Source organism: Ischnura elegans, chromosome 12 (assembly GCF_921293095.1).
Source record: "Ischnura elegans chromosome 12, ioIscEleg1.1, whole genome shotgun sequence".
In the NCBI taxonomy this organism is placed as follows: Eukaryota; Metazoa; Arthropoda; class Insecta; order Odonata; family Coenagrionidae; genus Ischnura; species Ischnura elegans.
This window is the reverse complement of record NC_060257.1, coordinates 50,363,752-50,507,930: the sequence shown is the minus strand read 5'-3', so window position 1 is coordinate 50,507,930 and position 144,179 is coordinate 50,363,752. Positions and strand designations below refer to the sequence as shown.

Genomic DNA, 144,179 nt, shown 5'->3' with positions numbered 1-144,179 from the left:
CGTAGCCAACGGTTGCAGGAACTCTTCGGTTTTTTTTAGCCTCATTAAAGATTGAATATACTCCATTTTAATTTCATTTAATAGAATTTGATTCCTTCTTCGATGCTCGAAATAATATTAACAGTGAGATGTGAAAACAGGTGCAATAGGTAATAACTCGAGTTGTCAAAATATATTCGCTAATTTTTTTTCTGTCACTATTATTTTTTTCCCATTGGTCTTTTGATACTGCCTACAAATAGTTATTTTAGCCTGATGATCGAGGAGAAAAAATATTAAATTTTCCCTGTACTTTCCCTTAATACAGTGTAATAAGGTGTGGAAAGGTAAGAACTCTTGTTATAAAATAATTTCGCTGATGTTTTTCGTCATTAGTATTTTTTTCCTATTGGTGTTGTCATGAGTTATTCTGACTGAAGTAGGTACGATGGTAGGAAGTACGGAAGTAAGTACGGTGGTGAATTCACTTATGTGGTTAACCATTAACCAGTGTTATATTGTCGGGCATTTTTTATTTTGAGCCACAATGACATTTCTAGCTAAAGCGAAAATTAGCTTTTTCGCCTGATAATCCAGGAAAAAGTTACATACTTCAAGGAAATGAAATGCAGGCTGTAATAATGTAATAGCCTTTTTTGAACATATTCGCCGGGAAAGCATCAGATTTTACTTCTCAGGCTGTAAATGTTTCCCTCTCAGGGTAGCCAAGGGTTGTTGGTACTTTTTGGCATTTTTTAGCCGCGTGAAAGATCTAATATACTCGATTATAATTTCAATTAATAGTTAATATTGGTTATTGCATTTCTCCTAATACATGCTTCCCGTAATACAGTGTACTATTGCTATCTCACGTTTTCTGTTGTTGTCGGCCACTGTCGTTTTATAGGCGGTGTAAAATATTTCGTCACCGATGTCTAATTGAGTTCTAACCAAATGATAATGAGATAAAACAATTATTGATTTCCTACCAAAATATTAATAATGGAATAAGGCTTCACTTTCTATTACTGTTTAATCAAATACTTAACGCAATTATTTCTATAAAATAGGCTTTGGAATCAAGCGGAAACAGTATTTGCGGATACGGCCAATTTTGGTATTATTCGCGTGCTACTAGATTAACATGTAAGGGAAATATTATAAGAGCAAATCGGGTGTATTTGAAACTTGACATCGATATTCTCTTTCACCAAAAATGGTGTGCCTACGGAAATGTGGTAGGTATTCTGCGAGCATCATCAAAAATGTTATGTTCTCTGTTCAGTTTCTTCATCAACTTTTGTCCCCTGATATTAAAAAGGGTTTATTTCCGGAAATTCTTGATTAGCTAGATTCATGAATTCAGTTTTGTGATAAAAATATTCTTACATATAAACCTATACTTTCATTCACAGAATTTCGGAGCCTGGTATTTTCTTTAAATTGTCCTAAGAAAAAATATTGGACTCGTCAGATTTGATGTCAATGCGTCATCTCTTATCATTTTTATTGATGTTTATCCACTAATGTAGTGGTGATATTTAATAACGAATGCTGTTTTCATCGCTAATTTGCGGTAATTTTTCAATCATATGGTGTAGAAAAACTTGTTTTTGTACTCCTACTTGCACATAACTCTCTTTTTCGATTTCCCATCCTTGGTTGACCGTGTTTTGAATGATCTGCTTGTTCCCTCAATTCTGTTAACACTTTCTTATATTTTTATGTCCGTGATATATATTTTTGTTCTCCAGAGCCCTAATGATAACCTTTTTTTAAGATATGTTAATACCAACCTTAATGGTCTTAGAATTTTTAAAATACAAGATTTAGCAGAGAAACCGGAACTTTTGTAGGGAATGGGATCGAAGGTTCGCTTTGCCATCAGCAACGCGAGTGGCGATTTTGGTAAATTCATTTATTTCCGCTGTGGGTATCTATTTACTCTACAGCATAAAAAAATAATATTGAATATTCTATTAAATATACTATGATTGTATAAAATGACTTATTACTATTAATACAAATATTTGGGTGAACCAAATGAGATACGACTAAAAAATCATACAATGAACACCATAAAAAATCGTCTTAAACCGTAGGAAAAATTATCGAAACCCTAAATTTTCTATCTGTTACAATGTTGCCAACTCCCTCTAAGACTCTTCCTTATTTGGAGTATTAGGGGGTCAAAAAATAGATCCGATTACCACGGGGAAATAAGGTTTCTAAGTAAAATCTGATGCTTTCCTGGCGAATATATTCGAAAAAGGCTATTCGGGCTTCCAGCCGGGTGGTCTCCCGCCATTCTTCCTGGCAGAATGGAGGGACACCACCCGGCTGGAAACCCGAATAGCCTTTTTCGAAGGTTTCTAAGGTTTATAATTAAGGAGGCCAACCGAAATTTACATTCATGATGATGTTATTTATCAAATTGATAACTCTTCAATGCTATTCCTCGCATTTGCAAAACCCATACTGCAAAATATTGGAAAAAAACCGGATCGGATTGCACACATCACCGGACATTTTTGAAAGCCGATTAAAATGCGACCGATTTGGCAACAGAAATCATCCTTGTTTGGGATGGAATTGAGCCTCCTGTATGCAATCCCCTTGCTTCTAGTATTCGTGACTTTTCCACAGGGGGACTGTGTAGAGGAGACTGATTCCATCCCATAGAAGGCTGATTTGTGTTGTCACTTATGTCGCCTTTTAATCGGGTTTCAAAATTGTCCGTGGCGAGATGATGAGTTCAATGCGATCCACTTTTATCCAATATTTCGCCGAATAATGTATGTCGTTGCGAGGGATAGCATTGAAAAGTAATTAATAAGATACATCATCTTGTATATAAATTTCGGTTAACACCCCAACTCAAACCTTATTTACCCGTGAAACTCGGATCAATTTGTCCGTCGCAGACACGAGAGGCGACTTTAGTAAACTCATGTAAAAGCGCGGTGGGTGGCAGTACCTTTAGAGGCCTATTTTAGTATCCTCTTTTGTAATATTAGTCCGCAGCAATTTTCCCGCCCATCGTCTGCGAGCTGACTGGTCCGTATTCCAACCCCGTGTCCCCCCCACTTGCCCTCTCGCCTGCGACGAACGTTTTTAGCGCGCGAGCGTGGCCTCCGTCCTCGCTTCTCCCTCCATCCACTCCATTTCATCAACGCACGCATCCCCGTCCCTTCTGCACCATAAAACGCGCCATGCCAGCCTTCCACGAGGCCTCCCCGGAAGCCATGTAGCTTCTCGTCTGCCACACGTCACATCCGGCCGGTCGTGGCGGGCCCGTCAGACTCGTGATCGCGCGGCGCGTGGAATTTGACTGCCTTTAAAACAAGGGTCTTCAACCCGCGGCCCGCCGGATAATTTCTTGCGGCCCCTATCGGCTAAAGAAAATATTGTATCGCGAGCCAAATATCGACAATCTAGTCAAAAATAAACGGTCAAAAATCGCATTGTTTGTTTGAACTTTTTAACCAATAAAGATTATTTCTCTTAGAAATTTTTTGTTTTTTTTATTGATGTGGTGGTAAAGTGATGTGGAGCATTGTGGCCTTCCGTACAATGTGAAATCGATTTTTGGCCCTTGCATTAAAAAAGGTTGAAGATCACTGCTTTAAAAGATAGTTCCGCTCTAGAGATCGATATCACCACATTACATGCAGACCTGGGAGGTGAATCTGTGTTTTATAAAGATAATAACTAGAATAGGAGTGCTGTTGCATCTTGAAATTAATAATTCAAGAAGGATTCATAGCTCGCGGCATCAGCGATGATGCGATGGATACGAATCGTTCCCACGGAAGTGAAATGTTTAAGCGAAACTCAACTCGCGCGCCGTAGGCAGTCTTTGATTGAACTTTCACTCAATGGTCGCATTTGGCCTAAATCTGTGACGTCATCCGAATTTGGTCTAAGTCTGTGACGTCATCCGAATTTAACCTAAATCTGTGACGTCATCCGAATTTGGCTACATCCGTGACGTCATCCGAATTTGAGTTCAAATTCGGAAATATAGAATAACCACCCAATAGGGTGGGGACTGACTACATAGATGAGTCATGTCCTTTCCATAGAAGGCTGAAATATGCTGCCACTTAGGATGCTTTTTAATAGGTTTTCAAAAAATCACCGTAGCGTGGCGATTGGGATCGAGCGATCCATTTTTTTCTCAATACTCGCAGTTAACTGTTTGATCTCGCGAGGAATACCATTGAGAAGGTACGGAGGTGATGGATTTTATAATTACGAAGAATTTCGGTAAGCAACCCTAATTCTAGTTAATTTCCTCGCAATATTCGGATCGTCAGTGACGCAAGTGGCGAATTGTTTAAATGAGGATGTGACCTGTGCAACAAGATTTATATTCATTAGTCCGCATTTTTATGCAGCCCGCGCTTTTATGGCGAATTTTATGAACTTATTTGACTACGCGGTGGTTGTCAGCACATTTATCGGGCATAATCCCAACAAACTAAACTGTTTGAGTTGCTCTTTCATTTCATGTATCATTTATATCTGTAAGTTAAGTGTAATAATTATTATTATTAAGTGTTAAAACACCGCTATTCATTTTGATAGACCCGGTATTTTAAACGAACTTCACTGAGCGAGAGTGAATGCGGTCCGCTGAATGCTTGAATTCTTCAAGAATATTCCCCCCACCTCGTCCCCTTACTGGCTTCGCTCCGTTCACGTCGGTTATCACCATTTCTGGTCTGCAGCGCGCGTTCGGCGTCGTTTGATATTTGATCTCATTGCTTGTGCTCTAAGCCGACGTTAGAGACCCTACTGTGCAATAGAGACTACTGCTTCTTCAGTGTACAAGACGCTCATCCGAACTAGAATTTTTGTATTACTCATCATACCTTTCATTTAAATGCTTGGGTCACGAATCTGATGAACGTAAGATTGGAACAATCCAACTATGTTTAAAGGTTTTAGTCAATGAGTTATAGGGGAACAGCCAGTGCCCCTGCTGACTGAATGAAATTTGGATTTATCTGAAAGGAAAGACAATGGCAGGTTCCACAATTTATTAATTTCTGCGACCGGTTTCGATTACATAGTATCATCATCAGGCACTTTTAATATAATTTTTTCCACATGTATGGTAGTCAAAAGGGATAAAGGATATAGGAGAGGTTGGGGGGAATGGTTAACAGCGTCAAGGATGGGGTGGTAGGGTCGGGGAGGTTAAGGGGGATTAGGTAGCAGCGTCAAGTCAGGGGCCAGTAGGAATGGGAGGGGCGATGGAGTATGTTTCGCCTGACACGATTGAAATTTGGATTTATTTCTGTGCGAATATGCGGGATGAGGTATACACGGTGTCGGTGTATCTCTATTGTGCATCGTAAGTCTGTGGTTCTAATTATAAAAAAAACATTTTGAGTTTCTCTTACATCTGATGATTCATTTGGTCTCATCCATGCATTTTAAACCCGATGTATGGTCAGCCATGTTTTTACCTTGGACCAAGGTTATAAGCTAGAAAATTAATGCGTAGTTTAAGAATGGAAACCGAAAATTTTGGAACCCTATTGAAGAAAAACAGGTTGTTTTTGCTAAAACAGTTGATTCTAACTGATTTAAGGTCATATCTAACTTTGCATAAAATATTTTCTTATAATAAATAAAATTTTCAGTCAGTTTCTTAACACTTTTGATTCATGAAGTGATCCTTTTACAGCATGTGATTGCGTTTTTTTGGGAAAAGATTTTTTTGGGAAACTGGCGACTAAACTTATTTGCGGAGAAACTCTATGTTAGGTGGACTTGGTATCGGGTGCACGAAGATTTTTGATGTTTCAAGAGCAGTTTATATCACTGCGAGAAATGATAAAGGTATCATAAATTATGTAATCTATTTTATCAAAATGGACCTTTGACTCGGGCACTTAATTTAAAATGAAATTGGTTCTACTACTATATACAAACAAGAGCATCAAAATCATTAAGGAATAATTATTGTAAAATTATTATGAATCAAGGCTGATATTTATCGGCAATGCATAGGTTGTAACAAAATGAATCTCGGGAATCAAAACTGAATAGTATTAATGCCATTTCTTAATGATTATAAATGAAGCATCAGATTTATAGGAAACTGACGCTGTTTTTTGACTCAGAACCACGGAAATTTTAATCTTTCCTACAATTTGAAAAAGAATGTCTTTACAAATAACTTCGTTGGTATAGCAGTAAAGTTGAGTTAATATAGTAATTGTATGCATTAAAGTAAGGATGTGAAACATCGCTCTGGTTAAACCAGATCACAGATGTTAGACGGTCATCTTCATTACCCTCGCTGCCGGCGCGTCATGCTCCTTAGAACTCTCGCAATCTAGCCATTTTCTAATAATAAGCATGACAAGCACGTCATCCGCTCCTTGATGACGAATACTTGGCCAACTTCGCGGAGAGGAAGGAGATACGTATGGTACAGATAATGAAATTCCTCTTACTTCCCCGCCCCACCTTATCATCCCTGCGATGTGCTTTCTCTCCTCTGTCATCACAGATTGGCTATCGTCGTGGAAGACTCGTGCTGTGAGGGCAGGAACACTTTCATGCTTTAAATGCTGACCGTAGGGTAGGGAATACCGGGGTACGTCTTCATCTACGTACTACCCCGCAAGCTGCCTAAAAAGGCGTGTGGTAGAGGGCGCAAGGACACCAGCACATGGGCGTACCCAGCAGGAGGAGGCAGCTGCCCCCCCCCCAAAAGCGAAAATAAATTTATTTCAAAACAAACGTTTTGAGCAAATTTTCTTTTGAAGAAAAATGATATTAGTATAAGACATGGATTTGAATAATAATCATTATTTTTTTTCAAGCAAATAACTCTAAATTAATATTTTGTAATTTTTTATTATAATAAAATAATTTAATTTAATTATGATATTATAATATGTAAATGTTATAATATATTTTCATTATTTTTTCAAGCAAATAATTTATAATATAATTTTATAATGTAACTAATGAAGCGCTGTCATAATTTTCTTAAAATTTTGGTTTCACCATATGTATCGGGACTAGCCACGGTGACGACTTCACGGAGTCACCCGCAATGCACAAATTGTCCGAAAAATCCAAAGAGAAATAATCCCGCTCAAGGCAAATTATTTTTTTCTGTGGATTTTTCGCACAACAATATTTCGAATACTGCCGTGAAATGATCTTAACGGCGGTAAAATTCTCATGGCAATTTCCGTAGGCAGGAAATTGCCATGAGAATGGGGAACATGCATGGAATTTGTTCATCATCCTAGTTAGTCTCACTGAATAGAAAATTTTCTCACGAGTCCAAATATATTTAGCCAAAACTCTCCTAGTACTCCACAAACGTTAATAAATGCTAATTAAAAATGCTCGAATATCGCTTGAAGTCACGTGGCCTGAAACGCTATCTGACGTCATCGCACGGTACAGCATTCACTTCACGCTAAGAGAGTAGAGTGTTAGAGGCTTGAATGCAAGATATTTAAAGTAAAAATTGCAATTATTATCACCAAATTTGCATTTGAGCCCTCATAGATCGATTTTCTATCCACTTCCTCAGTCTGTCATCAGCGGATACCGTTCCGTGACGTCACGCTCCGATGACGTCGTGTTTTCAAGCAGCCGATGAAGATCAATTTTTAAAGACTCATAACTCAGCTAAAAAGCATTATTCATACGCGAAATTTTCGACGAGTACATTTGAGGTAGAGGCCTTCTTATTCCAGTACTTTAAAAAAATTGTGCATGTTCCCCATTCAGGAACTTGGATAGCATAGCGGTCTGCGTTGTGACCCGGAAAATCAAGGGTCCGTGGTTCGATTCGGTCCAGGGGATTTTTTTTCATGGCAATTCATGCATGCGAGTGCATGTCAAGTTCACCATTCCGTGTGTCTGACGGGACGTTGGATTGATTGAAGACAAACGGTGTGACCCCAGGTCTTATCCACTCTTCCTTTCCCCTCGCTCAATAGCGCTAGTGACCCAAGCAATCGGGCGTTCTCTCATGATGGAAAAGCATCTTTCCAGCGCTCAACCGGAGCGGAGTCACCCGTAAGTGTACTCTTGGAGCTGAAATCATAATAATAATGATAATTCTTTTGTTTTACATCCGTTGGATAAACCTCTCCATGTACGTCAACATATGTTCGCATATTGAAAATTTGAAATAAATTTGAAGTAAATATTTTAAACATCGTTTAACTATTGAAGATACCGTTTAATATTAATGTAGTATACCGCAAAAATACGTATCTATTAATTGGTGAAACTTTGTTCCTAATCATTGTATGTTTTCTGAGTTAATTATCAGTTAATACGTATATATCAGTGGCTTAAACTTTCTTCCAAATAAATGTATCTTTTCCGAGTTAATGTTTAATTAAGGGTAAAGCGTTCAACATAAATCATTGAATTGCGAGTTGTCCTGGGGTGAGGAACATGTCCCCTCTGCAGAATATTATAATATGTTATGCCTGTCCTTAAACCCACGCGGTAAGGTCTACCTTCACCCTCTCAAGTCCAAAATAAACCTCAGGTTGAGACACTGATTTAGTGAAACTCAGTGCTACGATCGAGAAAACTCGAAAATGAGTACTTCCATTATCTTCGATCGTATGAATAAGTATTTAAATTAGTCTCTTCAAACTCAATTGCCAAGAACGCGTAATTAATCAAGGAAAATTGCGTGTTGTGTGGTTAGACCTTCTATACCCTAATTCGATATTTAATTATTCGAAACGATACTTGAGTACAAACCATGTACTGACAATAGTCATGAAAATTCTACTGAATGGAAATCATTCTCCTTGAGGAATGTTCATAACTATTTAAACTTTTCTCGGGTTTCCGCGTGGGTAAGGTATTCGAAGAGCGGCGCTCGAGAAAATATTTTTTACCCGCGCGGAAACCCGAGAAATTTTTGAATATACTGTTCGCTGGGAAAGTGTAAAATCGTACATGTTCATAACTCTTTGTCCTGCAGTCAAATGCGATTCCCTAACCATTTCATGATAACTCTTCTTGCATCTGGTTTCGAGAAATAGTGATCTATCTTCTTTACGGAATATAGGTGAACTAATGGGGTTTACACATCGGTTGGAGGTTCTGTTTATCACCTCAATTAATACCCATCCATCATCACTTCTCACTTGAACATTTTATGCATTTATCTCTGTGTAGTACCTACATCCTAACGTCTAGGTTGTCGAGGAGTCGCTGCTATTGATTTTGGTGTACAAATATTCTTCTCATAATTTTAGAAAAGAACCTTAATTTTGCATTTAACATAGAAAAATTAGTCTTATGTCGCACCTTATAAGTAATCACTGAATATAAGTCGTGCCGTGTGGTTTAATTTTTTACAGATAAGTTCCGATAGATCGTAATTCCACTAATCTTTATCACAAGTATAACTTTTCCATCGCTATCAATCTGCATCGTTTCTTTCCTTATTGTCGTAGCCTTTCTTGTCAATAACTATTTTTGTGGCGTACTTTTTAGACTCTGAAAATTGACGTGTGTGTGCCTGTGGTTTAACTCCCCTTATCTACCCATTTTTAATCGGAAGAATTTGCCTCCCCAGTTTCTTGCAAAAGATTTTCGTTTTTGTTTCCGGTAAATCGTTGCCATTCTCCGCGCCAAATACGGACGTCGGGTTTAACTAATGTATTCCACGTGTTCGATAAGGAAAGCATATGCTAGTGGAGGAAAACGTGTTTGAATTCGCTCTTATCTAATCTTTCCCTCGACAGGTAATCTGCCATTACCTAGCGGTCAAAACCACTCGCCTCCCAGTGAACATTCTCGCCTCTTCATTTCCCTGTTTGGTGACAGACTGTTCCTCGATTTCGAGGGATATCTTGACTCGTAGTATTTAGGATGTTCCGCAATAACTGCGCGATTCATGACAAATAATTCTTTCCAAAATTTTTGTAAAATATTGTTCGATCATCTTATATATTCTGCCCTTTTCTGTTACGTTATTGGTCAAATAATCAGAGTGAGGATGTATAGCATACACGCGATCCATTGAATGCAAGTTTAAAATAACACTTTTCTATCAATTTCAGTCGACTTGGGCGAAATTTATGCTACGCATTACGAATTTTTGTAATTCAATCTTTACATAAATCATCACAACATTCTAATGTTGTGGCTAAATATATTTTTTGTCAAAAAACTTAAATGCCAATTGTAATCTACAGCCTTTCTGTGCGCGGAACAGTCCCGCGAAAAGAGATAGAATATTTTCGGGTTTTCAAAGTAGTTTTTAGAAAAGAGGTATTTTTCTAATTACAGAAGGAAGTATCTGGAAATTCTCTCGAAAATAATATTGATTTTTTCTCGTGGAATCTCTCACATCAACCAGAATCACTTAATGCGTGGTAAAGCTTATTTAACACAGAATACTCATGGTTATTAACGAAGAATATATAGCATATCCGTTTGGACGTGGCAATAACGTGGAAATGGTATGAATGTTCTAATTATTGTAATCAATAAAAAAATTCTTCCAGCGAGAAGTAGACATTCGACATAACTCACGAAAGTATAATACATTTTTAATGTTATATTCCTACGCGAAATTAACTATTACTAGACGGAAATTCCAAATAGGTAGCTAGTGTCTTCCTTGGAATAACATTTTTAATGTATAGCAAGTGATGCTATGCTAAAAAGTTATCGTCATTAGCGAATCTCCATTTACCAAGAATTCTTATGCAATATTTCTCGGTTGCCTCATCAATGTGTTACTTCCCAACCGCTCCATGGTTAAAGATTTTGCTTGTGAAATCCCTTCCTCACCTAAAATTAACTCGCCCTATCTTCCCAAACTCTAAAGCCTACGTACCAACCCCTTCCTCACACTTTCCTGTCATTATTCCGAAAGCCACAAAGCTGCCAACTTGTGGCTTACTGGTTAACTCGCCCGCGCGGGAAGTAGGTCGTTGTCGTCGTTTTGTTTAATCAGTATATTTTGGGATAGAGGAAACCGTGGAAAGAATTTTCGAAAAATAAAACATATATTACCAGTGTTTTGGTAATTTGCGGTAATGAGTATAATTAGGCTTGAAAATACATGCATCGGGTGTAAATGGATTAAAAGGTTTTGCGGTTTGGCTCGAGAAATAAAAATGCTAAGTGGGACTATTTTGGATTGAACATGTGAAATTAGGGTGTGGAGAGAATACAAACGTGACCGGTGAAGTCGCGACGTAGATTTTCGGGGAATTCAATCCTGACAAAACGAACGTGAGAGTAAATCTAGTTTGGTAATTAGATTCGGTTGATTTACTAATAAAAATTATCTCCTTTGTGCAGTTTCTCCGTGGGGAACTGAATCCTCTGCAGCAACATATACCAATCGTATATTTTTACATGTTCCATCCAATTATATTTTCAAAGTTTATTCGATGAAAGACAGCCGTGCTGATCTGCGTTTGGGAATGTTTCCTCTGCTAGGGATCTATTTTCATGTTTTACCGATAAAATCACCTGGTTTTTTATCACTACTCTTGGTATCTCAGTTATCAAAACCTCACAAAGTAATAGCTTGTGGTGGTGGCGTTGCTATTCTGATGTCAATCGTTCTAATTATAAATTTGAGGAACTTTCTGGGAGCCGATACGAAAATAATACATATTTAAAATTAGAGTTTGCTGTAGACTTGCATTGAATTAGCGTTAGAAACCCAAAGATAACCACAAAACGTGCCGGATTCCAGGGTCCGAAAAATAAGTTAGCGAATACGTCGCCTAGGTATTGCATATTTTAAAGACTTTTATCAATATTTTTATGCACCACTAAATGGAAGTATCGCAGGTTATTGTGAAAAAGGAGAATTTAATCCGCAATCAGTCAATGAATAGGTAGTTTTCTATTCGTCAGTTTCACTACTTTCTACTAATACATATTTCAGAACACCTCGAAGTGACGGTAAAATCAATCGGTCCTTAGATTTTAAAAAATAATCTTGGTCACTTCTTGCGCTATGTATCTGGGAACCGATTGCAGTGACTGGTCCGATAAGGACACCGCACCGCCCATCCGCATGCAAATTGGTTCTCACCTTATCCCATCCGACGACAAATGCAATTCCACTCGACTCCACTGTGATCTCCGATCCCTCGTGGGAAGGGCGGCGGACGCCATCTTGGTTTGCCATCTTGATTTGGTTATCGCGACGACTCCCACGTGCTCCGACGTGAGGGGGGCGTAATGGATCCACTTTCGGACGAATGAATGAAGAAACAGTAGTAGCAGCAGCCAGCATCTACGTAGCTCTGTTTGGGGTGGGAAGAAATTACACCGCTCACTAGGGGAGAGGGCAACCAAATCCAGAAGGGGGAGGGTTTTGCTGTAAATAAAAAAGGCACACACACACGCTTAATTCTTCGGGGAGGTCGTGAAGTATATACGGAATGAGTGTTGGAGGTATGGGTACGATTTTTTTTCGCAAACCCTGAAGCTCGGGGTTCACGAATATTACAATTGATTCCAGTCTCCAGTTGGCCGCTAGACGGGCTGTCACCCACTGCACATTGAAATAGGTTGACAAAAGCCGGCACTTGCGTCGCTGAAGGCAGAGCGATACGAATTGTATAGGAATTATGCTCTAATTAGGGCTATCAACCGAATTTTATGGCCGCGATGGTTATAATCCATCAAATCTATAACTTTTCAATGCTATTCCTCGTATAAGCAAGCACTCTCGTTTCCTACAAATCGATCGCTCTGCGCACAACGCCGTGCCGTGGACACTTATGAAAACCGATTAAAATGCGCCGCAAAGTGACGGGATGTATCTACGGGACGGACTGGGTCCTCCTCTTTGCAGTCCTCTTGCTTCGGCTTCTCGCACAATATTCTACCATCACGTCTCGGCGGCTGAGGCGGCGTTGTCTCGGCCTGTCTCAATTGAATCCTCCGGCTTGTGTCATGAGATGTGGCTGGAGGGGAAAGGGGAGGAATCGTGGGTGTGAGGGTGATCCGAGGAGCTCTTTTCCTCTTTCGCCATGTGATGAAATGACTGACTGCTCGGCATCCCGGGTGGGGAATGTCGCCTTGCCGTTGCCCCCACGGGGTCACTTCCCGGCCTCCCGACACTGCCGCATGTGCCCGCCGCCATATTCCCCACCCCGCCTCTCCGAAGAGCTGCACTCATCCTCGGCCACCAAAACGGCCCACTCTGCTTGCCCTCGCACGTTGTTGTCTCGTTGTCTTCCTGCAGCTTCACGCCATCTCCTTCCTCTCCGCCGACGGTTCGCGGTCCGGCCTGTGACACGTTCACGCTTGGGGAATCACTTTTGCCGACGTCGTAAAGGGTGGGCGCGGGATAATTTTCCCGCCTTTTTGAAGAGGTTATGCCTATGACGACGGATTTCAAGGCAACCACGGAGGACACTGCTTAGTTGGATTTTTTGCTCCACTTTTTTGCCTCCTGTTAACCGCAATTGTAATCGACGGGCTTTTGTCTTTTCCAAGCTTATGTTCTCAATTATTAGAACATAATAACCCTTCTTTTCGGCCTAACCCAATTTCGCGTAGAGAATCGTTTGTTTTTTAATCGTTTAATCCTAAACAACCAGTTTTCAAGACTCTTTTGGCAATGGATCCAGCGATATGTTCTTATGGATCATATAATAATAGCTCTAGCCAGGGCTGGATCAAAGGGGGGACCTAAGGGCCCTGGGCCACTCACTATCCTCAGGGGATCTTCCGAATGCCGTTCTTCGAAATTTGTCCAGTCCAGGAATTAAGGATGGGGGGGTTCCAGGCGCAACTAATACTGGGGGTATTGCATACCCGCCATGGTGGGAGCGGGAGGTGCGGGGGCCCTCTGCCAGAAAATATTTCAAATAATTGTTTAAAATGGTTAGTTTTACGGCCTTCTGAGGGATATTTTATTAATCCTTACACTATTCTATAAGTAATATTAATTCAATTATGTAAAATAGATTAGACTTTAAAATTCCTCTGAGTTCTGGGGGGTTTTAATCCCTCTAACCCCCCCCCCCCCCCCCCCACGCTGCGCCACTGGTTGTTAACACTCTTATTGCGACTTATTCTTTGAATGAACGCTTCGTTCGGTGAGTCATGTATTGTAGCAAGAAGACGTAGGGCAACATTATATAAAAGCTGTTTTCTTTACATGGGGCCAAAGTTATTTCATTTACCGCCCGCTAGAATTTTAAAAAATTAATCCTCAAATGTAATGTTAAGACTTGCTAAGGACTGGCTTTTCACGCAAGAAATAATTGAAAATTTATTTTGATGTTATTTATTTAAAACACTAATGTATCATTTACCGCATTATTATTTTTTTTATTGGCATACATTTTGTTATTTGATGATGGCTCAATTCTGGTCCTATGATGACCTTGGAGAACACCTAAAGCTCCTTCTTTTGTTATTTTTGTATTCAGATGTAAAAACAAAATGTAGGTGTAAATAAATTATTATTATTATATTGAACGAATTCATTCAATTAATTATGTGAAATCTGCAATGTTTTTTTGATTCAATACCAAGTTAAGTTGTTGTGAACGGCTCAAGGGTCGCGTGCTCTGGGCAGGAGAGCGGGTTTTGTGCCACGTCTCGTCAATCGCATGAATTCCAGCTTTCCCCCCCCCAGCCGATGGTGCAAGCCATGCTGAAGCGTTAATTCTCCACGTTTCCTGTCCCGTCCCGTGCGACTAGGGGCGGCACTGAGGCCTCTGCCACGTTTTCCAGGGCCGGAGGAACAACAGCTCCCCCTCCAGCCGGGTCTTGCACCCACAAATCGTCCAAACATTTCAAGGGTTGGAGGGCGCATCCTCGGTAGCTTTTCAGCTTCCGTTCTAACGCATCCCATATTTCCTTCCAGCTGACTCCCATTCCATCCATCTTGTTTGGGATCCTCATGAAATAGGCTTAAAAACAGAGCTAGAACGCGCGCAGAGAAGAGCCGCCAGGTACGTGAAAAGTCGTTACGATGAGTGTCGCAGCGAGGGGCGGAGGTTTTGGAGGTTAAACCCACCCCCAGAGCTCAGAGAAATGCTTATGTTTAATCCATTTTACTAATTGGATTTATATTACTAAAATAAGAGTGTAAGAATCAATTAAATATCCCTCAGAAAGCCGTAAAACTCACCAATTTGAACAGTTTATCTTACAATTCCGCAATTTATTAATCTCGCACCTACCGATTATCCTGGTAGGTATTCCATACCCCCACACACCCCGGTATTAGTTGCACCTAAACTCCCCCAGCCTTAACTCCTGGCTGCGCCCCTGGTTACGATGGTCTTGTTAGTGTAACTGATCTCTAAGATAACCTCATATGGGACTCTCCGTGAGACCGTAGACTGAAAAATTGACCAAACCTATTCGATAAATTCAAGAGCAGTGCATTTTCTGACGAATTGGGCCATATCTTACTAACGCCAACGTACTACGATAGATCAAATCATATAAATAAAAAAAGTGAGATATTTTTAGAAAAATAGATTCAGGATGTCGATTTTTCCACGATCCATAAGAGACTAAAACAGCGGCGTTAGAACTCACAAATAGATAAGATGACTTTTAGGGTAGTCTACCGACTTGTGTAAACCTAAATGCATGTTTCTGAATTTTCTTTTAATTTCTGATAGCTTGTTTTGTGTGTGTTAGGATTATTGGTAGATTACCTTAATGAGTAGTTGGCCTATTTTGGCCGAGTGAGGCAGTTTAATTTGCTATTATGTTTAACGATTTTGGACCGTGTGGTGTGCATGTGGGAATACTATTGCACGCTGGTGATTGATCACCCCCTGCCAAATACCCTAGAGGTGGCTCGCTGGGTATTATGTAGATGTACTTTTATATGCAAGATGTATGTTGAGAAAAAATCACTTTTACCCTTTGGTTTCCAACCCACTCACATATAACAGGCTACCTGATCTTTATTTAGACAGCTCTTGATAATGACGCGTAAGCGTTGAAATCGGTTGAGCGAATAAAATAATGTGGAAAATTACTACAGCTTTTTGTATCTCATTAGTTATTTTGGGGATGCCCTCCATCAAGTTTAAGAGTAGGTGGGCAAAATAAGTTTTTGATTGTTATTTCTGGACCTAAAGGAGAAATATGGGGTAGCAATTTCCAAAAGCCGTACATGACCAATCCATCTGTGTAGTAAGTTAGCCATTATTGGTGAATTTCGTCCTTAATAATAAAAGATATACTTGCGCTCCTAAGGCCAAGCATATTGCACTGAACGGCCACGACAGTTAACTCTTAACCTGCTTACCTCTTCCAGTGTATTAGCTGTTAAATATATCGGCTGCTTTTGGTTTCATGCCAAAGGAATCAATTCTACACAACAGGTAGAATATATATCTCTAACTAATGTAGAGCTCCTCATTGAAAGGCTTCTAACAACACTAAATCTATCTCATCACTAATTTTCCAAAGAATCAGTTTTTAAAACAAGCATTAATTTAATTTTTTTGCAAATTGAGTTTTCGAGGCTCCCCTATCCTTTATAGACTTGACAACTGAACAAATTTACCGTTTTATCGATAGAACATTGGATCCGCTACAGAATAAATATATTTAGATAGTGTCTTAACGTTTTCTTAATAATAAACGCGAATACCATTTTTTTGTGTCATGCTAAAACGAAGTTATTTCTTTATGGGTGGCGTTACTAGGAATATACTTAAGGGGGGATAGGATTGCCTGAGGTGGGGACCCCTACCCTCCAAGGTAATTGAGGGGGGTCCGGAGAAATTTTGACGCATGACATGCCTGGAAATACATTTTACATCATCTTGACACTAAAAATTCAACTTTAAGTAGATGCAGTTATTATGCGTCTAAACTAGACGACAGTTTTTACTAATTCTTTTATTTCTCTGAGGTTTTGGAGGAGATCTATCCCCTCATTCTCCCCAGTAGTTACTCCACTGCTCCTTAAGTATTTGCTTGAAATGGTAAAGTTACCGCGTCGAAAATTTACGTTAATGCATCTTTTGACGGGACGAATCTTCATTGCGGTCTTGAATCTGACTGGGGCGGCATAGAGTCGCGAAATCATCGCCAAAGACGGGATCCGTATGGCTGGGAACAAAGAGTGCCCTCATAGCACTCCAAATGTTTCCTCTCCTCTTCGCTTGGCCTTCGAGGCCATTATAAATATTCGCGGCCGTGTTTAAGCTGGTGAACTGAAGAGCGAGCACACATCTGCTCAGAATGTGAATTTTTTATTCGGTGAATCGTGTTCTGTGGAGCCTATAATTATATAAAGTTTGATTCTGTTCTCCTATTACTTTTCGTAGCTGTAAAAAAAATAATGCTAAATTTGACTAAATTGCGTGATTTTAACGAATAGCGGAATTGATATCTCACACACCATACAACTTTAAACTTATTTCTTACCATCTTCATAATCACTAGTCAACAATCCTAATTCTAGTTTGACGCAGTTCTTAACGCTATTCTCCTCCCAGTTATCAGTCTTTTCACGTCAACGAACTTTCTCTTTCACAAAATAACTTACCAATTAGTGAAAGTAATAAGAAATCACTACAAAGTATGGAAATTTTCAGAATTCTAGCCTAATTGTTGTCCAAATTATAGACATTCCTAAAGTGACTGTTTTTCCCCTCTCTACAATAATTGCCAATTTGTGTTTTAGAGGCTGCAAATTCATGTCATGTCAACTTACAGAATTATTAGTAGCCGTTTTGTAATTCTATTTGTAATGGTAGGTAAACAGTGTATATAGGGGATCGGGTTGGTGTGATGGCTAGAGTGTTGGCTTCCCACCCCGTGGGCCCGGGTTCAAATCCCGCCGGTGGCAGAGAAATTTCAGAGACTGCCCGATCCCTGCTTGAATTTTGTGTGGAGGACATTTCAAGGACAACACTCCGTCCGTCGGATGGGACGTTAAGCTATGGTCCACTTGGCGCCTTTCGTTAAGAGCTAATGCCGACGCCGAGTTTCTCTCCACCCTTCCTCACCTATCCTTCCCTCATGGCGCAAATGACCTCAGTTGTCGGTCGCCTCCTTCAAATATCATACCAACAGCGTATGTATACAAATATGTAACAGGGCAGTGACCTTTGATGGTGGTTGTGACGAGGAAAATGAATACGATCTGCCTCGGGCTTCATCCGTAAGTTAAGTTTTTCGACGATCGAAATTTTACAATCTGTTATTCAGACGCGTTGAACTTTGTGTAACCTGGATGATTCTTTCATCCAGCCTTCCGTAGCCACCGCGCTGTGGAACCTGGCCCGTTGACTACTCCACGACTCTGATGGCTATCATGACTAAAAATTCAATAATAGCAGGAGAATCCAGCCTCGTGGACTGATACTTTGCAAGCGTCTTCATCTTAAGGAAACCAGCAAAATATATAGCTTAAGCTTACGAACTTTTTTAAATAAACGACGCACTCGAACCTTGCTTAATCACTGCTGATTTCAGAAGGTTAAATTTGCTGTAAGGGAATTTTTTTTTTCAATTTTTATATTTTAGCGTAATTGCTTCCAGGAAAATGAATACTCCGTATAATTACGGCTCAGTTATAAACCGTTTGGAAGCCCATAATGAATCATGAAGTGATACAATTGCATGTGAATGTCTCCATTCCTTAAGTAAAGCTGAAAAAGATATGTCTTACTTTTTTTTACGTTCAGTGAGGTACACCTCCGAATTTCCATGGTATACAACCTGAACCATTATAGGGCCTGATGATACTTGTTGATAAGACGAGGCCGACCGGCAAGGCGCGATAAACACCAGATTCTTCTATCTTCATCAGCATAGCTGCTGTCAACAGGCTTGAAGCTCACGGAAAACATCATTGGTGAACACACTAACACAAGGGTCGCTGATTGGTGGTAAATCCACAGGATAAATTAAGTCTTAACTGGATGACAGCCGGTTGAAAATGTTTTAAGCCGACATTTCGATCTCTAGCTCCACCTTCTACATCCAGTATCGAAATATCGAATTTTATAGTGGACCTTGTCGACAAAACATCGGCTCCCTGAATCCTAGCCCGGCTGCCAGCCAGTGAAGGCTTTCGCCCCATTCCGAGTGCAGGGAAAGCACCAAATCTTACGAGCCACTGGTTGTTTTGTTGGCACCGCCTTTTTGTATGATGATTCAGTCAAGGAGAGAGAGTCTGTTGATTAACAAGCGTCCTTATGGCAAGGCTGGAAGAGTGTCGCGAGCGATGTTGTTGTGATCCGTCCCAGATTCACCCACGGAATGACCAACGGTCAAGGAGACGGTACAGCGGGGAGAAGACGCTGATGAACCCCTCTGTGCCCACACCCGAGTCCTCGTCCCCGCCCCCTACCAGTCTCAGGGCCACTATCTTAACGTTCAGAGAGAGAGAGGCTTCTCTCTGCCCCTAACCGTGGTCTGCATTTCAGTCACTGAACCTCTGCGTCCCTCCCTTCCCGAGACACCAAGTTCGGTATCACTATCGTGATCGACCCCTTCCATGATATCTACCGCTTACCCACATACTATCCCCTCTCCCCGACCCCTCATCCCCGAGCTCCAGATCATTCTGCTTCTCCCCCTCTCGTGAGGATATCGAGGTGACGTGGCAGCGATAGAATGAAACAAGCACTCACTGTTGATTCTCCATTGGGATGGGTACAGAAGTGGAGTTGCCAGAAGATGACTTTGTGGCAGAGTTAGCTTAAGAGGACGCATCGCTGCTGATCGATTTTTTTTTTCGTTTTCAGGGTGTGTTACCTGTTTAAAACTGTTACTATTATCTGGGACTTTTCAGACGACCTATTTGGAGTAGACTTGTCAATTAAAACGTTTATTTCAAGTATGAATACGTATAATTTAGAGAAAATGTTGAACTCTTCATATTTGAGATGTTGAAAACAGTGCTAGAGGGTCTAATTCTGGGTAAACGAGGGAGATAATAGGATTTTTAGATAGAATGATAGGCGGTACGATTTATTATGAATTTACTGGGGAAGTCCATGAGATGGGGGGGGGGACGCCGGAATGCTTAGTGAAGCTTCATGCAAACCTACCTTACGTGACAGTTAAGACATTTATCGCCGTGAGCGGCTTTAGCACGGGTTTCATCTACATCTACACATCACCCCACAAGCCGTCACTATAGACGCGTGGCTGGGGTTGATAGGACCCCAGATGCTTGCAAATGGAAAGGAAATTCCCAAATTTACTCACGCCTAGAATTTATTAAAATCCTTTACGGTTCGGAGGAAAAGAGAATTCCCATACGTAACCGTTCGGAAAAATATCTCTCAAAATTTTTCGCTTCTGTCGGACCTGAAAATATGGTGGGTCTCTATTGTGATGTTCTATCGCTCTTAAACCTACTGCCGTGTCGTTCTTAATCATATACATTCTCAATTGTACGAGCAGCCTAATGTAAGCCTATCGCGCGGCCTCCCGAGTCTCCAGCGGCTTCCAGCCAAATTCATTCGCAGCTTTCCATTGTATGTTATTCAGTCCATGGGTTGTCTTTCTGTACCGAATCCTGTACGCTGCATATCCAAGGTGTGGCAGGACGAGCGCGAAATAGCACCTCCGTTTTAATTTCTTGTCCGAAAATATTCCCACAATACGCTTTGGCGAATCCTAGCTGAGTCCCTCAACCGGTATTTCCATCTTATACATTTCTTGCCCGCTTTGTCTGGCTTTACCTCGTTTATTTTCCTCTATATCCATCTCCTCCTCTCCATTTTCCGTCTACCAAAATCGTCTGGGATCCTTTTTTATCCTCCCAATTTTGAATCAACTCTCATTATTTTCTACACTTTTTACCGGTCGGTCGCGCTCGCAAACTTTTTCCATTAACGTTTTCCGAGAGGATTTCATGCCATTGGGGAATCTTCATCAAACTTTATTATGATGCTTTTATTCGCGAAGTTGACGCCAAACGTCTCTTCTTGTCAAATCCTTTTTCGACTTAAAATTTTCTCTCGTTATTTCACATCTCTCATTTTGACGCCGTTTCTCTGTTCTCACAAGGAGACCAAGGTAATGCGGTTTTGTAAAGCTTCGCGAGGGAGGAATGTGAGACTCAAGATAAAAGTAGGTGGGGAGAAGCTTGAGCAGGTGGAGCAATTCAACTATTTAGGAAGCACATTACAGGAAAACGGATACAGTAGTAAGGACATCAGGGAGCGAATTGCACTAGCAAAGGAGGCGTTCATGAACAGGAAGGAGCTTCTGAGAGGATCGTTATGTAAGAGTTTAAAGAAAAGGTTAGTGAAGAGTTTGGAGTGTAGCTCTCTACGGTGCGAAAACGTGGACACTAAGGAAGGAGGACGAGAGAAGACTGGAGGCATTCGAGATGTGGGTATGAACGGGAAGGTGAAATGGACGGAGAGTAGGAGAAACGACGTAGTGCTGGACATGGTGGGTGATGAGAAGCAACTTTTTGAAGTGATATGGAGGAGACAGAAGGTTTGGATGGAGCGAGCGCTTAGCGGGGAGGGGATGTTGAAAACGGTGTTGGAGGGTAGAATGTTAGGTAAACGAGGGAGGGGAAGGAAGAGTATAGGATTTTTAGATAGATTAAAAGGCAGTAGGCCTTACAGTGAATGGAAGAGGGCTGTGCTGAAAGGAAAGGGAGGCTCCCATATTACCTCTTTAGTACTCCATGGAAACTTACCTTAATCGGTGGAATACTGTAATAATAAATTATCTCTGTTCTCGTAGCGTATCTTGCTCGTTAGGTCCCGCTTCCTTTATTTTACTTAAGTACTTTGTAAATAATAATTACATATAATATAGGAATCACCCTTATGTGAGATGCCATCTCACAGAAGGGTGATTCCTATTTGCCACTTCGGTCGCATTTGAATCGGTTTTCAAAATGTCCGCGGCGCTGTGATTATTGCAATGAGATTCACTTTTTTGCAATATTTTGCAGTGCAATGATTTTAATTGCTATGAATAGCATTATATAGTTATGAATTTGACAGATCGCATCATCATAAATGTGAATATCCGATGACACCCCTAGTTATACTTAATTTTCCAGTGAAACTCGGATCATTATGTCCGTAAGCGACGCGAGAGGGGACTTTTGTAAATGCGGGGTGGTTGACAGTACATTTAGAGGTTGACTTAACGATTCTCTTTTGTAATATACGTGGTAATTTTCATAAAACCATCGTGTCTTATAATGTGGCCGGCTAAATTATCCCGTCTTCCTCCCAATATTTTCATACGACTTCTCTCCCACTCTTAGGACTTCCATATTACTCTCACGATCTATCCGTTTGGTCTTCATCGTTCGCCCATAACTTCACGTTTCGAACCATTATTTCTCCGCTGCTGTTTTCGTTCATGCCTCACTACTATAAAGAAGCATGTATTAATAGCCCGGTCAAATTAGCCCAAAAAATAGGGGTACCCTAACATAAATTCCCAACGAGCTGAAAATTTACAGGAAAGTTAGGAATACTACTCTCATGAAATCCTGAAAAGTCCCCATCCATCCCGTGTGTGCAAAAAATTTTGTTCAAGGTCAAAAGGTCACAAAGATAGGTTTTATTCCTGTTTTGGCCAAACGGTTGGTTTTACGATAAAAATCGCTCAGGCCGACATTGTATATCAGAAAAGTATCTACAAAATTGTCCCTTTACTATTTCTATAAGATTTACCATTTCTGAGAAAAAGCCATTCGAAAGTTAGTTGGAGCTGTCCAATTATGTTCGGAGAGCGAAACAATATAGTCAAGCACATTACGGAGAATACTGCTCCAGCTAACTTTCGAATAGCTTTTTCTTAGAAATGGTAAATCTTATAGAAATAGTTCGGTGATAATATTGTAAATAACTTCTTCATCTGCAATTTGGTCTGAGCAAATTTTATCGTATAACTAACCCTTTGCCCAAAAAATGCAAAAAAAAACATTTTTGTGACCTTTGACCATGAATAAAATTTTTTGCACACAAATAGATAGATGGGGACTTTTCAGGATTTCATTTGAGTGGTATTCCTAAAGTTCCTGTTAATTTTCAGCTTATTGGGAATTCATGCCAGAGTCAATGTCTATTTTGACCGGGCTATAAGTGTAAGTCCTATTGAGTGACTTCCTTATCCTAACGTTTATATTCTCAGGTGTTAAGGGACTCTTCTTTCTTTAGGAATACCCTCTTTTCTTGGGCTATTCTATGGACTGTTTCCCTTAAAACTCAAATTAAAACAAAGCCTGTGAGAAATATCTGAAACTCTGGAAAAGAGCCCTGGCCTAGGGTAAGAAGGGGTCGGATTGAGGCCCCACCTGGGCCAGGTAAAATAAATGTAAAGTCAAAGTCTTGCTTTGTCAACCGTTTGTCACTCGGCTCAGTAGCAGAACCTCTCCACCAGTTTTGATACTATAAGCTCCTTTGAAAGCCCTTTTTTTTAACGTCCACCGATGAAGCACAACTGAAAAAGCGCATCGGGATGTTTTCAAGAGATTGACATTTTCGTCGATTTTCGGTGGAACCTGCTGAAGTCTCCAAAGTGATGTCTCTTTTAAATGCTGTCATAGTATTGCCGAAAAAAAAGAATTTTGAGGAAAAATGAGACAAAAAAAAGAGTGGGAGCGAAACTTTACTTGAAAAATTATCGCTTTTACTTTGTAAAGTGCGCTCTGAGCGTTATATTACGCCGACGAGCGTACTGCGCCCGCTCTTTTCAATGCAGGTCCACAGAGGGATAGGCGCGTATCTAATTTTAAAATGTAGAAAAAAAAGGCAGTGTCTTATGTACAAATTTAATTGGAATGTTCATATACAAATTGAGGTGAGAGGACCTCTTTAAACACAACATTGGAAGTAATTACACTATCCTCTGTTAAACGCACATGATGACTCATACTTATGTATCAACAGGAGACTTGAATGTGGAATCAGCCGCATTTTGATAAAAGTTATTTAAAGAATGCGAGATATTGTGGCAAATGAACAAATGTATCAGTTTGTGAGCCGTTAACGTCAGGAATATTTACCGTTTTTTTTGTTTTTTTATTATTATTTAAAAACCAATTTTAGGAAACGATAGCAATATTTAGGAAGTAAGATATGCCGTCGCATGTTCTCTGATAAATTCTGTGCATTTTGGTACCTCATTTGTAGAGTTTGGTTGCGTATAAGTTGAGAAAAAGGTATCCATACAGTAGAAATAATATAGAAGATAATGCCTAAAAACGCCTTGTGAATTTTTGTCGGCCAGTAATGTGGCCAGTGCCTCATTGCCTTCGGCATCTCTTCCGCCCCTCTGAATCCAGGCCTCTGGCATTTCCTTCCCACGGCCCTCTCTCCACCACTTGCCTCTGGCTCCTCTTGCATTTTTTCCCTTCATCCATATCTCTCCCTCTTCCTCTTCAAACCGTTCGACTTTAAAGGAGAAAGAAGCATCTTTCTCACCACATTATCCCACCGTATCGAGACCTTGATGGATAGATTTTGGGAGTGAATTAATACTAGGGGAGGGTGGTGTACCTAGAACTTAGTGTACCTACCTAGGAACATTTGCAAAAACCGGCAAGTTCTGCGACCTAGCGGCTTTAAACTAAGCTATTATGTGAGAGATGCGCTAGAATGCAAAACAGGTCAATAGGGTGGTTTCCTATTATTTTTTTATTGCCTAAATCGAAAGATTATTACTCCTGGAGTACGTATTTCACGCTTTTAGATTTTTAAATGACGATATCTATTTTTCGTGATCAAATGAAAAGTGAAAAATTTCAAGCGCGCGAAATCGCGACGGCTAAGTATGAATGCCGGGAAATCTCTCCATACGTCGTATTTCTGGTTCCCCCTCCCGCCCGGTGAGGTGACCTTGAGGCGAGGCTTAGCGCTGATACGTCGCAGGCTGCTAGAGGGTAGCTGAGTACCCTGCTGGCTGGTAGCGCTTGGCTTAAATAAGGATTATTAATACCTTATCAAACGAGGAAAACTTTCCGACCTTAGCCAGTTTTAATAAGTGATTATTTAGACATGTTTCCCTGAGCTCTGCGCCTGATGCATGCATTGGTAACCTCAGACGATGCATAACTCCTATCTTCTCCTATAGAAACTAGGTCCCTGTGATGTCACGTGGAGTGGCATCGCATGGGCGCCAATCTGGCCCTTTTCAAATGAGGATAAAAATGGACCATTGCCATTCGTCTAAACCGGCATTTCTAAAACGAAATAATTTGTATATTATGAATACACTAATGGTGGGTAATGAATCGCAATTATTGCCTTTTGTTTTCTTTGATGAAGGAAACTACCCTATTATGAGTCCATTTGGGTTATCCTTACAAAGAAGACGCTAGTTTGTTTTTGTTTGCTTGTTGTTTGTTTGACGTTTTTGTCGCTGAAAAGTAAATAATTGTAGTTGTATATCCAAGTCTTTTACCGAAAATCGATCACACCAACAGTGGTTATCATAGCACAGGTGAAATTGACATATAAAAAAATGAAAAAGTGTTCCGTGGTACAACTCTCTTCCCTACCTAGTGACGCTAGAACTGCAGCTGGGTTTCCTATATGCTATATCCATTCATTGTGTGTGTGGCGAATAATGGAGAAAGTGAAGTGAACGGAAATGAAGGACGAAGAAGTGCTGCTTCTTGATGAGATACGGAGGAGGCAAAGGCCGTTTTCCAATCCACGTAGTATGTACTCATTCCCTCGCTCCCTTTCTCCCTTGCACCCTGTTCCCTTACAAATGCTCTACTGGCGCCATAAAGTGTGAACGGAAATAATGCGAACTATTGGCAGTAACGAAATGTGAAGCGCAGGGTCGGGTTAGGACATCTTGTGGTTGATTTAAGCATTAATTTCACCCTATTACTCGGTTTATTTACGTTTGTAATTCAGACTGCTTAGTATTTTGACTTTTCTGGCACCGATTGGACGCTCTCTCTTCACATAATAAACAAAAAATTACTTACAACTCCAGTTCAAGATTTCCGAGTTTTCTATTGCCGCCATTTTGACGTCCACTTCCTACGAGGGGAAGGTAGTGAGGGAGCATCCGCGCTCCCTTGCTCACTTACCCTTCGTTCCCTTGCGCCCTCGCCGATTGGATCCACCCTTGCTGTCGTCACATCCGTAAGTTGACGATCGAAAAGTGCACGAAGGGTGAATAATTGCGAATTGGAAAACGGCCAAAAGGTATGGATGGGACGAGTACTTAGCGGGGAGGGGATGTTGAAAATAGTGTTAGAGGGTAGAATGTTGGGTAAACGAAGGGAGAGGTAGGGAGAGAATAGGATATTTGGATAGAATGAAAAGGAGTAGACCTTATTGTGAATTGATGAGGGAAGTCTTAAAAACTTAAAATGAGGGAATTCTTAAAAACTCCATGCGAACCTATATTAATTGGTAGAATACTTCAATTTGCTCGTTCCACACTTACTATTAACCCATTTCCGCCCATATAATTTTCTGCTTGCGGTTTTGACGGTATTTAAATAGATAGAATGAATGGGTCTTATTTTAAAATTTAAGAGGGAAACCCATGAGAGGAGGGGTGACTGACGAAATGCTTGGTGAAGCTCCATGCAAAGCTACTTAATCGGTAGAGTACTTTAAAAATAATATCCATTTATTACGCTTATCATATACGGCTCCTCTAAGCTAATGTAGATACAAAAAATTAATTAAATATTTATATTAATTAAACTAGCAGAAATTAAATATAGATAACACATTTAGACATTCCACCTTTTGAAGACACAACCATTCATACCAAATATATTGAACGTAACTAGTTTAATTTACTTCCTCCAGTAACCATGCGAATACCTCTTCCTTTAATTCCGCTATTCATTTAAGATCTCTAAGGTTATTAGGAATGTAATTTAAAATATGTGAAAACAGCAATTACATTTCAGTTGCAACAAAAAAATTAAATTATTGCATTGATTTCCTCGGGTGTCATCGGGTTGAATGTAAAATTACGGCTTTTCCAGCCGCGTCTGTGGGTGGAGTGAAACGTCGGTTACAATAGCCATCCTGCTTTCGGGTTCAGGCCGAATGTGAGAAAGCTGGTGGTTCGCCGCGTTTTATAGTACTGGCCTCCTTTCTGTAGAGCACTGATTACGTCTACATAATACCCTGCGAACCACCTCTAAGGGGTTTGGCAGGGGGTGGCAAATCACCAGGCTGCAGCTAGCAAGAGAATCCCCACATGTGCATCACACCGTCATGATATATTACTCATAAAAACAAAAAATACGTGCAAATCCATGCAGAGGCAAAACTTGCCAACGTTTTGTGATTCGTTTTTTTTTTTTTATTCTTGCATGGTTAGAACTTTGGAAAAAGATGTACATGCAATGAGTGGTCCTACCTTGTGACGTCACTAATTTTATTAACCAAGTCACCGTTGCTTTCCCTGGTAATACGACTTTTAAATCTCTCCGATTTGCATTGAATTACTGTTATTATACTTACCTATATTGGATTACCTATGCTGATGTTACACTTACCTAATTCACCATTCTATGGCATTTTCCGAGAATTTTTGTTTGCAAATCTAATTTTACGATTGGCTTTCCCGCACACTCTGCGTATGTGTTTACCCCACGAGAGATCCCTCGTAATGGTTACTCCTTAGTATTTTACAAACTCGGAAATGGATAGTATGATCCCGTTTGGGGTGTAACTTCTTTGGTTTCCCAGAAATCCATAAATATTCACATTTAAAAATTTGATTTTAACTCCCAAGCTTTGCATCATTATTTTTTGGCAGCGAGGTCCTTTTCTAAAACCAATCTATCGCAATAGCCATCAATTTCTCTATACATAACTAATACATCTGCGAAGAGGCTGATTTTACTCGTGGCCTTAGCGGTAATGGCATTAATATAAAGAAGGAACTAAAGAGGTGCTATAGCACTTCCTTGAGGTACACCCGAGGTAAATTTTATATCCGAGATAACTTAATGGCTAGCACTCCCTTCCATACGTTGCTTATTAATTTTATTAGAATGATACATTGCAATATTTCCACTTATAGATTTATTCTTACACAACGCGTTTCGTCGTTACAAACGACATTATCAAGTGAAACGACATTATCACACTTGATAATGTCGTTTGTAACCACGAAACGCGTTGTGTAAGAATAAAGCTAAAAGTGGAAATATTGCAATGTATCATTTTAATAATAAAATCAACAGATTTAGGCGTTACTTGGTGGAACGATGAGATATTCATGGTGAAATAAAAACACAGTACTATTCTACAACCTTATAGTTTTGAAGTCTACTAGTTTCAACGTTTACACCGTCATTATCAAGACTAACGTTAGTAACGTTAGTAAAGTTGATAATGACGGTGTAAACGTTGAAACTAGTAGACTGCAAAAATATAAGATTGTGGAATAGTACTGTGTTTTTATTTCACCATGAACATTTTAATAATATTACGAACTTTCACCACATCGTGCCTAACATCATACAAGATGTTGCTTATTAGGTTGTTGTATGTGTCGGCGGCGCGGACGTCTATTCTGACCATGCTTGTTTTTCAAGAGCCTACGGTAGTGCACTATGGACTTGACATTTGGTCCTTAATGACTAGCTGGTGGACGTAGTGAAAGCTTAAAGGGAGAAGACCGGGGTTTCGGACGAGCAGAAGAAGATTGGAGGCTGTGAAGAGGAGTTAAGCCTTCGGTGGCGGCGACAAGCGAGCGGGGGAAACTCGAGTCGGGGAATCAAGCGAAGTGTTTGAGTTGTTGTGCGAGGCGTTCTCGGAGGGAGAGAAATTTGAGGCGGATGGGGGGGAGGGAGGAGTTAGGGCCAGCTAAGGGCGGAATCATGAGTTGTTCCCTCGTTTCACTTCCCGCCGATGAGTGTGCTCTTGATGACTCAGCTAACCGCCTCCTCGGATGCAGTCACTCCACTGCTTGTCGTAGACTAGTTGACAGAAATTCACATTAAGCTAGAATCACGAATCTTACAGAAGAGGCTCCACAAGTCGGTCTCTAAATGTGTCGTCAACTACCGGGCATTTAAATGGGTTTACGGAAGTCGCCACTCGCGTCGCTGACGTGCAAAATGACCCGAGTTTCACGGGGAAATAAGATATGATTAGGGGTGTTCACCGAAATTTTTATGCATAGTTACGTAATCTATCTAATTCATAACTTTTCAGTCCTATTCCTCTCAATAACAAACATTATGCTGTAAAATGTTGGACAAAAGTGGATCGTATTGCACACGTCACCGTGCCGCCGATCTTTATTTTTTCGGAATTCGTAAAGTTTTTTTTTCCTTGTCTCATAATTACTTAAGTGAAGTTTATATTCCCGTGCGTGACTAGTATCAAATCGTAGTATGCTGGGGGGAGCTGAAAAACTCTATCCTTACATAATACGTATTGAAAATTAATCTGAAGGTTCGCCCAATAAACAAGGCATATGCCATTCAATTCAATTTACAATTCAATTTTCAATTCAATTCCGAAAGATATTTTGCTAATTGTACTTCAGTACACTCGCACTGTATTCAAGGCTATTTATATAGATTTTTATTAATATACATTTCAAATTCACATTCACATAGGTCGCCACAGGCGAATATACAATCATAATAACATATAATAGAAATTGAAACAAAGAGATAGAAAGATATATGTTTGCATGCCTATATTCTTCGCGTCGAAGTCTAATGATATCTCTACTAAAAACATCCCGTTTCATGTAGATATCTGGTTACACTCCTGTGTTTTTGATACTGATTCCTTTAAATGGTCCATACCGCTTAACTTTGGTAATGTAAAATTAGCTCTTTTATTCTCACATCCCGGGACAAATTATTATTTAAAAATCTACATCTACATAATACCCTGCGAGCCACCTATAGGGTGTTTGGCAGGGGGTGATCAATCACCAACATGCAGCATGCAAGAGGACCGCCACATGCACACCACACAGTCAAAGAAATATTACGCACACTAGAAAAATGTACATGCTTATTCATAAAAAAAATTGCTAATGGTTAGTAATTCCTAGAGCAAATACATGCAAGGTTATAACTATAAATAAAAACTAAATAACTATTAAAATAAAAAGTTCCGCGTAGTTTTATCTTTACCACGTACAGTAATGATAAGACAAGATTTCCTACTATCTATGGCACCTGCCGTATCGCCATTGCCCACTATTCCACAATGCTTCGTCGCAGTCCGTCAAAACAGATCCAATTCACACGTTAAGGACGGGTTCAAAGTTCGCCAGCCGCAGCTGAGGGAGAAATATTCTTCTCCCATCAAAGCATAGCGCGTTGGCAAGCGGTCGAGGTCCCTTCAACCGCAGACTGATAACCTCTTGCGATAACGCTATCGTAGCCTTTCATGGGGAACATCGTCAAATGGGACGAGGCTTAATAATCCCATCCGAAGCGAAGAGACGGGAGACGGTCAGTACGTGACTACCTGGACAAGAACTCCGTTTATTCACTCCCTTCAATGTCAAGTCATAATGATGCGGAGTCCGAAACCCACCTCTAGGCATCATTTTTAGGCAAGTTGGTCGTGGTAAAATCTTTCGGCCAAGACACTGCACAGAGGAGGCCCAATTCCATCCCCCAGACGGCTGATTTCTGTTTCCACTTCGGTCGCATTTTAATCTTTTTTCAAAAATGTCCGCAGCGCGGTGATGAGTGCAATGCGATTCACTTTTTTACTATATTTTGCAGTATAATGTTTTTTTATTGCTAGGAATAGCATTATATGATTATGAATTTGATAGATCTTATCGTCATGTGTATAAATTTCGGTAAAAACCACTAATTGTACCTTATTTCCCCGTCAAAATCGGATTGCTTTGACCGTCAGCGACACCTGCGGCGACTTTTGTAAATTAATTTAAATGCGCGGTGGGTGACAACATATTAAGAGGACTATTTTCTGCGGCCGTCAAGCCATTAGTTACTTTTAGAAGAATGTACTATCAAGTTTTTATTATCCAGCTTCCAATTAAAGATTATCCGAGCTATTTTTCTTTCCCTGGATATAGATTCGAAGAATATTCTATAAGGGTAATGGTAACAAAAATTTGAAAAAATTCATTGTATCTCAACAAAAATCGCCAAATCTGTGAATGTAAGTATTTTAAATGTTTCCTCATTACATAGTGAATTTCCACATTATGGTCGCAATCATTAGTAACAATTATTCGTGCTTGTCGATTATCCGGACCTCACCTTCCATACATTGGCACGGATAATCGAGGATTGACTGTATTTTGAAATTTTCGTAAAAATGATACATGCTTCGTTTATCGGACCAATATCCTTGTGTTTTTGGTGACTTGATTATCATAAAAAATTTGAGTTATCGTCATGAAATTTTGAAATTAGTAGAACACCATCGAAGAGTACCCACCGATTGAGTAGAAGCGCGTCCTCTCGAAGCCTCGCTACAATGGAAACCTCTGGAAAAGGCTTGCGATAGTGGGCAAATGACATGACGTCAATTCAAGCATCAGTTCTCGTGAAGGCTTCCGTGACTTGTGGTAGATGATATCAGGGTATCCACCGCGTAGTTTGATGCCAGATAGCGACAGTTTCGCCAAAAATCCTGCCCGCATCTTCAGGTCAGAAGTGGACATTGATGCAAGGTGAGCCTTTATTTTTGCGCCGACGCGTCCCTACGCGTCGCGACGTGCCGGTAGGGACGCTTACAGACATGATATTGACTTTTACTGAACGAGAGTGATCGCCAATGAATAGAGTTACTTCCCGAGGTTTGACCTTATATGCTATAGAACTTGCCGAAACACCAAAAAAAAGTCAATCGAGAGGATAGCTACCCGCTATCTTACGCTTGGAGGTGACGTTTTCATGGAATCCAAACTCAAAACCTAAATACGATTTCAGAGCAAAACTGACTGAATAACGAGCGTTACTGCCATTTCGGTGAATTAGTACAGGCCCATCTTGCGTATAACTCCTGTGCCGGCGAAACTGTCGTCATCAGTGATCAAACAAAACTTTGGAAACCCGAAAACCATGACATCAACTCATACTTGACATTAGCTGGGACAGACAGGGAACCAGCTGGAGACTTTGCGACGGTGAATGAAATAACGTCAGGTGGTATTAGGATTTTTTTCGTAATAAGGCGCTCGCATATTTTCTAAAATAAGATCATTATTTACTTAAATGGCTCTATTGCGGTTACTTAACTGTGTCACATCTATGTTAGTTTAGCATTCTCATTGGTTTAAGATGTACAATGAGGTCGCAGTTTCAAAATTGATTGCTTTGCGGTCATGCCCGCACTGTGTACATTTTTGGAAACCGATTTTTGAGGTGCGCGATGAGGCAGAATCCATCAAGCTTTTAAGTAAAGAACTCTGGCCTCCTGCGTGTAGTCAGCATGATCTTGGTCACCAATAATGCAAAAGAGAATTCTCAAGTCGGTCTCTAGAGGTGTTGTCTCCCTTTCAAAAATTTTCCCGGACCCCCTGTTGCTAGGAGGGGGTCCTCACCCCCAGACCCTCCCATACGCACCCCCAAAGCATATTCCTAGTTACGCCACTGCTTCCACACAGTAGCGGATACAGAAAAAAACTCAAGGGGGGGCGCAAAATATATCTTGAATTGTCTTTACTTTTATCGTAATAAAAATGATCAAGTCACGGGCAGAGTATAAGAAAGTTTTATTTAAAGTGATTAAACACATGTAAAAGACAATGCCATCTTATGATATAAAAAAGTTACTATTGTGGTTTTGCAATATTCGGCCATACGGGCGGACCCGCAAGGGGGGGCGCCCCCTGTGCCCCCCCATCTGTATCCGTCACTTCCTCCACATAAGGTATAATTAATGGTATCAATACTTTCAACCGAAATTTATATGCATGATGACTGTGATCCAATGAAATTCATAACTTTGCAAAACTATTCCCCCCATTTGCAAAGACGATACTGCAAAATATTGGATAGAAGCGGATCGCATAGCACCACTAAAAATCATAGAATGAACCCCCTAAAAATCTCCTTAAATCCTAGGAAAGAATTATCGAAACCCCTAAATTTTCTATCTATTACAATGTTGCCAACTCCCTCTAAGACTCCTCCTTTTTAGGGTTTTTGGAGGTCAAAAAATCGGTCCGAGTTTCACGGTGTAATTAAGGAGGTCAACCGAAATTTACATTCATGATGATGTTATTTATCAGATTGACAACTCTTCAATGCTATTCCTCGCATTTGCAAAACCCATACTGCAAAATATTGGAAAAAAGCGGATCGAATTGCACTCATCAACAGACATTTTTGAAAGCCGATTAAAATGCGATCGATTTGGCAACAGAAATCATCCTTATGTGGGATGGAATTGAGCCTCCTGTATTCAGGCCCCTTGCTTGTAGTATTCGTAACTTTTCCGTAGAGGGACTGTGTAGAGGATGCTGATTCCATCCCATAGAAGGCTGATTTCTGTAGTCGCTTCTGTCGCCTTTTAATCGGGTTTCAAAATAGTCCGTGGCGCGGTGATGAGTTCAATTCTATCCACTTTTATTCAATATTTCGCAGAATAATGTATGTCGTTGGGGGGATAGCATTGAAAAGTAATTAATAAGATACATCATCTTGTATATAAATTTCGGTTAACACCTCAACTCAAACCTTATTTACCCGTGAAACTCGGATGAATTTGTCCGTCAGCGACACGGGTGGCGACTTTTGTAAACTCATTTAAATGCACGGTGGGTGGCAGCACCTTTAGAGGCCTCTTTTAGGATTTACATTCATGATGATGTCATGCATCACATTGATAACTCTTCAATACTATTCCTCGCATTTGCAAAACCCATACTGCAAAATATTGGAAAAAAAGCGGATCGATTTGCACTCATCACCGGACATTTTTGAAAGCCGATTAAAATGCGATCGATTAGGCAACAGAAATCATCCTTATGTGGAATAGAATTGAGCCTCATTTATGCAGTCCCCTAGATTTACGTACTGGGCTCTGGGAAAAGAAAGGAAGAGTGGAGCTCTACATGCAGGGAGTATGGCAGTGCCTCCTGCAACGTCTTCAGCAACAGTCACCATTTGGAGAGAGAAAAAAGACTACATCTGGCTCTCACGTCGGGAGAAACGAGGAACTGGGGCGTGCGAGACCTCCTGGCAAGACTCGCCCCGCCATTAACTTCCCTCTTCGATAATAAGCAGCTGAACTGAAGGAGACTGACGAGGGAGGGTTTTTTTTAGGGACGAATTAAAAAGATTAGTCCGATAAAACAACGTGTTCGATTCATTTTCATGAAAATTTTAAAATGTGCTCTCCTTATAGGGTCGTTCACTTAGACACGGAATCGGTATTGATCGAAAGAATTTTCTGGATGGTATGGGAAGATGATTTAAAAAGAAGAAAAAGTCTTCCTCATTAAGTCAATCTCTCGTGAGTTTGAATCGAAAAATTTTAAAGTTGCCACCCTTCTTGTCATGAGTTGATGACGTCATTGGAGTTTTGGGTCAATAACTCGCTCGCGGAGAACCACTCATCGAAGGTAATAATTTATCTTTATAGTATTAATGTAAGTCGGAAATATCATATGCAGGTACTGCTATTAATTCAACTACTGACCAAACTCTGCCTAGGACTTTGACATATCGACTGACTGGCTTAAATTCCCTTTCGAAATAATTTGACTTTACATCCAAAGTAGTGACTTTTTACCGATTCTATGTTATTATTGGTGATATATTCTTATTAATTTTCTCAATATGTAAAAAAGATGAAAAATAATAATGTATAAATATGAAATAAGTTCGTTTATTTAGTAAAACATTTTTCATGTTAACATATTATTATTATTACTATTAATATTCATTATTTTTCATATTTTTACGCATTAAGCATATTAATAAGAACATATTACCGATAATAAAATATAATCCGTGAGAACTATTTTCAAATTGTGATGATCATAATTAGTATTTTAATTGTGTTTTCTCTGGGGTTATTGAGAAAATATAAATAATGCTCTTATCATTGGGGTTTTACTTGGTCCATATCGCCTTCATGGAGGATGGCGTGAGGAAGGAATGTGCTGCCTCTTGGTGTGGGAGGAAGAAGATAGGGGAAGGGTAGGGCGTGTGGTATAGGAGGGATGAGGGAAAAGTGGCAGAGGGGGGGGGAGGGTGGCAGACAGCTGTTACCATTCTGAGCTCATCATCGCCTTATTTGGAAGCGGAGGGAAGGGTAGGCGGTAGTGCCACACTAACGGGAACGGAGCGTATGGATCGGGGTTTATGTTACATCTAAGGCCATTTTGGGGACGTCCATTAATTAACTTAACTTTGCCGATTTTTGGACCCCCCTTGATGAGATATCGTGAGATTTGGCTCGTCACCCTACCTCTAATCTCAAGTGAGATTTTTAATATCGGTATTTTCACTGTAAATTCGTTAATCTATGCTTCATTTCGCTGGATTTATTAGTGATCGTTTAATTGAGGAGTTGAGAAGCCAAGGGGTACCAGTGTTTTTTTTTCTCAGCGGAGTTAGGTAAAGTTAATTGCTAGAGGAAATACACAAAAACTTGGTCGCCAAGGGATACGAGTGAGTCTCTATTCTGTGCTGAGTGGAAAATCAAATGCACTACTAAACATCAAATTGATCTCGTTTGTTTTCTACACCTTATTTCTGTTCCTAACTCTGTTTATAGAAAAGAGTAACTTGTACGCCTTGGCTTCTCACCCACTCAATTATTCTGTTTTAGATTAGTTAACACTAGTATTTAAGATTTCTAAGTTCGTAATTTTACACTGATTCTTTCGGAAAAAAATAGGTGATATTTGCCAGGACCCTCCATTTTCCCACGTGAGATTGGGTGAGAATCGGCTTAACCTCCTCCCCCCGTAACGCCTCAAGTAATTTATGGATGCCACCTTATATAATGTCTGGTTAGCCCTAACCATAGGATGATATTGCCCACAACTTTACCTGGCGGTGGCTGAAATTTCAGGTTAGCTTCTCAATAAGACCATACTTCAAGATGACCAGAATTGTCAGCCACAGTCAGGTAAAGTTAAGTGCTGTATCATCTTATGGTTAGGGCTAACTAGACATCATAAAACTGATCTCTAGTGTATTGGCCTCCCTTCTGTACGTCCCTGGTTTGAACTCTGACTCTGGTGGAGTTTTTTTTTACAGGATTTCGATTTGAACCATGTACATTTCTCGGGTTTTATTACACGTCAGTTGGCTTGTGGACAAAAGTTTCGCTATTTATCCTGCCAGCGTCTTCAGGTCAGGCCAAAAAGTTTTGTCCTCAAGCCAATTGACGCGCAAGAAAACCCGAGAAGAGTTTATAACTTTCCTTTCGCGTCAGTTGGCTTGTGGACAACAGTTTTGCGGGCTATTCTGTCAGCGTCTTCAGGTCAGGCCAAAAAGTGTTGTCTATAAGCCAACTGACGCGAAAGAAAACCTGTGAAAAATTAAGAGATTAAACCATTGCGAATACCTTCGTTCTAACATGAGCACGATAATTCTGTGTGGAGGCAGGCACGTCGCCTGAAATTAGTTTCATGGAAGTGGAGTGAAATGGTGACCACTCAGATTTTCCCTTTGAGTATCGATGGTTATTTCGTGTCGGTGTACTGGTGAATATATACCTATTTTTTGAGGATTCGAATGCCAGTAAAATATTTCCAATACCAGTGCAAATATTTTCTTCTACGTCAAGTTCATAATGTCCTTATTTATTACATTTTTATAATAACCTGCCTTTGGAACATCTACTCTGTGCAGAGCATACAGTGACACCATATACATGCTATTATTCACTAAGCAATTGCTACTCTCCTTTCAATCATAATATAAATAATTCTCATTGTCTTCACATGAACTTTCGTGAAAACTATTGCATAATACCATCAAATAATGCTCAACAAATTATTCGGTTACGTTATGATGTATCAGTGCTACGAAATCTTGGTTTCATTACAGAATATATAATGTGAGCTAGGTTATCTATATGTTATTGTTATTCACAATGCATCAATTCCATTAATTTAACCCTGAAACACTTTGTTTCCTACTTGTAAAAAGACATATAATGACATTTTAGCTGATAGTGTTTTTCTCAGACTATCGGCATGTTGAAATTAATCCTTTACAATTAGGGAATTTCGCTCTTGCTATGCGAACCAACGCATCATACCGACTGTATTGGGCCCCTTTTGCCTCAAACAGTGCCCGAAACTAAATAACGTGTGGCGTACCCGCCCAATAAATTACCGCCAATCCTCAATCAGCGGGCAGGCTCGCGCACCACCGGGAGTAAAATGGAACTGATTCCCTGAGCGGCATTTGACTTGCTGATTGTTAGAAGTTGCCTGGGTAGAGCTAATCTACGTTTCATCCCGTTAGGATCGTAGCAGTGCTTTTGCTGTTGTGAAGATAGGGGAGTTTAATGACGGAGGAATATAACTCACTGTGGATACAGCTCCGGGTAAAGGGCCCACAGTTTCTCTTTGCAATGAGTTTGGCACATGTTCCCAAACTGGGGTGCGGACAGTATTGCAGCGGGAGGTGAGGCAATGGTCAATTTCCCAATCTCATCCGCGTAGTTAAGGAATTGTGGGAACAAATGAACGCGCCGCTGCGAGTTTTACCGGTGAGGGTTGTGGTCAAAAGGACTATGTAGAGGATGCCCAATTCCAACCATTAGAAGGTTAATTTCTGTTGCCTCTTCGGTCGCATTTTAATCTGTTTTCAAAAAAGTCCGCGGGGCGGTGATGAGTGCAATGCGGTCCAGTTTTTTCCGATATATAAGGATAATGTTTGTAATTGCGAGTAACGGCATTGAAAACTTATGTATTTCATGGATCACGTCATAATGTGTATAAATATCGGTTAGCAACCCTAATTATCACTTATTTTCCCGTGAAATCGGATCAATTTAGTCCGTCAGCGACGACTTTTGTAAACCAATTTAAATGCGCGGTTGGTGACAACACATTTATAGACCGACTTGAGGATCTTGTTCTGTAATATTCGTGGTTGTGGTCGCTCAAATATAATTCCTATTGAATGAGACATTTTTGGTAAAACATTTTCATTTTCTTAAGAAGATGACGAGGTGATTTTCTCTGCCCTTGGCTTTGTTATTAATATCGACACACTAATAAGACGCAATAATTTTTCACCTAACGCAGATATTCGGTAGCACATCATAAATACTTAAGTCAAGCATCTATGCACTCTAATCTCCCTATTTCGTATAGAAACTTAAAATCTTATATATAGTTGACTATTATTTACCTCGTCCACACATATAAACACGTCCATCTCTGTGTCTTATAAACCCTTCTTCGTGAAAGATTTGCAAATATGTATGTACACAATGATGATGAATATGATGATAAAAGAATGAAATTCGCTATAAAACTCTGCACCCGTGCGCATGACTGTGTACAATTTTACTTATTTCATGCATTGATAAGTAAAACTGTTAGAATTTCCCACGCAATTGTTTTTTTTTGCTAACCATTGATGGTATCCATTTTTCCAGCCTTTATATCAACTCACCAACCTGTCTGTTTGTCTGTTTGTTTGTCTGTTTGTCTGGTACAAATCTTGTAACTCAAATTTGACTCACTTCCTGTGAAGCAAAAACGCTGAAATTTTGCACACTTCTTCATTTCCGATGACAATACATGAAAATATAACTTTTTCTCTCCAACCCCCCTTTAACCACCCCCCAGATTCACTGAAAATTTAATAAATATAGTGACTTTTTTAATACGTCACTTTTGGTTTCTCGGGGTCACTGAGTTTTTTTGCTTTGTGTCATATATAAACGTTGCTCATCCCCTGTAATCTAAATATAAAGGCTGGTTTAAAAAAAAAAAAATTTTATAAGAGCTTATTTCCTATGAATCTTATTTGTATTTTTCTTTTATGAAGGCAACAGCCGCAGTCATAAAAAAAATTGAAAGTTTTTGTGACGGAAAGCACATGGAAGGGTCCTCAAACTTTTTTCGGGAAACTTAGTAAATTAGTGTATGGGATGTAGTGTTCATTAGGTTATTAATTAACGCAGCGTATCGAATGAAACCTACTCCAGCACAGAAAAAAAGCTCTTTATATTCATTTAGTTAACGTGTAAGTAATGAAACCACGATATATATTTAATATGGAAGAATAAATGAACCGCGTGCACCGCTTTGACTTGATAAATAAAATTGAAGGGCAAAATAACCGCGGAAAGATTTTGGCACAACTTTTCAAGTGGTTGGACAACATCGAAACACAAAATTCAACTCGGTGATACAACCGAATATTAGTTTGGATGGGTGAGGGTATAGCTTATCCCACATTAATTCACAGGTGTGTGATACCACACATTCAGTTTCTTCCCCTGGGCTTCCTCGAACTTCGAGGACTTGATTTGAGTATACTCGAAGGTTTCACCCGGGATTAACGGAGCATTAATTCTGTAATAAATTGAGCTAAGTGTGGCAACCAATGGGAGTATGTTTTTGGTACGGACCTGTATACACTACTGCCTAAACAACTTTGTGTAAAAAATACTGGTTTTGTCTCTTTCTATCAATTTCATGTGATTTTTCATCATTTTAATCGTCACACTTCAGTGTGCCTCGCTACAAATTTCTCCGAAGAATTGTTCAAAAGCAAATTTCTTATCCTTTCTTATCGCTACTGTACATCGTATGCACATGATGTCAAATTGCAGGAATTTCTTTATAACCTAACCCTTGGTCTTGCTCTCGTGCTGGTAGTTCTATGCAATACCGGAAAGTAATGTTTACTCCGTCTTTCGAGATATATGGTTTCAAGCGAAACGGACGCGTATTTGCTCTGTGGTTTATCTCTGAAAAAATGAAAACTTCAAAGACAGCAATATCCGCTCATCGTTTGACTATTCACGTTTTTCACGAAAGGGTAACGCGATGAATCACATGGCGGGCGAAGAATATCGTCGCAAACGAAGCGTAATAAATCTTATAACCAGTGTATAATTCTGATGGCCGTTTTAAATGTTAATTAAAATGCGCAATCATTGATTAATTTGCTTACAGTGTAGTACCCTAATATTAGTTTCTAAAATTGGTGACAGGCATAGAAAAAAGCAACAGAAATATCATATTCACAAAAATTTGGATTTTTTTTGTTATTGTTCAATCTAGCTGTCAAAAATGAAGTTTGGAGTTTGAATCTGGAGTTTTAAATGTCCAAAAGTTTAGTCTAATTCTTTATCTTTTAATTTAACTAACGAATATTTGTTTATTATACCTCCTTTAGCAGTGTGCAAAATTGAATAATATCGTGTTTAATCGTTTGTATAAATAAAATAAGAGACATAATAAAGCCTAAATTTTGCTATGCTTTTTGTGGAACGTTTCCTGTGTTGATATTTTGAATGAGTTAATAATTTATTGTCGTGGAGCTATACCCCTTGAGAACAAAAAAAAATATACTTTTTTGAGAAAAATCAATAATTCCGAATTATAGCATGGTAAAAAATGAAATATAAATTAATATCATTTTCACAATTAAAGTTCTGAGGTGAGAGCAAAGTATTTTTCTAATCGTGTAACAAATTCATCTACTTACATTTTTTATCAAAGTTAAAAATGGAAGAATTGCTCTAAAATTCTATTATTAAATATTCAATCACAACTACTACAAACAATTACTACCATATGCAAAATAATTACAACATTTAGTTGTCATGAAGTAACATCATAATATTTCATCTTAAATTAGCAACAAAGGATTTTTTATGCTATTAGGCAGGGTTTTCCAGAGATGGCACGCAGAAGAATTTTTGCGATGACTAGGAAAGTAAGAAACTCGGAATCACATCAAGTTCACGTATCCCTTCATGGAAAACATGTCGAATAAGTATTCGGAGGAAATGCTGACGTGAAATGGAATGACGTCAGGGAAAGTTAAGGAGCGTTTCGCAGGCAAGCAAATTTCTAATGTCATGAATTTAAACTATCGGCTTCGATAGGTCTATTTCGTCATAGAAGCAGGGTACGTCAATCTCGAATGTGTGCCCTCATTATTTACGAAATTAAATGTGGTAGTATATTTATTTGATCAGGTTATTCAAGACAACTGATATAAGGGGCAACGCTTGCATTGGAAAAATCTTCAAGAACAGAACTCAATCGCGGAATTACCTTGAGCATTCTCAAATCAACCGACGGGTTGAATCACGGAATTAATTCACCAAGTGAGCTTATAAATGAGTTTAATTTCATAATCAAATTTCATAATCATAGTTTCATTATCAGATAACAGAACAAAAATATATTTTGTCCCTCAATAGTATTTATTATGATCCTCCAACGTAGATGTATTCTAATTTACGGAATGCTTCGGAAAGTAGCCACTTCAATGGGGTTCCAATGTCCCCCAAATAATAGGAATTTACTTTTCATGGGATACCCCTCATTCTTGGCCTCAAATTTTTGACACGAAGTTCATATTTTTTTCCCTCGTACTCATGATTCCCCCGGGGATTGTCTTTTAGTTTTCCCACGCTTCTCGTTTGACCTCTTCGCTCAGCGGCCATGGGAAGCATCGCGCTCATCACTATGTCGGTCCTAGCTGAGCAGTTTCAAGATCCCGGCCACCCGCCTCCAATTAACACCCACGCCAAGGCTGGCCGGCCACTGCACAGTTGACCCCTTTGTAACGGGCGGTCGTCCCGTCCATGCTTCCATATGGGCTTCCGTCATCGAGCGGCGAAAATTTTAAGGGAGCATTTAAGTGTTGCTTAACGAGGACACATCAAGTGATGGGAAAATGTCGGTAAAAATCGATTTTTCGAGCAATCGATGTTTCGAGTAATCGATTTTTCCAGCAAATGATGTTTCAAGTAATTAATTTTTCGAGTAATTGATTTTTAATCGAAGCGAATACCTCGACTTTTCAACAAAAATCGGAATGTGAGCTGAAAGATCGATCAATCGAAAAACATCAGCGTTTTGTTTAACCATAGTCCGTACCAAAATATTTTTACAGTACATTCGATAAACGCTCAAAGTACCCAGTTGATATGTAGAAAAAAAACAAAAATCTACTTATAACACATGCGTGAATTAGTAATAGTTAAAATTTACTATTGCACGCATATTAAAGTTTTCATTTCACCATTTGGAACAGTTGGGCTTCACAAAATAATTTCAAAAAGATCAACTGATTGACATGCTCTTTTGATAATAGAGGGCGTGCCTTTCCAATTTAACCGGCCTTAGAGAAAAGTCTTTCACTTGGGACGGATGACTGTTTCATACTTAGGCTGATAGTGGCGCTGCTGAGATCAAACGAAATGTTCAAGATCAAAGTTGAAAAATCGAGTTTGGATCGAAACTCGAAGGTCATAGCTCGATCTCTATTTCACCGATCTATGGCTTTTAAAAGTCGAATTTCTATTGTAATCGCAATCGATTATTCCATTGCTAATCAATCCTTTCCAGCCCAGAGCTGCTTCTGGGAGAAATCAAATTTTAAGATTTTTCATTTTGAAAACTTGAAAATGTTTCAATCAGTCGTAATTATGGTGGCAGCTAAATATTTCGTCATTGAAATTTTCAGCACAAAATAATTCGTAGATTAGATATTTCCTAAATAGAGCAGAAAATTTATGCATGTTTGATGTTGCTTAGGAGCAATATTTGGTTATAATGGACTAAGCGGCGATAATTCGAAGGGGTAAATCAAGTGATGCTTAACGAGGACATATCACTTCCATGACATGACCGGACTGATTTTCTGACGTATTGGTTGTTCATCACCTACGTCATATTCTTTTATTTTTAGGGCATATAAATTAGATCAATGATGGTGATTCTGTATTTCCACTTATTTTTCCACATGTTCCACATTTTCAGATGGCCACATTCGGTGACCTTCAAAGTAATCATTCAATGAGACATCCTCGACTGGTTTCAAAATTCCCGTGCCATCTTAAAGAGGAAATAATATCTTCATACCTTGGAGTTCTCAGCCGGTATTTCCTCTTGAGGATGAAGCGGGAATGTTGAAACCGGAATAGGTTTTACCAAATAAATATGGAATTGAAAAAGATTCACTATAAATTTATTCAGCCAAGTTTTACTTAAGTATTTGTTTCGTCTTCGTTCAGAGCGTTATGGCGGAGGTAGTACAGACGGCAAGGGCAAGATGGGACTGGGGATGCTGCCTTGAGAGGTTTATTTTTTTCCAAAAGGCAGGAAGGAAATTCCACATGATGCTCTGTTAATGTGTAGGCGCCGATAGAAAAATAGGCAAGAGGACGGGGCGTAACCATGGCACTCGTCAGTCACACCATACAGTCCTCCAGAAGCTGGCTCTCAGAATTCTTTCGCTTTCTACTCGAGAGCTGTTTAGGCTGGTTGCTAGCCATTGAAGGAGCCCGCTTACATAGGCCCAATTTTTTTTAGAAACGTCTTCCTCCTAGAAGATGTCTAATCTGGAGTGGCTTCGTGCGATAGTTTGAACTAGAAAAACGCAGTTTTACACCCATAACGGAAATAAAGATGCATGTACTATCATAAAAACTCCATGCATCTATCGTGAAATCCTTAACTCATTTCAACCCAGAAAACTTTCTGCTTGCGATAGTCAAGATATTTAGGGGCATTGCTCCTATGGTCGTCTTTAGTAATCCAGTGGAATTTTTTTGGTGATACATCAGCTATTTTTCTCTAAATGACCCGTAGCCATATAGCGGGGGGTAATGAGGTCGGAATCTAATGTCGTTTAATTTCTACGAGTGGCCGTGATAGCAAGGATGAATCTTCAGAGCAATCATATTTCTGGATGAATGAAAGTTAAAATAATTGATAAAATTCACTAACTCATGATTATATTTGTGGTATTCCATTATAAGTTGTCTTGGATATTACACAATTACTTATACCACTTATTTTTTTTATCGAAACTCGGGTCGCGCTCTGTAAAAAGTAAGTGGTATAAATAATAGGGTGGTTTCCTATTATTTTTTTATTGCCTAAATCGAAAGATTATTACTCCTGGAGTACGTATTTCACGCTTTTAGATTTTTACATGACGATATCTATTTTCGCGATTAAATGAAAAGTGAAAATTTTCAAGCGCGCGAAAACGCGACGGGTAAGTATAAATGCCGGGAAAAACTTCGCGTGACGTCGTTCTGCTTCCCGCTGCCGCAAGTGAGGTGACCTTGGGGCGAGGCTCTGAGCGCTGATACGACGCAGGATGCTCGCAGGTAGCTGAGTACCATGCTAGCTGGTAGCGCTTGGCTTAAATAAGGAGTATTAATACCCTATCAAATGAAGGATACTTTCTCACCATAGGCAGTTTTAATAGGTGATTATTAAGACATGTTTCCCTGAGCTCTGTGCCTCATGCATGCATTGGTAACCTCAGACGATGTAAAACTCCTATCCTCTCGTGTAGAAACTAGGCCCCTGTGACGTCACGTGGAGTGGCATCGCATGGGCGCCAATCTGGCCTTTTTCAAATGAGGATAAAATTTACCGTTGCCATTCGTCTAAACCGGTATTTCTAAAACCAAATAATTTGTATATTATGAATACGCTAATGGTGGGTAACGAATCGCAATCAATGCCTTTCGTTTTCTTTGATGAAGGAAACTACCCTATTGTGTAATATCCAAGAAAACTTAAATCTAGAAAATACCATTCTACTTACTTTCGTGATACTCGCATGCATTTTACAGACAGCAGGCGTCCGTATTGGATTTTGTTTCGCACACGTGTCTTCCCGTCAGTCACCTTATTTCGACTGGCTGAAAAAGTAAACAATGAGCGGATTATGGTATTTGAAGCTTCAAAAACATATTTTAGACTGTTCGATATCAAAAAAGAGTGCGCGTTTTCTTCAAGAGCCTCATATGCTTAGAATAGTGGGATGTAGTGCTAAGGCTACGGTGGACGTAAATGAATTAAGCTAAGGCTTGTGAAAAGGGAATTTAGATATCTCAATACCTTTTTTTTGCTGGCACAAAGCTAAAAATAGAGTGTACAATCAGATGCTGATAAACGTGATGTATTTTGTTGTGATCATTTCCTAAATTCTCTACTTCCCAGGATCCTGAATTAGCATCTTGAATATCAAATTTCCGATTTGAGTCGAGTTCCTGCAGTAGAGCTCGGGAAGCGGAGGTACTGAAATTAGTATCTTAAAAGGAAATCGATTTAATTCTACCTCTTTGCTTTGAGTCTTGTTTCTCTCCTTGTTAGTGAGTGTTCAGGTGGGGATTCCAATTTCGCTTTCGTTGGAAGCGTACCTGCACGTAATTGCTTGAAGCCGGGAAAGTCAATTTACGTCGACGAGTAGATTCTTGAAATTAAAAAAAAAGTCGACGATATGGATTTCACGGGCGGAACTGTTTTCTCCTCTTGCATGATGGGCACGTAACGGGGTCGCAAAAGAGCTTTGAGGAAATTTACGTTCATCTCTCTCGTATGGTTCGGGCGTGGGTCTGGAAATGATTCGATTCGGGGCACGTATCTATTTAGGTTTCTCACGTTTACAGTTTATCACATAAGGGAAGATTATTATCCCGCGCCCCTGGAGGATTCCTTGCACACACCTGGCGTTCTGATGAGTTTTGCGGTCTGCTCTCCCTCGTGAAAGATTTTAGGCCTTATGTGTGAGTGGTTACACTTTCAGCCTCAGTGTCGCGTTCCTGTGTCGAATCCTAGAATGTATTCATTCCAGTGGCGGCTGGTGGTAATTTATCTAGGGTGTGCATTAGAGCAGATATAGGATGATTTAATTATATTATGTTAATACTAATCCTTATTCTAAACAACCCTGTACAAGTGACGGTAGGTGACATTCATTCTCCTTCCCTTACACCCTATGAGGAAGTAGTGTAGAAAACGGCCATACAGATGACTCTGTAGACGGAATAGGATCCTGGGCGCAGGTAGTGTAGGTGGCGGCTACACCACTACACTACCTGCGAGTCACTCACCAAAAATATGCGCGTGCACACTCGCATCTTTTGAGTCTGCTCCCATCACCCATTTGAACTGTACTTACCCCCCCGCTTACTTCGTCCCGCCAGAGCACCCTCAAGCGATCGCATAGACCGAAAATGCGCCAGGCGCGATGCCACGGGATCGCACACTTGTAGAGCGGTGAATTCGAAAAAGAGATAGCTGTAGCGTTCGGAGCTTCATGTTTCTTGCATATGAAGACAGGATTTTTATCCTTCTCGTTGCAAAGGAATAGTTTTCTTTTATAATTCATTCATCTTTGGGTATACCTACACTTGCTAACATGCGTATACGCACGCGCCGTCACTGATTCATTTCTATTTGATTTGTTTCCTTTCAATGAGATTTTGCGCGAGCTGTCATAATGAGGAGGTTCGCTACTGCGTGATTCAAAACAATTACTTTTCTTTTTATTATTATATTATTACTTAAGTATTCTACTGATTAATGTTGGCTTGCATGGAGTATTTAAGAATTATTCTGGCATTCTCTCCTCTCCAGGATTTCCGAGCGAGTTACTGGGTTGTTAATTTCTTCTCGATATTTCTCAGAAAATGCTTCAAAGTAAGCCATAATTTTAATCGCTTTGCTGTGAGAGGATATTTCCGATTATTTTATTGTAATTATGATGTCATCCGAAAATGTGCCCAAATCAATATTAAAATATGAGAATATTTCATAGCATGAAAACACTACATGAATAAAATACATACCATTACATGTCATATTGCAGGTTGGAAATTACTTTAGTCAAGGACAGCCAAATATTTTTAAGCTTGTGAAAACACAACAACAGTTTTACATCTACTCGTATGCAGCATATACAATGAAATATCACGCTAAAAGTTTTTTATTACGTTTTTTCACGTAATTATTCGGATAGGGAATAATTAAGATGTTTGTGAGATGAGTTCTTACTTTCGTTCTAAGAGAGTTCATTTTTTTCTATTTTTTGAAATCGTAGGGTAGCTTATTATATATTTCTTCAATGCTATGGTGAGCACTATGTTTTGCGTGTCATAATTCTTTACTATTAATATGGATGTCCAGGTATAGTGAAATAGTGCATTATTATTTCCGATTAAGGTAGGTTTGAATAAAGTATTTAAGAAAAATTATGGCAGTGTCCCCTCCCTCCATGGACTTCCCTCTTCAATTCGCAATTACTACTCTCTTTCGTTCTATCTAATAGTCTTACTCTCTTTCTTCCTGTCCCTCGTTTACTTAACATTCTAGCCTCTAACACTGTCTTTAACATCCTCTCCTCGCTGAGTACTTGCTCCATTACCTTCTTTCTCCTCCGTATCTAATAAGTCATTAAAACTTTGTACATGTATATTTAATATATATGCTATTTTAATTGTACCTTAGTGTCTGACGGGCACAGGAATTGGCTTCCCGAGCTATATTTTTTGGGAGCAGTAAATCGAAATCAGAATTTTCCTATGGGCTCTACAAGCGATACTTGTCTTAGCCGTCAAAAATTCGAGTAAAACTTGCATGTATTTACTTTAGTCTTAAAGTTAGATACCGTAAGAAGTTTGATAAAAATTAGTCAAATTATACCTTATAAATAAATACCGCAATAATCTTTTCAAAAATAACCGTTCAACAGATTCGGGCTTCAATTGGTGGAGTTAGACATATTTATTTTTTAAGATACTTTTTGCGGAAAAGTGCTACAACCTTTTATGCATTTAAATAAGTAATAATATTTATTATAATTGCCGAAAATGAAGTCAAACCATGTTATTTGAATGAAAATGGCGAACATTAACGAGAATTACTCCTCATCTTGAATTGCATTATTTGGCTTTGCGCTCAGGTCTTTTCAATTTTTCTAATAATAAAAGCCTCCCCCAATTTCCAGAATTTTTTTATGGTGTAGAAATTTATTATGGTACGGTTTTATAATATCTTGCTTTCGCTAAGCGGAACATGATACGATCGGAACGTTAACGTAAGAGTATTTGAAAGTTAAAGTTTAGAAAAGTAGTTCACAATAACGTTTATATAAGCAGATTACTTTAAGTGGATGATGACATCGTCAACTCTGCTTAGCATGCTCCGAAAAACTTAAATAGGCATAATAAAACCGGCCCTTAAAGTTACGCGGGTCTCGAACCCGCGTCCTTAAGTTTGGCTGGAGAGATCGTGATCCCGCCGCTGTTGAGGTCGGCTTTACTCAATGATTGTCGCGTATGTACTGGAGTTGAGGGTCTTGTATAATTTCAGTCTCTCCTTCAATTTAAATTTTAATCGTGCCTGTTGATGTGTATCGATCCCCGTGTCTGAATTCATCTGGAAGACGATACCTGCACCACGTGTAGGTTAATCCCCTTCGCTGCTCCGCGAAGTTTGTTAATGAATCTTCCTCCGCTTCGAAACTAATTCCGATTCCCTTGTTTCCTCACACCTCCCAAGGTGCTGTGCGGCCTCTTCCCGCTCGAGGAGGTAGATTCGCACATGCGCAATGAAAAATTTAACTACCTCTCACGTAATTTCTGCGACACTAAAAGGACTACGACTGTTTTTGGACATACTAGAACAGCGGCCCCCAACCTTTTTTCCTCCCGTACCCCTCTGCATGTATACAACTAATATTGTACCCCCAAAAATGTAACGTGAATATTTTATTACATAATTTCACTACGCTTAGGTGGCACTTTTAGTAATAAATAATTTGAATGTGATAATAATTTGTAATGAATTGCAGCAGCAGGAACTACGTCTTTTACGGCCTGAACATTTTGAAGGCTATGCCCCTACGAAACAAGATCCCATACACTTACCGTACAGCCACCGAGGTTATCTTCTCTCGTCTGACTAGAGGGGTTGAGAACTCCAAGGCGCGAAGGTGGGAATTAGCTGGTTCTAAAACCTGGCGGAAGGGGATGTGTTCCCCGCGCGGGATAATTAATCGTGTACCGTAGTGATCCTTGTTAATGAAGTAGTCGTTCTCAGCGTCGTGTTTGTGTACGTATTCAGGAGATGCATAGGTATGCCGACGGGCTGGGTTGAATCAAATAAAGTGCATGATTCGCTGATTTTTGCCACTTATTCTTTCCCATGACTGCGATGACCGTCAATTTTCACGCCGTTATTTATACCGGGCCCAAGTCCCGCTGTAGGTGAGCATATACCACCTGAACTTCTTCATTTCCGGTATCTACCGCATAGTCTTAGAAGTAACCTCATTATCTAGGACCCCGTAGCACAAAAATTTGTGGCATTTTACCCCCGGCCTAAGAAAAAATAACGCAGAACGAGTATGAAGGAGTGTATAAGGTGCCTTGCACATGCGGAAAGTCATACATTGGCGAGACTTGTCGCTAATTAAATGTGAAAATGTAGGAAAACCTCAGAGACACGAAGAAAAGACAATTTCAACTGTCCGCCATTTCCGACCACTCGTGTAAAAGACTGCTCTAGTGATATCTTCTTCGACTTTTAACTGTAAGTCACCGTAACTGCGTGCGCAAGGCAGCGTGTTAGAAATATGAGCGAGATTTCAGTGTACCCGTTACTCCCTCCCATCCATCTGCCCCCACTCAGTCCAACTCCTTGGGAACAGACACGAGGAAGCATAGGGGGTGCCGGAAATAGCCACCGTGTTCATCAGGGCAGGGGCGCGGGACGCCATGGGGTGTAACCAGTCCGTGTAGTCGCTTCACCGAACGTCTCCCCTTACTGCTCCCGTGTGTTTCCCTGAACCCCCTCCTTTAAGGTATGGAAAATGAAAGAAAAAACTTTTTTATGTTCAAATATCAAAATTTTAGTGAAGGATATAAATATATACTAGCTGGGTCAATCTCCCAAAAACGCACATTTTCTACAGGCAAAATAAAAAAAATGTATCTAAAAACCTTATTGTGTAATTGCATTTTTCAGTCATACAATATAATGCCGTAAGTGACAGAGATCGTTAGTATAATTTACACCCTTTTTAATTTTTACTTTTCCGCTGTCAACGAACATGACATGTATGTCCACGGACTCAGCAGAAGAGGAATATTTTGTTTACTCTCGAGGAAAAAGTTTGTTTTACTTTTAAATGGACATTCTGTTACCAGTAGTTACTAGATACTAGTGCAGTGGTTCCCAACCTTTTCTTGTTTGAGGCACCCTTGGAAAGCCTTTCAAAAGTTCCCGGCACCCTTATAAGGAAATAGATATTTAAAATCTCCGTAGCTTTTTTATTATTATTTATTTATTTGTTTCATTTCGAGAGTTTGCATGCAACAACACCTTATACCTAGTCCTAGATGATATGAGAATACTGTTTACACTGATTCTGCCTTAATAAAAAAAATAGTATTACGATTCCCCGAAATTTTGGCGGCACCCTCAAAAGATCTCACGGCACCCCTTAGTGCCGCGGCACACCGATTGGGAACCACTGTTAACTAGTGTATCATTATGTCCGTTACCATCTGTCATGTCCGTGGACTAAAGAATTCACGAACAGGATGTCCACGGACATGACGATTTCCTCTTAATTAAGTTATAGTTGGGACAGACAATTAGTTAGAACACTGTCTTTACTACATTGAACTTGCATCTTATAGCTGTAAAGGCATTTCAATTGTAATTAGTAAAAGATTTGACTTTTACTACTTTTTACTTGTCCACGGACTTGACTGATGATCTTAGTTTTTCCAAAAAAACTGAACTAAATTTTTTCTTCGAGCGTTAAAACATTCACTAAATCAAGTATTAACTCTAAAAACCCAATGAAGCTTCTCTAGGTTGCCTGCGATGCGCCATTTGCATCGTTTTCCCATAACCGTTCGTTACGTCACGTCATGCAAGTTCTGTGGTTGGGTATCCTGCATTGTAGGCACACCTCTTGACACGCTCTCAGAGAAAACATAAAAATCCTATGTGATCATTAATTCCAAGTTTCCAACTTCTCTGGGTACTGTTCTTTCCGAGTAACGCAGGGCGGCCTGCTAGTTATAGCACAAACGAAGGAATATTTAAAGTGATTACCATCCGTCTAGATGACGCGTAATGGTGCTTCTTAGTAGCCATACAACCCCGTTCCTTCTAGTGTTAAGGCAAACGATCTCTCCCCCTCGGAGAGCGTTCTCTCCTTATTTGGGTGCGTTCCCGCACCTCGACTCCTGCTGCTAACTTCAATCGTCCCCTCCCGCACCCGCCGCGGTCTATTCTCGTTGGCTCGCGGGCGCCTGCACCTCGTGATCGCGGCTAGTGGGGTAGAGAGGGTATTTTTTAATGGGCACCCCCTGCCGGTATCCTCAAGGATTAAAATCCAGCCTCTTCCTTTACCGCACACCGCTTTATCCGGTCGTTGAAATCTCTGGGAAGGGATATTGAACATTGATTCGGATGGAAAAAAGAATTACTAGGAAAAGGAACTGCATTCCGCCATTTCTGCAGTAACCCTGCATGCTAGTGATTGATCACCCCCTGCCAATCACCCTAGAGGTGGCTCGAAGGGTATTATGTAGATTTCCGCCCAGAAAACTTTCTTCTTGCGATTGTAAATATATTCAGCTACGTTGCCCCTATGGTCGTCTGAAGTAATCCAGAGAAATTTTCTAATGATGCATCGACTTCTTTCTTCACAATGACCCTTAGCCAGATAAGGTTCTCCATCTCTGCCGACGTTTCGATGGCCGAGTCGTCCATCGTCATCAGGACTTTAACAACAGCTTCTGATAAACTTCAACAACAGCATACGCCGGGAAAACTCAGATCTTTCTTGACCCTTAGCCAGTTCGTAGCTTTCTTCTTCCGATTTATCGATCGATTGTGAAACGAAGGTCAGAATCTAATGTTGTTCAATTCCTACGAGTGACCTTGATAGAAAGGATGAATCTTCAGGCACAGCATCTTTTTGGATGAAGGAAAGTAAAAATAATCTATAGAATGCCATTTCCGGCTTACTTTTATGATGCATGCATGTAATTGACGGACGGTGGGCGTCCATATTGAATTTCCGTTTCGCCCCCGTCTCTTTAACTTCAGTTGACTTATTTCGATCGGCTTCGAAAATAAACTAATAAGTGGACTAAGTTATAGCATTTATGGTAACTGAATTAGACTAGTTGTTAGAGTCCCTTGCTAACACGCGGGGGGCCCACGTTCAATACTTCCTGGAGTTGTATTTTTTACCGGCCTCGGTGGCGACGGGGTTAAGTCCTCGCCTGCCAAAATAAAGGTCTCGGGTTCGAGACCCGCCAGGGTAGGTTACCCTTATCCATGGAATGGTTGTTTGTGCACGTTTGATTGTTAAATGTTATAAAAGAACCCCGATGTAAAAGGCCTAATAGTGCTGTTTTCGGAGGTGTGTAAATAAATATAAAAAGAGCAAGCTTTGGCAACGTATTTGTGACAGCAAAAAAGAGTGAGACTTTTCTTCAAGAGTAATATTTCTTCAACGTTTTCTTAATTTTAGAATATTAGGATGTATCCGTATGGCTACGGTGGGCGGAAATGGGTTAAGCCGGCGTAGTGATACTCAGCCTTAACTCGAGTTCGGTTGGAAGTCGCTGAAGACTCGGAGGCTAGTCTTAAGGCCGTTTTACACGGGGCACGGAATTGCGCAGGTTAGAGCTGCATTTATTTCTAAAATGGCGTGGAATTGCGCGAATGCATGAACGAAATTAGAACAGAGACTATGTTGCCGTCTCGCATCCACGCATTCTCGCATGTGTTTTAGCAATTCACCGCTGTACACGACGCAATTTTGATTGCGCCTTCGAACGTACGTCAGATTTCGCAAATGGGCGGTTTAAATTATGTGCTAAGATTGAAATTTTCACTTCCTTTGCATATTTGCATAACTTTTCATCCTGGATGGATGTCGTCAATGACGGGTACACTTTTTTCGATAACATGTGTTGTAAGTATTGGTTTTGAAATTCAAAATCGTGAACCTTCCTCCTTTAAGGAACTTCACTTGGTTCACAACCATACTAAAATCCCCCATTTTTCATCATCAAGAAAAATTCTGTCCCTCGATTGATTTATAAGACTTGGGATTAAGAATTCATATCCCATCCTGTATCCCATATAATTAGAAGCGATGAACACGTTCATACCTCACCTGTCGACCATGTGTATATTTATAACTGCTCTTCATTGTTTCAACACGTTTTATTCACATTCCCCTCCCGTCTGAAAATATGTTTAGGGTAAATATAGAATTTCTTTGGAGACGCCATATATTATGAAACGTGCCACTCATATATCGTCGTCAAGGGCTGTCTGTTCTTCCCAAGATTCGCTCTAAAGCATTTACGTGTATAGTAACCATATCATAAAGGCGTTATAACTTGTGAATAGCCAAAAATAAGGCTTTTAGAGTTAGTATATAGTCGTTATGGAGAGTTTTTCCCATAAAGAAGCTTCAGCATGCTTATTCAAATTTTTAAATACCTGTCTTCTTATGGCACAAGGATGTACCGTAAATCGAGTTACTTTTGTAATTTTCGGTTAGAGGTTTGAATGTATTTTTCTATTTTCCGTTTTACAGTATGTTATACAGTAACATTTGTTGTTTTTATATCCCTAATGAAAATTACCATTTGTAAGTGTAGATATAATAATTATAGGTAAATTTCCTTTCAATTTAACTGTCGATGCATCACTATTCACCCATGAAAATTTGTAAAAACTCTTAAAACTGATGACTGTAAAAACCTTTGGATTGTATGAGCGTAAGTGAAGCAAAATATTTAACAAAAATTTATATTGTTCGTTATTTATATAGCCACATATAAGGAAACATGGGGTAGAACGGGGTGCGGGGCAGAATGGGGTTTGGGTTTTATTGCGACTAGGAAGGGCTGTCAGTTATCGGAGAGTATTCGTTGTAGATTAACCTGTTATTTCTCATCTTCTGCAGCCATGCTGGTGTAGTTAATTGGGGATTAACATGTGAGCTGTGTGAATTTTAGCCGTTGTTTTCTAACTTCGGAAGATTTTGTATCGATGGTAAGTCATATTCAAGCGTTTAAATCAAAGAAATTCTTGGTATGTGTTTGAAGTACGTCTAACCATCGTTAGTTTCGTATAATTGAACGTCTGAATAAACATAATTTTCGGGCGTCAGTTCCTAGGTAAGTTCAAGCGTGTTCTTGGGGCAGAACGGGTGGGACGGTACGGGGAAGCAAGAAAAAATGGAAGAAAGAATGATTGGATGGGAAGAGACGACTCTATGTTTATACTGCAGCGATTTTCATTAAAAAACAGTTGAAGGCTAGGTCGCTTGTTCCATTTTTAGGAAATTGGCTCTCAACTCGTGTGCAGTAGTGGACAGCGAAGCAGATGATTCTGTACTTGTGAGTGAATGTTGTAATTAGGCTTCAAAAAAGACTAAATAAAAGTGTACTGCACCTAAAAGTTCATTTAAATCAAAAGACAAAAACACATTAGTTGATTTTTTCTTTTGTGTCACATATTCAATTTTAAAAAAAATTCATTTTCATACTACCCCATTACCTTGGTCAGAATGGGGAAAATGACATAATCTTTTTTTATTTTGGGAAAAAATATATAATTAAGATTTTTTCCTCTGTATTACTGTATTTTTGTGTTCAATACATTTCAAAAGGTTTATTAAAAATGTGAGGTATTTTTATTAAAACGTTCTGAGCTTGTATTTTAATTTTTTGAACTGAATACCCCATTCTGCCCCGGGTTCCCCTATGTGTCCATAGGCCCTCACTGAATGATCCCGGACATACTAGTTGCTTTGGGGTATCCTTTTCGTGTTACTCCACCCTGACCTTATATGGATTCGAACGCGTTCGTCTGCTTTTCTCCTGTTTCCGGCGGCGATTTTCCTCGTCCCTTTAAAATTTCCCGCCCACATTCTCCCTACCGACCCCTTCTCAGCTCTCTGCAGCACCCCCGCTTTCTCCCTCGACGGGGGTGGGATTTTTTCGAAATAGAGTCGGCGCTTCAAAACTGCCCTGCTAAGTTTGGGAGCGCGAGACTCGTGCCTAATATTTGATATCCCTTTTCGTCTCCGCGTCAAAAAGGAGTTGCTGCGCATGCGCGGACGGGTGGGGTCTCTGGCGGGAAGGGAGGGATTGGAGGGAACCTCAACCACGCCCCGATGGGCGATGTGGAATATCTGGCTCACTTTTAACTCTTTCATCAGCTTCCGAAGGCACAGGAGCCGTGCCTTGCGATTGGCAAATGCTATTGCGCTCGACAGAGTAACAGAGGACCCCCCAGATGCCAGTCGTTCTACTGTGAAACTCATTTAGGCTATGCAGTGTTGTCCGATACATTCACCAGCCCAATTTGACCTCAGGTGCGAGTGAAACTGTGTGCAAGCCAGCGCTACTATTAGATAACTTTGTAACTAGTGGAGCGGAGTACGAAATCATCATCAACTGGTCCTCTGCCCACAGGCAGGTCCCAAACACCAAAGTCGGTTCCACCTCCTCATGTCCAAGGCCTCCTCTTTGGTTTCCTTATGCCTTAAAATTATTGAGAACTGTACTAAAGAGAGAGGGGGATTTGATCCGACTTATTTTAAGAGGGAGGGGGATTTTAAATACCGCAGTCGAGGGAACAGTGGAAGGAGAAAATAGAAGAGGAAGAAAGAAGCTGAAGATGATAGACGCAGTGAGGTTAGGAAGAAGGCATACAAAAGTACGAAATGTTTATACCTGAAATTTGAACTTTCTCGTTCATTTTTAGGCCCAAAATTATTAAGGAAATATTTAAGCACTTAATTTTGAATGATAGTTTAATTTATTTGTTAACAAAATCATCATAATATGCGCCACTATGGGTGCAAAAGCTCCAAATTGGAGACTAACGCATTTCTTGTCTTTATTCCCTTACGAAATTTTTTCCTATTATGTTTTCTTATTATATTTAGATGTTACAAGAACGATATACTTCGATTCACTTTCGTCATTGACCGTCGGTTATACCTGTATCGCTGCAGGAGAAGTGCTTCTACAGGCTTTTCGAATTTATGAAACACTAACGGAACTGTGAATGATATCTTCAAGCCAGGCGCAGGTACACTCTAATGTTAAGTTGCACAAAGTGAAGCTATCTGCATTTTCAGGTTCTTTACACGTGCCGGTTGGACTGAGGTGACAGCTATCCGAACGTGTGAGGGCTTTTGCAGTTACGTCATAGTTTTAGCGCACCGGCTCAAATAAGCATATGTTGAGTGAATGCATTCAACCGCTTTTACGTTGATACCACAGACCCCCGTTTGACGATGGGTTCGAATGACGATGGATTCGGTGTACGATCTGAGCTAATTTTGCGCGCGCATTGTAGCATTTCAAATTTCGCCGAATTTTTACCCATCAGCACAGTATGTCAATAACCAAATAAATGTGCGCCTTGTTTTTTTTAGAAACACATTTTTTGACGTATCAACATTTATACTTACGTATATTATGCTCTTTAAACTGATTCCCGGGGCCGGTTGAAGCGGTAAGCAAAGTACGCAGCCGCGTAGAGTGCCAAGTAAAAGGGAGCGCCTAACCTCTGGCCGTTAAGCCCTAAAAATTTCCCTTTCATAATAGGGAGAGACTGAAGCTATACATGCTTTGATACAAGTTAGAGGCGCATTGATGTGAAAATAATTGTAAAGGCCTGTTTACACGGTGCATTAACACGTACGGGTTAATGTCTAAATGTATGAACGTGAGAATGAACGCCAAAATGCACCGTGTAACCACACAACTTGTGCGAATGCATGCACAGAAAATAGAACCTGTTCTAATTTGGTTCATGCATTCGTACATGTTCCGTTCCGGTCCACAAAAATCATTCACGCAAACGTGCATTAACTCGTACGTGTTAATGTATCGTGTAAACAGGCCTTAATACACGATAGCTATTTAATTTGCCGGAGCCTTTTTTCTTGAATACTTTCTGGTTTGTTTGAAACTTCTCTTTAGTTTTTTGTCTGCATATAAAGGTGGAAAAATATCTATTCCCAGACCTTTTTTAGTTCCATCTTAGCTTCAAGACAGGGTGGATGGTGAAATTTAATTTTACTGGGAAAATATTTAATTCTTATTACTGATGAATGTTAAAATTGTCATAGTTTGGTAATTCAATGAAATTCGCCTGTTGAAACACTAAATAAAAAGTTTGAATTGCATTTAACTGACGTAACAGACAATGGTGAGTCAAATAATGTTTCTTAGAAAACTAAAACGTTATTTTTTGCTTATATTGCTGCTATATTAATCGGTCCCAATCGGTAAATTACAAGTCCTTACGACCTATTTTAGACTTTTCGAAAGCCAAAAAAAAATAAAATTTCACGGGTTAGGCATGATGGATATTCAATGCCATTTTAACTTTAATGCTAAGTTTCGTGGAGTATATTATTAATTAGTGTAAACTCCAAAATAAAAAATCGCATTTTAGTGGAACATACTATGAAAAAAATGACTAATGATTCCCAAGGTTACAATGTCTAGTAATAAAAAATAAGAAGAATTCAGTCGTAAATAAATTAAAAGAAGAGAGTAGAATTTTGACATTTAAATGTATGCAAATTATGAGGATTCATTTAAAATAAATATAAAATTAATTATAATAGATAACTTTTTATGTATCAGCATTTAAATTTTGATATATATGTCCAAATTTTAATCTCGTCTTTTTAATTAATTTGCGACTGATTTCTTTATTTTTTCGTGGAATCATTGTAAAAAAAATTGTTATACCTTTTATGTATCAAAATGAAGTACTCATTGTCATTCATAGTCCTGGTGAAGGTGCATAATTACACCAAAACGTTGGCAAAAAGTTCGCATTCAAAATTCTCCACTATCTATACACCGAGAAACTTAATCAACATTAAACTTAGAGGTCAAAAGAAAGAAAAAAGCTCATTTGATGTTTTTAGGAATAAGTTCACTCGATTCAAGCGTGATATGGTGAAGTTCGACGTATTGAAAAGGTAGTTTCACTATTTCACAATGCTTTAATGCGAGCGACGTGTTTCGACTCGCAGAGGAATTATCTAGTATTGTACCAGTTGGTGGCTCTATTACATGATCTTGTTCTTCTCCTGCGTATGATGCTGGTGAAGTTTTCTCGGGTTTTCCACCGTGCGAGCTGCAATCAACGATACCCTAAAGACATAATGGCCCATCCCTCCCCATCTGGCCCCAGCTAGATGCAGCCATCGAAACGTCTCTCTACAATCAACTCACCCGGTGGAAAACCCAGGAATAATTCGCCAGATGATTCCTTTGTGAGCTGAAACGCGTCGTACGCATTAAATGATTGTGGAAAATTGCAACTGCGTTTAAATTCAATGACGTTATTGCCACCTTTTAACAGAGAATCAGGACCCAAGGGGGGGTCCTCTCATGAGGGTTACAGCACAACGGGGCCGGAACCCAGTAATTCAACTGATACGCCCGCGCACCTGGGGAGGGTAGGGGAAGGGAAGGAAAAAGGATGAAGGCGTCGCCGCGATAGGAGCCCGACGACGCCTCCAGGGAGAGGATAAGGATGGAAGTGCGGGATAGGGTAATACCCTCGCCGCTTTGAAAGCGTCCAGGGCCTACTACTAGCGAAACCATACCTTATTGTGCCAACGATTTTGGAAGATTTTACAATAAATAAGTAAAATCCAAAGTTCAAATCGTTGGATCAACCTTTTTAACAAATGGATTAAGGGCTCAAGGGGAGCCCTTCAGGGATACAACACACCGGGGCCGGGAACCAAGTCAGAGATTTATACGCCCGATCACCCGGGGAGGGGCTGGAGAGGAAGGAGAAAGGAAAGAGGCGCCGCCGCGATAGGAGCCCGTCGACGCCTCTGGGGTAGGATAGGTTCGGAAGGGATGGGACGGGAAAAAACACCTCAACTCTATAGAAGCGAAGAGGGCCCAACTAAATAGCGAAACCAGGCAAAGCCATTAATGCGCCAGCGATTTTAGAGGATTTTCCTATGAGGAAGAAAAATTCATCGATCAAATCGCTAGATCAACCTTTTAAACAGTGGGTACGAAACCCTACGGCGGGCTCGCGAGGTTACATTCCTGGGCCGAAGTCTGAAGCCGAAGCTTATCACCTCTGCACCACAGAAGGGAGAGGACTGGAAGGAGAAAGGAAGGAGGCGCCGCCGCGATAGGAGCCCGACGACGCCTCCTGGGAGTGGATGGGGAAGGAAGGGAAGGGACGAGGAATCCCGCACCGTCACAAAGGCGGGCGGGTCCTACCACCAGCGAAACCAGGCACAGCCATTAATGTTCTAACGATCTTGCAGGATCATTGTATGAGGAAGAAGGATCCAACGATCAAATCGTTAGATTCAACCTTTTAACGATGGCAACGGCCGTAATTGGAGCAAGGTAGGGTTCATGGAACATTTTGAAGTAGGGTTCAAACGGATCGAGGGTATGGTTGAGCGCCAGCTAGTAATTCCACCGGGCTATTTCCGTCTCTGAACGTCCACACCTCGTCTTCCCCTACCCGTGGTTCCCCTCTATGCAGGCCCTTCCAGACTTTAACCTCCCACCAGCTTGGTCTCATGCTCGCGTGCCAGAAACTGGGGGGGGGAGGGAAGGTTCGTTAAAAGGGGTGGGTGGTAGAATTCATAGCATCTCAGCCCCCGCCGTCGTTCTAGGCTCGCTCGCAGGAATCGGAGGGAGTCTCCAATTATAGCCTCGCTCAAAAAAAAATTATCCTTCTCCGAGGAGACTGCATAGAGGAGGCCAAATTCCATCCCATAGAAGGCTGATTTCTGTTGCCACTTCGGTCGCATTTTAATCGGTTTTCCTTATTAAAATATAGAGTATGTAAAATTGTGATGGACTTAAGGAAGGGTAGAATAGGAATATCCATATCTTTATGCAGTGGCGTAACTATGGGGATAAATCCCCCCCCCCCAAAGCCTCAGAGAAATAATAAAAACATTCAAAACCCTTGTCTATTTTTCACTTATAATAACTACATCTGATTAAAGTTAATTTTTTAGTGCCAAAATGATGTAAAATGTGTTTCCTGGCATGTCATTTTTTTTTAATTTTCCCGAATCCCTCTAGGGGGAGGGGGGAGTCGCCACTCCAGGTCATCTCATCCCCCCCCCCCCCCCAAAGCATATTCCTAGTTACGCCACTGTCTTCATGTATTTCGATGCGTTGCCCTTTCTCGTGCTAATCGCGACGAAAAATCGACACTTCCGTAAATGAGCTGATGACGTCACGAACTCCTGCCGTGCGGGTCACCCGTGCGTCGGCGTCATGCTGTTCTACTACTGCTGCTCTACTAGCTGACTACTCGGAGTCATGCTGTTCGTCGTTGTTTGTGCATGTGCTCACGTGCGCGCGTGAATGCGTAGAGGAAGCCCATTTCCATCCCATAAGGGCTGATTTCTGTTGCCTCTTCGGTCACATTTCATCCGGATTTCAAAAATGTCCGCGACGCGGTATTGAGTGCAATGCGATCCACTTTTTTTCCAATATTTTGCCTTGTAATGTTTTCAATTGCGAGGAATAGCATTGAAAGGTTATAAATTTGATAGATGACATCGTTATTCATATTAATTTCTGTTTAAAACCCTAGTTATACCCAGGGATGGGCAAAATACAGACCGAGGAATATTTGGAATGCAAAACACAATATACCGCTCCAGATGTATTCGAAATGTAAATCACAAAATACCTTTGACTTGAGTATTTGAAAAGCAAACTACAAAATAGTATTTCAAGTACCTTTTTAAGTACAAAATGCGTTAGTATGGAAATTGAGAGGTCTTAAAAAAATATAACCTGCCTTGGCAAGTTATGGATAGTTGTAAAATAGTTGCAAACATGAAGAAAACCATTCAAATGAAAACGACGTAATCTCTGAAGCTTAATGTTACAAAAGTGTTATCAGAGCTACTTGAAAAGTGTTTTACAAATGTATTTTTTATTTTATAATGGGAAAATACCTGAAATCCGTATTTGAAAATAAAGATACATTCAGATCGTATATTTGACATACCAAACACAAGTTACAAGTGTATATAAAATACGCATTTTAAAATGTTTATATTTGAAATACGGCCCAGCTCTGATTATATCTTATATCCCCGTGAAACTTGGATCACTTTGTTCGTCAGCGACGCGAGTGGCGATTTTTGTAAACCCATTTTAATATGCGGTGGGTGACAACACATTTAGATGCGGAGTTGAAGATCCTCTTTTGCTATATTCTTGGCCTTTTCCTTCGGCTCATATGCTTTCTCCGCCGGCTTCGACTGTTCCTCTACCTCACTTTCTGTAATAGTAGATAAGTATCTTTGATAGTCAACATAATTTTACTATCGAATTTCAAAAATTTATTTATTTCGATAACCGTCCAGAGCTCTTTAACCAGGGTTGATAGATTTAAATCACTTAATTTAAATCATGATTTAAATCACTTGATTTTTATTTTAAGAAATCAGGTGATTTAAATCATAATGTGATCTATATGTTTGATTTTTAAAGAGTCAAGAAAAGGAAGCTGTAAGTGTATAATTTTGATTTTTATTTCTTAATTAATACAATGATTCGACAGTTATCAGCACAATGGTGGCTCTTAAATAGAAATGATACTGTAGGAATGCATGTAACATGAAAATTTAAAAAAATGGCTTTGGTTAGAATACTAGTGTATCCGTTGAAAAAAAATTGCTTTCTGATTTAACTCCTAAGCGTAGGCACCATACAAAGTTGCAATTACAGAATTTTTCTAAACTTCATATGCTTTAGAACCGCATAATATTGCACATTTGATACTTCCAATGGCAATTTTATATTTTGCTGGTGTAATTTTTAATTTGATACCATTGGCATTTCCATAGTTCTCTCCCCTGATTGACTAAATGTTGTATTAAGTTTAGAGTATGTTGCCTCTTATTGTTTCTGCAAACGATCATTCTCCAATATGCTGCCCAAATAGTTAGTTTTGCAAACTGAATTTTTGATGAATGGAGAATCATAAAAATCTCATTTAAATCAATAAAATCCGATTTAAATCATTAAAATCTGATTTAAATCAAAACAATCGACAAAAATGATTTTTTTGAAAAAAATCGTGATTTTTATCAACCCTGCTATTAACTACACTTGACGTAAAGTTGGTGGTGGTCCGGCGATACCTTGAGGAATTTGCTGAACATTTTGAATCGATAACTTAAACTTAATTTTTTGCAATTTTTTTAACGCGGCCATGGTTTTGACGGTTAACTTTTTCCTCCTTTTGGTCTCTTTAATTTCATATAAACGAAATTTCTTCAGGAAAATTTTCATTTTATTCCCTTTATGATGCTTAATTATGGAGAAGCTGCTTCACTATGGTCCTGAATTGTCGCTTGAAATAACCCAGCCGCCAATGAAGCTGTCGACTTAGCCATATAGCGAGCCTTTGTTCAAGGATTATATGTCTGGCAAACTCGTCGCTCTACCTTCTCACTCTCCTCTACGTATCCCCATGGCAGTCTGGGATTACGGGTCAATCCCTTAATCCCCACCCCTGCACCCTCTTGAGGAGGTTGTGTCCCTTGTGTCTCGGGGAATCGTTATCCCTGCTCATAAGACTCTCCCCCTAGCCACACTGTACCCCTTGTGATTTCCAAGGCTACTGCAAGATATCCTTATGCCTTGTTCCCGCTACTATTCAATATAATAGATAAGTCCATTGTGATAAACAATAATCGGAACTACTATCATTTAGTTTGGCGGAAATTACGGTTACGGTACACTCCGGTCATTTGAAGCTCATCGGGCCCAATTAAACGGCTGTTCAATTGGTGCAAAGCTTTTCGTAAATATAGAGACACATAAGTTGAAGTCTTAGAAAGAGTAGTTTTTAACCTTGATGATGGCATTTTACTTTCCGGAACCCAGATTAGTCGAATACAAAGTCAGTGTAAATCCTCAATTTTTTTACAACTTCTTTATAAATTCGCTCTGTTGTTTGTCGTCTTGTCCGGGTCAAATCTTGCGACACAATGTTTAAAATTAGCCATAAAGAAGTAATTTTAATTTTTCGATTACCTACCTATCAAGCTGAAATTTTCAGGATAACTCTGAACCAGATTAAAATGCTATTGTATAACACTTTCATTAACTCAACATGGATTAAGGAAAAGCAGATCGTGCGAAACTCAGTTAGCGCTTTTCGCCCACGATATTTTAGTCTCCGGGGAAGACAACATTCCAGTAGACGCGATTTTTCTTGATTTCAAAAAGGCATTTGATAAAGTACCCCACGGAAAGTTAATAATAAAACTGAAATCTTATGGTCTAGACGAAGATGTCATTTCCTGGATTAGAGAATTTTTGAACGACCGCGTCCAAAGAGTAGTATTAGACGGTGCAGTCTCCAATGAGGTTAGAATCACTTCTGGCGTTCCTCAGGGTAGTGTCATTGGCCCACTCCTATTCCTTCTTTATATAAACGACATTGGCGAAGTAGTGCAGAGTAAGTTACGATTATTTGCAGACGACGCTTGAGTTTACAGAGAAATCCGTTCCAGCAAAGATATAGATGAACTAACGAATGACCTTGCTGCTAGCCAAGCTTGGTGCGATGCTTGGCAGTTAGAATTAAATTTGGAAAAATGCGTCGTAATGAATTTCTGGAAAAAGAATAACTCCCTACAGCGTAACTATATCATTCGGGGCACCCAGTTAAAGGCAGTTGAATCCGTGAAATATCTAGGGGTTAGACTCAATAATGATCTATCGTGGAATAAACATATTCGAGAAATCACCGGTCAAGCTAATCGTAAAATGGGTTTTGTTAAAAGAATATTAGGAAAGTGCGACGACAAAGTGAGAGAAATTAGCTACTTTTCCCTCGTTAGACCACATTTGGAATACGCTGCCAGTGTTTGGGACCCTCATGAAAAAGGCTTAATAACAGAGTTAGAACGCGTGCAAAGAAGAGCTGCCAGGTATGTGAAAGGTCGTTACGATAGTCTTGTTAGTGTAACTGACCTCTTAGATAAACTCGGATGGGAATCTCTGTCGGACCGTAGATTGAAAAATAGACTAAACCTTTTAGATAAATTCAAGAGCAGTGTCTTTTCTGACGAAGTTAACCATATCTTGCGGACGCCAACGTACTACGGAAGATCAGATCATATAAATAAAATAAGAGAGATAGATTGCAGAACAGACAGATTCCGAATGTCATTTTTTCCACGATCAATAAGAGATTACAACGTCAGCAATAGAACTCGTAAATAGATTGCATGACTTGTAGTGTAGCCTACTAACCTATGTAAAACTTAATGCATGTTTCTGAATTTCTATTCTATATTCTATTTCTAACAGCATATAGTAGTATAGTTTGTTATTATACGGGACGTCTCTTGGACGGTGTGGTGTGCATGTGGGAGTCCAAATGCATGCTGCATGCTGGTGATTGATCACCCCCTGCCAAACACCCTAGAGGTGGCTCGCAGGGTATTATGTAGATGTAAATGAAACTGCATCTCGATTTTTATTCAGAATTTAAAAGTAAATATGGATCATCATCATTAGTCAACAATCCTAAGATTGGTTTGACGCAGCTCAATATGGATATTGGTTCAAAATATGGCCACCAAAATCCGATGGCGGCGTTGCAATCGTGTAAAAGAACGCGAATGATAGAGGGTAATAGCTGGTCATGACAAAAACGGTTGTTTTTACATCAAATCTCATAGAAAAATCGATGTAACAAAAATTTACTTCCAAAAGAAGAAGAAGAAGAAGGAGGTAAAACAAATAGAGGAGACAGATAATTTAGGAAATTCCACGCTGAAAAATTTATTGTTGTAATCACTTTAAACTCGATATTCCCTTTTGTTTCACAATTATTACTTACTGAAATTATACTCGCGTATATATTTCGCCCACTACTATCTAAATTAAGCAGTTGGATGGATAATTAAGGTGCATTTCTCGAAATATTTCTTATTTTTGATAAAAAAATGTAGTTTTTTACTCAAATTTATTTTTATTTTGTATTATTTTCCATGTGGGGGTATATTTACTCGAGGGCACAATATAAAACTCCGCCATATCGCCCGCTTACTCTTTGCAGCTTATCCGACGTGAAGCTCGGCGATCGGTACAGGAATAGCCCCATGGCCCTCTCTCCTCGTTCCCCCAGCTTAAACTCCTACCACACCGCGGCCGCAGTAATTGTTCCCCTAGTCGACCTCAGGCTCAGTTTGAGTCCTGATTCATTTATGGCCCTCCTGAGGGAAGCTTGGATTCAAGATGCACCGTGCTGGACACAAAGGGACACCCCCGTGTGAGCCCTAAACAATGGGATGACTTAGCGTCCACTGATGACCGACCCTCGGCGCCTATGGCTTCCTACCCTCGATACCCAGATACCCTCGATACCCAGATACGCGAATATTTCAAGAACAGATGCACATAACTAGATATACATATTAAGGTAGTTGTAGCGCCTCCGGAAAAGTAACAACTGTGGTCGCATATTCTTTGAAAGACGCGCTTTCAATGACCCAAAGAAAAAGGGATCCCCATGTCCCGTTTTTGAGATATTTGATGGCAAAATTAGGATAATTTAACATGGGCTTTTATGGAAAAATACGTTTTTTTGGAGCTTAAGCTGTTTGTAATAAGACGTTGTTAAGACGGCACTCATTCGAAGGAAAATTTTGTGACCAATCGAAATATGTTCGAAAAATCATAGCTTAATGATACAATAAGAAAGATTTTAGCGGAAAAGTACCTGAAAATGGCAAGATCGCATGGTGCCAACTTAGCAAAACGAAAACCACTGCACCGACTTCGCCTAAATTACGTAAATATATTTAGTTTCCCGGCTTTTAAGTGCGTCTGACATTTCTTTTGTGTGTAATTAAATATATTCATTTAGGATTTACCTCTTATATTGTGAATATTTAGTCAAAGCGTGTCGTCTAGAGTTCAGTGTGCAAAGGTTCGAAGCAGTGTTGAAACTAGTCAAGTTGACTACTGTAAATATATTTTTAAAACCATTTTTGACGTTTGCATTGTGCTTAGGTGCAAAATTACACTCACATTTAATTCCTAATTGTTTTTTCTTTTGTTTGAATATTTTTGGCGACTCTTTTGCGTATATAATAGGAAGCTCGAGTACATCATTTGACTTCAGCCGATTCCGCTGTAACTACCGTAATAGTAAAGAATCGTCCCTCGAAACTCATATAAAAACGGTCATCATTCGACTATTTGTGATTTGTTTAACATTTTTATTCGCCAGTAAGTTTCTGTAGTTAATAAATGGTACGTTTTCGACGTAAGCATCATCATCATGTACTCATTATTACAGGAAGGTCTTTTTATGTCATTCCATATTTGCTCTGTTAATACTGCACCTACAGTGATAAATGAGTTATCATTTTAAACGTTGATTCAACGACTTCTAACGAAAAGTACAATCTCAATCTCAAATTTCACTATTTACCCATTTAGACTTAGAAGTTTTGATTTTTCTATGACGATTACCCGCGTGAAGTATATCGACTACATTTGTTTTTAACTCTTAACTTTAAAAAAATGTTTTAAAACCCGTTAAAACCATAATTAACACAAATAAACTTGGTAAAATCAGGCAAAAATATTTTTTTAATCTAAGAAATATGAAGAATATTAAACGTTTTCTGATAGAGACATCGCGTGTAAGTAACTTAAAAGATAAAGTTTATCACGATTAAATAAAAATATTGGGTTAAAAGTTTTAGAAATTATTATCAACAGGAATTGACAACAAAAAATTAAAATAGTTCGAAACGCGCATAATAATTTTACATGGATTAATGGTATAAAATTGTTATCTATAAGAGTGAGAGTTTATTATGAAATTGTTTTCAGAATTACAGAATATTTTGAATTTATATGTAATGCATTGGAACTGTATTTGCACCCAATTACAACGTTATTCCTTAACATACTTATTCCCTGATATCATGAAACTGCAAAATTTTCGCACGGATTACGTACTAGTAGTAGTCATTAGTAATTTCGGTTTTAATATTAAAATTTCGCAACACATTTTTCTCCATCCTGTATATTAGCGAAAAAAAACTTCCCTCAAGCATTCATGTGTCGCAGACTCTCCAAGCTCTTTAATAGAGAAAGTTTCATTTTCTTTTTACTTGAATTAAAACCACCCACCGATCTCTTTGACGTTTATTCCTCCTGTTTCACATGCATAACTTTAAATGCCTCGCGGTATTTCTGTCTCATTTAGCCTGTCACCGTGGACCTCTTCTTCGAAATTTCTCTCGCTGTCAACTGCCCCTTTACGCAACTCTCCTTTCTAGAATTCCTATTTTTTGTCCTTCTCGGTCCATTAAGCCTCCGGGAAATATTCCGTCGTGTTACCGCCTGTCAGTGTATGGCAGGTAGTCTCCTGAAAAGGGTTTCGAAAAAATAAAATGGTGGCAACTTATAAAGCAAAGGGACTGCATAGAGGAGGCCCAATTCAACCCCATGGAAGAGTGTTTTCCGTTGCCCCTTCGGTCGCATTTTCATCGGGTTTCAAAAATGTCCGCGGCGCAGTGTTGAGTACAATGCGATCCACTTTTTTTTCAATATTTTGCAGTATCGTCTTTGCAAATTCGAGGAATATTATTGAAGAGTTATAAATTTTATATATTACGTCATCATGTATATAAATTTCGGTTAGAAACGCTAATTAAACCTTGTTTACCAGTGAAACTCGGATCAATTTTTCCGTTAACGAAGCGAGTGGCGACTTTGGTATACCCATTTAAATGCGCGGTGGTTGACAACACATTTAGAGGCCGACTTGAGGATCCTCTTTTGTAATATTTGTGTTATAAAGAATAAATACCAGAAGATTAAAGTAGCCGTTTTATTCGAGGGCGTACCCAGGATCAAAACTAGGGGGAGGGGCAAGCCATGGTTGTTCAAGTTGTAGGTAAGATTGAATGAGGTGAATGAAATCAACATTTTAAGGAAACTGTACCAGCTCTTTATTAATTTTTAAAATTGATTGCTTGAAAAAATATTATTTTCCTTAAAGACATTTGCGATTTTTGCTTGTATGGGGAGGGCAGCTGCCCCCTCCTGCCCCTCGCTGGGTACGCCCATGGTTTTATTTATCATCACTGTATACATAGCTTTCAACCTTTATCATTAATTCGCAGCTGAGGGTGGAGAAGATTCCATTACCACACCAAATCACAGCACGTCATTACTCTACTCTTCCATGACTCTTTCACACATCTCAACCTTCTTCTAACCATAGGTGATTTATTAATATTGTTAATATATATATTTTGAACTTTTAAAATGTGTATGAACACTTATAAAAATTGCAAACTGAAATAAATTTGCTCTGCAAATTCTTAAAAACGATAAGAAATAAAAATTTAAGAATACAGTGTCAATTACCAATGTGGTATTAACAAAATAAAATGGTAATATTTGGATATTTGCATTATATGCGATTTGGGCGATTATTTCATGAAATTTGTTAAAAAATCATTAATCTTAAGGTTCCTATTCACACAAACATCACGCCTATATATCTACGCCAAAAATGGCCTATAAGTGTCAATGGACACTTATAGGCCATTTTTTTAATTCTTTGTTTTCTGGCTGCGTAAAGTGAGTTTTAATCACCGGGACTGATAATGGGAAACTTAGCCCCGCAAGTAATGAAGCTATATTTCCAAGTTGTAATTGGAGTAATATCTGATGTAATAGGGTAGTTTCCTTCATCAAAGAAAACGAAAGGCATTGATTGCGATTCGTTACCCACCATTAGTGTATTCATAATATATACAAATTATTTGATTTTAGAAATCCCAGTTTATACGAATGCCAATGGTCAATTTTAACTGCATTTGAAAAAGGCCAGATTGGCGCCCATGCGATGCCACTCCACGTGACGTCACAGGGACCTAGTTTCTATACGAGTAGATAGGAGTTTTACATCGCCTGAGATTACCAATGCATGCGCGAGGCACAGAGCTCAGGGAGCTATTAAAACTCATAATCACCTATAAAAACTACCTATGGTCCGAAAGTTTCCTTTGTTTCATAAGGTATTAATAATCCTTATATAAGCCAAGCGCTATCTGCTTGCAGGGAACTCTGCTATCTGCTAGCAGGTAACTCTGCTACCTGCTAGCAGCCTGCATCGCAGCGGCGTACATATCCTCGCCCCAAGGTCACCTCACACGGCGGCAGCGGGAACCAGAAATACGTCACACGGGATTTTCCCAGCATTCATACTTAGCCGACGCGTTTTCGCGCGCTTGAAAATATTCAATTTTCATTAAATCGCGATAAATAGATATCGTCGTTTAAAACTCTAAAAGCGTGAAATACGCACTCATGGAGTAATAATCTTGCGATTTAGGCTATAAAGAAATTTTAGGAAACCCCCTATTGTAGTTCTGCGATGTTTGGCAATACGGGCGGGCCCGCAAGGGAGGGCGCGCTCCCCATGCGCCCCCCACCTGTGTCCGCCGCTCGTTCCGGCTCGTTCCGGCACCATGACACCACTTTCGTGGTCCCTTTGGCGCTTTCCTTTAAGAGCAGGAATGCCGACGCAGGGTTTCTTTTCACCCTTCCTTCCATACCCTTCCCTCATGGCGCAAATGACCTAAGGTGTCGGTCACCTTTTTTAAGTAGGTACTATTCCATAGAGCGTTGTTTTTCAGGACAACTTGACTATATTTATTGGCATAGTTTGATTTTTATTATTGTTTGCTTTTTCTTAACTTGCTTCGTCTGTCTGTTTATTTCATCGTTGGAATCTTGTAATTGATTTTTAAATCGCTTCCCGTCGTCGGAATGGCTTGAAATATTTCGTACTTGCTTGCTTCTATTGAAATTACAATATTAAAACATCAGGCATTTGAAATTTTGTTAATTAATTAACTAAATTTCCTTGTGGAAAAAATAGTTGTAAATTTCTTAATAGATATCTATATCCATATGGAGTTCATTTATTCTGGTAACTTATATATAACTTGTGATGCTGAAATTTGTCCGAGGATACGAGTTTAAGCCCTGTCCATTCCGAAATTTTGTTTTTCAAATTTTAACTTTTTCATATTTCACAGTCGGTTATTAGTTTAAAAAATGGGAGTAAAAGAAAAAAAAACACGGTTTCCAAAAGCAGTATAAAATGGAGTAAAAAGTAAAAAAACAAGCTTTTCATCTCTCGGAGATTATAGCGTGTATGCCAATCCCTGAGGATCGGGTTGGTGTGGTGGCTAGATTGTTAGCTTTCCACCCCGTGGGCTCGGGTTCAAATCCCGGCGGTGGCAGAGAATTTTCATAGAATACCCAATCCCTGCTACAATGATGTGTGGAGGACATTTCAACCGCAACACTCCGTCCGTCGGATGAGACGTAAAGCCGTGGTCCCCTTGGCGCCTCTCATGAAGAGTAGGCTCATGCCGACGTCGAGTTTCTCTCCACCCTTCCTTATCTACCCTTCCCTAATGGCGCAAATTACCTTAGCTGTCGGTCGCCTCCACCAAATACTGTGCTATGCCAATCCTTACCTATCAGGCTCTTCTGCGATCATTTCTAGTAAACTTAATCAGTACTCACACTTTATTCTCTAAGAGATCAGAAGCTTATTTTCTACTTTTTAGTGCATTTTTACACTTTTTAAGGAAAAACGTGTTTTTAACTGTTTTTTTATTTTTTTCTGTTAAAAATTGACATAACTCGTTCCAATCACTGTTACGATTGGATAGTTCACCCACACACATTCACAGTCACCGTAGTCGGACCCGAAATCGTAGTTTATCGAAAGGAAAGATAAGTTACTACATAGTTAGCATATATATTATGGTCCACTTCGGGGTTTTGAGCCAGACTGTCTTCTTCCTAGGAAAAAAGACGGAAAGGAAAATGTTTTATTTTATCAAATAAGGTTATCGTAAAGGGAAGACAAATACAAATTGTTTTTTTTGGAAAAAGTGTAAAATTTAAAGGGAAAAACGATAGTTTTCTCTTCATTTTTTGGATGGAGGTTGCTGATGCTAAGGCAGAAATTTTTGTCTAACTCTGATCGTGTGATCTTATTCATATAATAATTTGTAATTGCCAAGTGAATGTAGTTAGTAAATGTTGTCATGTGCATTAGACAGTTCCCAAAATCCTAAATTCTACAAGCCCATTTCCATAGAGTAAACAATCTATTATCCTTTATAAAAGTCTTGTTATAAATCCTGATGGGAACTGATTATTTTTCAAAGAAAATTAATACCATGTAATGATAATTAGACAATATTAAGAATTTGCACTTGAAATTGGCTTACTTATCTAGTAAATATCTTTTTTTTATTTTGACAGCGCTATGAGAATTCTCCTGCAGAAGCTACCACGGCCCTGGATTGTGGATGAGAAGAAGGATGATGGCTACACTGCCTTACATCTCGCTGCCCTCAATAATCACGTGGAAGTGGCTGAGCTCCTTGTTCATGCTGGCAGGGCTAACATGGATCTCCAAAATATAAACCTTCAGACTGCTCTACATTTAGCTGTGGAGAGACAACACACTCAGATAGTCCGGGTGAGTGTGTAAATGCTTTAGCCTGATTTATGATTACAATTGTTGTGATGATTCGGGAGTGTTTATAGCCTAGCGGGTGGAGTTTTTCCTGCCTATCAGGGCTAGGCAAAATATAGGCCGAAGAGTGTTTGAAATACAAAATACTGTTCCAAATGTATTTGAAATGCTAAATACCTTTGACTTGGGTATTTGAAAAACAAACTAAAAAATAGTATTTTAAATACCTTTTAAATGAAAAATACCTATGTGTGGAAATTAAGAGATCTTAAAAAAATGTAACATGCCTTGGCACATTTCAAACGTGAAGAAAACGATTAGAACGAAAATGAAGTATTCTCTGAAGCATAATGTTTCAGAAGTGTTATCAGATTTTCTTCAAAAGTATTTTACAAGTGTTTTTTTAGAATGAGAAAATACCAAAAATCTGTATTTGAAATACAAAGTAGAAATGTATTTAAAATGTGTATTTTAAAATACTTGTATCGAAATACTGCCCTGCCATGGCATTGATCAACATGTCATGGGTTAAAATTGAAGATCTTTTGATGGATGTACCTTTGTACACCCTACACAAATTCCCAGAAGCACAGGGTCTCTCAGTGAGATATACACTTATATTCAGGGGCGGATCCAGGATTTCTTTCTGGGGAGGTACAAGCAAGGCTATATCCAGGATTTTGTTCGGGGGGGGGTGGGGGCACAAGGATACCTCGTAATACAAAATGAACGCAATAATAACGGGACCATATTAAAAATCTTACATATTTTTTAAGGGTCTGGGGGGGGCACGTGCCCCCGTATTGATTCCCCCTAGATCCACCTATGCTTATATTTCATATATGTAGAGTCACATAAATTGCAAACACCATTGTTCTGGATAACTTATTTCACCTCCATTAGTTTATTGCTACGTTCACTCCCTTATTTCACATCTTTTCACGCTAAAGTCACTGTATCCCACTCCTTTTCTCAATAGCAATTTCTAACGCTCCTGCAATTCGATGTTCGCCCCCTTTGTTGAAAGCTGTCTGGCCACGTTGGCTGGGCAGGGATCCCCAAGGGCTTGGAATTCAGGGTCTCCATAATGCTTGTGCCTTCGGTTTATGAAAGGTTAAATAAAAAAAGACTCGGATTACTTGAAAACCAAAGTTGTTTTTTCTATTGTAAAATTCTACGTTTTCATTAATTTGCTTTATTTACAACACAGTCAGTGTAAAAAGGTCGTATAAAATTAAATAAAATAAAGGAGTGAGGAGAAAAAAGAGAATCTGATTCTTTTTTGAAAGGGTTATTCGAAAAGGTTATTTAAGAGGTTATTTTTAGATTTGTATTATAAATTTTTTTAAGCTGTGAAAAATCACTTTTTATGGTATTTTTTCTGTCAAAATTGATATTTTTATTACCTTTTATATAGTTTTTTGAGCCAGAATAGCGACAAAATCCATTTCCGAGCATACAATTTTCTAAAATTTTCTGGGGTAGGGTCCCATCATGAGCTGCAGCCGAGGGGGGGCCCCATTCACCCAAGCCTGTGTTATTGATCCTTAATCTCTCAATATCTTTTGCAAATCTACCTTTTTGTTCATAAAATATCGTATTCACTTCTGCCATTTTTGAAGTTCCTCTATCTACGCAACTCTATTTTATGCTATTTAAGTATAGTGGGACTAGCCACGGTGATAACTTTACAGGAGTCACCTGCAGTGTACAAATTGTGCAAAAAATCCATAGAGAAAAAAATCATTCGCCTTGACCGGGATTCGAACCCGGATCCCTTGATTTCCGGCCTCGTCTTGTGTAGTCCAAAAATTTCCTGAGGGGAGAATGACGCCTTGGTAGCTAAACTGGCTAAAGCACTCCACCGGAAATTGAGGGATCCAGGTTCGAGTCCTGGTCAAGGCAAATGATTTTTTCTCTGTGGATTTTTCGCACTCTATTTTATGTTTCCCAAGGTCTCCATCTAGATGAGTGGTCGTGCCCTACATTTGGTGCTACCAAAATGAAACCTACACTTTTCTTTCACAAATCAAAATACCACATAAATTACAAACACAATTGTCATGGATAAGTACTCGCGAAGAAAAATCAGGAGCGATGACTCGTTCAACCATTCACCATTACATGATTCTCTTCTTAGTTTATTACAACACTCACCCCCTTACGTTACTTCTTTTCACAAGAAAGTCACTCTATCACCCACCATCCTCAAGGGAAACCCAGCACTTACCCCACTTGCATCATCAACAACTCCTTTATTGATGTCATTATTGATACTCTTTCTTTCTTGCATTCATTTCAATGGTTACCCCGAATAAACTAATTATTCGCACAACGAAAGCCTACTTGAAATATGTTACCATTACACCAGTGAATGAATGTGGCCCACCTGCCCTGAGTGTGTGAAATTCCCATGCCTTTGGTTTAGTCTGGGGTGAGCTCTATCCTTACCCTTAAGAATCAACCTTGGATTGAACCACTGATTTAGTGATCAAGATAATTTCAGCCATCCATTGAAACCTTGTTCGGTTTTTTTAAATAATTATTTATCAAAGGCAGTACTCAGGCATATTCCCAGTGAGAAATGGGTGGTGGAACCCACGTGGAACCCACGTGGAGAATTAACGTGGATACCACGTGTTTTTGGTCGTGGAATCAACGTGGAACCCACGTGGAAATTTGGTGGAAAAATTAAAACAGCAGTTGGTGCTGTCCTAAAACCATTAAAACCTCAACCACTCTATATCTAAACCTTCTATATATGTGTCTACGATTTTTCATGTGCTCTCATGGCTGCCTTTCCACGAATTATATAAAAATAGCATGTGCGATACATTTTCACATAACTAGCGTGGTTTCAGGATGATAAATGACGCAATGTCACCAGAGAGTTAAGTTCCACAAATTAGAAATTCTGTTTAACATTTTATGCTAATCACCACAAATCCACTTGAAATCAACGTGGATTCCACGTGGGTCCAACCACTCAATATCCACCACCACCAAATATCCACCACTCAACGTGGATTCCACGTGGGTTCCACGTGGATTCCACCACCCATTTCTCACTGGGTTGTATTCTCCAAGGTATAATATGACTTTTTCATAATTAATCAAATGTTTTCCTTTAGAGCCTTATTTTTTTGCATATAAGTGCTTACCATATTATGTACATTTTTTTTAAATGTTTCTATATTGTTAGAATTGCCAGGGGAAACAGTTATGCATGTCTGTTTTGTTAATGTGGCTTTTGACACTGATGGTCCTTTTCATAATAAGTGAAACAATGGGTCCAAATTGTAATATTTAATACAAATGTCTGACAAAACATTTAAGAATAAATTTGGGTAAATATAAATGGAAAGGTCTATAAAAAATATCTATTGTTTGTGTTTTTATGGTAATGACACTCAATTGATCATAGGGGTACCCTGTTGTCCCACTTACAACTAGCTATGTACTAGTGTTACCCTTTTTCCAGGATATATGAATTTCTCTGGTTATTTTATTGTGTCTACGTTCGCATTGTTGCAGTTATGTGCATATGTATTTGCCAGTTAGAATGTAAAAAATAGCTTTCAAAATGTGTAATATTTTTAGTAATGTTGTATCCATTTATTTTTGCATTTTTTGCTCGGAAATAATAATAAGTTTCTCCTTTAATAAAAATGACAGAAATAGGTTTACAGTAAAAGATTTACTTATCCATTTGATTGAGATTGCTAGAAGTGGTAGTTATCTTTTTGAACTGTTCATGTTAAGAAACTGACCTTGACCACTTCAATGTTAATGCTAAGTTGTTGCTATTTTTTAATCTTTTAAATGTGAATTTTTATTTTCCACCCAAATTTGTAGCTTTTGGTCCGTGAAGGAGCCAACTTGAATATACCTGACAAAGATGGAGACACTCCATTGCATGAAGCTTTGCGTCATCATACATTGTCTCAGCTGCGCCAACTGCAAGATGTTCAAGATGTTGGAAAGGTATTCATTTTTAATATTAATGCAAAAATATATTTTATAAAATAAAAATGTGTAGAAATTAGTTATACCATGTTAGCTTTTCATCCCTTAATTTTTTCCCCATTGACTACATACGTCTATTTCAATAATGTAAGGACTGCAATATGAGTTTCTGAGTAGTAGTATCTTAATGGCGACATAATAAATGTTGAAACTCATTTAGTTAAAATGAAGCAAGTGTGGAAAATTATGAACTACCATTTAATGATTCCAATTATGTATAGAACTTCCATTAATTCAATGCATCCACCAATTGACTTTAAAGTACAGTATCCTGTCATATCATCTGTTATATAAAACATATTTTTTGGCAGATCCTCATTGTTTTTTTCTTAAAGGCAATTGATAAATGAAAAAATTGTAATGATACAACTTTCTTTTGTCAGCTCCTAATGGGCCTAGGATGCCAAGGGTCCGATAAGAAGTCATCTGCTTCTATTGCTTGCTTCCTTGCCGCAAATGGGGCTGACCTATCTGCCCACAACAAGAAAGGTCAAACACCTCTTGACCTTTGCCCTGACCCTAATCTCTGCAAAGCTTTGGCAAAATGCCACCAGGAGAAGGCTGTGTAAGTACTATGTGGATATACATCATATCTACTGAAGTGATAGAGAGAATCTGTAAGTTACAAGAGTTAAGGTTTTGGTTAGCTATCCTTAGCACTGGCAGAACTATGAGGGGGATAAACGGGATCGAGAGCTCGTGAAAAAGTTGCATTAATTTCCCAATATAATTTGTGACAGGCCTACCAACATTCAGCTCAAAAAATTTGTCTCGCATTTCGTCATAAGTATTTCAGTGACAAACAAGGACACGAAAAGTAGCTCCATCATAACTATATTCCCAATGCCTCAGAGAAAAAAAATTATGTGAAACTATTGTCTGGTTTTGACATGGTAACTTTAAGTGCCAAAATGATGTAAAACGTATTTCCAGGCATGGTATCTTTCAAAATTTTTCCTGGGGCGAGCCAGACGGAACAAGGCAGGCAATATTTTGCAGAGCTGGTGTCATTGTCAAATTTTTTTATTACATTTCAATTACATTTACTTTATCTTTCTTCTTTGTCAGAGAAGACTGCAAACGTGTACTCTTGTCGAGTGGGAGGGTGTCATCCCTCTTAATCCCCCATCCCCTTCCAAAGCATATTCCTAGTTACGCCACTGATCCTGAGGAATCACAATTCATTAATTTCCGGATAATTCATTAAGGCCTACATTCAGCTCCAAAACTGGGTCTTGCGTTTCATCACGAAAAACAAGGACCCAGAAAAGGAGCTATGTCATAACTATGTGCTTGTTTGATTCTGGTTTGTTTTAGTAAGTGTTTTATTTCTAAACTATAGAGTTTTATTTTTTTCTTGGCTGTTGTGAAAAAAGTGGCTATTTTTCGGGTGTTCAACCATTTGCTGCATTTAGTTTGCTATCGTTGTGGAGTATGCCTTAACTACTTCAATAATTTAAGGGGGAGATTGCCTTAATATCTACAACAGGCACTGTGGCACAAGTAATGGTGATGTAGCTGTCTCAATATGGGTGTTTGCTTGCATCTTTTAATCAGCAACATAATAATATCAGTACCATGGAGTGTAATATAAAGAAAGGCATAAGACATAATGTCAAAATGACTTACTCATAGTGTTTCCTAAATCTCTTTTATAACCCAACGTAAGTGAGTGCTTACCTCCACAATGTTACATTTCTTCCTGCATTTAAATCGCTTAAGTTTTTTACATTTCATGCTATAAATTGTCATGGCTTTACTGCTTTTCGAGACATTAGTCTGAAAGGTAGGTAGGTGAAAGAAAAACTATTCTATAATTATGAAAATATTGGGATCAGTGGCATTACTAGGAAATGTTGGGGGAGCAAAGGGGAGGCCAGGCAATGGGGGACCAGAGAAAAGTTTTGAAAAATGACATGCCTGGAAATACATTTTACAATGTTTTGGCACTTAAATTTTGGGTTTCACTCGTAATTCCACCGGAAGTCATCACAACAGGGAAAACATTAGTATACTATTATTTTTATTTAATTTCTCAGAGGCTTTTGGGGGGGGGGGATCTATTGTGGAATAGCCAGGAATTTTGTTCAAGGGGGATCCAAAACTGGTGGGGGGGGGGGAGAAATTTTTGAAAGGCAGGGTACTAAGTAGAGGGTTTAAAGTAATTTTAACACTATTCACTAGAAAAAAGTTTATTTTTCAAATAAATCTTTTGTACATTCATTATTTTTCAATATGTACTTTGTTATATTTTTTGAAGCATTTATAATTTTGGGGGGGTCTGGACCCCCTGGGCCTCCCCCTGGCTACATCACTGGGGATCTATCCTCCTTACTTACGCCACTGGTTCGGATATATAGTTTCATCAGTATATATTGTTAAACTCGATTGTTTCAGGCTTTACTTTGAGAAAATCCATTGTAAACTATATATAGTTATGGTACTTCTTCACACGATTTATTCAAGACGACCGGTTTCGTTGCAGAGGCGACATCATTAGGTACAGAAATTGTTATTTTTACAGTTATTTTGTTGTTGTTTATCTGGTTGCTATTGCGCGTTGGTAGGGGAGGGTTGCGAAACACCTATGGAAGAGTGACCACAGGAGCGATTTTGTTCCGGAAATTCTCCACCTTGAGACGCAGGGATGTACTGCTTGGAGGAGTTGGAGATTAGGAAGCACATCAAGAGTGGAATTTTAGCAAATGAAAATATTTTTTTCAACTATTCCCCCTTCTTGGAAAAATCCCCTGAAGCTGAGTATGTAACGATCCAACCCCAACGCAACCCTCCCCTACCAACGCGCAATAGTAACCAGATAAACAACAACAAAGTAACTGTAAAAATAACGATTTCTGTACCTGATGATGTCGCCTCTGCGACGAAACCGGTCGTCTTGAATAAATTGTGAGAAAAAGTACCATAACTATTTATTGTTTAGTGTATATTGTGTTCCTTTTGGGAGGAAATGTGCCTTTTCATCAGGGTTTTCAGTTCCTTTCTTGATGTCTCTTTCTGTGCAGTGATGGCCAAGAATCCAACTCACGTCCTGGATCAGTTGGGTCTGGTGCAGGGCTTGGCGCCATTGGGGGTGGAAGCATTGGTGGTTCCGTGGAGAGAGGCTCAGGTGATGAAGCCTCCGGCGGTGCCGAGGGGGGCTCTGACAACATTTCTCACCACCACCAACAGTCCCTGCATTCGAATCTGGCCAGCAACATGGCCGCGCCCCGTCACATCAACCTGACCCAACAGCCTGGGCTAGAGGTTGCCCGTGCGCCCAATACCAACAACAACAACAATAATAATAACAACAACAACAGCAACAATAATAACAATCGGCAGGCTCCACCACCTCCGCAACAGCAGCCACCTCCCCCACCCCCACCTCCGCTGCTTCTGTCAGCTGTTGCTCCCGATGAGTGCCTTGTCTGCTCTGATGCAAAGCGCGATACCATCTTCAGGCCATGTAGCCATGTTGCGTGCTGCAATGCCTGTGCGCACAGAGTCAAAAAGTGCCTTGTTTGCCGTGAAAATGTGAGCGGGCGTTCTAAGGTAAGTTTATGTGATGTTTTTTTTGTAACTTCTTCAAATCTAAACCAATAAATTTTATGATTTTATATGCATCAACAGTATATAATAAAATTAAACTAAAAATAATAGATGAAAAAAATCAGAACACAATGAAGGGACACTTACAATTTTGCTAGACATTTCAGTCGCAGTAGGATATTTTGATATACTTTTTTGCCTCTCAGTGTGTCAGTCAGTTAATAATTTATTATTAATAGTAAGAAGGTACAGACTTTCCAATAAAATTTTAATATTAATAAAAGTACCTACCTAATCTTATTCCATTGATGAATTTAATTTTCCATGGATAAAAATATTAATAAAAACAATCTTATTCCATTAATGAATTTAATTCCATTGATCAAAAAAGCAAATGTTTTAGTGAGTCATGTGCATATATAAAACAATCCACATTGAGCCAACTTAGGATATATTCTGTTTGGAGCTAACTAGATCTTCTAAGTGCTTTCAAAATACTTCATAATTGGAAGCAGAAGATTGTAAATTATGGCACAGCAAAGTATACATCACTCGAAAGGATTGATGACACAGTTTTTATTTTTAAATCAATGAAACTTTTCAATGTGACCTATATATTTACATTTTACATTTATGTAGTACCTTTACATTTATGAAGTAATGGTACATGTTGTTGCTCCAGATTTTTCTTTGTAAATGCCCATGATAATTGCGTCTGTAATTTGTGTTAATTAGATTTATGTATTAAAATAAACGTTTCAAGGTCCTACTGTTAACAGAAAGGAAGCATTTTTTTCTTGAATTTTTGAGAGAGCTATTCCCTCTTCCCCCCTCTGGGCTAATATGACCTATTTATAATTGCAGATTGAAGAATGTGTGGTTTGCTCTGATAAGAAAGCATCGGTAATGTTCATGCCATGTGGGCATATGTGTGCTTGCGAGGCTTGTGCTGCCCTCATGAAGAAATGTGTTCAATGCCGAGCCCAGATTGACAGAATGCTGCCTTTCTCGGTCTGCTGTGGAGGAAGCGGTGAGTGGGAATATTTTTTGTTATATTTTTCCAGTGCTATTTTTATGGTATTCTCTTTCCGTTTTTATCGTATGATTCTTCTGGCATGGTTTTATTTATTTTTTGGCTCAGTTATTAATGGTTATCTAATAACAATTACATACATTAATGTGATATTTTTTCATGTAAGGCTTAATAGTTTTAGATGCTGACCCCTCTCTTTTATCGTATTGTTTGTAATTAGGTACTTATTTTAGTGGTGCTTTTTATTATTTTAAGTGATTTTAAATTGATTTCGTATATTTCCGCATTTATTTTCCATGCTTCAATGGGGTGAATTCCAATTTTGCTTATTTAAATGCCATCACCTAAATCCCTTGATTGTGATTGGTATTTGGAAGTTTTTAGTGGGAGGGGGAGCACAAATCAGAGGAAATTGTTTTGGAAGGGTCAGCTGCTTCCTAAATATACAGGATGGAGATACATTATGTCACCAAATTTTAATCCTGGATATCTGATACCATTAGGAACCAAAATTACAAATGATGTTTAAGTCAAAAACGTATAGTTTTTAAGCTACAAAGCAAAGCACTCTGATTAGCTGCGAGTTTGCCCTTTGCCTAATGCTGTGGGCAACTCATTGCCTCGAATGCTTTGCCTTCATTTGCGCTTGCCTTTGTACAGCAGTGGCGCAGCGAGGGGGGGGAATTTGGGGGATAAACCCCCCCCTCCCCAGAGCTCAGAGAAATATTCAAGTTTAATCCATTTTATTTTATTGGATTAGGATTACTTAGGAACACTTATAGAATAGTGTTAGGATTAATCTGATATCCCTCAGAAAGCCATAAAACATAAAACTCGCCATTTTGAACCATTAATCTTCAAATTTTTCTGGAGGAGGGCCCCCGCAAATCCCGCTGACCCTGTCGGGTATGCAATACCCTCACACCCCTAAGTATTAGTTGTGCTTAAAACCCCCCCAGCCTTAATTCTTAGCTGCGCCCCTGTTGTACAGAGTATCCAGTAAAAGGGCAAACTTGCGGTCAATCAGAGTGCTTGGCTCAAAGTTTCTGTAGTTTAAAAGTGGTGCTTTTATCCAAATCCAAACAGTGTTAGCAATTTTGGTCCCTACTTGCATCATTTATTCAGGGTTAAAATTCTGTGACGTAATTTTTCTTCTCCCTGTATAATTGTATTCTCCATGCTGGGAATTGGCGCTGCAAGGGGGGTTTTGGAGGATAAACCCCTCCCCCCCCCCAGAGCTCAGAGAAATTTTTAAATTTGATCCATTTTACTTAATTGGATTGATATTACTTATAGAATAGTGTAAGGATTAATAAAATATCCCTCAGGAAGCCGTCAAACTCACCATTTTGAACCATTTATCTTAAAAGTTTGCAATTTACTAATCTCACACATACCGCTTATCCTGGTGGGTATTCCATACCCCCACACACCCCGGTATTAGTTGCACCGAAATCCCCCCCCCCAGCCTTAATTCCTAGCTGTGCCCCTTATGCTGGGAGCTACCACTAGTCACTTTATCATTATGCTATATTTTCCACAAATAAGTTTGTTATGTAATAGTGCTGCTCTCCCTGCGAATGATGCTCAGGAACTGCTCCTGGCTGTGAATGTGAGTGCATTTCTGGAAATTCTAGTACCCCATTCAGTGCAATGTGTCAGCTTTCTATGATGCAAACGGAGCCATCCTCAATATGGGATCACGATCAGAGGATCAACTGGGGATCCAAACTGAGCAAGCTGGGGGTAGATACGAGACAGGGGCGTTGCCAGGAATTTTGTTCAGGGGGGGTCCAAATCCAAGGGGAAAATTTAAAAAAAAATACTGTGCTAAGTAATGGGTTTTAAACTAATTTTAACACTTTTCATAATCAAAAACACTTCATTTGTTAAAAAAAACTGTGATCCCTGAATTAGCTAATGAGCTGTATCACCTATCTGCCTTGGCATCTCCATCCCCTGTGGGCTTTAGTTTTTTGTGACCTGGCTCAAAATGCCAGTAACCGTGGTTCAAATTCCAACCATGGCAGATGATTATCCTTCGTGGAATTTTTACACCTTAATACAGTACTTGTACGCACCCAGTATAGGCTAGTCTTTGTTTTTGAGTAATGAGTAAATTTAACTTTTTGCTTGCTATGTATTTTCATGTATGCCAGAAGGATGGCATTATCAACTACTGTGTAACGAGGCATGGAATTTTTAAGATAACTTTATCCTCATGCTTTATGAGGGATTGTTGTGATGTTACTTCTGTATCACTTAAAATTTTAAGGAATGCATCATTTTTAATATGATTTGCCTTAGTTTCTATGTATAGGTACATGTTTTAAAATATGTCATTCATATATATGTACATCCATACACAAATTGTATTTTAATCATCGAGGTTGATCTGATGTAATCATCTATGTACTTTGATTTGATGTAATGGTATATAAGTTTCACTTTTAGGTCTCATTTACTGTATCCGGTAGCATCTTTTGATTTGATTGGCTATTTTTACTTTCATCTCATTTTAGTTGCTCAATTCCTTGTTGATGGAAACATTATAAATTATTTTTTGTAATATTATTGGTGAACTGTCTTCCTACCTCTGTTTGAATCTTTACTTAGGAGTTGATTGCCGAGTTTTAAGTTGGCTTTCGTACTGTTGCTTATTTAGTTTCTTGCTTTGCACTTGTTAAATCGCTGGTTCTCTATTCCTGCATCTAATTAATTTTTATGATGGTTGCACTTGGAATTACTCTTCAGCACAAAATGACTACACATATTTTTAATTTTTTTTTTCAAGTGCTTCATTCCAGGAGCTTATAACTTCTGATTAGTTTAAGCTTCATGTTCTGAGTGCATTATTTGATATGTATGTTGTTATTGTGGCATTAATTATGTTCCTTTTAATTTTGTGACTGTTTTCTGCTATTACAGTAAGAGTAACTTTTGTGGGTATCATCTTTGTTAGCATGATAATTGTTAAACTAAGTTAAACTCTTCCTTTCCTTTAAAGTTATGAAATATTTAAGTTGATTGTGTACTTGTTTCTGTCCTTTTGATGCATATTTATTTGCATATTTTATCAGATACAATATGGCAATTATTATGCCTTTTTTCTCCAACATTGGAAGTACCTATGGACTTCAAACTTCTGTGAGCTAATCATTGATTGGAAATATGCTGGTTTTAGATTTATCATTAGCTGTAACATCCTGATTAATTGTTTATAAATTTATATGTATGCATTCAACCAGCTGCTCCTTTTTTAGAATCTTAAATTGAAACATGTAATTGTCCAGTTTCATTATTGTTCAAGTATGAGAAACAGCAGACTCTGCCGTGTGTAGCCCTCTGATGATCATTGAGATCAAAGGATAAGGTGTCACAGTCATTGAGAGTGAAGTGTTATTATAAAATGTGAGGTATAGGTGATCCAATGATTTGAGTTTCATTCTTACCATGCAGGCACAATTTCTGAAGTTAGCGGAGAAAGTGAAGAGGAGCTAGCGTGTTCCATTTGTAAGTATAAGTCAGGAGGGTAATTGTAGTAGTGGTTTCATTCATGTGTCTAGCAAACTTAATTGTGTGTTTTTGGGCATACATTTTTAGAGTTTGAATACCTTATTTCAGACTAAGTATAGTGTTATGTTCATATGATTGTATGAATTACGTTGCTAGTGTGTAAATAATGTTTTTTGTGCTGATTTCAGGGAATATGGTCATTGAATTTAACTACCTATTTTCATCTTTCTTGTTCTTCTCCCATTTCAAGCTTTATTACTTAAGTTAATGATCTCTATTTAAATTATGATCTTGAGTAATGGTGCATGTTATTCATGGATGGTTTTTATGTTTGTTCCCTATTCCTTGCATTTCAATGTTTTACTATAATGGTTCCACAAGATTGATTTCTTTTTACACTGTAGTTTTATTTATCAAAAGGCAGGGAAGGAATGAAGTGTTAAGTTCAGTTAAGTTGAGGTTGATTTATAGAAAGAATTACCAATAAATTGTAATTCAGCCCTTAACGAAAAATTAACTTCACTGCTTTTGGGTGCTTAAAGAAAAAAAAATAACACTTAGTGGGCACCGTCTGCCATTCTTCTACCCAACTAACAGTAAGCTGCCACACACATGGTACCCAATGAAATAGAGTAGAGTTGTTTTGTATTTCCCGTTCATTTTTTCTACGGGTGAGCTGGCGTGGCTAAAGCAAGCAGAGGTGAGGGCAGGGAAAGTTTCCCGGCGTGTGACTTTCCCTTTCTCAATCAGCAATCAGCGGGCGTGGCCTCAGTCAATCGCTCTCAGACCTCCATCAACTAAAAATCGTGAACAGGGTAGTTTCCTTCATTAAATAAAACTAAATCCATTGATTGCGATTCCTTACCTACCATTAAAGTATTCATAATATACAAATTATTTGGTTTTAGAAATCCCAGTTTAGACGAATTGCAACGGTCAATTTTAACCTCATTTGAAAAAGGCCAGATTGGCGTCCATGCGATTCCACTCCACGTGACGTCACAGGGACCTAGTTTCTACACAAGAGGATAGGAGTTTTACATCATCTGAGATTACCAATGCATGCATGAGTCACAGAGCTCAGGGAAACATCTCTTAATAATCACTTATTAAAATTGTCTAAGGTCGGAAAGTTTCCTTCGTTTGATAAGGTAGTAATAATCCATATTTAAGCCAAGCGCTACCTGCTAGCAGCCTGCGTCGTATCAGCGCTCAAGCCTCGCCCCAAGGTCACCTCACAGGGTGGCGGCGGGAACCAGAAATACGTCACATGGACTTTTTCCCATCATTCCTACTTAGCCGTCGAGTTTTCACACGCTTGAAAATTTTCACTTTTCGTTTAATCGCGAAAAATAGATATCGTCATTTAAAAATCTAAAAGCGTGAAATACGTACTCCAGGAGTAATAATCTTTCGATTTAGGCAATAAAAAAATAATAGTAAACCGCCCTATTTGCTTGTGGAGCAGCGTTGCCAAACCGCACGTGTTCTCCTTATATATCTTTCACCAACGGTGCCTCATTCAGCATGGAAGCTGACAGAGATCAGGACCCAATGAGGGTTACAATCCTCTGAGGGTTACAACACACCGGGTCCGGGACCCAGTAATGCAACTGATACGCCAGCGCTCCCGGGGATGGGTGTGGGAAGGGAAGAAAAAGGAAAGAGGCGCCACCGCGATAGGAGTCCGACGACGCCTCTGGGATAGGGATAGGGAAGGAAGGGAGAGAAGGGAAAACCCTCGCTGCTTTATCTAATGTTTCTACAGAGAGGAAAGATTTTCCTGTGAGGAAGAAAAAATCCTATGATTTTCTGTAGATATTGTCAGTTTCCGTGGAAAATAACTGTGACCACCCATGATTCACACGTTTTCAGTGACAAAGTAGGGTGGCTATGTAAATTTGGCAACGTTATGTTCGCTCCTCCTCTCTCTGTCAGAACTACCCTTACCCCATTAGCATAGGTGGTTTTAGGAGGGGGGCGCACGGGGGCACGTGCCCCCCCAGACAAGATTAAGAAGAAATAGATCTAAAAAAATAGACAAGATTTTCAATTCGGTTATCATTACGTTCGTTTTATTTTTTGTACTACAGAGCCCCAATCGTTTAATTTAATATCTATAAGTTTCATATCAAAACAAAGAGAATATTTTCTGCAGTAACAGTTGTATTTTGTTTCTTATCTCAAATATGAGAAGACCTGTTAGCCCCTGGTGCTCCCCCCAGAAAAAAAATCCTGGATCCACCCCTGCCCATTAGCAAAGCCTTCTGAGAGTGTCCGGGCTATCTGGAAAGCTCACCGGCAAACATAACGTTATAAGATTATAGCCACATTAATATTTTTTCCAAAGCTAAAATTTCAATGCCAAAATATGTCCACGTCATTTTTTATCCCGAGATGAAAATAAGTGGTTCACAAACCATTCCAGAAGATTGGCACCAAGTTCAGTACCTGTTGCCAAAGAGTTCAAAGACTAAGAATCATTCATGAACTGTATTTTGGCCTGTTAAAGTGTAATTGAACCATTCAAATAAGCTGTTCATTAGGTGTTTCCCAGCTCTTCGTGTGGTGTTTTCCAGATGTTCGTGAAGCATTCTCTAACTGAGCCATTAGTGTTAACCAGGTGTTTCAAAGCTTTTGCCTAAGTGTTCATGAAATGTCAGGGCTAGGAATAATTGACAATGTATTTTGGCTCCATTGAAGAGTTGCAAACCAGTCAAATAAAGCTAACCATCTGAAAGATATAACAACTGTTTTCAGTAACTTAGCTCCTTTTGTAATGTTCAACTGGGTTCGGTAGCTGAACCAAGCAAATACTGTATTTTACTTGGAGGGGGATTATTGTACATTCAATAACTGTGGAGCTGTGCCAGGCTTTTGAATTTAGTAATCCATTCAGGAAGTGTTCATGGCCGGTTGTGCAGAAGCCGTTTACAATGTGTTCCGTTTGCAGGCCGTTCATGGGTAGTAGGTTGGAGTGTGGACAGTTCCCCCACATTTCATGAACGGGCAAGGAAAGTTTGTCAAGCGTTTCCACAGTGTGTGCGAAGCCAAAGAACAGTTTAGTGGAAAGTTCTTTTTCACCAGGGTCTTCTGTGATTCAAGGTTATAGGTAATGAAAAACACAAATTAGAAGCTCAAGAAAAATAGAGAAAAATTTGCTGTTGCTTGGGAGTAACCGTGGGTTAGTAAGGTTAAGGTCAATAAACAAGATATTGATAAATTGCATGCAGAAAAATGAGTTTGATGAATATTTTGTAAATTTATTGTCAAATAATAACTTTCAAGAATGTGACTCCAGAAGCTGCAGCTGGAGGTCTTTAAAATTATGCCATTAGTTGTTGTTACAATAATCATCTCATTGACTGTGATCATAAGAGATTGATTGAAATGATAAATCTTCCTTTGGTCAATTTATTGCCATTTTTTGTACAAACTGGCCTTAAAAATTTAAATTAAGTTGTAATTATTATATGGGGTAAAGTTTCCATTCAACCTTTTCTCAAATCAAGATAACATGGATGCAGTGAAGTGGATTGAGTTTTATGGTGTTTTTTGTCATTATGATTTTAGTCTTTTGTCTATAATATTGAAAGTTAATATTTAATTATACATTTCAGCAACATTCATCAAATTCATTTTTCTGCGTGTAATTCATTAATCTCTTGTTTCTTGCCCTCAACCAAGGCTTAGAGTCAAACATATAGATTGTATCAGGTCTTAGTAAGCCACCAATTTTGCTAGTATTCGTCTACAAGTAATGGAGATGTTAGCAAATGCTCTTTAATTGTTGCCCATATATCACCCATGAACTTATGAAGAAGGAGATTACTGAATCTACCCTTGCATATTTTTTCACAACCAAAAAATAAAATTTTGAATAGCAGTTATGGATGAAATAGGTGACACATTACATCAATGCAGATTCACTTTGTGTTTAGAATTTTGGAATAAATGAAGGTTGTAATTTTCTGAGTACATTGTTGTGTCAGCTGAGAAGATAATAATTTTGGCAAAGTAGAAAAGCCTCAAATCTTGTGTGGTCTCATCGCATGCCCAATTTTGATTTACGTGTAAATTGGGTTGCATAACAGGTAGGATATGTAGTATTCATTCATGACATCGCCAGAATTGTCTGAGAATGGTACATTTTGCTCAAATATTTCATTCTTGAAAATAAATGTTCATGCAAGAATAAATGATAATGATAAAGAGGAAAATTATGGTACTCAGGGACTCAAATTACTTGTAGACCTAGGTAAATCAATGAAATCAGCAAAGTAATCTGTGATCGTGGGCACAATGATTACAAAAAAAGTATACAAATTACAAATGAAATTTATATTTTGTAAAAAAAAATAATCATTATGAGTAAAAATTACTGCAAAATTAATTATTACAAGTAATCTGATTAGTTCTACTTGATTACTTACAAACACTGATAATAATGTTTTATTGTTCAAAATTTTTAAGAAGATTCACAGACCTTGCAGGGAAAAAATGAAATTTTACATAAATATATGTACAAGAAATATTACAAACAATCTCAGTTTACAGGCTGCATATAAGAATACAATATCATAGGTGTAATGCATAGAAAATTCGCCCACAGAAGACAAATAATGAAAGGCTAGCCATGAGTGAGTGAGACTCATGAATTTAGCGAAGCTAGTCATTTTGGCTGAGATGGTTAGATGGTTAAATATCTGCACTCCATCACCACAAAAATGCAGTGGAATGTTTTTCCCTATTCAAGATGAGATATTATCTACCGAATGAGATCTTCCCCTTTTTTGAAAGAACATACCACCAAGTCCAATTACAAAATGGTCTAATTTATGCATGTTAAAGATAAGTTTTCTTATTGTTGTGCTATGGCTTTATCCTTTTGAACAGGATGTTTCTTGACTGTGGAGTCTTAACCCAGCATTCTTGTAGTGGACTTGAATGGAATGGATTTAGCCTCCATGCGTGCTTAGTTTTTAATTTTGAAATACAAATGTCTTAGATTAGCCTATGTAATTCTTAGACCTATCACCTTTTTATCTTCTAGCTGCTCCAGTTTCAGAGGCAAAGAGTAATCTTGGGGCTTGCCAGCAGCCCCAGTTGATGAACAATGGGAGCCGCGACACATTTAATTCTGATATCCAGAAATTACAGCAACAGCTGCAGGATATTAAGGAGCAAGTAAGTGTTCAATGTTTTATTCCCTCTCCAAGAATATGCCTCCCAGTAAAGGAGCAACAGTAACCAGTTTATAGTGCAAAGAAAGCATTTTTTTTATTCATAAAGATAACAACATAATGGTTGCTTAGTGACTCGGTTATTTTGCAAATTGATATTATATATTAGGAACATTTTTCTACTTGGTGCAGTTTTTTTTAGCCCTGTTAAATCTAATGAGTGCTCTCTCAACAACTTCTTGTTACAAACAGCTTCACTAGCTCAAATAAACCGTATTTCTCCATGAGCGCCCATGTTAAATTATCCTAATTTTACCATCAAAAAAAGGCACTTAGGAACACACTGTGGGAAGTAATGAACTACCGCTCCTGAAAAGTTTTCCTTCATCGGCCTATGTACCACATGGAGAATAAGCCTTTTTAAGTTGCCGAATTGTATTCAGGTATTAAAATATGATATCTATGAAATCAACTTGAGCTCAAGTTGCTGCATTGCCGAGACAGCGAGGGATGCACAATTGTGTCTTTGAAAGACTGTAATTAAAGGGATAGGAAAACCTATTTGTTTTTCATGGCTGTTATCAAAAAATGTTCCAGGCTGAATGTAGTTAACTCTTTTGCACCGAAGCTTCGTGGAGGGAAATTCTTCCATCTTATGAGTCCCTTGAAAATTCTTTGCATTACCGTATACGAAGCTCTTGCATCAACTGTAGGTAGAGGTTTGCCCCTGTAACAATCCTGGGACCCAGCTCAGCGGGATGCAGATCCCTTTACTCGGCTGCTGTCCGAGACCCTAGCAGGGTTAAAAGATTCCTATACAGTGCAAGTCTACGGTCAGCTGAATGAAATTGCTGTATTTTATAAAAACAGATATTTGTTGTTTCCATCAATTTTTTAAGTATATAAAATGATTTCCCTTTATTCTTCTGAGCATGAAGAAATTCTAAACAAAGTTCTAATGTTCATATTGACCAATATTTATTTGTATGGATATGTATTTCTATTTCATATCAAGGGGGTCTATTGTTCCCACGGCGGTCACTTTCCTTCACCCCACAATGCATATAAACAGCTTTTGTTTGTTTGCACCGGAAAATTGATGCTGCATATGTCCAGCTTTCATTCTTTTGGGAAGAAATTCCTCACCGCTTATGTGTGGCATTCAATGCAAAAGATTAAGAGCAATATTGCCTGTAAATGTTCCTATGTTATAAAATTTGTATTGTAAACTAATAGCGCATATAGTAAAATAATTGATGACGGTGTGTGAATGGAAGTAAAAATTGGAAAAATTTAAAATCATAAAAGTGTTTGCAAAATCAGTTAAGATTAAATGCCAAATCCATCGTAAGACATACCCATCGTAAAGTAGGTTGTACCCTCTACCAATATTATTTTAAGTCCAAGTTGTAAAGAAGCCTTGGTATCTTTGCAAAGTTTCTTGTGTAGTCTGAGATTTTATGTTGTGTCTATTGACTTAGGAGGCATGCCTTGCTGAAAGATCCCCATCTATTCTAATTACGCTTTAGGAGCACTTAATATGTAAATGATTCATATCCTCATTTATTTTTGAATTGTGAGAATTAAAATGATGGTTAGACATACCCATCGTAAAGTAGGGGTCTATTGTACTGTGCTAATTATTTGAAACTACTCATTTGGTCTAACTTTATTTTTCTCTTTTCAGACCATGTGCCCAGTTTGCCTGGATCGCCTGAAAAATATGATTTTCCTCTGTGGCCATGGAACCTGCCAGATGTGTGGAGATCGCATGTCTGAGTGCCCTATTTGCCGTAAATCTGTTGAAAAGCGCATTCTTCTGTATTAGATTTTTCACAGTGTGTGGAGTTTGAAACACAGAAGTATTAATGGTTTGTTAACATTGATATACATCGTTTTTGCTGTAGTAATATACATCTTTTCATAGTTTTTGAGAATTAAAGAAGTCAAATTTGTAACAGCATTTACATATGGTATGATGAGCAGCCGATGAATTGTCTTTTATCAAATGGTATTAGAACGACGTAGGACAAATTAGGTATGGAAGTAGGATTGTGCAATTACCATCTTCTATTATTTTAACATGCTTAAATCATTAAATGTAGTTCATCCGTAGCAAAGCTAAAATTGTGATCTTGACAAATGTAATTCATTTATTTATCCTGTATTACAGTCTATAATCATTTTTAGGTGATACATATATGGTAATTACAATTCATTCAGCTACATATGTGCTTCCATTCCTGTGTGGGGGAGAATTGCTGTTGCAGCAATTTCAGCATTTTGCTAGCCACTGATCTACACAAGATGTGTCTGTATCAGCTTTTGATAAAAACTCATTTAATCTGTATTGTTTGAAGAGTGAGAAGTTTGTATGTGACTAATTTTCTATCTTGCATTTTACTGTGAGAAATGGAATAACTGTTGTGGCTGATTTTTGACTAAAGGTGCATGACTTTGCTTGTTATTGTCTCGTTGATAAAGTTTTGCCTTAATGAGTTTTAGGGATGTGATGTAGTGTCAATGAGTGAATTTATGGCCGTTGGACTTCACATTAGTAACGATGGATATGAATAGATTTTTTTGTGTGGTTTTTCCTGAAAAATGTTGCATAACTTCAAATTGACTTAATTTAGGAATGTATTTTTTATGTTTTTATTGATTTAAAATTTGGCTTGCAAAATGTTTATTTTTAGGTTGTACTCTCTACCAATATTATTTTAAGTCTAAGTTGTAAAGAAGCCTTGGTATCTTTGCAAAGTTTCTTGTGTAGTCTGAGATTTTTTGTTGTGCCTATTGACTTAGGAGGCATGCCTTGCTGAAAGATCCCCATCTATTCTAATTATGCTTTAGGAGCACTTAATATGTGAATGATTCATATCCTCATTTATTTTTGAATTGTGAGAATTATAATGATGGTTATGTTATTGGCAACATATTTTTTCAATTGAATGTAGGAAACTATTTTTAATCCATGAATGCTTGAATTGCATCAATGTGTAGGAAAAAAAAACATTAAAGTGAAGAATTTTTTTACTCGTCATTGCAGATGACTTGACTCCTTGTCTGTCTATTAGGTACATTGTATTGCTTTATAATTCTTGCGACTGATCGCTATTTAGAAAATTATCCACAATATGGTATATATAGAGTTTATTAGCCAACAACTCTGTATTAGAAAGGACATAAAAATCAAAAGAAACGTTAAAGTTTTACCATATGTTCTGAATATTAATAATGGACACGTGCTTACTCAGGATTATTTAAAGATTAATGGTGTTTAGATATCTATTTTAATTGGAAAATCAGTCTGACAATAATTATTGCTTGAAATTAGAAAGGAAAATTTTTTTTATTTAAGAGTTTTGATATAGAGTACCAGTGATTTGAAGTTACTGTTAACCTTTCTATTCAGTGACTCCAACAAAATTAGCTGATGTTTTTTCTGCTACAATCCTTTCTCCTGAAATGACTCACTCTCCCATTCTCAACCGCCTCTATTCCATTTTTGTTTTTAGTTTCTGACTCAGAAGATAAGTCTGTATGGAAAATTTAACATGTACTACTGGTACTTAGTGAAATGATTTCTTGCATGATTCAAAACTTGGGACTTGATAGCTAATATTCTTTGAAATGTTTTTGTAGTTTGTTGCATGTAACATGAGCCATCCTCATTTTAATATTGAATGTATTCAAAATTAATTAATGTGCCTATAGTGAAAAATAGACTATGTATTAGGTTCTTTGCTTTGGCATCATTAGGTTCATATGAGATTGATTTCTCAGAGCAGGAATGTTCAGTAATGAAAAAATACATGGTAATCACTTCAATATAAATACGTATTAGGAATTACCGTTATTACCGGTATTACACTGTGGTAACACTTATGTCATGGTAATTAATTTTTTTAAGGTAAATAGAATCATCAAGTGCTAAGATTTCAGAATTTAGAACTGAAAGACGGTGAAAACTTTTGAGGTAGAGTGTAGTTGGTAGGAATTCTTATCCATAGTTAAAATTATTGAAAGGCTTATCTGCTGTAGGCTAATATAGGAAAGAAAAGATTGCTTATCGTTTAGATTAAACCCTTGGGTGAATAATAATTATCTTGAAGTCTGGCACAAATTAAAAACTAGTACCTGTGAAAATAAACTTGTTAATAACATTGTTATATCTGGTGTGACATTTGAATGAGGAAATGAAAAATGGGTAGTGAGGTATGCCCATCCTTTTTTGTGGTTGAGAGTCAACGGGGATAAAAAAATATAAGAATCAAAATGAAAGTTGTTATTGAGGTATTCTAAATTTTTTTTATGTTAAATGTATGTACTGCCTACAAAGTCATGGTATCAAAACCTTGGAATGTGAGCAAACAAGATAAGAAATAGTATCATCTTTGCGCCAATAATTACTAGAATTGTCCTATCTCTGAGTATGTTTTAATTTGTATTGATCCCGATTAAAAAAATAAGTTTTTGGTACATACTTATCATCTTCATCAAGATTAAAATATGCCTGAACAATATCCTTGAGATTTGCCTGCAATGTGAAGTTACTTGTATCATCCATCTTTTCTCAATAAAAATGTCCTACCATTTTAAAAATTTGTATGGAATATTTATTGAAATTATAAGATTTATCTTAGTTAACCTTATGCTATTCTAGTGGAAAGGTGTTTACCTTTAGTTATTCACACATCACCTTGGCCTACAACCTTGTTGGGGTGGAAAGGCTACTATGTTAAATGACACCTAGACCAGCTCTGTTAGGTGACCCTACCAAGAGTAATTATCAATCACTCTTAGTAGGGTCACTCATGGCAGATAGGTCGAAGGCTGGGAGCAAGATGAAAGGTTTTCCATGTGGTGGTGCCATATAAGAAATACTGTTGGAATGGATGTAGGAAACCCTACAAAATATGAACTCTCTTCTCTTAAGGGCGTTTTACACGGTACACGGAATTGCACAATCTGACGCACGCACGAAGGCGCAATCAAAATTGCGTCGTGTAAAATGGTGAATTGCTAGAACACATGCGAGAATGCGTGGATGCGAGACGGCATAATAGCCCCTGGTCTAATTTCGTTCATGCATACGTGCAATTCCACGCCATTTTAGAAATTAAAGCAGCTCTAACCTGCGCAATTCCGTGGCCCGTGTAAAACGGCCTTTAGAACATGGAGCACAATCAACTGAACCTCGGATTTTCTTCGGGGACCCAATCCTTTGGTGCCAAACATCAGGTGGACCCAACGAGCATTTTCCTATGCAGAACACCTAATGTTTGGGTATAGTTGGCACAGATTTTTCAATGCAAATGACTGTACGTCAGCTATAGCTCAGGGGAAGGGAAGTGACTGCTGAGGTAGCAATGGTCAGATACATCAGGCCCTGCCTGACACCCAGTTTAGTGAGACCTTAGGGCCACTCCTTGGCAATTAAGCCCTACCCTTCCACTCATTTATGATCCTCCTTGCTGCAGGAATCTGTTATGAAAGGGTTATATTGTCAATCATTTTTGCAAAGAAACATTTTGCTGCATACTCCAATTTTTTTTATACTTTGAAATGAATTATTCATTTTGTTCTGTGAGTAAGCAACTTTTTAAAGAAATTTTAGTCTTATGTACTTGTAATGGATTTTCTGGATATGGATTCTCAGTACCATTAGTTCACTTACTTTGTTATTATCAAGGCCAGAAATATGCTTAAAATTCCACAATGCTTAAAAGAATGTTAATGTTAGTTAGTTTCTTATAGAAGAGTAAGTTATTGAAAATTGAAAGCAATTTTTGGTTAAAAAACACTTGAAAGGCAATAAATTGACCGTGGACTCGTGCTAAGATACGGTTACAAGGTCTAGTCCAGTGACCGGGGTAATGGCCAGGTTGAGTCGCATCCCAAATCGGAAGGACTTCAATACTAGGGCAACTCCTCCCCAAAAAAAGAGCTTCATGTGGGGAGGTTTAAAATAATAGTATGCTTCTCATAGCACGGTATATGTTTTATTCTAGTAGGGGCTGGCAGGAAAGTGTTAAGAGTAGTTGTCGTGGGTTGGAGTAAGGCCAGCGATGTCCTTGAGGTCATAATCATGTGAAACCCCTGCGGAGAATTATAAGTAGCATTCAACAAAGAAGAAAAGAAGAACAAAAAGATGGAGAAGATGGAGGCACCAATATATTTAGGTATGCACAATGTTGGGAAAGTGACGAGGGTGGGTATGCTATAAAATATCAAAACTAGGAATGATCCGTTGGAACTGTATGAGGCGAATTGTGCTAGGGTAGTGGTGACCTCTGGAGTGATAGGTACAGGGTATATAGTGGTGGGAAAAAATGTTAACAATTGGTAACTATGGTATTAATTAGAAACTGAGTTAGAGAGTTGTCGACATTGAACAAATAAGTGAAGGGAAACTGGTAATGGACATTGAAGCTTGTACCTTCCGATATTTGTGTGAATCAGATGTGTATGTCAACTGGCAACCATACATTGGAGGAAGTAGATGAACAGCTCATAGAAACATTTAGGGAAATCCTGGGTGGGAAAAATAAAGTAGTGATTGGAGACAGGAATTCTTATATAGCAGAATACAGGGATGGTAACAGAGCAGAGTACTTTGTATTGGAGAGAAATGACCTAGGAGAGGAGGCAGTAGAATTTTGCTGGAGGAGCAAATTATTTTCAGTGAGGTTAAAATATTATTATGGCTGGAAGTTGGAAAAGTTCGAGGGGCAAAGGAAGGTATCAGAGATATTGTTATGATAAGGCAGAGTTTTATGAATACAAAGTATGTAAAACTTGTGCAGCTTCCCTGTGATGAGGATTCAGACCGCAGCCTAGTCCTAGGTAAATGAAGTGGATGGTTCAAAATACTTGAGGAGGGTGATAATGTAGAACTTAAGAGGCCAAAAATGAGGGAAATGTCAGGAACTAGAAGAGAAGAATATGCCAGAGGTTGGGGATATATAGACGGCAGAGGAAGGATGGGAGAGGGTTAAGGGAGGGAGGGAAAAGTTGGGGGGCTAGAGGAATATGGAAAAACGAGGACTTACAGCAAGTGAAAATGATGAGTGGGGAAACAAAAAAAAAACATCAAAGCAGGAAACCACGAAGGCAAAATGATCGGCTAGGTGGAAAAGGCAGGGTGAGACAATATACAATTTTCAGAAGGACAAAGAGTTAGGAACATTGTATGCCAGGGCCATGTCATTACCTGGTGGCAAAATAGGATAAGCCATGTCCAAAGTAGAAACTAAGAATGAAAGGATGTTAACGTAGAAAAAGAGATCTGTTATTAGTGAAAGGGGTGTGTGGAGAATCTGTATGACTGCGGAATCAGGCTATATAGGTAAAACGTAGAAGAGGCAAGTTTGGTTCTCCAAGTTATTTGAAAATCATGAATAAAAAACGTCAGTCTTTTCCGTACATATTATAGACTTCAGTAATTCTGGCCTCTTAGGGAAATAAAGGTTTGAAGGCGGGTGTCTTTATTGGGACTGAGAAAAACTTAAATTTTAACTATGAAGCTTTCTTTAAGAATGGATAATTGCTTCCTATTGTTAATATTGAATACTGCGCATTCATTTACGATTTTCACAAGTTCTCTCGTGGTGCCGTGGAACTATGGCATTCAAATGGCGCGCTCAAATTGGTCTTTCGGTTGTCGCTCCCTCTGCCCCTTTGCAATTAATTATCGAGATCGTCAATTGTTTCGCTCTTCATTCCTCTATCAATTCATGCGCAATCTGCGAGGTAGCCCTCATCGTCGTTTTATTGGCGAAGGGTTGCAGCTGACCCCTTGTTCTGTTATTGCGTTGTCACTGTAGAATGTGGTCAGCTTGTATTGTTCAGGGACGCGGAGGGCGAAAGGTTGTGAATTTCCAATTTTCTCTCCTCTTTATGCTACGCTGGCAATCTCTAACTTTGGCTGCTGATTTCTTTCAGTTCTCTGCGCTCCTACGAAGATTCCAAAGTACCTTAGTGATAGCTGAGCACAATAATGAAAAGTTAAGTCCGATAACCTTGAATACATTGACTGCTGCCAAGAAGCTCGGCGGTGAAGTATCGGTGCTTGTTGCGGGAACCAAATGTGGGCCAGTAAGTTTTAGTTATCTATACGTTACGGGATTATCCTAGGGATTGTATTACTCTGTTTTTATACTACTAGGTAAGGCGAGGACATGGTGGAATCCATTCTGATAAAGTGCTTCCGGTGTTACGTAATTGGATCAGTGGAGATCCTATGTGCTAAATTTTGCTATTTTATTAAATGTTAAGAACCCGCTGTAAGCGCTTAGTCGTGATAACGATACTTGTAATGAGGATATGGATTTTACTTGTTCTCAGTCCAATTCAAATCACTTTGCTTGGAAGGCGCAGAGAAGGCCTTGACCCCTTAGTAATGTAGCCTTTCATTTTTCTTCCATCTAATTAGACATTGTGTTTTTCAGGCTGCCGAAGAGCTGGCGAAAGCATCTGGGTTGGCCCGCGTTCTTGTGGCTGAAAATGAGGCCTTCAAGGGTTTTCTACCAGAGAGTATAACTCCATTGGTTCTGGCATCTCATAAACAGTTCAATTTCACTCACATATTGGCCGGAGCCACAGCCTTCGGCAAATCTCTTCTCCCTCGAGTTGCAGCTAAATTGGATGTATCTCCAATTTCAGAAATCATTGACATTAAGGGACCTGACACATTTGTTCGAACAATATATGCGGGTAAGCAATGGTCTCCCTAATATGTATATTTGTGTGATGGACCGCCTAAATTTGGATGGTAACTTGTACACCATGTCTATTCTACTGTTTCACAAGGTATTAAAGAGTCTGGGCAATGTTGTTATTGGTGACATTTCCCACAATTCATTCATTGATCTCGATAATATTTGAAAATTCATCTTAGGCATTAGTTTCATTTCAGAGGATCTGGCTACCATCTTCCCTTACCAATTTTTCTCTTGAAAAGGTCAAACAGTTAATTGAAACATTCTTTAATACTTATAAATTATTGACTTAACTGGCCTGGCATCCCTTACTGAAAACCAGCTCTTTGGCCATGGCGAATCTCAACTACAGTCTACATCTTGCATTAGTTCTGTGCTTTCATACCCCTATTATTATTTATAATTCATCTTTATTATTTATAGCTTTTTTGTAATGGACCAAATATACTAATACGACTCCACTATGGTGCTTGGGAAAGCCGTGTATAGAGGGAGATATTATTTTTAAAAATTCACTTTGGATCAGTAGCGGATACAGAAAAAACTCAAGGGGGGGGGGGGGGGGCGCAAAAGATACCTTGAGTTACCTTTACTTTTATTGTAATAAAAAATAATCAAGTCACATTCAAAGTTGAAGAAGGTTTTAATAAAAGTGATTATGTAAAAATACAAGACAATGCTATCTTATGATGTAAAAAAAGTTAAAATTGTGGTTCTGCAATGTTTGGCAATACGGGCGGCCACACAAGGGGGGGGGCACGCCCCCCCCCATCTGTATCCGCCACTGCTTTGGATTGTAGGGCCATATCATGATTTGCAACTGGTCTAATTCTTCTGTGTGTAACTTTTCTCTCAGGGAATGCCATTCTTACCTTGAAAAGTAAGGACCCAGTGAAGGTGATAACTGTCAGAGGTACAAGTTTCGAAGCCGCCAAGTTAGAAGGAGGTGGAGCCAAGACTGAGGCAGCACCTGCAGGAGAATTCAAGAGTGATCTAGCTGAATTTGTTAGCCAGGAGCTCACGAAAAGCGATCGCCCTGAATTGACCAGTGCTAAGGTGATTGTGAGTGGAGGTAAGATCAATGGATAGTCCTCATTTAACCCTTTCTCTCTCGCAGGAATTTCGGTTTCCACTCCAGGAAAGATCATGTCCATTTCCAGTATGCATCAGGCATTTGGAAGATGGGACAAATTATTTTGTTTATAAAAATAATAAAATGTATTGTTTACAAAGTAGTTTCGTAGATATTTGATAAAATGTATAAATTTTTGTTGTATAAAATATATTTGAAAATATTATCAAATATAAACATTTACATGGGATCGTTGCTAACGGCTTCCGAGTGTAGCTGCATAGCACGACAAAGCACAACACGCAGCTGCACCCGGAAGCCGTTAGCAACCATGTCTCTTGCTGCGAAAACCTACGTTCAAATTTACATGGGATTTAATACGGGGCCGAAATATCGGAACCTTGAGCATATAAGGGTGAAGGGTGGTTCTGATTTATGCTGAGTAACTCCTTCATTTACATTTCAATTTGTATCTGATAAAATTATAAAATCGATGCTAATTGAATGTAACCGATTGATGCACGATAGGATTCTATACTCGGTGCATACCTATTTGGCAGTCATTTGCTTTTATGGGTTATATTTCAGCCTTTGATCTTCACGAACGTTAACTATTCAACCTTGAGGATGTATTTACGTTTTGTATCTATACCAGCCCTTAATCACATCTTAATCTTCCCCATTGAGCAAGTATTTGTCAGTCATATTTACCAGTGACTAATTCTTCATGATAACAATTGCATTATCTCTTTGCTTGCATCAATTTGTATTACGTCATCATTAAGCCAATATAGTTCACCATTCTAATTTAGATTGCATTCAGCTTCTCTGACCGATTGCCTTTGACCTGCAATTTTATTCTTTGCATTTGATAATAATGAAGGAAGAAAATATGGAATTTGGGTAAGGTTTTAAATGCTGCGGTAACAGGCTGTGGATAATGGTACCTTGTAACACTATTTGAAACTCTTCTTATGAGAAGTAAAGATCACTCTTTTTTATATTTGATATAAAAATCCCTTTTCTGCTTCCTCTTGGATTTATTACATACCAGAGTTCTTTTCAATCTTCCTCATTTATTAACCATATTTTTACTATTTCATTTATATTGTTTGTATACCTCATTTTTTCTTCTCTTTAGGACGTGGTATGAAATCTGGAGATAACTTCAAGCTCTTGTACGATCTTGCTGACAAGTTGAATGCTGCAGTTGGTGCTTCCCGTGCAGCTGTAGATGCTGGATATGTCCCTAATGACCTTCAGATTGGTCAGACTGGAAAGATTGTTGCTCCTGTAAGTTCTCCTGCGAATGATTTTTATTTGATTTGTTTTTTGAATTTATTTCCATTTTCATGGGTAGTACATTAGGCATCCAAAACTTATTTTTTCTGTTTGGATTCACTAGATCATGCCATGTATCAGATATTTCATTTGAAACTTCTTTGAGAATAAGTCTGAGATTTGTTGGCTGTTAGTGATTGTATTCAAGTGCGAAGTGGATAATCTTCATCCTTCTATTGATGTTCGTCAGTAAATGATAGTTTTTCCTAGTTTCTGAAAACTTTCATCTATTTCTCCTAATAGTGTCCCCCAATTGTTGAGGTATGGTTTTAGGAAAAAATTTCTCACATGCAAAGCAAGCATTAACCTTAACCCTTGCGCTGTGGGAGTTCATGATTTTAGCTGCCAGCCAGTGCAGAAGAGACCCCCTGTGCAGGAGGCACCCCCTGCCATAAGGGCTTGTCTGGTAGAATTAAGTCCCTTAGCCAGTGGCATAGCAAGGGGAGAGGTCCAGGGGGTCCGGATCACCCTTCCCAAAATATAAAAGTGGCACAGTGACTTTTCTTCATACAGGCATCCCCCGAGTTACGTAAGGGATGCGTTCTGGCAGACTCTGCGTAAGTCGAACCTTTGCCTTAGTGCTTCAGAGATTGCGATCGGCGCGGTGAAATTCTCTGCGGAGAAATACGCGGTAAATTCTCGATGAAGTTTCATTCAATTCACTGCGATATTCATGAACTCTACTGCGTATTCTTACGTTATTAGATACAAAATCGATAAACATTAATATAGTCTGAGAGTTGCATCTCGAGCATTGCCAATCAAAATGCGTGATATTATTCCCAGAGTTGACCGATCGCGTGGATTCGGAAAAGTACGGTATCTCAACGCTACATTACTAAACTGAATACTTAAATTGATTCATTATGTTATACTGCGATCTAAGGGCCCAAAGTATGCTTCGTATACCTACCTATAATTATTATATCTTCTGCCTTTTATATATTACATTGATCGATGAATCTGGTGGTTTCACTGTCACAGTTAATACACATAGGAGGAGTGTCTAGGACGGTCTAGGATTACGAGCAAATAACACACAAAAAAATACCAGTAAATTACTAGTTTCTTAGATACATTCACACGCACATACACTCAATCTTTCACGCACGGAAACTTACTTTCATTCTCTCATATCTCAATAAAATAACGTGAAAATATCATCATTTTAATATTTACTTCGCTGGAAACATCAAAGAGTATTTCCAAAGCACAAAGCTAATTAAAAGTGAGCTTTTATTCAGCCAACTCCGTCATTAACGTGAAATAAAAATAGTGGGGAAAAGCTTTCAATGACGCAATATTCATTTACAGTTGCACACAATATGAGAGAACGAGAAAATGCAGCTTAATAAAATTTTCCGCCAGAAACATGTAAAAAATTACGCAATTAATATCGTGTGTCAACTTTTTCTTAAATTTTTCGCGGCGTTCATTGCCAGCATTCAAAATTTCAATGCCGTTACGTGCGTACTAAACAATTCTTTTCCGCAATAAATATTTCTGCTAGAACTTCATTTTCTTTTAATTCCACAGATGGAAATGTCCAAACTTAAGGATACAATTTTTAAATAGTTGAAAGTCGGAGTTCGGGTGTGAATGCTGTATAACAAGTTGTATCGTACAGGAATGAGCGCAACCACTTCCATCGCTAGAACTGCAAATTTTCACGTTGATTGCTGACTTGGGATTTATAAGCGATTTTTATACAGAAATTAATGAAAATTCCTTCGAGGAATGACAAAAATGGGTCAATTTGTTAATTTTATCACGTAAAAAATTCGATAACTATTCGATATTTTTTCTACCATAGGTTGTATGAGCGAATATCTACTTCTTCGCGCTCGCATTGGAAAATTAACGTAATCATTTGAAATACGGTTATCGATTACGTAAGTACGGATTTACGTAAGTCGAGACATACGTAACTCGGGGGATGCCTGTATAAGAAAACAAAATATTGAAAAATAATGAATTTAAAAAAGATTTCTTTGAAAAATAAGTTTTTTTTTCTCGATTATTAAAAGTGTTGAAATTACTTTTACTACTCTTTACATAACACTCTCTTTTTCCAAAATCTTCCCCTCTGGTTTTGGACCCCCCCCTCCCCCCGAACAAAATTCCTGGCTACACCACTCAGTGACACAGCAAGGGGGAGGTTTTGGGGAATAAGAGTACAGAGAAATTTTAAAATTTAATCCATTTTACTTCATTGGATAAATATTACCAATGGAATAGTGTAAGGATTAATGAAATATCCCTCAGAGAGCCGTAAAACTCACCATTTTGAACCACATATCTTAAAAACTTTCTCGGGGAAGGCACCCTTCAGTATTCTATACCCCTCAAGTATTAGTTGCTCCTAAAACCCCCCTAACCTCATTTCCTAGCTGCCCACCTGAACCCACTGCCCTTACCAAGCCTTATGGTGTGGGAAAGTGCCCAAGTGCAAGATATCCAGGTAGCAATAAATATTTTAGGTAAATGCTGCAGTCAATTTGCAAAATGTACAGAAACGTTCCCACACTGTTACAATAACGTTCAACGTTTAAAGCCTGGGTGATCAGCATGTTGAGTGTTCATCGTGCTCTGTTGAATATACATATACATATTACATACCCAGACAGAATGCTTTTATGGCAAATAGCTGGCCAAATGCTTACTAATTGAAAGAAAGTTGGACGTGTCCGTTGAAATCTGGACCTTAGTCACCCAAACTCTTCAAAGCATATGAATCCATAATGAAGCTTGGTGAGTGCAAATATATAGCATATTCTTAGAATCACCTAATTTGCTTTCAACATTATTAAATTTATTAAATAAGGGTAACACTTTCACGGTCCGACAAAAAATTGACCCTAAGCATCACATATTTTGATTAAAACTTGTGTGTGGGTGCATAATCACTTCAATATCTATACTCTGTGATTGTTCTACAATAGTTATTTTGCCATTTTAGCTTGCATTTGCTCCTTGGTCTCATATATGGATGCAATTTTTGTGAACATTTTATGACTTTTAATGTCTGAAACTTGTCGATAAATTTGACTAGAGTCTTTTCCTATACTGATTTTATGTTTCAACGCCCAGCAATTGATAGACCATCCAGTTTCAGCATATTTAGGAATTTTTATAGTACATTTTTGTTTATCACTTGTACATGATGAAAGTTAAAGTGTCTTTGTGTCATTTAGACAACCTTTACACGCTTCTATCTTCTTTCCATTCCTGATGCCTGGTGGTGACATCTAAATCGAACTGAGCCAATAACTGCTTGCCTGTTTGCTTTCCAGTGTCCATTCAGATCTGATTTACCATATATTCTGGCATGCAAGATGAGTTTTTGACCCAGAATAATCTGCATAAAAGTTGGGGGTTGTCTTACACACTGGGTCTGGGGCCGTACTCTGTATTTCATCGGTATTGCGCCAATTGGTATCCCTTTCAAGCCCACAGACTGGACATCATTTTGCACCGACAATGGTTTCCGTACCAATGACAGCACCTCCAGCAATTCTGTATGGTCGTCGGTATCAAACCAGTCGGTACGGTTCCCCCTCCTTCCCAAACAGGGAAGAACCGAATATACCCAAAGTTAGAAGTCATGTGACGTGTCACCACCAATGAAAGAAGGGAAAGAATTGTAGAAACAAGTGAAGACTCATTTGTATGCATTTGTTGTCATTGTTTTAAATGTTTTTATTTTCGGAAGTTGTGACTTAGATTAAGATAATCGATATTTTTAAACTCGTTAACATTGCTTATATAATGTGTTGTATATATATACAGTGAGTCCTCGTTTAACGTCACTTACCGTTCCTGAAAAATGTGACGATAAACGAAATGACGTTAAACGAAGCATAATATCCCATAAGAAACAATGTAAAAAGTGAATATCCGCTCCTAGACCTCACAATTCCTACGCGAAATAAATGTTAGCGTATCATATCTGGGGCATTTTTTACGGTGGGAATGCCAAACTATCGCATAAATACGAGTTCCTGTCTTCGTCGACGACAATAGCAGCAGTGACGTAAATCCTTCTCCATTTTTGTATCTTCCAGCATTAGCTTTTCGGCTTCGCTATGGTGGTCGCCTGGGCATCATCATCGCTGAAACATCGTCGCAGTTACAGGAACCAAAATCATTGTGAACTCTGCAAAAAAAGTGACGACAAAAACTCCCGAGTTCTACACGGAAAAATGCCTTGAAATCACTTTTTAGGTTCCTGAAAACCATTATGTCAAGTAAAACCTTGCGCACCTATGCAAGAATTCATTTTGCAGAAATTTTTGCTAAATCCATAATCGCAATTAAGAATAAACGCACCGTTTTACACTTTGCTGAGACTGACTGTATTACCGCCCACGAAACGAACAACCTGCGACGCCCGCCGCTTCGCCTTTTTTTCGCGCGAAATTTAAAAGACATGACGTTATCGCGAAGCGTAGGTGCGATAAACGAATGACGGTCTCAAAATTTTCGTGACGTTATCGCGAAATGACGTTAAACGGGGTGACGTAGAACGAGGACTCACTGTAATGTATAATGGCTCTGCCTACAGAAGCGAAGGAAAGGATATTACAACATCGAAATATAGTATATAATATCTTATATCTATGTCAAGGTAATCGATAGTTAATGTCACATTAGAATATAGTGGCCTATTCAAAGGTGGTAAAAGAGATAACATTGCGAAAAACCTTATATTTACTCGTTGATGAGGGGAAAACAAAAATGTAATGTATAATGCACACGGAGGAATTCATGAAACCCTCTAGTCGGTGGCCGTACCGACATTTTTTTGGTGTCGGTTCGGCTACCGATGATCTCCCGTTTTCACGTCGGTGCCGAACCGATTGGGTGCATACAGAATCGCACGACTGCTTACCAAGATTGGTGTGATGTCCCACCCGATGAATCGGTGCCGCACTGATCAGTTTGGAGATACAGAATACGGCCCCTGGTCTTATGATGCCAGTTTTCAAACTTTCCTGCTGGACGTGGTCACCCCACATGTTGGGGGAAGTAAAAAATTGCCACACCGGCATCTCTGTCGTTCTTTATGAAAGCGGCAGGGCAGTTCAATTAATAATAAGTTAAAACTGGTGCAATGAGCATAGCCAGACATGTTTTTTCTGGAAAAATTGTAGGTCATCTTATATGCTGGAATATATGTATGGTACTACACTTGTGCCGAATGTGCTATAGCAATTAGGTGGAAAGGAAACAGAAATTTATGAATATGTTGTCTAATATGGTACATAGAATTAAGTTTCCTAACCTCTGGTACTAAATCAGTATGGAAGTAACTAGTATATTATTAATATTATATAAATATAAATTAATATATACTAGTAATTCTTTGTGTAAGCTGTTACTTAAACCTCTCACTTATGGAAATAATCTTCTTGAACATTTACTCTTAGTTCGGCTAGTGGACTATTAAGACAAAGTAGGGCTGTTTGGGCCAGTGTTTGCTTATTGTTACCAAAGTCAGTGCTTTGAAGCCATCTTGAGGCATATGTCACCACTTAAAGAATAATAGTACATGACGGATATACATATTTGAACCATAATAGAAACTACATAATTATGTTATGGTCAACATTGGTAGTCCATGCCCCTGCTGCAAGATTACTGTCTGTTTGAAAGAGGTTTCTCTGTACAGTTTGAATAACTCTATTGAGTAGAGTCTGTAGACAAACTTCCATTTTAACATTTCTCTTTGCAGGATCTCTACATAGCTGTTGGTATATCTGGAGCTATTCAGCATTTGGCTGGAATGAAAGATTCTAAGACAATTGTTGCTATTAACAAAGATCCTGAGGCACCCATATTTCAAGTTGCTGACCATGGTTTAGTTGCAGATTTGTTCAAAGCTGTACCTGAGTTAACACAGAAGCTCTAAGATAATTCTTTTTGAATAATTCCTTTTCATGAATTTTAAATGAAACATTTGGATAATAACCACAGTGTTATTCTTGTTTATAAATTTATTTTTATATCCATTGATTTTCCATTTGGAATGTATATTGTATATCAGAGCACCATGTGCAAAGTAAATAAAAAATAATTGTATAAAACTTATGTATCAAAGCTTAATCTTGATATTCGCCTCTGTATAAAACAATATTCTTTTCAGTTTCATATAACTTCACCTCATACAGAAGCCCTGGGTTAGGGAGCTCTTGTTTAAGATTGTTCCAAATGAACACAGCAACATTTTCCGAAGTGGACACAACATCTTTAAAATATGGCACATCTTTATCCAAATTCTTGTGATCCATTGGTTTCATGATTGCATTCTCCATGTAGACTTTGAGGTCTGAGATGTTCATAACCATTCCATTGGCAGGATCCAAGGGTCCACGAAGAGTCACCTCCACTAAAAAGTGACACCAAATCAATATTACACAAGTCCCTGATTATTATATAACCTAATGAATATTTACCTACCGACGTAATTGTGGCCATGGCCATGGAAATTGTTGCACTTTCCGTATGTCACTTTGTTCTCCTCATCTGAAAGCTGTGGACTAGAGAGGAAACAAAATGAAATATATACTATCTTAAACCACTTCTGATAGCTATGCACGTAGTAGCTCTCACCTATGAAGCCTGTGACATGCACTGAAAGTTTCTCTTCTTGTGAGGTAAGCGATGGGTGAAGCTGACATTTCCAAAATTACTGCTCAAGAACGACGTGAGGAGATAGACTGACAGCTAATCACCAAGTAATATACACTTGATCCCTAAACTAACTTATCAGTCTACGATTTCAGCTCACAGAAGAGTGAAAGTAAACCTGGGAATGGAGAAAAACGTTCGAATGTCAACTAGTGGATAGAGCGGGCATATTTCAAGGATGTATTACATAACACGACGCGAGCATTACGTGATCAAGTTTTGAAAATACCATAAGTTAAACAAATAGGCTATAACATCCCTGTAATACCGTGGAAATTAGATTTAACCCTCACTGATTACCAGCATTTGTTACAAGAGATCTTTTTCAATAATTTTGTAATAAAAGCCAAGCGCAAGCAAGCAAGAAATTTAGGCAACATGTAACGCGCATTATTTTAACCCATGAAAGGTCAACCCACGCCCAGGGAAATAGCGACAAAATTATGCTAACACATAATGCTTTCTAATTATGGTATAAGGACGGTTTTTTCAATAAAACTTACTATTACACCTTTAAATCGGTTAATTTTATTCTTTTAAGCAAGATAGTTATTCTTTCTTATTACGAATTGGCAGGAGAGACACTCTTAAATATAAGTGCAGGCAACGTTCCACTCGGACATTTAATAAGACATAAAACCAGATATAGCAAAATAATTACCTTTAAAGTATAGATAAGTAAACAAAATGTATGTAACTCAACATTTCAACCGGCATAAAGATTAAATATGTACAAAATAATACGTTTTATACTATGGCGCTATCCAGATATGTGTCTCGTGGAGAACGCTAGTAAAGGCAACTTAATACACTGAATTTTACGAAACATTATAGCGAAAAACCGACTGAATCTACCTTTAAAGTAACGATAAACACCAGGATCAATAAAAAGTCATTAATAAGGACGTTAATTTATCCGTTGTTAAACCACATAACATGAAATACTGAGGCGCTATCGAGAGGTGGGCAAGTCGCAAAAAGAGATTGCAGTGTATATGTACCCTGGACATTTATTATTTCACCTATGCGACATATCTGAAACAAGGATTTGTAAATGAAACACAAAAAATCAAACATATGGTAACGTATCAATCCCAACCCCGAATTAATATACAACAAAAACTACGCATGTTCAAAAACTAAGGCGCTATACTACGCATGTACAAGAACTAAGGCGCTATCCGCATTCAAGAACCAAAAGTAGGTGCATATTAGATCTCTTTAAGGACAAAAACATTCAAATAATGAGGATAAAAATGTATTTACAATATTGTCATCAAGCTAATATGTTGGAGTAACACAACCAAAATGTTTAAAAATAGAATTAAATCATGTCCAACATGGAACAAAAAAATATTTGACAATAAAATCAAAATAGGGTTTTAAATGCGATATTTTCAAAATAATCCATCTGTATTTCGGATCGAATCTCGTCTACATCACGAGGCAACACATCACAGATTACGTAACACACGTAGCCCATAAGGATTTACGTTACATAGAGACACTACGAGTCGACAAATACGAGGTCGCCCAGCCCGAATCACCCGCATGGAAGGTAAGTGGTGTGAATGCTAAAATATTTTTTTTCGAAGATCTCGCCCGGTATAAAGCTGTGATGTCAGCCTAATCGTAGAAAAACATGTTCAACCAAGGGATTGAAATAAAAAACGACAGCGTAAGTACTTTTCCCCTTCGAAATCTAGGCCTGGATCGCCCAACCCACAACCCGTCGACACCATCAACAAAATCTGGATGAGTTAAACATTTTTAAAATTTTTATTTTCGGTAAAAATGGAAAGAAATTTACTGAAATCCCAGAGGAAACGAAAGCACGACGATACCACAGTTTAAAAATTACACTGAAAAATTTACGACTCTAGAGGAAAATCCTGGACCCACAGAAAATTGGAAGTTAGAATGTAAATGTGACATTTTAAAAAGACTCCATCTGAATTTCGGATCGAAACTCGTCTACATCACGAGGCAACACATCACAGATTATGTAACACACGTAGCCCATAAGGATTTACGTTACATAGAGACACCACGAGTCGACAAATACGAGGTCGCCCAGCCCGAATCACCCGCATGGAAGGTAAGTGGTGTGAATGCTAAAATATTTTTTTTCGAAGATCTCGCCCGGCCTAAAGCTGTGATGTCAGCCTAATCGTAGAAAAACATGTTCAACCAAGGGATTGAAATAAAAAACGACAGCGTAAGTACTTTTCCCCTTCGAAATCTAGGCCTGGATGGCCCAACCCACAACCCGTCGACACCATCAACAAAATCTGGATGAGTTAAGCATTTTTAAAATTTTTATTTTCGGTAAAAATAGAAAGAAATTTACTGAAATCCCAGAGGAAACGAAAGCACGACGATACCACAGTTTAAAAATTACACTGAAAAATTTACGACTCTAGAGGAAAATCCTGGACCCACAGAAAATTGGAAGTTAGAATGTAAATGTGACATTTTAAAAAGACTCCATCTGAATTTCGGATCGAAACTCGTCTACATCACGAGGCAACACATCACAGATTATGTAACACACGTAGCCCATAAGGATTTACGTTACATAGAGACACCACGAGTCGACAAATACGAGGTCGCCCACCCCGAATCACCCGCATGGAAGGTAAGTGGTATGAATGGCAAAATATTTTTTCCCGAAGATCTCGCCCGGCCCACAGCTGTGATGTCAGCCTAATCGTAGAAAAACATGTTCAACCGAGGGACTAAAATAAAAAACCACAGCGTAAGTACTTTTCCCCTTTGAAATCTAGGCCTGGATGGCCCAACCCACAGCCCTGGACACCGTCAACAAAATCTGTGAAAGTGAAACATTTTTAAAATTTTTATTTTCGGTAAGAATGGAAAGAAATTTACTACAATCGAAAAGGAAACGAAAGCATGACGAAACCTCCGTTTACAAATGCATTTGAAAAATTTACGACACTAGAGGAAAATAATTGACCCATAAAAAAACTGGAAGTAAAAATGTAAATGTGACATTTTAAAAAGACTCCATCAGAATTTCGGATCGAAACTCGTCTACATCACGAGGTAACACATCAAAGATTATGTAACACACATAGCCCATAAGGATTTACGTTACATGGAGACACCACGAGTCGACAAATACGAGGTCGCCCACCCCGAATCACCCGCATGGAAGGTAAGTGGTATGAATGTTAAAATATTTTTTCCCGAAGATCTCGCCCGGCCCACAGCTGTGATGTCAGCCTACTCGTAGATAAACATGTTCAACCGAGGGACTAAAATAAAAAACCACAGCGTATGTACTTTTCCCCTTTGAAATCTAGGCCTGGATGGCCCAACCCACAGCCCTGGACACCGTCAACAAAATCTGTGAAAGTGGAACATTTTTAAAATTTTTTATTTCGGTATGAATGGAAAGAAATTTACTACAATCCAAAAGGAAACGAAAGCATGACGAAACCTCCGTTTACAAATGCATTTGAAAAATTTACGACACTAGAGGAAAATAATTGACCCATAAAAAAACTGGAAGTAAAAATGTAAATGTGACATTTTAAAAAGACTCCATCAGAATTTCGGATCGAAACTCGTCTACATCACGAGGTAACACATCAAAGATTATGTAACACACATAGCCCATAAGGATTTACGTTACATGGAGACACCACGAGTCGACAAATACGAGGTCGCCCACCCCGAATCACCCGCATGGAAGGTAAGTGGTACGAATGTTAAAATATTTTTTCCCGAAGATGGAACCCGGCCTAAAGCTGTGATGTCAGCCTAATCGTAGAAAAACATGTTCATCCAAGGAATGAAAATGAAAAACGACACAGTAAGTACTTTTGTCCTCTGAAATCTAGGTATTGGATTGCCTAACCCACTGCCTACGACACCATCAACAAAATCCGGAAAAGGTAAAAATGTTTTAAATTTTTATTTTCGGTAAATATGAAAAGAAATTTACCACAATCATAGATGAAACGAAAGCACGACGATACCACCGTTTTAAAATTCAACTGAAAAATTTACGACACTAGAGGAAAATACTGGACCCACAAAAAACAGGAAGGAAAAATGTAAATGTGACATTTTAAAAAGACTCCTTCAGAATTTCGGATCGAAACTCATCTACATTAGGAGGTAACACGTCAAAGATTATGTAACACACATAGCCCATACAGATTTACGTTACGTAGAGATACCACGAGTCGACAAATACAAAGTCGCCCACCCCGAATCACCCGCATGGAAGGTAAGTGGTATGAATGGCAAAATATTTTTTCCCGAAGATCGCGCCCGGCCTAAAGCTTTGATGTCAGCCTAATCGTAGAAAAACATGGTCAACCAAGGGATTAAAATGAAAAACGACAGCGTAATTACTTTCCCCTTTGAAATCTACGCCTGGATGGCCCAACCCACAGCCCTGGACACCATCAACAAAATCTGGAAAAGTTAAACATTTTTAAAATTTTTATTTTCGGTGAAAATGAAAAGAAATTTACCACAATACCAAAGGAAACGAAAGCACGACGAAACCTCCGCTTAAAAATGCATTTGAAAATTTAAAAAAACTAGAGGAATATAATTGACCCAAAAAAAATCGAATTAAACATTTAAATCTCTCATTTTCAAAACTCTCCTTCAGAATTTCGGATCGAAACTCATCTACATTATGAGGTAACACATCAAATATTATGTAACACCCATAGCTCATACAGATTTTCATTACATAGAGATATCACGAGTCCACAAATACTTGCTCGCCCACCCCAAATCAAGCGCATGGAAAAATAGGTGATGTGAATGGGAATATATTTTTTCCCGAAGACTGTGCCCGGCCTTCCGCTGTGATAACACCCCAATCGTAGAGAAAAATGTTCAAATAAGGGATGAAAATGAAAAACGACAACGTAAGTACTTTTCCCCTTTGAAATCTAGGCCCGGGGTAGCCCACACCACAGCCTGCGGCACCAACTAAAATTCTTTAAAAAAATTTAAATTCTTTATTTTCGGTGAAAATTAAAAGAAGTTTACCATAATTATTATTATTATTATTATTATAGAAGAAGTAAAAACACGACGATATCACCGTTTTAATATTTAACCGAAACAATTACGGCACTACAGGAAAATAAAGAACTAAGCCAAAAAAAATCGAAGTTAATTTTAAATGTGACATTTTCTAAGTTTTCCATGAGAAATTCAGATCAAAACTTATATACATTACGAGGTAAGACACCAAAGATTACGTAATACCCGTAGCCCATACCAATTTACATTGCACAGGGATGCCACGAGTCGACAAATACTAGGTCGCCCATCCCAAATCATGCCCGTGGAAGATAAGTGATATTAACGGAAAAATATTTTTTCCCAAAGACTGTGCCAGGTCTTCACCTTAGATAAGAGCTTAATCACAGAAGAACATATTTCACCGAGGGACGAAAATTTAAAAACGTCATCCATTAACTTTTCCTCTTTGAAATCAAGGCATGGGATAACCCACAGTCTCCGCCACCAATTCAAAACAGGGAAAGGTAAAAATTTTATATCTTCCTTATTTTCTGAAGATTTTTAAGGAAACTTTCCACACAACTAGATGGCAGAACGACACGTCACCGATGTTAGAAATTGGATATAACCAACGGAGGATACTGAAGGAAAATATTTTACTGACAAAAAAAATCGAAGTAATGTTTTTAACGCGTTATTTAAAAAAAATTGGAATCGAATTTCAAAGCGTAACTCTTCTATATTACAAGATAAAACATCAAATATTGCGGGAGAACGCCATTCCAAACTTTAACTATGTATAATGTAACTGCGAATCAATAAATATTAATAGGGCGCCTGCACGAAATCGTCCCGGCGCGGCGCGGCGGATGAGAAATGGCACGTACTGGATTATATGTTTCCCGTCGACTCTTTTTGTGCCGATTGCTGATATTATTTCAGGATGTTTTAAATAGTAAAAGTATGTTATTCCATAACGTAATAGTACATCAGAATCATTTCAATACTTTTCCGCTTTGATAAATAGCCACTGATTGGCAGTGGCGGATCCAGGATAGGGAAAAGGGAATGGGGCTAAGTGGGGTCAAAAATACCAGCAGTATATTGGGGGTCGGAAATAATTACCATGCTATCTAACGTAAATTGGATTCCCAAGGAGGTTAACGTTCGCTATAGCCCCCGTAGCCCCCCATAGATCCGCCACTGCTGGTTGGCCCACCTTAAAATTAATTTTATCGTTATTTTCGGAGAATAAGAAAAGAAATTTACCACACACTTATATTTAATAATGGCTCATGGTAAGAAATGTTTGCAATTTTATCTACTCTTTGTTTGAAAAATAAGAAAAGAAAAGATACACGAAATAATCGAAATATAATTTTCACTGGGTCATTTACAAATAATATAAAAGCAAATTTCGAATAATCCTTTTGTCAAGATATAAAATCAAAATTGATGTAACAGGCCATCCCGAAACCAATAAATAATATTCAGAGCACATGCAAGTCGCGAAGTACTACAACCCATTTCATTGATTTTTCTTCCTGAAATTATGCTTGAATCTATCTTGAAATATCTTGATATCTATGCCCACCTCATTTGCCCAGCTAGAAAATCACGATTAGGAAAAGTAAAAATTTTATAATTTTGTTATTTTCTGGAAAGTATTAAATGAAATTATTCATGATCTTAGATGCAACAATGACGCAACGAGTGAAAAATTTAATTTGGAATTTAAGACAATTATGACAATATTTAAGACAAATGTATGGAAAATATTTAACCTTCAAAATTTTAAATGATATTTTCTCCGGGTAATCACGCAACAATTGAAGAAAATTTTAAATGAAATTCAGATGGATTGATATAAAATGAAATAATAAAATGAAAGAAAGAGAACTTCCTTAAAACCGTAATCGATGTACATACAGGGTACTCCCGGGTCACCAAATACTAGTGCGCCAACGGGTAATCGGCCCTATGGAAAGAGAAATCATACGCATCGGAACTTATTTTGTCCCAACGAATTTGACGCGCCTAAAATTGTTATTAAATCTACATCAGCGTATAATAATCTTATCTCTAGCGTTAAAAAAACGCAAGACCCATTTCATTGCTTCTCCGCTTAAAAAACCGTTGGGCCACTCCATCCCAATTTCATAACAGGTACTTCAGACTCAGGAAAATTAATTATAATTTAATCATGTCGTTATTTCTGGGAAATAAAATATGCAATTTTTCATAAACTTAGATAGAAGCGAGGCACAGTAAAAAATTTTTAAAACGGGATTTCAACAAAATACGACGCTAAAACAAAATAATTAGCCTGGAAAAAAATGAAAATATATCTTTCACTGTCATTCATAAAAAATAAAGAGAATTTCCATTGTAAATGCACCTCAATATAAATATTACACATGAATAGAAGGATCAACAACTTTGCTATTTTCACATAGTAATTTATTGAGGCCGACCATGGTTTCGTTACACAGTAACATTATCAAGGTGAAAAATGCAAGTAAATTGACAGTGTTGGGTAGGGAAATCTTGTAATGTATTTCCGCACCCAACCCTCTGCTATACATACTATCAATTTACCTGCATTTTTCACCTTGTTACGAAACCATGGTCGGTGTCAATAAACTGCTACGTGGAAATAGCAAAGTTGTAGATCATTCTATTCCTGCGATTATGTATTTCCACCAAGTTACGCCCGCTACTATTAATAATATTACACATCATTATTTGTGAAGCAGAACATCCCCAAACCAATAAACAATATGCAGAATCTTCCGGAAATCGGCCCAGTGGAAGACTGGCATCGAAAAATGTTTTTTACGGCGACTTTAACGCGCTAAAAACTGTTATTGCTCTAAGATCATCGTAAAAACATGTAATCGCGTACGTTTCAAATTCACAAGACTTATTGCAATACTTTTAAACTAGCCTTGGGCCTGCCCACCCCAATTTTCGGGCCAGATAGATATGGGAATTCGTTTTTCCCCGAACCATATAGGACTTTAATAAACGCTAGTCCGAACTTCGTTTGAGCACTTCATTTTTTTTTAGCTGTAAACGGCTTGTGTCCTAACACCCTCTGCCACACGCCTTTTAGGCGGCTGCGGGGTATTATGTAGATGTAGATGAATTTCAAATCAAGGATTTCACACTCAGTACAATTGAAAATTTTATGACTCCGTGTTAACGGAAAATATTTACGAAAATTTTATGAACGTATATACAACTGAGCTGCGGTGAAACAAACATTTGACGAAAAGGCACGAAACGATCCGATTCATTTCGGACCAGGCCGGCATGAAGCTTTTCACTTTTGAAAGTTAAGGATCCCATACACTTTATTTTCCGCGTCGCATAGTTTCATGCCGTGTGGCACGAAATTGTCGGAAAAAGTGGTTAAAGAGCCTGACCGTGCGTGTGCACCGCACGGGGGTTAGGAAAGGGACCGCCGAGGACACAAAAGACCAGCTTATTGGATGTCCCTCGAGCCCATGCCCTTCATAGAACTGAATGACCCTTTTCTATCCCCTCCGCGCGGTCTTCCACTGCTATTTGTGGTCTTTTTTCCGAAAATATATTCGTAGCTTATACCTGAAGTTAGTCATGAATTCTTCGTTTTTCGCTTATCACATGGAAATTTCAATCGGAGTTCTAGCGTTAACATCAGTGGAGTTCATTTCAGTTCCAAATCAGCCAATATGGAATAAAAATATGTAGTCTAAACCCGTCAATATGATCGTTAGGAGTTCGCTTAAAACTTCTTAACGCTCAGACAAACACAAGGAATTCATTTTATATATTATTAATCCATGGGAACAACAAATATTTGATTATATATAACACGGCTAAATTTCACGGCCCAGACCTAAATTACATAGGGAAAAAGTAATTACGCGATCGCTTTTTATTTTAATCCCTTGGTTGACCAAGTTTTTCTATGATTATGGTGTTATCACAGCTGTAGCCCGGGCTCGATCTTCGGAAAAAAATATTTTACCATTCATACGACTTACCTTCCATGCGGGTGATTCGGGGTGGGCGACCTTGTATTTGTCGACTCGTGGTATCTCTACGTAACGTAAATCTTTATGGGCTATGTGTGTTACATAATCTTTGATGTGTTACCTCCTAATGTAGATGAGTTTCGATCCGAAATTCTGAAGGAGTCTTTTTAAAATGTCACATTTACATTTTTACTTACAGTTTTTTGTGGGTCCAGTATTTTCCTCTAGTGTCGTAAATTTTTCAGTTGAATTTTAAAACGGTGGTATCGTCGTTCTTTCGTTTCATCTATGATTGTGGTAAATTTCTTTTCATATTTACCGAAAAAAAAAATTTTAAAAATTTTTACCTTTTCCAGATTTTGTTGATGGTGTCGTAGGCAGTGGGTTGGGCCATCCAATACCTAGATTTCAAGGGGGAAAAGTAAATACGTAGTCCATTTTTATTTTAATCCCTTGGTTGAACATGTTTTTCTACGATTAGGGTGACATCACAGCTTTAGGCCGGGCGCGATAGTCGGAAAAAAATATTTTACCATTCATACCACTTACCTTCCATGCGGGTGATTCGGGGTGGGCGACCTTGTATTTGTCGACTCGTGGTATCTATATGTAATGTAAATCTGTATGGGCTATGTGTGTTACGTAATCTTTGAAGTGCTACCTCGTAAGGTGGATGACTTTCGATCCGAAATTCTGAACGAGAGTTTTGAAAATGAAAGGTTTAAATGTTTACCTCGATTTTTTTTCGGTCAATTATTTTCCTTTGGTTTTTTAAATTTTTCAAATGCATTTTTAAACGGAGGTTTCGTCATGCCTTCGTTTCCTTTGGGATTGTGGTAAATTTCTTTTTATTTTTACCGAAAATAAATTTTTTTTAAATATTTCACTTTTTCAGATTTTGTTGATGGCGTCGAGGGCTGTGGGTTGGGCCATCCAAGACCTAGATTTCAAAGGGGAGAAGTACTTACGTTGTTTTTTTTCTTTTTAATCCTTTGGTTAAACATGTTTTTCTATAATTAAGGTGTTATCAAACTTGTAGGCCGGGAACAGTCTTCGGAAAAATGTTTTCCCATTCATATCACTTACCTTCCGTGCGGGTGATTTGGGGTGGATGACGTAGTATTTGTCGACTCGTGGTATCCCTATGCAATGTAAATTGGTATGGGCTACAGTCGTTACGTAATTTTTTATGTATTACCTCGAAATATATATAAGTTTCTTACTGAGTTTCATGTGGAGTATTTAGACAATGTCAAATGTAAAATTAACTTAGATTTTTTGGTGGGTCAATTATTTTTCTTTAGTGCCGTTTTATGATTCCTTTAAATTTTTAAACGGTTATATCGTCGTGATTTATTTCAGCTATGATTGTGGTTAATTTCTTTTAATTTTTACCTCAAATGAAGAATTTAAAATTTTTTTACTTTCCCAGATTTTCTTGTTGGTATCGCAGGCTGTGTGTTGGGTCATCCCATGCCTTGATTTCAAAGAGGAAAAGTTAATGGATGACGTTTTTAAATTTTCGTCCCTCGGTGAAATATGTTCTTCTGTGATTAAGCTCTTATCTAAGGTGAAGACCTGGCACAGTCTTTGGGAAAAAATATTTTTCCGTTAATATCACTTATCTTCCACGGGCATGATTTGGGATGGGCGACCTAGTATTTGTCGACTCGTGGCATCCCTGTGCAATGTAAATTGGTATGGGCTACGGGTATTACGTAATCTTTGGTGTCTTACCTCGTAATGTATATAAGTTTTGATCTGAATTTCTCATGGAAAACTTAGAAAATGTCACATTTAAAATTAACTTCGATTTTTTTTGGCTTAGTTCTTTATTTTCCTGTAGTGCCGTAATTGTTTCGGTTAAATATTAAAACGGTGATATCGTCGTGTTTTTACTTCTTCTATAATAATAATAATAATAATAATTATGGTAAACTTCTTTTAATTTTCACCGAAAATAAAGAATTTAAATTTTTTTAAAGAATTTTAGTTGGTGCCGCAGGCTGTGGTGTGGGCTACCCCGGGCCTAGATTTCAAAGGGGAAAAGTACTTACGTTGTCGTTTTTCATTTTCATCCCTTATTTGAACATTTTTCTCTACGATTGGGGTGTTATCACAGCGGAAGGCCGGGCACAGTCTTCGGGAAAAAATATATTCCCATTCACATCACCTATTTTTCCATGCGCTTGATTTGGGGTGGGCGAGCAAGTATTTGTGGACTCGTGATATCTCTATGTAATGAAAATCTGTATGAGCTATGGGTGTTACATAATATTTGATGTGTTACCTCATAATGTAGATGAGTTTCGATCCGAAATTCTGAAGGAGAGTTTTGAAAATGAGAGATTTAAATGTTTAATTCGATTTTTTTTGGGTCAATTATATTCCTCTAGTTTTTTTAAATTTTCAAATGCATTTTTAAGCGGAGGTTTCGTCGTGCTTTCGTTTCCTTTGGTATTGTGGTAAATTTCTTTTCATTTTCACCGAAAATAAAAATTTTAAAAATGTTTAACTTTTCCAGATTTTGTTGATGGTGTCCAGGGCTGTGGGTTGGGCCATCCAGGCGTAGATTTCAAAGGGGAAAGTAATTACGCTGTCGTTTTTCATTTTAATCCCTTGGTTGACCATGTTTTTCTACGATTAGGCTGACATCACAGCTTTAGGCCGGGCGCGATCTTCGGGAAAAAATATTTTGCCATTCATACCACTTACCTTCCATGCGGGTGATTCGGGGTGGGCGACTTTGTATTTGTCGACTCGTGGTATCTCTACGTAACGTAAATCTGTATGGGCTATGTGTGTTACATAATCTTTGACGTGTTACCTCCTAATGTAGATGAGTTTCGATCCGAAATTCTGAAGGAGTCTTTTTAAAATGTCACATTTACATTTTTCCTTCCAGTTTTTTGTGGGTCAAGTATTTTCCTCTAGTGTAGTAAATTTTTCAAATGCATTTGTAAACGGAGGCTTCGTCATGCTTTCGTTTCCTTTGGGATTGTGGTAAATTTCTTTTCACTTTTACCGGTAATAAAAATTTTAAAAATGTTTCACTTTTCCAGATTTTGTTGATGGCGTCGAGTGCTGTGGGTTGGGCCATCCAAGACCTAGATTTCAAAGGGGAGAAGTACTTACGCTGTCGTTTTTAATTTCAATCCCTTGTTTGAACATATTTTCCTACGATTGGGGTGTCATCACAGCTGTAGGCCGGGCACAGTCTTCGGAAAAAATATATTCCCATTCGCATCACATATTTTCCATGCGCTTGATTCGGTGTGGGCGAGCAAGTAATTGTCGTCTCGTGGTATCTCTATGTAATGTAAATCTGTATGGGCTATGGGTGTAGCGTAATCTTTGATTTGTTGCCTCGAAATGTAGATGAGTTTCGATCCGTAATTCTGAAGGAGAGTTTTGAAAATTAGAGTTTTAAATGTTTACTTCCATTTTTTTGGGTCTATTATTTTCCTCTATTTTTTTTACATTTTGCAGTTAATTTTTAAAACGGTGTTATCGCCGTGTTTTTATTTCTTTTGCGACTCTGTAAACTTCTTCAAATTGCTACCGAAAATAAAGAATTTAAAAACTTATTACTTTTTCATGTATTATTTTTGTCGCAGGCTGTATTTTGGGCTATCCCAGGCCTTGATTTCAAAGACGAAATTTGAATGGAGAGTTTTTCATTTTCATCTCTTGGTTGAAAATGTTTGACTATGATTAGGGTGTTCTCACGGCTTTACGCCGGGCACAGTCGTCGGAAAAAAATATTTTCTTATTCATGTCACTTCCCTTCCATATGGATGATTTAGTGTGGCTTCCCTATTATTTTTCTACTCGTGGTTTCTCCATTTCTATTAAAACGATTTGGGTTATGGGATTCCCATAATCTTAGATGTGTTCACACGTAATATTGGTGACTTTACATCTGAAATTCGCTTTATCGGTTTTTTAAAATGACGAATTTAAACCCATTTCTCGAATATTTTTCTGGCAAATTATTTTATTTCTCCGTCTTTTATGTGTGAAAGTTATTTCAAACCCTCAAGTCCTATTATTTTGATTTTATTTAAGTGTCTATACTTTTTCCTTTCATCGCAGCTGCAAATTAATCAGACATAAAAAATTTTTACTGTTCCTGAATTTGATTTGGTGCGGAGACTGTGGGTTGTGCAAGCCCAAGTTTAGTTTTTAAAGAGGCTAAGTGATGTTATATAATTGTTTTTCATTTTTTCCATTTGGTCTCGCATGTCTTCTCTGTTATGTATGCTTTATCTCAGCTCTAGGTACGTCACAGTCGTTAGAAAAAAATGACTTCCAAGCCTGTTCAATCCTTTTTCATGGGCGTGATTTCGTGTGGGCGCCATAGGCGGATCCAGGGGGGGGGGGGCACGGGGGCACGTGCCCCCCCAGACCCTCAAAAATATGCAAGATTTTTAATACGGTCCCATTATCATTGCATTCGTTTTGTATTGCGAGGTATCCTTGTGCCCCTCCCAGGAAAAAATCCTGGATCCGCCCCTGGTGGGCGCCCTAGTATTTGTTGACTCCAGGTTACTGTATTTATTATTAAACGATTTGGTCTATGGACGCTTTGTAATCTTCGATGTTTTTTTATCGTATTTTAGAGGAGTTCGGACAAAAAAATTCCCTGCAATTTAAAAAAAATTACCCATTGAAACTTTACTTCGATTTGTTGGTAGGTCAATTATTATTATTTATTTTCCTACTTCGTTAATTCCAATTTTAGAAACTGCTCCGGCTGTGTCTTTATTTCGTCATTGAATATCACAATTAGGTTTGCGTTTTGAATAAAATTCGCTTTTTACCTTTTTGAATGTGTCAGTGTAAATGTTAACCACTACTGAGGATTTCTTCGGTGTCGAAATGTAATAGCGCCCTATTTTTAAAAAAATTTGGTTTTTCTAAGTGAGCTGAATGGTTATGGGGATCCTATGTTTAATAAATTTTGTTATTTCTTCTTTCTTATGAAGCTCGTTGTTTTAGATTATTCGTATAGGTGTTCAAATGAATGACCCAGTGACATATGGCCTGCAATCACTTTTTTCGACGAGGCGTCATTCCGATAGCGCTCCAGTTTATATAATGTCTTCTGTTTCTTTATCGTTATACTACGATGTTTTTAATGATCCCCTTCACAGATTATAATATTTCCCATTGCATTAAGGAATAATTTTATTCGTGCCTTGTCTTTATGCTATGTAACATCCAATGTCAAAGTTTACCTGATTTCTCGTTTCCCAAGGGGTCTGTTTTTTAAATAGCGCCCTAGTAATTACAGTGTTATTGTTAACATACATTTGCTGTAAACGGGTTGCAATGGTACGTTACATATATATTGATTGCTTACCTCTACTTGTACGCTTGTTTTCAAAGCATTGTCGCTTTTATGTATTTATGAATAACCCAATAAAGCTTTGTCTACACTAATATGATAAAGTCTTATTTTCACCCATTATATCAAAAATACATTATTTTCATATTGTTAAATTAAATCATTAACGTTACTTTAACTATTCCACCTCGTTTCATTAACAAATTCGCTTAAATAACAATAATACAAACCATTCCTTCTTTACATATTCACTGTCGCTATTTCCCAGGGCGTGGGATGACCTTACGTGGGTCAAGATAATGGACCCCAACATGTATATTATTATTTTCTAAAATCATCCGTCAAATAATGATATTCGATTAGTACAAAACATTTTCTTCCGATATTATTGCATTCCATCAATATATCAGGTAAATTATTCAATAACATCAAGATCCTTCAGAATAAAAACATCACGACGTGACTCCAGTGCGCTTGGACCAGAACTGGACCAGAATTTCGTCTGCTACGCTCATTAGTTTTTGGTCTTTGGCCTGCATATGCTGCAATACGTTTAATCGGCAAAAAAGAGCCCACTTAAAAAATCTTTGATTACTGCATTATGGAATATCCTATCCCCTTCTCTGCACTACTGAATCGCCTGCGCTAAAACGACAAAATAATTAATTTTTGACAAGAAGAAAAATCGGTAGATGGTAAACCTATGACGTCAATCAAGACGACTACCTGAGTGCAACTTACTAACTTTTAAAATCAGGGAAAAACGCAACATTTTAACTATCAGAGTTCAATTTGATAAGTATTAGTACCTAAAATTTATATAATTGATATTTATATTCTTTTATATAATTTTTGTTTGATAAAAATACAAATATAATGTGAAACTACAAAATTTTATGTTGGCAATGCGAAGAAGAAATCAGAAAAACGCATTGCGGCTAGTTAGTGGTTTCATTTTAATAGCAGGGCAAGAGCAATATTTTTATGGTCAATTTTTTTGTGCAACGTTTAATACATATCCAATAAGCTATACGTAGCAATGCCTTCGGGTCAGGAAATTATTACTCTGCAGTTGGGTCACTATTCAAACTTCATAGGAACCCATTGGTGGAATATACAGGTGAGCATAATGGAAAATCATATTCTTTCATTTTATACTATAATTAAGTCTGGGAATAACTACTTTTTATGTATTTTTAGGAAGCAGGATTTGATTATAATTCTGAAGTTCTATCGGAAATAAACCATGATGTTCTTCTCCGCGAAGGGAGAACTCTCAAGGTAACTGACTATTGCGTTATTTTTAAGACTTGCATGAAATTGTAGCACATTCTGATTTCTGATGAATTCCTCGCAGGATGAAACTACTTTCACTCCACGAATGCTCTTGGTTGATCTGAAGGGAAGTTTAAACACAATTTCCGAAAGAGGTGATTTGTATGATGATCAGGAATTGCCAGATGTTAACAAAATTGAATGGACCGGTGATGTTGATCTCAAGCAACTTCCTAGGGGGGAGAAGAATGAATACCTTCGGGATTTGGAAGAAGAGGAACAAGCTCTTCAAAGAGGCGATGTTGTCGGTGAATGAAATCCCTTTACTGCTATCAATTTTACTTTTTAATATGTCATTAACTCCGTAAAAATATAGTCGCCATTTCTTTGGAAAATCTTGTCATTAACTTTCTTCCCTGAAAATAGCTAAGTTTTTGTGGCAGTTTTCTGAAACCAGAAACATTAAAAATATCTATCCGAAAATATTCCATCCTTTCATGAATCAAATTTCAAAAATCAAAGCAAAATTAAATGTTTCATATAAGAAAAAGCAGCACACGCATGATTTTTCGTTCTTACTCGGGACTGTTTGTATGGTTAAGGACACCTCCTTATTACTGTCCTCAGATTATAGCATGTATTCTCTGAAATCTGTATTTACTTAATTCCTCCTACAAATAGTTAAGTTGCTCAGTTAATGTCCATTTACTTTTATGGTAAAAAGCCTCAAAATATGTGCTACTAAACCTTCACAAATCATAATTTTTTCTTCTTATGATCAGTAATTGATTTACTTTTAGATGTGTATACCATCTATAGGTAACTATTTTTTGATATCCAGAAAACAAGTAAATATGTACTACGTGGTTATTTTATAGGGCCCTCATTTTTATTGCATCATGTGTTGGAGTTTCCCTTCCAGTTAACAAAGTGATCGGCACCCTAGTAATCGTTTACCCTCGCCTCCATTTGTCTTGTAATAATCCTTGTCACTGCTTACTCCATTTGTGATATTATGCTTACAAAACTGTCCTCTCTAAAACTCCTATTCGTTTTCTTCCTCTCTCTTGTTTACCCAAAATTCTACCCTCTAACAGAGTTTTCAGCTTCCCCTCCCTGCTAAGTACTCCATCCATACCTTCTGTCTCCTCCATATCTCATCTAAAAGCTGCTTCTCCTCACCCACCATGTCCAGCACTTTGTTGTTCCTCCTCCTCTCTGTCCACCTCACCTTCTACATTCTTTGCCACATCCAAATCTCAAATGTCTCCAGTCTTCTTTCGACCTCCTTCCTGTGTGTCCACGTTTACACACCTTAAAGAGTTACACTCCAGATCAAACTCTTCACTAACCTTTCCTTTAGACTTTATATCCTGTGATAAAGTTTGTAAAACCTTCTCCTCCCAAACTTACTTAAATTCTTCAGAAGATTAGAGATGTTGTTGATGTCCACTGCTCTCCTTACTCTCATATTCTCAAGGGCTCTCTTATTTTGATATCAAGAATTTCTGATAAAGGTCCTCTTTCATCTACTGCTCTTCAATCTTTATTATCTAATCCTACTATCATACAAAGCCCTAATTATTGGCATTCCTTGTAGTCTTTTGTTCCCTCATGACTTCATCTTCAACCGATTCAGGCGTGTTATGGTGGAAGTTACACATATTGAAATTAAAGGTAGTTGCACTTTTCCACAGTTATTTAATGCGTACGGTGCGTTTCGGCTCGCAGAGCCACAAGTCTTGGTTTTCAAGTTTCACCTCGAAAATGACACCAAATGTCAAAACCATGGTCAGTTAAGTGATAAACAAAATAGTGAGGATATTACCATTTATGCTTTAATAATGGTTCTGTGAGTTGAAACGCGTCGCACACATTAAGTACTTAAATAATCGTGGAAAAGTGCAACTACCTTTTATTTCAATATGACTTGATCTTTTTGTACATGGGGTGTTCTTCCCCACCATATGAAAACTTTTCCATTTCGTCGTGCTGACTTTCCTTACCCACCGTCTTTATTTCCTACGATAATCTATACTTTATCACCTTACTCATCCTCCTGTCTCCATCTGTGTCTGCCAGGGCTCCCACTCAACCTTGGAAACCTTAAAACCGCGAATAAGCCGTGAATTTAGTGTACCGTGAACAGACCTGGAAATAGCCATGAATTTGATTATAAAACCTTTACAATATCCCAAACTTGATTGTAGAACCACTATTGACGGATCAAAAAATCGATCATGTTTCAATGCCGAGTCATGTGCAGACACTGTCCATGTATTTATCTGCACACATGTATTCGAAGTGCAATTATTGGTCCGTGTGCCATGATGGCTCATTGACTTTAACCCTTTTACTGCCAGCCCATTTCAGTTGGGATGAACGAAGATGGCCAAGGCTTTTTTCCGGAATTAGCGACATTTCTGATTTAAAAATTTTTCAGCTACTTAATTTTATTTAACACACTCAATGCGGATGCTTTGAATTCAAGGCATCCCGTGCTAGCCTAGGACGCGGATGCCTTGAATACAAGGCATCGGTCTCGTTAGGTTTCTCGGCCCGCCATTTGCCTCCGCGTCTTCTACTAGACCCTGCAATTGTGCCCAGCATCTCAGTGTGTCTTCTCCTGTGACTGGATACAAGTCGTTTGCTTGCAGCAGATTTTTTGCCTTCTTTTAATTATGATATATTTATTATAATTTTATGATAATATTTAATATTTTCTTTATTAATAGTGCAAATTTTAATAATTTTGAACTATGCATGATTGTATACGATTAAGGAAGACATAATATCTGATATTATTGCCAAATATTTTTTCCGCGTGGCGGTGTGTTATGATAAATTTTCTCAGCATTGAGTGTGTTAATATGTCTAGATTTTTTTCCCAATCCTTAAGATATATTTACATCTTATAATCATAGATTATGGGGGTTTACATAAATTACAGCCGTTGAAAAAGCCACAATCACGAAAAAAGTGTAATAATTCGGGCCGATATATCGGCCCCTGGCAGTTTTCGCTCAACCAGCGAGGGCCGATATATTGACCCGGTGGCAGTGAAAGGGTTAAGCCTGTGATTGGAGGACCGCTAACCGATAAAGTTTTCATTTACCCTGGTGAAAAATCAGGCACTACTTCACTTTCCTGCCACCCTGCTCTCTTCATTTTCCCACAACCCATTGCCAGACCTGAATTTTGTGAACGATAGGTGATGCCATGAGAGGTAGCACTTTCATTGCTGCGATTGCATTCACGGTGTCTGTTGCATGTGTTGCATTTTAAAATTTCTCCGAGTTTTGGGGAGTGTTTTATCCCCCAAAACCCCCCTTCGCTACGCCACTGGGTCCGTGTGCCATGACGAAATATTGACTTAAATATGTCTAACTTCCACCAATTGAAGCCTGAATCTGTTGAACTTATTCGAAATATTGACCATAAACATGTGATTGGAAGACTGGTAAACAAAGTCTTCATTAACTCTGACGAAATATCAGACACTTCTTCACTTACCTACCACCCTGATGCCTCCATTTTCCCACTCACAACCTTTAAAAAAAATTTGAAAACATAATCGGCATCATAAGAGATAGCACTTTCATTGCTGTGTTCGCTTTCACAGCACCTGTTGCGTTTGTTGCCTGTTTGGTTAACATGCGGCCGATGATTGTTACTTGATCAATATTTCTGCCCAAAATGCCTTACTTACAGACCGTGAATTTGATGACATTTAGGCCGTGAAAACCTGGAAAAAACAGTGAATTTTATAATTTAGTTAGAGTGGGACCCCTGGTCTGCATTCTTTCACTTTATTCTTTACTCCTCTTCCATGATTATTTTCTTCATGGTCCATGTTGTGTTAATATTTCCGTTTATCCAAATATCTGCCTAATTAATTTTATGGCCTCTTTAACGACTGCTACTTGAAAATCACCCTATCTCTGCAGTCTCTTTGTCCCTGTATATTCGTCTGTACCCTATTCTCTTCTAGTTCCTAGATTTCTGTTCATCTGGCACTCCCCAGCTACATTCTACACTCCACTTCCTGAACCTTCTACTTGGTAACCTATCAATCACTACTAGCTAAGGTAGAAGGTTAAGGAAGTGGCTAGTAGTGATTGACAGGTTACCATTGAACATTTATTTAAACTACAGATTATCAAGGCTCTAATGTGTATCTGTGAGTGCTACCACAGTGTATTCCTGTAGGCTGCTGACACTTTCATCTATTGCATGCAGCAGCACTGATGCTGTGTCTGCTCAAAATAATGGTGTGAATTTCTCAAAATTTAATCTGTCTAGGATGCATAGTCATTATTCAAGGCTGGTTAATATGAAAAAATGGCCATAAATTTAAATTCAGTATTTGATGAAGTATTAGCTTCATAGCTAAGGGGCATTTTTAGAAAAAATCATCACGTACTAATTGGCATCTATCATTCCTCTGCGGAACTAGCTACACACAAGGTATTGAAATTGTGTTGAGTTTCATAGCTGTGAGACATGTGGTAGAGAAAATGTTCGTATGGCTAATCAGCCGCTAAACATAAGCAAGAAAGGTCCTCATCATTCAGCCTCAATGATCTACAATAAGATTCCGATTTCAAGTAAAACGTTTTGCAAGCCAAATGTCTTTAATAATAAATTAAAAGAACTATTGCAATAAATGCTATTACAGCTTTGATGAGTGCTTGAGTGATAAAATTTTGTAGTCTGTATTTTACTGCTTATTTCTTCTCTAAGTCCTATGTTGTACCGACAGGACATATAAGTTAATTATTATTATGTATTAGTTAATTTCAGTAGACCGGGATTTTTATTTTTAGATTAGTATTTTTGCGCTTATTTTTAGTTCATTCTTAGCCACATTAATGTCTTTTCCGGAGATTTATTCTTCTATGATTCCTAGTAAGAGTGAACGAAACACCTATTATAACCTCATGAAAAAATATGACTATTACCGTGTGTTCCAAAGTTTTATGCTAAAATTTGTTGTCAACTCAAAATCAACTAAATCTAATGTTAATTTTCATGTTAATTTATCCAGGTTCCATGGGAATTATGTTAATGAATGTTGATGAATGGGTGCAGGACTTTCGTGCTACATAATTATACAGAAATGTCATCCCTACACATAATTAGTTTCTCATTTTTGTCTATAAACTGGCATTTAATCTTATTTCTGGGATTGAAACTCAATTTTTTAACAAATTTAATTCTGGTGTTTATGGCTTTACAGGTGCTCAATCATTAATTGGATCTAAGAAGTATGAGTTGAATTCTGATGTAAAAGTGTGGTCAGATATTCTGCGCCCTCGATTTCATCCTAAATCAGTTAATATTATAAATGACTACTGCCATGGAAGTGATTCTCGAAAATTTGACATATTTAATCTTGGTACTAATATATGGAAGACTGAACAATTTGAGGAGAACTTCTGTGATCGGATACGCAACTTTGCTGAAGAATGTGACAATTTACAGGTATTTAATCATCTGATACTTTATATTCTACGTTTATAGTTTGAGCAGTGTGATATCAGTTTTGATATACATATGTATAGTTTTCTGATTTTAAGGCATAATTTTGAACTTCGAAGAAGAAGAATTTATTACAATATTTTGTGTCCAGAAATGAAAAAGCATGTTACTCAATGTACTTCACCTTTAGGAGCAAATTAAAAGTAATGATTTTTAAAATTAATTAAGTAATGGCAGTGGACTTAACTTAGTGGAAATCCTTCATGGTTGGGAATAAAGAAATAGAACTTGGCTTTTTCCACCTTGCGTTTTATTGAGGCTCTATATAAGGTGAAGTTTTATTCCTTCATTATTTACTTGAAGTTTTATTTCTTTAGATGTCCTTACTCTGTATGCATTATTTGGCTATTACCTTTCCTACCCTTTTGTATTCTAAGGGTAATGGGTAGTCTTCTTTTTTAAAACTTGCAATAGGGTAGTTTCCTTCATCAAAGAAAACGAAAGTCATTGATTGCGATTCGTTACCCACCATTACTGTATTCATATTATACAAATTATTTCGTTTTAGAAATACCGGTTTAGACGAATGGCAATGGTCCATTTTTATCCTCATTTGAAAAAGGCCAGATTGGCGCCCACGCGATGCCACTCCACGTGACGTCACAGGGACCTAGTTTCTATACAAGTAGGTAGGAGTTATGCATCGTCTGAGATTACCAATGCATGCATGAGGCGCAGAGCTCAGGGAAACATGTCTTAATAATCACTTATTAAAACTGGCTAAGGTCGGAAAGTTTTCTTCGTTTGATAAGGTGTTAATAATCCTTATTTAAGCCAAGCGCTACCAGCTAGCAGGGTACTCAGCTACCCGCTAGCAGCCTGCATCGTATCAGTGCTCAAGCCTCCCTCAAGGTCACCTCACAGGGCGGCAGCGGGAACGAGAAATACGTCACACGGAGAGATTTTCCGGCATTCATACTTACCCGTCGCGTTTTTGCACGCTTGAAAATTTTCACTTTTCATTTAATTGCGATAAATAGATATCGTCATTTAAAAATCTAAATGCGTGAAATACGTACTCCAGGAGTAATAATCTTTCGATTTAGGCAATAAAAAAATAATAGGAAACCACCCTATTGTTTATGTGAGCCGTGGCATATGACTTCCTGAGAGCCTAATAGTTCCCTCTTGTGTTTCTTCAAGGGGTTCCATATGCTTCTCGACTGCTATGATGGATTTGGTGGGCTCGCCGTGAGTGCACTTCAACACATTGACGACGAGTATTCCAGCAAAACAACTTTGGCTTTCCCTGTTCTTCCTGCCGCTTATGAGTACACGACTACCCTTGCGGATTCCATTCGGACAGTGAACACAGCACTCAGCTTCCGGGGATTGGCGGAACATGCATCACTCTTTGCTCCACTCTGTATGGGCAGTCTGGGTTGGAGACAGCCCGGACCTCCTAAAGAATTCAAGTACCTTAACTACAATGTAAGTTAACGGCCATTATGTTCAACTTAGAGGTATATAAAATTGTTTCCGGCTTATTTTGTGGAATAATGATATATCCATTATAAAAGCACAAATGGTAATATCCACACTATTTTATTTATCACTTAACCGACCATGGTTTCGACACTTGGCTTCATTTTCAAGAAAGATTTCACCTTGAAAATGACACCAAGTGTCGAAACCATGGTCGGTTATGTGAAAAATAAAATAGTGTGGATATTACCATTTGTGCTTTAATTATGGTTAGAGGTATACATATATGTATTGACTATATACCTTTTTCCTGCAATTTTCAAATGCAGGTTTAGATTAAGGTCGTGGTCTTGAGGGGTAGAGGTTCATTACTTTCTCTGGTGCCTTGGTGGTACGCAATATCTCTTAGTAATAATGCGTCTGTGGTCTGATATGGGTAGACAAATAGCTTTTAGATATTCATCCCAAAGGCGTACCCAGGATCAAATCTAGGGGGGCTAGTCATGGTAGTTTAAGTTTTAACACGGAAAAGGTTAACCCTTCCTAACCCAGAGGTGCCTCTGGGAGAAATAAAATTTCAAGACATCTCATTTTAAAAATGTGAAAATTTTCTACTAATCAATAGTATTGTGGCCGCTACCTATTTCACCATTAAATTGTGTAGCACAAAATAACACGTAGTCAAAATGTTTCCTGAATAGAGTTGAAAATTTATAGATTTTTGATGCTATTTAGAAGCAACATTGTGTTAAAATGGGTTAAGGAAACAAAAATTTCAAGAAAATTATAACAGTTTTCATGTTTTTTAAATTATTTGTTCAAAAATAAAATGATTTTATTTTAACTACTGTTTTATATTAATAGCACTTTTATTGAATTTATAGAAAAATTGTTTTGTTTAAAAAAATTTACTTTTGCTTCTGGGGGGGTAAAGGGGGGAGCTGCCCCCTGCTGGGTACGCCCATGATTCATCCATTCATTGTTTTGAAACGTTTGTTAAACTGGTGAAACTAAAACTTTCATTGGAGAGCCACCTTAAAGATTGGCATCTTTAAAATTTTTCCTGAATTATGAAGGGGTGCCCCCCTTCCATCCCCTTAATCTGCTACTACCACAATGTCCCCAATTGAGTATTGTATTCAATTTGTCCGGATTTATGGATGTAATGAAAGGTAGTAGACCTAATTGGTAATTGAAAAGCGAATTCCGGTATGGGAGGTGTCAGGCCAGGGTGATTTGTAAAGTGTTCTTTGCAAAACTTTCTTAGCCTGTAGAATACTTAAATATGTAATAATTCAATGTGTGTAATATAGGTTCCAACAAAATACCAAGATATCATATGTTGGGTCACCAACTGGACTGTGAAGTTACTTGAGACATTAGGAGGTGTGTGGTAGGAATTGTGTCAATATAGATCTTTACCTTTGGCTATGGAAGGCATTGATAAATCTCCAGCTACTAATAATGAAAGACCGTGCTTTCTATGTACCAGGCTGCTTACGATAATCAGTTTATCTTCAGTTCTGATATCTTTATGTCTATGCAATACTTCTTATAAAAGCCCTTCTTTTGTTGTAAACGCTTGAATATAAAACCAAATGTCCGAATTAGGTATAAATTGTTTATTAAATAGTGGGCTCTCTGAAGATATGAGCTTTCTTTCATTCTATTGACAGAAACAAAAAAAGTTGATGGCATTTTATTCATTTTAATCAATCGGTATTTAATTTTCTGCTAAAAAAAATTAACCTCCATAAACATTCAGTTTGCATAAATGAGTGCTGCCTAAAGTTAGAAAGCCTCAATGGTTTATTGGTGGCTAGCAGATGTTTTTTTCATTGGTGGGGTTAAGTCTAACTCTGCAACACCTTCCGGGCTTACTTTATCTATGTAATACCTAAAATTAGGCTTCATATTTGTTTTCAGGCTGTTTTGTCGTATCACACAAGTGCTATTTTAGCTGTAGCCCTTGATACTTTAACTATGAGGCATCGTTTACGTGCAAAGCCTCAGGAACGCCTCTCCACTCTGGCTAATGCTTTGGGGAGGCTTGGTAGGAGAGCCACTGCTGTGAAGGCTGGCATACCTTTCCCACTGGCTGGTGATGGGGATGCAGGGTTTCTTTTGGAAGCCCTTGAGGCCTGGGATGGACCCTTGTGGCACTCACTGTCACCATCTTGTGGGGATCTGGAAGCTGAAAGAATATGGATGCAGTCTGTTGTGTTGCGAGGTGTTGGTCAAGAGAGGCTCAAGAGGTATAGTAACCATGTTGACATTTTGATTCGACTTCGTACTTTTATTTATACGTATGCTACAGGGCCAGTTGTAAAATTCCCCATCCCTCGCTTAGAGCTATATCTACACAATTGATTTACCCATGCAAGTATGTGGCTGGACAAATACAGGGTAGGTGCACTAAGTTAGAGCTAGTGCTATTTCCTGGACATGAATTTGTTCAATTTTGGGTGCTAATGTGGTGCAATTTTGATGGTGAATGTGTTCAGTCATCTAAGTCCATGGGTGGATCAACTGTGTAAACATACCTCAGTTAATTGAAAGAATTCAGTACATAGAAGGAAATGGGAAGTTACAGTGAAAAAAATATTCCCCATGATGCCATTTTCTTGTAATTTTTGAATAAGGAAACATAAGAATTGATTTTTTCACTAGTTGTTTATGTTATTAGAGTTTTGGTTCATTTACTCAATCATGGAGAGCCTTTCATTGCTTTACTTGCTAGGGTTCAAGTAGTAACGAACAATACAATGCACTTGCACAGAGGAGTAACTCTGGTAAATGGTAATTTTTAACTCCATTTTTTAATAGAATATTTGAGTTCTCTTTGAAAATATTGCTGACTTTTTTTGCTGAAGCTGATTGGGTGCGGTTAACCTTAGAAATTACAGATGTATGTAATCTCAATTCCAAGTGAGTTTTTATGACTGATCTTGGGTAGGACCTTTGTGCTGAGGGGTTCATTTGAGGTTATGTGTTCACATGACACTATGTACTTACATAGCTCTGAAATTAATTTTCATAATTTTTTTCTTTCTCTTGTTTAATTATGACATTTGGTCCTAATTTCTGTTCCTTGTCCTGTTTTCTTCAATTGACTTATAATTTTTGTCTCCCATTACTGTTAAGTTATGTTTAAAAAATATATTTTCTGGGATTTGGCCTCAGGATTCCATGACATCAATGGTAATACTGCTGAACAATAAATAGTTGAGACAGATTTGGTGGAACTTGCCTACTGATTTACTGTTAAAAATTGTTATTGACTACGTCCAAATAAAGTGGGCATTTACTCTGTATTTTGAAAATTATTCCTTGAAATTATCTGTGACTATGTTTATCTGTCTTAGTATTTGGTTCCATAAATTTATCTTTTTAAGTGATACATTAAATTATATACAGTAGAAGATCAGCAATCCTGAATGCTTGGGACCATATGCATTCCAGATTAATGATATTTCAGGTGAATAGATCAGTAGGTTGTAGGCAACATGTAGTACTTGGATTTAGGCAACACTGTAACATGGATATTTTTTCCTGAAAGTGCATTGGCATCAGTGGAAATGATGAATTGTTGAGCAGAGGGTCATGAAATGAGAAAAACCCAATCAAATTCATAAAATTTATAATGAAATATTTGAATTTGTTTCAATAAGTTCTTTATCCATTAACTGCGAAGGTAGATAAGTCGTGAAATAATCTTGATGAGACCACCTGAAAATGTTAGGAAAATGATTCAACATTTTTACATTCTGACTAGAAAAACAATATTTTGATCCTCCGTAATTTTCAACGTGCACCTGTTGAAAACTACAGGTCATTTTCCATTTTCACAAGTGCTAACATAAACTTATTGATAATTATCAAATCCTACGATCAGAGGAAATCCCACCACCCTGTTCCCTTGTTGATTTCTGAAGGATTCCCTGAGGTTATCTGAATTTATCCTGAGTTTGAGAAAAGGTGTGCATTGAAAGCAAACATGTTATCTGATATTTGACAATGTGATGAAGAAGTTTCTTTAAGCTCTCAACAAGTTTTGATATTATAAAGAGTTTTGCAAAGTTCTGTTGATACTTAAGTTTATGATAAAGAATGTTGATGGGATATTCCATTGATGAAATAAATTATTTTATTTTATTGAATTAGTCCAACTTCAATGAGGAAAAACCAGGATGGAAATCCAGCCTATTCTTGCACAACGGTGGAAGAAATGCTGAAGTTATTCTTGTATTGCTGCTCGTATGCTACAGCATCACATGTTACTTCAGTGGGACAGCCTTGTAATGTTGGTGCTCCATTTCCTCACATTTTTACGGAGGATATTGGAATTGATGGATTTTTATATCCAAAAACCAGGTCAAATGATATTGGTGAGTGCACAACCACAGAAATTCTCTAGAAACTTATCTTATATATTGTTTTCATTAAGCATTTGAATGCCATACCTTTTTGGGCCTATGTTTCATAATGAACACCTATTCTAAAGGTGGGAGATTTTAGTGATTTTTTTGAACTATACATTGATTGAGGGGTCCTTAAAAGTTTGCATTTTGTAAATTAATTCCTGTGAATTCTGAAAATTACTGAGATATAGAAATCTAAAGTTTGGTGCTAGGTATACAGTCAAAAACATCTTGCATTAGACAGCAATTTTTGTGTTGTTTTTTCATGCATTGCTCACCGCATATGTCACTTTGTATGAAACGACTCAAGGGACAATGAGAATGTTTTTCCTTATTAGAATAATTTATATTTTTAAAACTTCAATGTAGCAGAAGATTATTAGTCCAGAACCTTCAATTTTGTATGTACATGCCTCTTAAACAGATGGTTTTCTTGAATTTTGTGAACATTTTATTATGACAACCTAAGGAAATGATGAGCTTCTGACTGGTTTAAATGCCTATTTTACATACAGTTTGACTTCCAACTATCTGAAAATGGGAATTATTTTTATAGCAATTAAAGTCATTTGTTACTCTATACAATTGCAACAACTGCCTGCTTCTCTTTTTCCTTGAGCTTCCTCACCTTCCTGTAAGAGTGCTCTGTCAACATGACAACCCATTATGGTTCATGTATACTAGTGTTGGCATATGTTCTACTATAACACTCAATTCATACTTGAGATCAATTAGAATGTTGATTAGCCCAGTATTTTTCATTGTAGACGATGCAAATTGATTTAGAGGGACTGTCAGTCTCCTGAAAAATTAATTTTATTCTCTTTAATTTGCAAGAAAAACTTGGTTTTATATGGAAATTTATTTGTAAATTGCAATCTATGAATTTCAACTGGAGTATGTTTCACGCATGGAATAAATACCGTATTTCTCCCAATATAGTCCCCCTCTGAATATAGTCCCCCCCCCCCCTAATTTTGAGGCTTCAGTTTCGGAAAAAGTTAAAAAAATGCATTTGAATATAGTCCCCACCTTTACTTTTACCACAGGCATTTTTGGAGAAAAAGAGGGGGACTATATTCAGACATATACGATATATTTAATTTCACTATGTACCGTGCTGCATTTTTCTACAATCTCTCTAAATATGACTGCTTTAATATTTATATAAAATCATGGAAATTAAAAATTGTGCTGGAAATCAGGGAAAAGTCAGGAAAATTGGAACTTAAAAGTTGGTATTGCAGTAGACTCGTTATTATGAAGTTGACGGGACCAAAAAAACCGGAGGTTTGTTATGACGAAGTTCGTATGAACGTTTCTTTTAGGAATCTTTAGTTCATAAAACTGCATAAGTCATCGAGAAGTGCTGTTATCCTGCAGAATGCAACACTGCATTACAATTGTGAGTGAACTCCCTATTGTGACGAACTTATCTAGCTGGGCGTGCGATGCAGCCAGAGCCAAAAACAATTGCTTTCTGCAGGAAGAAAAAACAGGTGAAACTCTGAACAGTTCCTGACTTTACATCTCCCTAAGTGATACTTTTTTCAGATTATGCCCAAGGTAGGAATTCCTTTACACCACACCGCATCGGCCAACTCAGAAGGTGCCAAATTTGAAATTTCGGGCATGCTTGAATTTTTTGTATATTCATGTCTCTGAAAGTTCGTTAATTGAATGTACATAGGAAGAGGACTAACTGTACGTCCTATTTACAAGCGGTATCGAGTGGGTCACCATGATTCCACAGAAATGAAGCTTATTATATGATGTGGTGTGCATACTGAAGTATCTCCTACTGATGAAAGAACCATGATTGATGGTCTTACTTAAAGGTAGCGCAATGGTTGTAACGTAGCGTAGCGTATATCCACCTAAATGCTGTTGCTTGTTTGTGGAACTTCGTAATAAACTTCTTTTTGTAGCCGGCGGGACTGGGACTGAGGTTCATAAATTCGTAATAGCAAAAATTTTGTAATAACCTTTCTTTTACCATAGATTGGATAGGCTGTTTCGTCGGGACGAATGATTTGCTCCGTAATAATGAGAACTCTGTAATAGCGTTGTTCGTAATAACGAGAGTCTACTGTAATCCTGTGTTTTCTAGAGGCCCAATTTATCTCTTGTATTTACGTTTCCAGTTTGCTTTTCTAATACATCCTCCCTTCCTTGTGTGGTTCAGGTGTTTCAACCATACCTGTCATAGCTGGTCTTCATAGCTGCCGCTCCGTTGGCTCCATGCTTGAAAGTTTACATTCCGAAGCATCGCGACTGCGAATCAACAAGCTTCATGGTTTTGGAGAGGCAGGTCTGGAGGAGGATGAGTACAAAGAATGCATTGCTCAGCTTGCTGATTTCCGTGAGTGCTACCATGAAGAATTTGATGTTTGAGTTGTGGACAATGGGTTTTTGTTGTGATATGGTGAATTATGACAGGTTATCTCACTCGTGGAAATTTATGAGAACACAGTGAGTGGCAAAAGAAAATCTTTTGAGATGATGGCGCTGCTAGAAGAGAATGGAGTTTATTCACTCTTAGAGTAGAGTAGTCCTCATGTTTTGTCACTTATCTGCTCTTCCATAGATTGTCTGTTTAAGACATGCGACTATGCCTTAATGAAACAGAAGACAGTTGGCTGTCATATAAGTCTATCCTGGCTTTAACTACAATAAGTGAGATGTTATCTCAGTAGAAATTTAGAGTATGTAAATCCACAGTCAGCATTTCTGAGCTCTTTTTATGTGTATATATTTTCTGTATACAAATCTTTCTATTTAGTGTTAGGTATGTAAAATGTGAGTAGATTAGCTATTTGATTCATAGAAAAACTCTGTACTAGAGGGAAAAAACTTTTTTGAATAGTTTGTAAAAAAAATGGCTGCTAATTAGTTCTGCTTTTACAAATTTCAATTTCAGTGGCTTATCCACAGGACTTTTTAAATGTTGCTATTGATCATTTCTTATGTTGATTAAGATTTTTTTTATTTTTGAAAGGACCAGTGCCCATTTCAAAGTAGGTATATAAGGTGTAATTAATTTTTGATTAATCCTTCCAAGTCTCTTCAAAACATTTCAAGGATTATAAATTTTGGGGTTTTAAAATAATGCATAATTGCCATGATATTTATCTTTTATGAAAGTTATCAGAGAAAATAATGACTGTGTCAATAATGGTTGTGAATACATTTCATTATGCACCAAGTTAAAAGAAAGTTAAACATGTATTTTACCCTAGTTGTAATCTTTCAACCTTTTCTCTTGACAGTAGCTGTTACTAGTACCTTTATTTTCCTAAAATATTATATTGTGTAATCATACAGGTGACTGATTTTCTCTTAGAATTTTTTGCTATTTCTTTTCGTTGCCATATGAATTATGAGTCTTGATTATTTCAAGGCAGATCAGTGATTTAATTCAAAACACTCCTTCAAGCCCATATCTTCATCCCAACTCTAATGACCCAGGATTTTGTTCCTAATCATGTGAATTGTGTATTTTTTGTTATATTGTGTTTTCTATGCAATTTTATTATCTTTTTTTATTATTTTTTGAGATAGTCATAATGCTAATTTTCCAATTATACAAAACTTAGATCTATTTTATTTGTCTTGTCAACCTGTTTCAGCATTTTGATCGACTTAAACTGGAATGAAATGCATAATTCATTAAATTAGCTGTGAGATGTTAAAACCCTTTACTGCACTCAACTAAAAATCAAATCTCGTGCAGGGAATTTATTTCAGAGATTCCGTAGTGGTTACATATTTAACTACACAAGATGGCAATGGCCATGTGACTTAATTGAAGCTGAGTGTTAATGACTCAATATCATAACATGATCTCATCTCAAATTTTTATCAATTCCGCTTTAGGGAAAACATAATAAGAAATTTTAAGTGAAACAGGTCTTAGGGAATTGAGCTATTGTAAACCTACTCTCCACTTGTTGATGTCTATGTGTAAATGAGAGTGCAAATTTATAATACTCAACAAAATTTGTTTGGTACTTGCTGAAAAATTGTTTGTCCTTTTATGTTTATAAAGATGGTGAAAATAAGATCCATCACACAACAAGTGATACCCAATTGGTTGATTCCATGATTTCATATTTATTCAAGGAAAAGTTGCTGCTAATTGATCAGTATTTATTACAAACAAATTCAAAATTTAAAGTTTGGGCAATTTAAAGTAATGACTCTCTGTATTCTCACTCCTAAAGTTTTCCACAAAATTCTGCTGTATATTTAAGTTTGTATCCATTACTAAGGGGTCTTGAATTACCTCTGTTGCCAACTTTTAGATTTAGTGACCTCAGAAGCTTGTTGAATAGTATGGGGAAGTACTTGCTCAAATAGCACAGCTGTTATTGTGTGTCGGTTTGTGTTTCCTCAACTGTGTATCATCAGAACTGCGCAGATGAATGTAAAATAGGATGAGAAGAATATTTCACACATTCTAAGCTTATGCAATGCCTCAATATGATGGCATTATTACCTCCTCAAGTTGTGAGCTTTAGTACCATTAAATCATGTAAACCTCTCACACTTTTCTACTGTCTGTGTGACTGTGAGTTTCATTTGTAGAGATCGTGTGACAATATTGTCATGAGGACAATAACTAGTAGTCAAGGAAGGCAATTTGGAGAATCTAGTCACTGGAAATAGGAATACTGGGTATCTATTCATAAACCTATAATGTAAGAAACAAGTTTTTAAGAAATTATTTAATTGATTATGGTAATTATCTTAGTTGGATGAAGGATAACAATCTCCCATATTTTAGGCATTTCACAGTGTATTCCTCAAGACTTTACGTGGCTTGTGGACCAACCTTTCTTATAGAGCTAATGTTTAAATTGCTGATATTAGTGGTAGAATAGGTAATATTTTGAGAGTAGGTGATGATTGCATGCATATTATGAGATTTTCTTAATTTAATTTTTAGATTCAAGTGTGTGCTGACAGATTCATAAAATCTTTGTAAAGTGGCTTTTAAATCACATATCGTCACATTCCATTGTATTCATTAGGAGCGACATAGTGTATACACTGCTCTAGACCATTGAAATTCTAGGTGATTATATTTTCCTTTCACTATTGTTCTGTGATTTGATCTCAGATTTTTCTTTGATCTCTGATAAAATGCATTGGTGTTTTTTCAAAATAAATAATTTGCATATAGAGAAGGAGAGCTATGCGATAGGTTTGTTAAATAGTGCTGATGAATGAATTTCATTAATTGTAATTAATTTTTATTTTTAAACTTGGGCCAATGTTCAGAGTCTCATTCATCAGCTTTCTTGTGGATGTTTTGATAGGTAACTGTCTTTGTAATAGACTCCCAAAAGTACGTATTTGCTCATTCAAAAGACTATGAGGTTCAATGTAAATATATTCAGTTCCCCACTCTTGCCACTTTCCATTTACTCCTTGTGAATGATATTTTTAATATCGAAAGAAGTCGTTTCATTGGTTTCTCACGAGAGCCCAGGAAAAACTAATGGATTTTTTTAATAAAAGATTTATTAAATTTCATGTAGTTAATAATGAGAATGGGTATCGAAGAGTGATATTTCATCTATTTCTATGTGCTACCTGTTCAAGCCATCTCAAAGGTCATTTAGTGGGAGTAGTTAGTACCATTAATGAGAATGCTAAAAAATTTTGTTGTGCGCTGTGGGAGGTTTGACAGCCTGAGTACTAGTAGTGGTGGACAGCATCACCCATATGATGATGTGGGATTCTTCCATCCTTTTCCTTATACCTATCCTTACCCAAGAGGCGTTGGCAGGCACCTCCTTCTTTTTTCCTTCATTTTGCCCTACTCCCTCTGGAGGTCATGGTGTATAAGTCTCTGGCATATGAGCCTGGAGTCAAAGAGTGTATCCCTGTGAGGCTTTTGTTTCCATGCCTGAATATGACCTAATGATTTTCAAGTCTTTCGCACAGAAAGTTGGCTCTAGCCAATGAGCATTTTTATACACAAAATACCTAATGTCAGCTCTAGCCAGCGTGAATTTTTCAATGCAAACAAACAAATGTCGGCAAATGCAAAGAAATTTTAGTGTTATTTTTACAAACTTCTGGATGAAATTAGTATGCTGTGCTGACTAACTTTGCTATTATCAACGCTAGAAATCTTTTTAAAATTTTCCAATGCTTTAAAAATGTTAGTCATTCTTGTATAAGTGTAAATTATTGAAAATCATGGAATATATTTATTTTGCAAATCACTGCTGATGTAATCAGTTCACCATTGGCTCATGTTAATAAAGAGTTGGAGGGTCAAGTCCAGTGGCGGAGATAATGGCCAGGCTCTTCATTCAGTTGTGTCCCAGATTGGAGAGAAAAGAGAATCCCAGGGCAACTTCTCCCCAAGACAGTGCTCCGAACAGAGGTTTTTAAAACATTCTAATGCTACTCGTAGCACAGAAAACATTTTACTTTCATAGGCTCTGGCAAGAAAAGGTTAATAATTTGGGGTAAAAGCGAATGCCTATATCTATACATACGGAAAAATATCTCTTTAATTCATCATTTCAGTCCTGGAAATACAGAATAGTTCTAAGATGATTACGTATTTCCATGCCACTCTAAAAGGTATATGTACTTACATACGTACTTAACACTTTCCTGCCAGAGCCTACAATAGGAAAAGTTTTCGTGCCACGAGTTGCATGAGAATGTTTTAAACCTCTCTGTACGGAGCTCTTTTTTGGGGGTGAGTTGCCTGGGTATTTTATTACCCTGGCCACTGGACTATACCCTCTAACACTATCATGGCACGAATTCACGGTCAACTTATTGCGTTACCAGAGTTTTTTCAACCTAGCATTGTATTTGATTTTCAATAATTTACTCTTCCACAATAATTACTTAATTTTAAAATTAATTTAAATTACTTAAAATATTTTTAAGCATTGTGGACTTTTGAACGGGTTTCTAGCATTAGTGACAACAAAGTTAGTAAATACAAGGTAATAAGGCTGTAAATCCGGAAGTTTGTTATTTATAACACTAAAATTTCGTTTAAAAATTGTTTATGCAGAGAACAAAATGGAGAATTCATTTCAAAGCATAAAAAATTTGTAGTATGCACAAATGATATCATTGAAAAAACTATTGACAAAGTAACCACCTCGAAACGGATTACTTAGGTGAGGATGATCATAAATGAGTGGGAGGGTCAGGCTTATTTGCCAAGGAGTGGCCCTAAGGACTCCCTAAGCTGGGTCTCAGGCTGGGCCTGAATGCATCTGACAGTTGCTACATTGCTACCTCAGCGGTCACTTCCCTTCCCACAAGCTGACGTCAGCTTGTTTGCGTTGAAAACTCCGCAACAGCTATACCCGACGTCAGGTCTTCTATGTATGAAAATGCCCTTCAGCTCGACATCCAGCACGAAAGGGTTAATTGCCCAAGCAATCAAAGCTTAGCAGGTAGCCTCTGAGTCTCCCTCAGCTCCCTGTCTACTTTGTGTAAAAGCTGTGCAGTGGTCTCTGTTCGCTTGTTAAAAGTTTTTAAAGAATCACACAACAGATCTAATTAATTACAATGTTAGCTGTTTGCAGATGATGCTAGAGTCGGATGAAATAGTTGGAAAAATTGTTAATATGAAAGTGTAAGGATTTATTTATCCACATTCTCTGTACCATTATTTTTATTTTCAATTTTGATTAATTCCATCATGATAGTAAAAATTTTTAGATAACATATGCAAAAAGTATTAGTTTTAGTTGTGCAGTCATGAACCTTCCCTCTTAGCTGAGATACCAGTCTTTGATACCTAAGCCCATCAAATATTTATATTATATGTACCCAGTATTTATTATGAGAATGCTTTTAGAATTGGTAAAGCTGTCATGTATCTACCCAAATCTAATGTTCTTAAATGATCCAAGCCTCATTGCTATTTTTGATTTAAGATTGAAAAATATTTGATTAATGTTAACGCATGCATCATTTTTAAACCCCACATGAAAAAATTCATGGAATAATTAGTGTTTAGGACTTTTGCTATAAGAATTGAATTCCAAATGAAGTTTTGACTCAACTGTCAATGAGAATAGAAAATTGACAATTCGTATGGTGGGTGCCGATGGTGGGCACTTTACTTCCAATTTATCCCTAGTGCTGGAGATGAATTCTCTTACTTCGCCAAGGAAGGACTCTGATCTCAAGGTAATATGAAATCATATCAGGCCAGAATATGTTTTTTAAGAAGTTTGATGCATTAGTAAGTGCTGTTTTTGGGAATCAGTTTTTGAAATTTCCTGTATAAAGTATAAAATATTGTTCCCTAAGGCAATTGAGCTTGGTGGCAATTGCATAAGAGTCACTGAAATTTCATATTCATAGTGGTGTGAGTGAGTTGATTACTAAGTGGTGCCTTTAATGGGTTAGCTATAAAAAACGTAGTCTACCAGGGTTTACCATCAAACTGGTGGACTTAGCAAATTTTTTTTCTTAATTGTTTGAGGCGTAACTATGTGAAAGCGATTCATAATTAAATTAAGAAAGAAGAACTTTGTACTTTCACATTAATATTTAATCACGACCATGGTTTCAACGTTAGACGTCATCATCAGGTGAACTCTACAGAGGTCCATCACATCCTTTTATACCAGGCTAGGAGGGGGAGGGAGGAAGGTAATTAGGTTGAAAGGATTGGTTAACAGAGAAGAGGGAGGGGGGAAAAAAACCTTGGTCATGTGGTATGGAAGTTAGGGGGAGGAGGCACCCTTATGGGGGGCACGGCAAGTGGAGGGGGGGGGGTTCAGGTGAGAGAGAGAGAGAGGCCGAAGAGTTCGTCATGTCATTAGCCCAGGAATTTAGGAGTGGGAGGCTTAAAAGAGGGGAATGGTAGTCATACAAAAATTCGTTTACAATGTTGTCATTGGAACGTACGTGCTGCAAAATTTCCATTTGTTCCAAAGCGTCTAATCTAGGTCCTTTAGGTTCATAATGAAGCACTTCAAACACAAAATCACTTTGATGATTGTTATCTAACAAATGTATAGCAAATTGTGAAGTAGTCTTTTTATTTCTCTGGCAGGCTTGATGTTCTTTTACCCGCTCTTGAAATTGTCGCCCCGTTTGCCCAACATACACCGCGTTGCATTCACATTTTAGTCTTCATTTAGAAAGGAGTGGGGTGTATAGACTAAAATGTGAATGCAACGCGGTGTATGTTGGGCAAACGGGGCGACAATTTCAAGAGCGGGTAAAAGAACATCAAGCCTGCCAGAGAAATAAAAAGACTACTTCACAATTTGCTATACATTTGTTAGATAACAATCATCAAAGTGATTTTGTGTTTGAAGTGCTTCATTATGAACCTAAAGGACCTAGATTAGACGCTTTGGAACAAATGGAAATTTTGCAGCACGTACGTTCCAATGACAACATTGTAAACGAATTTTTGTATGACTACCATTCCCCTCTTTTAAGCCTCCCACTCCTAAATTCCTGGGCTAATGACATGACGAACTCTTCGGCCTCTCTCTCTCTCTCACCTGAACCCCCCCCCCTCCACTTGCCGTGCCCCCCATAAGGGTGCCTCCTCCCCCTAACTTCCATACCACATGACCAAGGTTTTTTTCCCCCCTCCCTCTTCTCTGTTAACCAATCCTTTCAACCTAATTACCTTCCTCCCTCCCCCTCCTAGCCTGGTATAAAAGGATGTGATGGACCTCTGTAGAGTTCACCTGATGATGACGTCTAACGTTGAAACCATGGTCGTGATTAAATATTAATGTGAAAGTACAAAGTTCTTCTTTCTTAATTTAAATTTTTTTTCCTTAAATTTTCTTTCTTATGATGCAGTGAAATCATGTATTTTGTGTGAAAGCATAGAATTTTGAAAGAACAATGATTTTGCTTCATAAAGCTGTGAGTGTTAACCATACACTGCTTGTATTTCATATTTATCAAGTAGCCTGAATAGAGCAAAATTCATTTCTTCCTCTTTGCAAATGTTTTTTAAACCTACTTTCAACTGGATAAATATCATGGGCTAATCTTAAATAATTTGAATGAATTATCTTCTTCCAGTATGTGCCATATTAGGGAGTATGTATTTGATATGGACAATGAAAATCACTTAGGAGAAAACCAGGAACTGCTCTTACCACTATTATATTTATGCCTATATTACTATTATTTCTGTCATAGTTGAGAAAAACAATGGTTTTATAATAGCATATCTTATCATTTCTTCATAGCTATGTTATAGGCCTTGTTATTCACAACTGCTTGTTTAATACTATATCCTGGAACACATTTATAAAAACAGTAATTTGAAACGAATATTTCGGTAGGAAATGTATTATATTGACTTTAGGTATTCAGAAGTTAGTTTATTATTTTGCAGTAGAGTTATGTAGACAGCTCTTTTAGATAATAGTTAACTATAATTATTTTAAATTTACTTCAGTGTTTGAGAAAAATAGGAAGCCGAGTTGTAGATTTAACCTTGACGCACAGTATTCA

General features: G+C 38.1%; 4 protein-coding genes across 4 annotated transcripts; 3 read left to right on the top strand and 1 right to left on the bottom strand.

The window, feature by feature from the left end:
• The first annotated feature begins 55,183 nt into the window (after positions 1-55,183).
• LOC124169034 (E3 ubiquitin-protein ligase mind-bomb-like) lies at positions 55,184-93,411 on the top strand. Its single transcript, XM_046547497.1, has 9 exons — positions 55,184-55,264; positions 71,283-71,502; positions 75,355-75,483; positions 75,909-76,090; positions 78,549-79,077; positions 79,939-80,104; positions 83,567-83,620; positions 88,677-88,810; positions 90,494-93,411. Exons 1-9 carry the CDS (start codon positions 55,221-55,223, stop codon positions 90,632-90,634), a joined length of 1,599 nt encoding a protein of 532 aa, XP_046403453.1. The 5' UTR covers positions 55,184-55,220; the 3' UTR covers positions 90,635-93,411.
• Positions 93,412-96,519: 3,108 nt separating this feature from the next.
• Positions 96,520-106,032, top strand: LOC124168995 (electron transfer flavoprotein subunit alpha, mitochondrial). Its single transcript, XM_046547441.1, has 6 exons — positions 96,520-96,678; positions 96,754-96,906; positions 97,260-97,524; positions 98,386-98,601; positions 99,743-99,894; positions 105,677-106,032. The coding sequence occupies exons 1-6, from the start codon at positions 96,637-96,639 to the stop codon at positions 105,851-105,853; spliced, it is 1,005 nt and encodes a 334-aa protein (XP_046403397.1). The 5' UTR covers positions 96,520-96,636; the 3' UTR covers positions 105,854-106,032.
• On the bottom strand, positions 105,924-121,547 carry LOC124168996 (6-pyruvoyl tetrahydrobiopterin synthase). Its single transcript, XM_046547442.1, has 4 exons — positions 121,451-121,547; positions 106,555-106,750; positions 106,402-106,481; positions 105,924-106,330 (listed from the first exon to the last, which is right to left on the bottom strand). Exons 2-4 carry the CDS (start codon positions 106,620-106,622, stop codon positions 106,044-106,046), a joined length of 435 nt encoding a protein of 144 aa, XP_046403398.1. The 5' UTR covers positions 106,623-106,750; positions 121,451-121,547; the 3' UTR covers positions 105,924-106,043.
• Positions 121,548-121,937: 390 nt separating this feature from the next.
• On the top strand, positions 121,938-140,449 carry LOC124169438 (protein misato homolog 1). The gene is made up of 8 exons (XM_046548042.1): positions 121,938-122,143; positions 122,224-122,304; positions 122,381-122,606; positions 127,538-127,782; positions 128,983-129,270; positions 131,191-131,519; positions 133,429-133,652; positions 135,871-140,449. Exons 1-8 carry the CDS (start codon positions 122,063-122,065, stop codon positions 136,077-136,079), a joined length of 1,683 nt encoding a protein of 560 aa, XP_046403998.1. The 5' UTR covers positions 121,938-122,062; the 3' UTR covers positions 136,080-140,449.
• Positions 140,450-144,179: the final 3,730 nt, after the last annotated feature.

Coding starts and splice junctions, on each gene's coding strand:
- LOC124169034 (XM_046547497.1), top strand. CDS start 55,221: ATGCAGTGTTGTCCGATACATTCACCAGCCCAATTTGACCTCAG. Junction 75,484..75,908: donor ATGTTCAAGATGTTGGAAAG/GTATTCATTTTT, acceptor TTCTTTTGTCAG/CTCCTAATGGGCCTAGGATG. Junction 83,621..88,676: donor GGAGCTAGCGTGTTCCATTT/GTAAGTATAAGT, acceptor TTTATCTTCTAG/CTGCTCCAGTTTCAGAGGCA.
- LOC124168995 (XM_046547441.1), top strand. CDS start 96,637: ATGTGGTCAGCTTGTATTGTTCAGGGACGCGGAGGGCGAAAG. Junction 96,907..97,259: donor CGGGAACCAAATGTGGGCCA/GTAAGTTTTAGT, acceptor TGTGTTTTTCAG/GCTGCCGAAGAGCTGGCGAA. Junction 98,602..99,742: donor TAAGGTGATTGTGAGTGGAG/GTAAGATCAATG, acceptor TCTTCTCTTTAG/GACGTGGTATGAAATCTGGA.
- LOC124168996 (XM_046547442.1), bottom strand. CDS start 106,622: ATGTCAGCTTCACCCATCGCTTACCTCACAAGAAGAGAAACTTTCAGT. Junction 106,482..106,554: donor GCATGTCACAGGCTTCATAG/GTGAGAGCTACT, acceptor TTTCCTCTCTAG/TCCACAGCTTTCAGATGAGG. Junction 106,331..106,401: donor CCATGGCCACAATTACGTCG/GTAGGTAAATAT, acceptor GTCACTTTTTAG/TGGAGGTGACTCTTCGTGGA.
- LOC124169438 (XM_046548042.1), top strand. CDS start 122,063: ATGCCTTCGGGTCAGGAAATTATTACTCTGCAGTTGGGTCACTATTCA. Junction 127,783..128,982: donor AAGAATGTGACAATTTACAG/GTATTTAATCAT, acceptor TGTTTCTTCAAG/GGGTTCCATATGCTTCTCGA. Junction 129,271..131,190: donor TCAAGTACCTTAACTACAAT/GTAAGTTAACGG, acceptor ATTTGTTTTCAG/GCTGTTTTGTCGTATCACAC.